This window comes from Rosa rugosa, chromosome 6 (genome assembly GCF_958449725.1).
Source record: "Rosa rugosa chromosome 6, drRosRugo1.1, whole genome shotgun sequence".
NCBI lineage: Eukaryota > Viridiplantae > Streptophyta > Magnoliopsida > Rosales > Rosaceae > Rosa > Rosa rugosa.
Genome location: NC_084825.1, coordinates 19,347,605 through 19,479,706, shown reverse-complemented (window position 1 = coordinate 19,479,706; position 132,102 = coordinate 19,347,605). Strand labels below are relative to the sequence as shown.

The following is a 132,102-nucleotide window of genomic DNA, read 5'->3' as shown; positions in this document are numbered from 1 at the left end:
AGGGAACTTCAAAATGATAGAATAAAAGCCACGAGTGTACAATTTAATAAAGATACAACGATTCAGGCCTCATAGATCAATGTCACAATGTGCATAAACAGGGTCCAGTGGCAGAGCTAGGGATATTTCATACCAAGGGGTGCGAAATCATAATTTTTTTTTTTCCATTAGTCATAATTAACTCGTGAAGTTCCCAAATTTTTGAGCTAAATAGCTCAAACCAAGTAAAATCCCAATGATACAATGCTGATAGGAAAATGAAAGCAGAAGCAGAAACAAAAGAAAATTAGCATTTTTGTAGAGAAATGTATTATGTTAATTAGAGCCCAGATGAAGCACCAATAGAGACCAAAGAAAGAAGGGAAAGGTGTCAAAATCAATTTGGTACCGAGAAATAAAACCAACAAGAAAGAAAACAGAGCAGTAGAGCTCCTTGTTGCAAAAGTAAAATCAAAGAAAAAACAAAACTGAAGCAATGAACTGTTAAAACATCATAGACATGTAAAGTAATGAAACAAACTAAAGAGTGAGGCTGTGCATCTGCACGTACTCTGCAGCCATACTAGCTCCACCCCTGACTGGGTCGATAACATGGTGGTGGTTAAAAGAATCACTCCATAACAGTTAACATAGAAGCTGCATGTCTAAAATTGGAGGTTGCTAAAAGCAAAGATATAGTTTATATTTGCACCTGCATAAGCTGTTTTAACATTGAACCCAATATAACGAAAGGTGAAAGGTGGACAGATGAAGCTCTCATCTTCCAGATCTCCATAGGACTACAAGGTTGGAAGAATATCCCAGTTGTTTGTTTCATTATCTATGATGTAACATTTTTTCCAGTACAATTTGGATCAATAAGTCAAGAAAAAGTGAAAAACGATTGTTTCCATTTTTTCCTGAAATACCTCAAACTTTATCAAGTTATTCAGGAGATACATACAACATAAATAATGAGCCTACACCTGTGGGTGGTCAAGCAATATGGATGTGGATGCTCTTTATGCAGATCACAACATCATCTATATACAAAGCACGAGAAGACCTATCACCTAAGCACATAATTAATGGTTGACAGTCTAAACCAAAGCCTCTGCTTACACAGAAAAGGAGCCTTGAGAGAAGAGACCAGATTACACAGAAAAGGAGCCTGGCACTGACCAAGTTTGGTTTTCTGCATTTCAGGTTGACCACATGTCAAATGCAATAATGCATTGCCCAAGGCATACTAGGGTGAGATTGGCATAAGTAGAATTTTCCAAACGAAGATGTAGCTTTGGTTTCCTTTTTAGTTTTGCTTCTACTTGTGTATGTATTGTGCAATGGATGTATAGGTTTCTAGCACCCTCTACAAAGGAAAGGAAATATTTCAAAATAGAACTCATCGTCTTGCATAGCAAAACATGATAGTCTTTCAATAGTAACATATTCCCTTTCAAAAGTTTCTCGAGCACAAGAAAATTGAGGACAAATGAACACAAAAATGGAAAACTAAAAATTCTTGTAGGTGAGTTTAATTTCAGAGCACGTTTTTCTTGATAGCGTGTAGATATGCAAAACTTGTCCATGTTCAGTCAAGACTTACCATCAGCAAGTGCTGCGGAAGATCCGGCATGAACAGCAACTAAACCACAGAAAGAACAGCTCTCAAATGTCTGTGAAGACCATTGCACTCCTCCATTGGTTCAGCCACAAGTGCTGACGCTAATACAACATTCCAGTACAAAAATCTTAATTGTATATGTCAAAATATGTAATTTTTCTTTACTGTCTGACTATGTATAAAGTGTCTCAAAAGGTAACAATCTGAATACAATATAAACCGGCTGTTTATATACAATAATATGGTTTTTATAGCATTGTATACATCTGCAGGAAGAAAATTTGAAGAATTGGTTGAAGAGAGAACAAAAGGGTTTGCTCCGATTTGGCGCCCAGAGCATTTTCTGGGTGGCCAAATCAATTTTTTTTTTTTTAGTAAACTATGGCCAGAATAGGCCTCATCAAAAAGCCCGCGGATCAAGTGGGCCGATGGAGGCCCGCCGGCCCTGAGGGCTAAAAGTCCGGCCCGGCCCGTTAAAAAGCCTGCCTCGGGTGGGTAGTGGGCCGGCCCGCAAAAAGCCCGCAAAAGCCCGCTAGGCCCGGCCTGTAAAAGCCCGTAAAATATTATATATATATATATATATATATATATATGTGTGTGTGTGTGTGTGTGTGTGTGTGTGTGTGTGTGTGTGTGTGTTATATATAGATATTGTTTGGACCCAAAATGAGCATTTTGGCCTGACAAGGCACGTCTTGGAGAAATTGAGCCAATGTCAGTGGCTCAAGCTATATATTGTCGACAAGTTCGAAATATATATTTAGAGGCTAAATAAAGCCTACTATGGAAGCATGGAAACATGAAAAGTCAACTTTAGGACATTTTCCTACTTCGGCTAGGAGAAACCGAGCTAAACAAGGAAGGAGGGGCGGCAGACTGACCATATGAACTTGAAATGGTCTGAAACTCTGCAGATCCATTCTAGACAGACCAAGGATAATTTGTTATGAAGAGTGCCAGAGATTGTTTTGAGTGGAAGGCCTTCAAACAATCAGTCCAATTTTCTACAGAAGCAAAACTGGAAAACTGGACCTGTAAGAGGTCCAGCAGCATTTCCAGCCCAACCGCATGGAATAAAGCTCTGAAAATTTGTCAGGATGATCTACACTCATAGTGGAACATTTTTTATGAAGAAGTCGAAGGCTCAATATGAAGTCTTGTTGGAGAAATAATTGAAGGAATAAAGGGGCAGAAACTGACCTAAAACCAGCTCAATATTCACATGTTCATGTTTCCTACCCACATGAAGAAAGCTAGATGCTTTTCTTTTTTTCCTTGGATATATTTTTCTACTACAATCTCTTTAATAGATCATCATCACTTCCATGTTTTTGCACCTTCATGCCTTGCTTTCATTTCATCATTTCTCTATCTTTTCCATATTTTACAAATCACTTTCATACTCCACTTTCATTATTTTTCTTCCACTCATCATTTCACTCTTCTTTTTCTTCCCTATATAAACACCTTCTCCTCTCATTCTAAAATACACATTCACATTCAACAACAACATCTCTAAGATGATCTAAGTTCTCTCTAGAGCAAACCTCTCTAAGAGCAACTTCTCTCCTTCTCTTTCTCTTACCGGTGATCACACTCCTAGTCCTAGTCTTCTCAGAAGCCGACTTTCAGTGCCACCAAACCCTCTGTCAACGTGCTTTGGTCCTAGTCTCCTCGGGAGCCGACGGTAGTGCCGCGACCACAACGGTTACAGAACCAGTCAAGCAAGGGTAACGCCCTAGCAACCCAGCCAAGCTAAAGTCACGCTTTAGCAAGATCTCAATACTTCCCGGTGATTTCGCTCTGCTCAATCTGCAATATTGAGTATCGACTTGTGAACAAGAAGAAACTTCAGCAAAGTCCTCACCACGAGGCACAAAGAATCCCACGACGAGGTTGGTGCTCTCCTCGTCTACAATCGCTTGATAGAAGTCAGGTCAAGGGACACCCCCGACGACTGCACCCGAACGGTGCTGGCATGCCCGCGCAAGAAAAGAGACTGTTGACCAGCTGCAGCAAAATTGGAGCCAAACATTTTGGCACGCCCAGTGGGACTACATCAGAAGTTTTTCTCTTGAAGCACGTTCAACCACCGGGCTTCAAAGCCAAACATTTTGGCACGTCCAGTGGGACAAGGTTAGAATTTTTTTTTTCTTGAAGACATTCAACCACCGGGCTTCAAAACAAACATTTTGGCACGCCCAGTGGGACAAGGTTAGAATTTTTTTTTCTCTTGAAGACATTCAACCACCGGGCTTCAAAACAAACATTTTGGCACGCCCAGTGGGACTACACCAGAGTCTTTTTGTGTTCACCATCATTGGGATGCCAGAGGAAAATCTTTACCAAAAGAAATTCCTAAAGTGAATAGATGGTCAATGTTGCCACCACTGGCGATACTGCCATTAATGATGAGTTTATGCCTATTCCCATCCCAGAGGGGGCAAGAATTGAGGAACAGCTGGCGATCATCATGGCCAACGTCGAGAGGCATAAAGAAAAGCGAGCCAGGGACATGGCCAGTTTGATCGCAAAAACAAAGCAGAGGTTTCGCGATTGGGACCAAGAAATTGAGCAGAACGCTCGAGAAGCTAGAGAACAATTCCATAAGCCTTTCTTGAGCAGCGACAAACAGACTACTCAACATGCCGCGAACATCACATCTGAGTTCACAACCTTACACGAGGAAGGTTCCAGCTTGGCTAATTCGCAGCAAGGCGAATTGGAAAGTCAAAAACCTGCTCGCGAAGAGGTCGTTTCTGAGACTAACTTGCCTATAGGTGGCAATCAACCTAAGGGTCTCACTGGTGAGTCACAGCCTTACACAGAGGTTGTGCATGGAAAATGTCATCAACAAGATTGTTCTTCTGACAATACAATTGTCTCTGAACAAATATCTGATTTCTCCACTGATCAAGCCAAATACGTGGCTACTGATCAGATGCATGGGGGGCAAGATATGACCCATGATCATCCCTTTGATCAAGAGAAGTTGGCGACAGTTGGCGACAAAGCCGATCTTGGGACACCGTCATCTCCCAAATTACAATTGAAGATCATGCCTCGTCAACCAACAAAGATACTTGGGGGGCAAGAATACCCCTCTCACGAGCCAAATTCCTCAAAATTCTTCAACGAGAAATATCTTTGTTCTTTTCCTACAAGCTCTCACAGGAGGGATTTTTACCCTACAAATTTTAATACATCGGAGCGTGGAATGAAGCATAGATGGCCTCCCCCATGGTCTTCTAGAGGTTAGCCAAACGTGTCATTGCTAGCTCCTTGCTTTTTTGTTAATTTCCTATCAGTTTTCAGTTGTTTTTTACCTTTATTTTCATAGAAAAAAAAAAAAAAAAAATTTGGTAAGGGTTTGTGAATCATAACGGGATAGGTGAAGTTTCTGTTAATATTGGTCTAAACTCCTTATTGGTGCCTAGTTCAGGTCCCTTAAGGTTAAGGGCGGCTTTTATTAACACTTGTTAAACTGTCTTCACACTTATGACCTTTCTCATCTTAGTAAGTATAGCCTATGTGAAATGGTGTCTAGAAAGGGGACAACGTTCATGACAGGTTCTTGAATCCAAAAGTGCATGCAAATGGGCCTAAACCACTATGTGGGAGTAGCTCATGCCAAAATGGATTCTGCCTCTCTTGTTCGCCCTCCCCCATCTGGCCATTTCAGTAAGGTTGCCCAAAGGATTTGAAATAAAATTTGTGTCTAGACGACTATACTTGGGCTGCATGTCTAAACCTTGATTCACAATGTCTTATTAAAATAAAAAATACAAAAATACAAAAATACAAAAAGAGTTTCAAATTTGTGCGTCGCGGAGGATGCAAAAAATTGTGTTCTTGCCTAATAGTGGCTGGAACTTGCTAATATACTTAAGAGGCCATTGGTATTGGTCTGGGCACATATACAAGAGGCATTTAATATGCCTAGTATGGTATTAGCAGTGGAGGAGGTCAAATCAATATTTTTGCCAATAATTGTGGCGAAAGCTGGGTTGCAAATTGTTGGCAGCGAAGTGGTTTTAATTACATGGCCTCGCAAAGGATGGTTCGCGAAGGAAGACTGGCGATTAATATATGTATGCTCACTATGTATAATTAAGAGGGAGAGAGGCCACTGTTCAAGTAATTTTAGTCAAGCCAAAACAAGTGGCTTTGGAGCAACGACATTATAAGAGCAGTGCTGATTCAAGACCTCTTCAGTCAAGACGAATACCTTTTGACTTCGAGGTCTGGGAGGCAATGTTTGGACCCAAAATGAACATTTTGGCCTGACAAGGCCTGTGTTGGAGAAATTGAGCTAATGTCAGTGGCTCAAGCTATATATTGTCGACAAGCTCGAAATATATATTTAGAGGCTAAATAAAGCCTACTATGGAAGCATGGAAGCATGAAAAGTCAACTTTAGCACATTTTCCTACTTCGGCTAGGAGAAACCGAGCTAAACAAGGAAGGAGGGGCGGCAGACTAACCAAATGAAATTTAAATGAGCTAAAACTTTCCAGATTAATACTAGATATTCCAAGGATAATTTCTTATGAAGAGTGACAGAGCTAGTTTTGAGTGGAAGGTCTTCAAACAATCAGTCCAATTTTCTACAGAAATAATTGATCTAAACTCTGGCCCAACCACATGGAATAAAGCTCTGAAACTTTGTCAGGATGATCTAAACTCATAGTGGAACATTTTTTATGAAGAAGTCGAAGGCTCATTCTGAAGTCTTGTTGGAGAAATAATTGAATGAATAAAGGGGCAGAAACTGACCTAAAACCAGCTTAATATTCACATGTTCATGTTTCCTACCCACATGAAGAAAGCTAGATGCTTTTCTTTTTTTCCTTGGATATATTTTTCTTCTACAATCTCTTTAATAGATCATCATCACTTCCATGTTTCTGCACCTTCATGCTTTGCTTTCATTTCATCATTTCTCTATCTTTTCCATATTTTACAAATCACTTCCATACTCCACTTTCATTATTTTTCTTCCACTCATCATTTCACTCTTCTTTTTCTTCCCTATATAAACACCTTCTCCTCTCATTCTCAAACACACATTCACAACATCAAAACATCTCTAAGATGATCTAAGTTCTCTCTAGAGCAACCTCTCTAAGAGAAACTCCTCTCCTTCTCTTTCTCTTACCGGTGATCACACTCCTAGTCCTAGTCTTCTCAGAAGCCGACTTTCAGTGCCACCAAACCCTCTGCCAACGTACTTCGGTCCTAGTCTCCTCGGGAGCCGACGGTAGTGCCGCAACCGCAACGGTTACAGAACCAGCCAAGCAAGGGTTACGCCCTAGCAACCCAGCCAAGCTAAGGTCACGCTTTAGCAAGTTCTCCTCATTTCCCAGTGGTTCTCGCTCTGCTCGATCTACAACATCGAGTATCGATTGTGATTTTCAAGAAGCTCAGCAAAAGTCCTCGCCACGAGGCACAAAGAATCCCGCGACGAGGTTGGTGCTCTCCTCGTCTACAATCGCTCAACAGAAGTCAGGTCAAGGGACACCCCCGACGACCGCACCCGACGGTGCTGGCACGCCCGCGCAAGAAAAGAGACTGTTGACCAGCTGCAACAAAATTGGATCCAAACAATCTCGATAATATATATATATATATATAAGATTTCAATACAGCGACGAGGAGTTCTTCGGTGGCTGATCTGCCTGATCATAATCTAGTTGTGTCTCACTGGTCGGATCTTCCACAAGATATAGTTGTGTCTATTGCAAGACGGATGGTTTCCATTGATGATCTTACTGCTATTAAAGGAGTTTGCAGATCATGGAGATCAACCATCAGCAAGGAAATGATAACTAGTGAATTAGCACATCATGCTCCACTTTTGCTTCTCAACCCTAGTGAATATTTGCCCTAAACCCTAGTACTATGGGTGCCGATACAACCCACATGCTTTACAACTTCCAGGAGGTAGTAATTTCAAAAGTTTTACTCTCCCTGAAGCATAAAAGAATCGTTACTTTTCCTTAGGATGGATGTTAATTCAGTCTGATGAAGATTATAAAGTTAGTCTGTTGCATCTCTTTGATATAGTAATCTGGGGTTCACTGACAGGAGCATAAAATGCGACAAATATAATGTGCAATAGTTTACACTTTTCTTAGCTATTTCCTTTAAAAAGTCAGTTTTAACTTTATTTTCTTTTTAGGTAGTTAGTAAAATAGTTCAAGAGAAATAGGAGCTGAAAGGGAGCAATGGAGCCATGGATCATCAGGTACTGATGCAGAGGACTAAGTTTGATCAACCTTTTGGCCGGAAATTACAAGGGAAGTCCACGGAAATCTTTGTGAAAAACAGTTGCTGCAAAGCAGAGAACTGCAGTTTCAGAATCAGCTTTCTGGGAACAGTTTTGAGGAGCAATTCTTGCATCATTCCAGCTGCACCTTTGAAGAAAGGGAAAGCGATCCTTAAAGAGATTATGTTTTACTTCAACAAGAGCCAAATAAATGGTCAGAAGCGTCAACGAGGCAGTAGGAAATCAAAGTCAAAGTAGGCTTCCCAATAAGGCAGAAACTGTCAGCTTTCACGAAGCTTTTTTAGAGATCTTTTCCGGCGACTTTCTTGGAGCTTTTCCAGAAGATTGTTGATCATTATAGAAGATATGATGTCATAGAGCACGTGGGAGTCAAGAACCATTCAGAATTGTGTCAAGACAAAGTCGTTCCTTGTCCAAGAAGGAAGCTTCAGAGTCAGAAATTGAATCCTAGTCAAAACAGGGCATGTTGGCCGAGACTCTTCTTTGGACGGATTTCTAGGGCATTTTTGGAAGGTTATTGATGCTGCAAATATCAAGGAGAGTCCTAGAATGATTTTTCAAGATTTTGGGAAGATGAGGCTTGAAAATCATTTAATTGTGCACCAATTAAAGGAATTGAATCCTCAAGCAACTAGGGGAGGCTTTCAAAGCATTGCTGAAGAAGGAAACTAGGGCTGCACTTCTAGCTCCTATATATATTGAGCTTCTGCACACGCTGCAGAGAAAGACCACGCCTTTCACCTTCTCTTCTATCTCTCTTTCTTATTCATCCGCCATCATCTTTTTCTTCTTTTTCTCTATTTGTTTTATTTTGGTTTTCAAAACAATGTGTAACTAACATTCTTGTTGTTAGGGGCGAGGTTTGAAGCCCCAATTATGTAGAACATATGTTTGTTTAAATCTAGTTTCTTGATCTTTGGTGTGAATTGGTTGTTTATTTTTGCTTGATTGAAAACTTTTATGTGTTTATGTTCTTTGGGTCGACACTTAGGATATATGCATGTAATTGGAGCTAGGTTTAGAAAATAATTCACCTAATCGTCTTGTTTTCTAATCCACAAGTATGCAAGGCTTTGGACAAAAGCTGATGTTTTAAACAACTAGAAGAGCATGCTAGGTAGGCGTTCCACACTAGACTGCAACTCTATAATCAATCGTTTCCATGAGATCCTAATGCTTCAAATATGTTGACACTATATGTGTTGTTGATAGGATAGCATTCTATACCTTGATTGCATGTTTGATAGGCTTAGCTATTGTGCGTTCACGTAGACTAAGTAGTTAGGGAAACATTAATAAGGGACATGATCTGCTCCGACTTGTTTCTTGGTTGGTTTCTGTTCACACATTAGTAATTGAAACTAGGTTAACTTAACATTGTTCGAAAGTAATTGGTGGTGGATTTCCAAGTCTCTAACATGTTCTCCATCTTATTTTCTCAAAACCTAAAATCAAAATCGTTTTCCTTTTGTATTCTCTTTTATTTTCGTTGAAAAACCAAAAACCCCAAAATATTGTTCTTGCTTAGGATTGCAGAGCCCCTTTCTATCCCCTTCTGTTTCCTGCCATATTTTTCTCTCTTTTCTAGTGTCTGACGTTTTTGTTTTGTTTAGTTTCAGATTTTGTTTGTTTGATTTGTGTTTTAGTTAGTTTAAATTAGTTTGTTTTTATTTTGTGTGATTAATTTGTTACCCTCAATCCCCGGCTTGAACGATCCTTGCTTACTCTGTATTGCTAACGACTACATTTTGCAGGGTTAAGTTGAGCGCCTATTTTGGGCATATCATTCACATCCAAAACCAATTGGCAATGGATGGAGTGACCCAAACCCTTATAAACCCATAAGCAAAGTTATATTTTTCCAATGTGGGAGTTATATTTATACACATTCTCAACACGTCCCCGCACGTGTGGCGATTTCTCAAGCCATACACGTGAACAAGTTATATTGGGTGACGGTGAGCACGTGTGGCCATCGCTGAAACCAAACACGTGGGTAACCCGTTCTGATACCATGATAAAGTAATCTGGGGTTCACATCCAAAACCAATTGGCAATGGATGGAGTGGCCCAAACTCTTACAAACCCATAAGCAAAGTTATATTTTTCCAATGTGGGTGTTCTAGAATCAAACACCTTGATAATGATTTCCATTTTGTGAGAGAGAGGGTTCAAAGGCATGATCTGCTTCTGCATTATGTTCCCACAACTCAACAGACTGCTGACATCTTCACCAAAGGGCTACATAGTCCAATATTCAAAGAACATTGCACCAATCTCAGTTTGCTCACCTCAACTGAGATTGAGGGGAGGTGTTAACATAGTGTTCGTGGCGCTGTGTTGTCTATATGACGTGGCCAAAGACTTCCAAATAGATCTAGTATTCTCTTGACATGTGTCACCTTATCTCCATTTGCTAGCACATTATCCTGGCTGTTTTAGAATTGAGTCGGTTATTACTGTAGTTTCTGAGTTTGCTAGTATAAATACTTGAAACTTTTGTGTAAGAATTAAGCTGAAGATTATTGGAAAAATCTAATATTACTCTGTCAAAATTTCTCTGGATTTTTCTTATCTTCTTCCTTAAGGCTTCACCTGCAAATCAGCAACTCACAGCACCATGTTATCACTCTTAACTCGTGTCGAAATTGAGCTGCCGAATGTTAATGGTTTAAAACACTATGGAAAATTTGGTCTGACGATAGTAATGTTTACCTTATCATCGAGCCCCCCTTCTTCCTCATCGGATTGCATAGTCATGGTTGGTTTCAGCGGGGGACAAGAATTGGCATTTTGCAGACCAAAAGACTGTGAATGGACCATGCATGTTAGACGCATGGCCGAAGAAAGAGATTCTTACGTAGGGCAAACGTACCACGTGGCCGTGGGACAGTCCAATCAAAATTCAGGACAGTTTAAGTGTGTTCTGAATTTATCCTTACTTATTAAAATGAAATACCCAAAACACTCCGTTGCATGTTCACTGATTGGGTAGCCCTACCCGCCACGTGGTACGTTTGCCCTACGTAAGAATCTCTCAGAAAATACAGATATATATGTCGATGCTACACGTGTATAGGGTTTATAATATGAAAGGTGGAAAGTTTGAACCTCAGCTTAGAAAATTCCCCAATTCTCCGATTCAACATCTATAGATTCACCCGAGTTTCTAGCTCAGTTTGAATGTATTTAAATTACCATATAACTTTTACTTTCAGATTTATCAGTTATGAATGTTTCGTGTTATTGATTCTGCTCACTATATCTCAAACGCAATATCAAATATAAATTCTAATTTGGTGTGCTCGATCAAGATCAAAGGAGAAGATTGGCTATCAAAGTTTTGCTTGTTCAAAGTTGGTACAGGTTGCATTAATTCATGTAGACGTTTAACATAATTGTAGATCACTTAATTAATAGTCTAGATCGATTGAGTATATCTGATAATTTAATTTTATGAGACGGAGAATTAAGTCGATTTGTGATGATGAAAACATTTTTTCTATCTATTTTTAATATAGAAGACCGAAAAATCAAGCCATACTTGCCCAAATCTCCTTGTTTCCCAACTCCAGAGAACTACTAGTTTCAGTTATTTGGTAAACTCCCTTATTACGAAGCTCAGCGTAAATTCATGGATTCCACCACCTCTAAATATTTGAACGTGAGATATATGACGACCTTTGCCTTTGTGCTACGGGCCTACGGCGTTTATGGCTTCGGGCTTCCACCACCTCTATCTTTGTCAAATTGTGTATCGAATTAATTACTTCATTAGAGAACATTACTGCTCAAGCTTGAGAGTATATGTTTGTTTGTTTTTTTATTATGGGAAATATTATGTGGTGTATGTATATATGATTATATGGTACAATTTTTTGCTTTTACCGTTAATGTCAGCCGTATTAATTAACTTAAGGAAAAAATTCTGTTTACTACCCTGTACTTTCAGGGGTTCGTCAGTTCAGTCCCTGCACTTCTAATTTAATCAGAAAAGTCCTCACACTCTCCAATTTCATAAATTCGATCCATTTCCTCACAATTCCGTCAATTTCCTCTGTTTAGGTGCTGACGTGTCCGGACGCCGTCTGATGTGTCAGATTTGTGGGACCTTCCCACATGCAAAATTCCCAAGCTATCCCTTCAATCTCCCTCCCCTTTCCCACCCGAGCAGCCTAATTCCCAACATCAGAATCAAAGTTTTTTTTCCTTCTATTTTGCAGTTTTGGGGTTTCTGTTCAGAGAGCACTCGAGGAGAGAGAAACTAGAACCGGGTTTTTCTCTCTCCTCCACCAGTGGGTATCCAGGCATAACCTCGCATCACCTCCACCACCATCGTGCTCAGCGGCCTCCGACGATCCACCGGCAGCTTCTCCGTCATTGGGGTATGCCTGATAGTAACCCACGCGCCACCGCCGTAAGCACCCAGAAATCTTCTCTGGGCACCCACGACCCCTGCTTTCTTCTCCGGTCGTCACTACATTAAAAGGGCAACTTCCTCTCATCCATGATGGAATCGATCTGTGCAGCTCCTAATTATTCTCTCTACACCCAGATTGGTCACCTGCGATGCTGGACCAGCTGGCGGACCAAATGTCCAAGGCGGCAGACGAGGTCAGCTCGTCGAAGCAATCCTCAAGTGACCAATCCTCAATCGCTTCGTTTTCTTTTTTAGTTCACAACCAAAAAATCCCAGTCCTCTCTTCAGCCTTTGAGCTCCTCCGAGCTCAGCGCTTCCCCCACTTTGCAACTATAAGCAGCGCCAAGGCCATCAGCCTCGAGGAGATCAAAAATGAGTCCGTCGATCTGGTATACAACACTCTCTCTTTCTTTCTCTTTCTCTCTGACTCTGCTGCATGCGTTTGGTTTGCTCAGAAGAAAACGAAACCAAACGCCGTGAGAATTTTGGAGTTGACGCGTGGGCGACACAGGAGCTCGATTCGGAGTCGAGGAGTTGGGGGAGAGATCGGAAATCTTCGACCGGAGCTTGGAGAATGCAATGGTCAGGTCGATGGAGATGATCTGGGTCTCGCCGCCGACGTAGCGGAGCTTCCCAGACGGTGGCCGGGGGTGGAATGCGATGTTGGAGCTGCAGACGAGCTTGAGCTTCTTAGGTTGGGTGTGGTCGGTAGTGGGCTGGGTGTGGTTGGTAATGAGCTTCCGATTTGGATTTGGGAAGAATGAAATTTTGTAGAAGAATGAAATTTTGATTTGGGAAGAGATCTATATATTTGGTTTTGATTTTCATGTTGGATTTATATGCATCTTGATTTGAATTTTGTTCAGATTTGGTTTTTCTGCATCTTACTTGAATCTAGAGGACTCATCTCAACCAAATTAGGTTAAATTTTCTGGGTTTGCTGTGAGCATGATCTTTGGCCGCGAGGGAGGACACTGATGAGAGGTTGAAGAATGAACCCATACCCAACACCCCTCTTGTTTATCAGTCTCTCTTCATCTTCTCCGGCCATGTTGATTGGTGGAGGAAGTGAGGAGCCATAACCAAGAGCTGAGAAGAAGAAGAAGAAGAAGAAGAGCTCTGAGAGGGGAGGGAGATTGAAGGGATAGCTTGGGAATTTTGCATGTGGGAAGGTCCCACAAATCTGACACATCAGACGGCGTCCGGACACGTCAGCACCTAAACAGAGGAAATTGACGGAATTGTGAGGAAATGGATCGAATTTATGAAATTGGAGAGTGTGAGGACTTTTCTGATTAAATTAGAAGTGCAGGGACTGAACTGACGAACCCTTGAAAGTACAGGGTAGTAAACAGAATTTTTTCCTTTTAATTTTAATTGTTTAATTGTTTGACAATGACAGGTGTACCCTCAATCCCCGGAATAGAACGATCCCTATTTGCTTATACTACTAACGATATTTCAGGGTTAAATTATGCGCTTGCTCAAAGCGTGTCAATTTTTGAATAGGGATCGTAATGTGGCCAAGGCTCAAGGTTTAAAGAAATGAAGGTAAGGATTTATCAAAGTGTCCTAAAAACCTAGCAGAGCTCATGTAAATGTAAAGACCTCAAGACATCCATCAAGGCATTGCAAAAACGTCACTTTCCCCTAGAGGTAACATAAAAGGGCCAAATGTCTTCATGTTGGGCCCAATCTTCATTGTAAATTTCCCTTGAACTCTAGTGAAATGGACAAAGGCCAAATTTTTCTGTAGTGGGCCTTCAATTCAAAGCAGACTCCAAAATCACTAAGTATGGGGGACTAAAATCCATAAATATATATTTTTCTTTTTCTTTTTAGCCGTACACATATTTTTTCTTTTCATTTTCATTTTATATATATTACACACAACTTTTCTCTGCTAAGGAGGTCATTAGATATTAATATCTAATGATTTCCGGTGGGGGGGGGGGGGGGGGGGGGTTTATGATAGACCCACTTTTAGATCGCATATTCACATCTCGACCGTTCAGTTTTTAAGTCCTAATATGTGTGTGCACGCGTGGCTATATATATATATATATGTGTGTGTGTGTGTGTGTGTGTGTGTGTGTGTGTGTGTGTGTGTGTGTGTGTGTGTGTGTATAGAGAGAGAGAGAGAGAAAGTACGTTGGTGATCATCTAGTCGATCACCTAGTAAAAAAGGAATTCCGAGCACGCAGTGTTAACTATTAAGGATTAAAATTAAACCTATCAAAAATATCTATTAAATCTCAACTCTTAATATTGACATCAAGGAAGAGTGACGATGAATCTATTGATCACCAAGTGATGACCATTTATTCATCTGTGAAATATGGATGTATCGTGCATCTAGTAGAATACACCGCCTTGTGCATACAACTGATGTATTATTTATATTGGATCTTATTGTACTATGTGGTGGTTTTAGGGATTTAGTATTGATTGCTCTTTCTCTTTATGACTGGTACAAATTTTTATTATTTGCAGAGCGAGGAGCTGAATAGATATGGTGGTTTATATGTCAGCAGGCATCCACAGCTGAAAATTAGGATGGTTGATGGCAGTAGCCTGGTTGTGGCTGTGATACTAAACAGTATTCCAAAAGAGACAACCCAAGTTCTTCTTAGAGGCAAACTCACAAAGGTTGCTGTTGCCATTGCCTTTGGTTTGATCCAGAGGGGTATAAAGGTGTGTGTGTGTGTGTATTTTATTTTTGAAAGGAGTATATGTGTGTGTGTCTCTATATCAATTATTGTCATATATAATCGACGTCACATGCATATGCCTGCAAATAAGAAGCATGCATCTTATTCCCATATATCAGGTTGCTACATTACACCAGGACGAGTACTGGGAGCTCACTAAATCATTAAGTGAATCTGAATGCCGGTTGGTCTTCGAAAAAACCTATGCTCACAAGGTAATAATGATATACAAGGTCTTGTTTATTTGGTTATTAATATTAAATCGAATGTTGATTGAACACACTAGTGGTACACAGATTCGAACTTAATTTAACAAATATAAACTAGTAATTAATATGTAGATTTGGTTAGTGGGAAACGGATTAAGGGAGCAAGAACAGTTGAGTGCACCGAAAGGAACAATATTTGTTCCCTTCTACCAATTCCCACCAAAAAAGTTGCGAAAAGACTGTTACTATCATTGTACTCCAGCCATGAAGATCCCCAAGTCTCTTGAGAATGTTTACTCTTGTGAGGTAATTAAGTAACTAATAACCTTTCGAATATAGTTCCACATCAAATTTCTGAGGTATATAAGTGATTGTTATTTGGTGAAATTCAGAACTGGTTGCTAAGGAGGGTGATGAGTGCGTGGCGTATAGCTGGGATAGTACATGCATTGGAAGGTTGGAATGACCATGAGTGTGGTTATACCATGTCCGATATTGACAAAGTTTGGCAAGCTACTCTTCGACATGGCTTTCAGGCTCTGATCCCCACCACTACTACTTAAACCATATATGGACTACTGTACTCTTCAGTCTGGATTGTATGTATGTTATATATGATGCAGTACCTCTTATAATTTTGTAATAATTTCTGCCTTCTAGTTGGGCTATGCTTGCTGGCAGTTAATCCTTCTATTTTATTTTATTTTATTTTTTTTGAGAAGATAAGAGAAGAGAAGAAATTTCATTGATCTAATATATTACAACAATGGAGATGACTATGTAAAATCTTAACTACTCCAACTAGAAAAGATGACCTACTCATATCCCTAATGTAGAACCGGTGGTTACAGATATCATGAGTCGATAGAGGCTCAACTCTAGCCACATGAATTACCCTCTCATCCGGGCTATAGACAATCAACTTATCTCAGGAGTCCCGATACATCCTTACAACCAACATCAAGAAGAGACTGACCACTTCCAACACAACATACTAAAATTGCCAGTATACATGTAGGGGGTCTCCCCATTACATTCGATAAGAACACACCGAAATGAGAACAAATAACCCAGTTTCAGATCTCGTACCCACAAGGCCTCCAACCATCGCCACCCGCCAACCCACCCTCTAGAGCCACCGCTGCAAAGCCTCCATAAGCCTGAGACCATCAACCACTGCCTACCTTGATGAATTACTCCATGTCCCTACTGATCCTGGAGGTTCCACCGCGCAATACTGCCACCTCGAATCAGGTCAAACAAAAAAAGCCCACACGACCTTTAGAGGATGAACTATGCCGAAAGAGAATAACCGTCCAAATTAAGCAACTCTGACTCAAATAACGCCACACAACAGATGATCCAGATGCCCATCCGGCTACACCCGCCACACGCTGACAAGGCATAATGCCAACTTGATGTGGGGAGGCCGCCATCAATTGATTATTCTATGCTTTATATGAACATCAATTAATGAATAAATTTAGTTGTCTATGTAAAATAATCTACATACATATTATGTAAAATAATTTAGTTGACTATAATTATCTACCATACTTCATGTGTTCGATCTCAAGATTGTATTTTTTTGTTTATTGAAGAAAATGAGGAATAAAATAAACAAAAGAGAAGAAGATATAAAACCATCGCCAAGGGAAAACCCCTTAATAAAAGAAAGGGTTCTTGGCCTATAAGGACAAAAGTCCTGCTCACTCTCTCGCAATTGATCAAGTCGCATCAAGAGCTTATCCGTAAAAACTGAGTCGAAGGTTATCATGTATTCATGTTAGTTCTAGCTTTTGATTGGTGCCTCTAAGCTCTAGCTATTAGGCTTTCCTAAAAAGCCAATTGAAATCTGAAAGTTGCGAACAGTTCAGAGAGAGGTAGAGCTGCAGAAAGGAGGAGAGCGAGTGAGAAAAATAAAATAAAAATCAACGTACTCAAGCTGATGAAGGCAAGCTTGTAACTAAAAGAAAAATGAGGACAACAATGTCTTTTCTAGCACCGGCTCAGCTCGATTACTAAGTCGATGAACAGTGATCACCAACTTTAGTATATAGTACAATATGTTTGTTCATATCATATGCATCTTGGGCACAGACACCATAACAACACGGGCAAATGGCCATCGGAAAAGGTTTGGGTCCTAACTCTACAAGGTAGGCCCAGGGCCCAACACATATGCTAGCTTCACATTCCTAATTTTGATAGGCCACACCTAGGCCCACATGAAAAAAGGAAGGGTGACAAGCCCAAAACTACACTTTGTATACATGTCTTTCCTCTCATTCAAGGTAAACAAACACTCTCTCCTTACTCCCACTTTGTCAACATTCTTACATGTATCTGACTTAGGCATCAGAGAGTTGTGGACTGACAAACCCGGTCTACCTTTGACATTTTTTCATGATCGAGAAGTGACGGAATCTGACGATGGTCTGCTCGCTTTGCATCTTCTACCTTCAGGACATCTCGGCGAGTCCCGGGTCAGGTCTGAAACCATCAACCTTTTCACCAGGTTGCTATAGGCACTAGGGAAACCTTTTCGGTTCTCGCGACAGACCATTGCTCCATCTGCTCGATGATAACTTGGAAACAGCTCAGCACATTTAGCAGAACCCGACACATCTTCCCGATCTCAGGCCAATCTAGCTTTCAGTGCCCTACAAAATTCATTGTACACAATGACAGCACCCCCTACCTCTCTCTCGGTGACCCTCACAGATGCCCCTGCCCACTAGCACCTCTCGGTGTCAACCTCCTCCCGATTCCCCTCCTATGTGCAAATTTCGCCTCCCGGCATCAATTTGATCTCCTGACAATAGGCACCCTGGCCATAGCTTTGCCTCGCTTCCCCAGTAGTTGCTGGGCGGACCCCCATTCAGACCAGCGCGGGTCTATTTTGCCGACCATCAGGAGCGACAATCAATCACAGTAGTAGCTGCTAGCACAAAAAAATAACATAGCTTTTCGGTACCGGCAGCCTTGATGGTATCGGCAGCTTGCATCAGTCTCAAGATAGTAGTCGAAGGCTTCTCGATGAAGTACTTCTAGGCCTGGGCATTTTAGCTTGAAAAACTAAAAACCCGATCCGTACAGTCTGGTTCTGGCCGGGCTTTTTGAAAAATTTATAGGTCGGACCGTTTAAGAATAATATGGGTAGTTCCCAGGCCCTGGATTCCACCAATGCAAAAACCTGAAAAGCCCGAATAAGTGTGTATATATTCCACTTGTCATTCTATGATTGGTTCCACATACAAGCTTATAGTTGTTATAATAGACTTGACCTCATATGATCAGCATTTTCCTTCTTACTCTAAACCTCGTTTAGAATTAGACACTACACCAAAAACTGCATCACACGACGGTGAAAAAACGTTGTGTGATTTGGAGACTCACCGTCGTCTATCTCGATGTTGTCTGATGAAAACTCAGACGACGGTGAATTCACCGTTGTGTGAGATGCAATCAGTCGACATATATTCATTTGCACCGTTGTCTCAGAACTCGGCAGATGCCAGTCGCAACCATGTGCAGCAGTCATGCGCAGCAGTTCACACAACAGAACTTGTTTTTATGCCGTTGTGGGTTAAGATTCTCATACAACGTTTTTTAAATTATTCTGTTGTGTGATTTAAACTAGGACAACTGAGTTCTAGCCTTTTCTGTTGTATGAGATTAAAACTAAATGATGTTAGTTATTAAAATCCATTGTGTGATATATATAATTGCGTTGTGTGAATGCCCAAATTTTGAATGGATATAAATTAATAGTGAACAATTGGAATACAAATTGAATGCAAACCATCAAATGATCAACATTTGTACCAAAGTCATTGGGATACATCAATTCATCAAATATTGAATTTAAGGAACATTGCTAAAGCATTCATACATTGGATAGACTAAAAAGCATTTAAATTTCCTGGTTAAGTTTTACATGATGAAACAAAATATAGCTTGTTGCATTAATGCTTGGTACTCCACGCTCGATCTCCCAAAGACTCTTTATGCAACATTCCACCATATAGTTCCTGACACAATTAACAAATGCATTAACTGCCAAGTACAAATGGGCGATGCTAGGGACAAGCGGATTATCTGCTCAAAGATGAATATCAGTACGAGCAACAGAGAAAACCATTAATCTTAGGCAAGGTGGTTTCTCTATAAACTCTATTGAAATGCTGCTATCAACATAGCAATGAATTAAGTTTGCTAAATAATTTAGAGAAGTGTTTAACACTACAGGAAAATAGGTCAGAATACATAGTTCAAATTGCTCATAGATTAGAACTGAAACAAATTGAGAGGAAAGCTCAATCTAAGAATGCTACTGTTTCCAGTAGCATTAATTGACCCAATTCATTTTAATGCTACAACTTTGTTCTTTTTGAAAGCTAAATGACAAAGAACAAGGCTATCTCTAGGTGCTTTGAAGAATCACAAAATATATGCAACAAAGCTTGTACTAACAAGTGAAAGCAAGAAAGATTGATTTGCTAAAGTGTGCTGCAAGTTCGTAAGGCCTTCAAGTCAAAGAACAAAAGGCCAAGATGCCTAGCTACATGGTCTTCTCTCAATCAAACAAAAACAAAATCAATACTCAACGCATAATGCAAGCACCGATATAAAACAAGGAGACCAAGCGGTGGTGTTGCAGGCAAACATAATGCAATTGAAGGAATGAAATTTATCAACAAAAATATGAACACCAGTCTAAAAGCAGACTTACAGTTTCAAATTGACCAAATTCTAATTACTCAATTCTTTCAAGCATAGGTAACATAACCCATAAACACAGATTTATTTTATTAGCAGAAAGAGAGATACCTTTGTGTTGTTGGTTGCAAGATGAGCTATGTCGATTAACAAGTGCATGTGCTTAGCAGATCCAGCTCCGCCACCTACATTGAAATTTCAAACGAAGTAGGCGTTACTATCAGAAAATTGAAAGAAAGGGATGCGCAATCAGATCTATGGGTATCGAACAATTGGTAGCAGTCAACAAAGATTCAGTGAATTGCAGAGTAATATTGTAACACACATCAGCATACACCTAGAGATTTTATAAGCATAGAAGGCATGTTATCATTATATAAGGATAGCTGCATAGGTGGAAAAAGAAAAAAAGAAAAAAAGATTGCAATTACATCGACAAAGCAGAATAATATTGTAACACACATCAGCATACAGGTAACGAAATCCTCCCAGCAACATGATGATATTGCCCAGTTGACACAATCATTAGCATACTACAGCTAAGGAATATATGATACCTGTGGTTCACACTTTACAGCATATACAGTAGCACCATCACGCGATCATCATACTCTTTGGTACTCGTGGGAGGAAACAAAAAGTACCTGCCACCATATAGCTCCATGAGAAATACTGAAAAGTGATAGCAAATCATGTAAGAAGGCTAAGGAGTTAGACTTAAAAACTGTAAAGAAGGGACCAACTGTTCCCATTTGAGCAAATTCACTTAAGCAACCAAGTATGATTCTTACTTTTGCATGTCTTGAACTTGCACCAGATGACTTTATGCTTCTCAATAATGATGACATATGTGAATAAATATGACATTTGACAAAGTCCTCTAACAAAACCTACAAATTGACAAAATCCTGTCAACAGAAATAACTCAATCATAGAAAAACTCAATTCCATTCTCCACATAATTCAAATGATGTTACTCTTGAGACAAATGAATTCCAATTTTGGTTAGAATGCTACAGAAATCGAGAGTTGAGGCATTGTAAAAGTCTAGAGTACTTTGATAGTTATTGTCCTACAAGATCCGAAATTGTACAGGCAATAGAATCACTTCTACCTCTAACATAGAACAAAAACCAAAGTCATGCTCCCTAACATAAAACCTAAACTTACATAGCACCTACAGAGTCAATATCATTCTTGTGTATTCCAACAGCAACCCTCATTAGCATGTGTTGAGGCCTTTCTACAACCTTCCCATGAACCTTCAAGAGGTAAGACCTCTCAAGAGTCTTGAAACCAAAGTAGTCGTAGTCAAAGTCGCGATCGTAAATGATCTCACTGTCCAAACACACTGCATTCTGAACATACACAAAAGCACTGATATAAGCTATTTCAGATCACAAGTCTATTTTGTTTCAACTCCAGTATCTATCATTGCACAGTTATAGCGCCAAGAAGATCATCTAAGCTATCAAAAACCAGAACACCAAGTCAAATGACCAAGAGTTGCTGAAAGATATTACCTTCATGATGATTTCATAAACATCATTAGCAATCAGAGGAGCTTCCAGCCCAGATCTATCATTGACATGGTTGTACATAATTTTGACCCTGCATCAACCACACACACTCTCATCAACACAAAGACCAAAAGACAAGAAATGATAAAAACTAGTAAAAAGTCTCGATAAAACTCACGTCTCCGATAAAAGTCATGCTCCCTAAGATAAAACCTAAACTTACAGCGTTCAATATTATCGAGAGGTCTTAGAACTTCCCTTATAATCTGACCGAGACTTTGAGGCGACTTCAAATCATCTCTAGTTTTCCCAAACTCCTTCTTCTCGCACTGCAAATCAGAAAATTTCTTGCAAAATTTAAACAAAAAAGCCACCAAGAACCAACAGAATCTACGATTTCTCAACATGGGTTATGCAATTACACAAACACAAAGTCTAAAGATTAAGCCTTTTCATCAAAATCACCCAATTATGAACATTTCGATTCACAAATAAGATGAACAATCATCAAGAACAACAAAACCCCCAATTAGAATTAGGCAATACCTCTGGCTTGTTGTTGATCAACGACTCTCAAAGCCATTCCTAAATCAATTTGATTCAAAATCAATCCTTTCAATATTTTTCTCTGTGAAGAACAAGAAGAAGAAGCAATTCAGAGAATGAATAAGAATTTGGTGCCGAATGGCCCCCTTTATAAAGCTAGGAAGAGAGAAAAGCACATACGAAAGAGAGAGAGGGAGGAGAGAGAAAATGGATCTGGAGGACTCACTCCTCCGTCACCGATCTCCGACCACCGGGATGGGCTCACCGTGTCCACCATATTCTTTGCCTTCCTCTGATGAGTCAACACCAGGTTGCACCTCGGAGATGAGCCACAAAGAGATCTCTGCGAATTTGTTTTCTGGGGCTTTGAGGTTTTGGTTCGATTAGGACGGGGGAGAGAGAGGGATAAGGTTTGGGGGAAGAGCCAGAGAAGGGTCGGGTTCTGGTCAGAGGCGGAGAAGGAAGAAGAGGACGATTCGGTTTGGAGATGGAGAAAAGCTCGAGGTTTCTCTCTCTGATAGGAAAAATGGCCAAGGCGTTAACTTTGTTTGAGTGTGCTCTCGAGTTGGCTAAGGCAATAGTCATTAACTTTTGTTTTTTTGTTTTTTTTTTTAACTCAGACAGACAACGTATAGATGCGTTTACGTTGTCTGATTTGTTACATAGCTGAGGGAATAAAAGATGAAAATTTCCCGCCTCTGCAATCAAAATGTTTGGTTTCGCGCTTAGGCGAGTCATTTCTCATTCACACAACAGAAATAATTCATTCTGTTGTTGGAACTTGCAAGCATAACAAACAATTGAAGCCAAATTTTCTCATTTTGGGGGGAATGAATGTCATTTTGGAGCCATCTCCAAATTTTGGTACTCACTTGCACAACAGGACATTAAAAACCATTGTATGATAATTTGTAGGTATACTCCTACAACGGAAGTAACTAAACTGTTGTCCAATTTAATAGCATCTAGGGTACAATTTGGAACCAAATTTGACTCAATGGTAGGAGGGAAATATGCCAGTCTTTTTTTTCATTCAGACAACGGATAATCTTTCTTTCCGTTGTGCCATCACCTCCTAACTAGAAGTTTTAGAATTTGACCATCTTTATACAACGAAGATTTATTAAATGTGTTGTATGATTCAATTGTCGTCATCAGACAACAGAGGATTTGTTCTTCGTTGTGTGATCACCGTTGTGTGATGCAGTTTTTGGTGTAGTGAGAATTCCAAAAAAAAAAAAAACAAAGCCCTACTCCTTCATAGTTCCTATGCTCCGCTCTTTGAACTAGGGTTGGGTTCGGTACTAAACCGATCTATTTTTCCCCAAACCGCTACTGAACCGACCTTCGTCGGTATCAGGATTTTCGAACCGCCACCGATCCGAATAATCGGTATACTGAAAAGTCAGTAACTGAAAATCTCAGTTTGGTATCGGTTAGTAACCGGTAATTGCAAGCAAACCCCATGAAAGTTGGCTTGCAGATCTGGTGGAGAAGAAGATGAAAAAACAGGGAAGAGAAAGAAGAAAGAGAAGAATTGAGAGGGCATGTTCTTCTTCCTCCATCCAATTATCAGAGGTTGTTGAGGCTCACGCTCCGAGCCTAGTGTCGAGACTTCGACGCTGATCCCTACCACTCGGCGCCCAGCTCCATCATCGAGGATAACGCCAGTGAAGGAACAAAAAAAATATACAGATCACAGAAGCAACAATCCATGGTGAAAATGGGATTTTGGTGATTTGAGTTTTTGAGGTTTTGATTTATTTGTAAGAGTTGAAATGGTTGCTTAATTGTGTGATTCTGGAATGGTTGCTGGTTTCCAGAAAGAAATTTTGGAATGAGAAAGAAGAGTGAAATTCTGGAACGATGGGTTTTGCTTTTGCTTTTGCTTTTTTACTTCTATTGCTTAAGAAGCTAATAAATATAAAATATGTAGACAATATGCTGAGAGCAACTTGTAGCGTAGTGGTTGGGTTCGAGGTGCGCCTTCAACCAATTTTCATTTTATATATATATATATATATATATTTATTTATTTTTGTAAGACACTATAAATATAAAATATGTACATAGTGTAATAAGAGCAACTCGTGGTCCAGTACCAGAATCTCTATATCAGAGGAGAGGGGTTCGAGTCGTGCCTTCGACAAATCATTTTGTATCCGGTATGGCGTATACTCAGTCGGTACGGTATACCGACGATATGCCATACACCATACTGTAGCCGAGCCGAAGGCAGCCAAATGGTACGGCTCGGCTTGCCGACCTAAATCGGTTCAGGCCAGTTTGAAATTCGGCCGATTCGGTTGCTTCGGCCCAAAATGCCTGCCCTACTTTGATCCCTAAAACCCCAGATTTCCAATCAAGCCCATATTCCAAAATCAAGCCTTCATCAGTGGTCTAAAGCCTTTGTCAGTCTATATTCCTATATGCCCAATCCAAAATCCAAACCGAAAACTCAAAAACAATCCTATCCTAAATTCTCAATTTAAAATCTTAATCACTTCGTCACTTTATCTAAATGGAAGCTTATGGGATTGAGATGGTATCGACGAGTTAGGCGACTGAAGGCGGTGCGGCGACTGAAGGCGGTGCGGCGACTGAGGGAGTCAGGTGACTTCAAGCAAGCAAAACCAAGTGAAGAGAAAGAGGGAGGTTTTCTGGAAATTTTTCAGATAACAGAATTGGGCTCGAAAAAGAGCGGAGCCTAATTGGGGCCCAACCCGAACATTTTGGGCTCGGTCCCAGTCCCAGTAAATTCACTAACGGGCTGGGCCCATGCCTAGGCCTAAACCTTTCCAAAAGAAAAAGAATTAAGGAAGAAATTACTCCGGACACTCGGCAACACCAAGCATCCCAATTCTTTCATAAACTCAACGGCAACTAATGGCATACATTACTCTGTTCTTTGCCTTTCTGGGTACCTGCAAACCTCTACGAATACGCACTCAGTATGTTTTGGACTCCCAACATACACACACTTAATTAAATTGCAAATTTAAGCATGCTCTATCATCTCACTGGCTCCTTTTTGTTATGACATGTATCCGATGCATATCCAAGTGCACGAAAAAAGGGGGGGGGGGGGGCAATTACAAAATATAATTCACATATAAGCATGTAAGACTTGGGGGTAAACAATGGTGATGGGTGGAGCTCAACATATTTCAAACAAGTCATGATTCAAACCTCACATGGATATAACACTCTTTCTTCTCTCAGATTTAAGGTTCATGCTTAAAAACTTATTCACTCAAGTATATGTGAAAGATAAACAAGTAGTTCACATATGTAACAAACCAAAGCACATATATATCATCATTTTTTTCAAAGATCTCATGAAGGATATCAATTACTCACACAAATGAACCCAAGCCACACTGCAACAAAAAGTCTCTTTAGCGACCAAGTTTTCGCGAGGAATTTATTTTCCTCACTAAATGTCACATTTCATGAGGAATAATTAAGTTCCTCGCTAAATGCCATTAGGTTTTTTACGAGAAACATATTTTCCTCCCTATATATCTCTTTCTACGACGAATATTTCAGTTCATCACTATAGGTGACCACAATTTGGTCTCTCAAATCCTCATGTTATTAGCGAGGAAATATGAGACTTCAGTGATAAATCTTTTCATCGCAAAAACAACATTTAACGAGGAAATAATGATTTCGTCATTATTTGTTTGGCGGCAAATTGTTTAGGACCAGCCAAATTTGATGGCGACAAAACTATGGTTTCCTCACTGAAAATCTATTTTCTCAGAGAAACCATTTCCTCGTTAAAAGAAACAATTAGCGAGGAAATAACACTTTCCTCGTTATTAGTTTGGCGGATAATTGAGTAAGGCTCGCCAAATTCATTGGCGACAAAACTATGGTTTTCTGGCTAAAAGTCTATGTTCTACGAGGAACCATTTCCTCGTTAAAAGAAACAATTAGCGAGGAAATAACACTTTCCTCGTTATTAGTTTGGCGGATAATTGAGTAAACCCGCCAAATTCATTAGTGACAAAACTATGGTTTCCTCTCTAAAAGTCTATGTTCTGCGAGGAATCATTTCCTCACCAAAAGAAGCAATTAATGAGGAAATAACGCTTTCCTCGTTATTAGTTTGGTAGAAAATTGTGTTAACTTAGCTTAAGGAACGGATTTTCATATTTTGACACTTTTCGATCGCATATTCACATCTTAACCGTTCAATTTTTAGATATATATGAGTAGATCACTTATGCAAAGTTTTAGCAAAATTGATGATCGTTAAGGAATCTAAAACTGCAATTTACACGAACGGTTCAGGTTGGACAGATTCGGTTCGTTCATGTAAAACAATTATATATATATAATTATTCTCACTCCTCAATTCCTTCCCTCTGATCTTCCGCTCACTATATATATGTGTATGTATGTATACCATATACACAGTCTTTTTTGGCTAAGGACATCCTTACCTAAGCTTAGGTACGGATTTCCAGTTTTTGGCCACTTTTCGATCATATATTCACATCTTAACTGTTCAGTTTTTAGGTCCTAATGTATAGATCATCTATGCAAAATTTCAACCAAATTGATGATCGTTAAGGCATTCAAAATTGCAAATTACAACAATATACATGAACGGTTCCGGTTAGACAGATTCGGTTCGTTCATGTAAATTGCAGTTTTGGATGCCTTAACGATCATCAATTTGGCTGAAATTTTGCAGAGATGATCTATACATTAGGAACTAAGAACTGAATGGTTAATATGTGAATTTGTGATCGAAAAGTGGGCAAAAACTGAAAATCCGTTCCTAAGGCTAAGGTAAGGACATCCTTAGCCAAAAAAAATTTGATCATATATATGTACAGCCATTCTTAGGTGCGGACATTCGTACATAAGCAAAAGGTACGGATTTCCATTTTTTCCCCAGTTTCCGATCACACATTTACATCTTAACCGTTCAGTTTTTAGGTCCTAATGTATAGATCATCTCTACACCTGAAAATCCGTACCTTTTGCTTAGGTACGGACGTCCGCACCTGAGAATGGTTGTGTATATATATATATTTAAATAACTTATTCTCACTCCTCAATTCCTTCCCCCTGATCTTCTGCTCACTTTGCATACTTGACGTTTCCACTAAGGGACTCTTCTTTATGCATATTACTATATTACATGTGACTTACTATGTAATTCCAATTGAAATGCTCTAGTTTTATAACACTCTTTTAAGATGTAGAACTTAGAAGAAAAGTAGACGATCACACTATGTTCAATATGATCATCATGATAATTCATGATAATTAATAACTAAATGGTACTCAATTTAGCTTAAAGTTTTACAAAAATGATCTAGGAGTGATGTCCTAAGGAACTATTTAGATCATTGAAATAAAATTCTATAGAAGATCTCGCACCAGACACTAGATTATTGATACTATGCAAAGTTGCAAATTAATTTATTTTGACATGTTCAAGATTTGGGTCTCTATTGTATAATACAAGACCTTTTTTTTTGTCAATTTGAAAAAGGTAATACAAGACCTTTTTCAAATTGAATATCATTTAGTTAGCCATTATCATGACTTAAGCCATGAACCCCAAAACCCTAAACCCTAAACCACAAACCCTGAAGTAAAGCGGACTTTCAAAACACAAACGAAATTAAAAGCAAAACATTTAAAAATTCTAAGCGGCAATAAAAACAGAAACGCGCCTGTTTGCCAAAATGAAAAATCAAATAAAAAGAGATACTACCCAAAAACCCCAATTCTCTCGGTTCAGCTGCTGAGCTTGTTGTCTTTGCTTTGATATGCTTGTTAAATTGTATGTGTAATTGTTGAAGTGATCAATCATCTTATGATGCCGGATATTACTTCAAAAGATAATGTGCTTGAAGAAGTGAGGCGAGCGTCTGATAACTTATCAACTGAATTGGCATCACTAAAGGAGAGAAACATGTCAATGGAAAGCGAACTAAAAGAGAAGCAGGAGAGATATTAAGAGATAAGTCTCAAGTTTGCAGAGGTAGAAGGTGAAAGACAACAGCTTGTAATGACGGCACGCAACCTAAAAAATTCCAAGAGGAGCGAGTATGTACTGTTTTCTGATATACTGGTACCTTATTACCTTGTAATCATAATGACCAAAAGGGTGAAAAAAGCTAGTACTTTTCATAATTAGGAGAGGAATCTTAGAACAAATCAAGCAAATAAGGCTGAGCTTGGTCTATGTACTGATGTTTTATTTATTTATTTATTATTTTTCCAAAAGCGCATGGTATAAATAATGAATTCAAGTATTTTACACTGAAATCTGTAATTACAAATCCAATATCTCCTGCATATGATACTGAGAAATAGTATACATCCTACCTAGTGGTATAAACTACAGGTAACATTCTGCATATATACCCAGAAGAAGCAATAGATTCTTCTATATATGTAGTAGATGATCCCAAGTACGTACACTGGCAATCTAGCATCATGGACATTGTGCATCAACCAACAATGCTTTGCTGTTTGTTGGACATGGAAAATCAAAATTTTGAGTTGATACAAAGATGAAGCATTTCCTCGCAGTAGAATTATACAAGGGCTAGACCGGAAGCTTCCAGGCAATTTGCCTTTCTCTTCAATAAAAATGTTATTTTTGAGAGAGAAATTGCTGTGCTTTCATTGAGAACAGGGGTCTCTTTATATAGAGGATTATATGTAGAGAAATAGAGTTATATATACAAGGAAACATAATCGTACATTGATTAGATATCTACGAATATCTCATCTCTAATGTTAACCCTATTACAACTAGAGCAAGTAACCTAGAGTTTGGGTCAGACACAAATTCTGAATTTACTTGAACACTTTTTCATTTTTATCATTAATTTGTAGCTCAATTGATTTACGTCTCAAATGATTTTTTTATTTTCCCATTTTCATCTATTTCAAGTCAAATTGCAATTTTGACTCCAAAAAGTTGTTTCTAAAGAGATCCCATTCACCCATATGATAACTGGTAGAATGTTTCTATTCATACCTCCATATTTGATATATAGACCTCCACAAATTTTTGTAACTTGTTTTATCCCATTTTGCCCCTCTTGTAAAAAAAGAGTAATAAAAAAAAAAAAACCACAACCATGATTGTTGTTTTCCATCTCTTCTTCTTTCCCGCTCTTACAGACTTTCTCACCACTCTTTCTCTCTTTGTTTCTCTCACTCTCTTTAGTTGAAGAGTTATTGTTCCAATTAATTTTAGTAGGAGTTGAGATTTGAGATATAAGAATGGGGTTTTGGTTTTAGATTTGGGAAATTCTCCCTTTCTTCCCGTATAGAAAGGGTAAAGTTTGTTGCAGGAGTCTATATTTCTATGTTGCCATTAGAAAGGTTAAAGCTTGATCCTTTTGTACTTTATCAAGTTTTATACCATATGTATTCTGCTATGTGGTTTTAGCAATTGCAAATTGCAATCCTGCAATTGTCATATAATTCGATCAAGTCTGCAATGAAGCATCCTCCAAACTTGGAAATATAATTGGCATAAACAATTAAATACTAGCTTCCCATAAATCACAACAAGACACAAACAGTGAGAGAAGAAACAAAGAGAGAGAGAGAGAAGGAGAAAAAGAGAGAGAAGGAGTAGGAGAATCAAAGAAGAAGATAAAGATGGAAGACAGCTCAATAGTTTTTATTTTTCTCTTTCAATGTTTTAGAGGGGCATAATGGGATATAAATGTTTATAAAAATTTGAGGAGGTCTAAATTCTAAATGTAGAGATATGAATAGAAGCACTCTAACTGGTATGCCAGATGACCGCAGCACACAACCAAACCCAAGGACCTGAATTATATACAAGCACCAAATATCAAGATATTGAAGCCATTCCCTGTGTAGATACGAGTCCTAAGGAAAGCACTTGTCCATTCCCTGTGTAATGGAAACCAATCAAACCATGTTTGACTAATTATTCTGTTACTATTGCTGGGAAAAGTACATATTTCATGTTCTAATATACGTTAAGGCCCACATATGATACAACTTTACATGAACAGAGACAAACAATCTATTGGATTAGGAGAATCGGCCCATCAAAGCCAACTGCAACTTTACTCATACCAACCCTTCTCTAATCGCGATTTCCAGTCTCAAGAACCTGCCAGTAGTCACTTTCTTCTCAGCAAAATCTACTAAAGCCGATGAGCTTATAGCTGTTACCGCTAACCTAACAGGTACACCTCTCAGCTTCTATGTCTCTCTATGTAAATATTCACTTGGATGTCGCTATTCCGCAAATTTTATTGACTGATTTGTTTCCCTTTTTCTCTTGTTATTGCATTTGTTCTAACTTCTAAGCAAGAAAATTTGATTGGCAATGCTTTAAATATCCAATTTGCATTATAAACTGATTAGATGTTATATATTTCTCATTGACCACTCTGTTTATCCTGTGAAACTTGGTATAAAATGATGACAAAAATTTTAGGATCTGCAAATGGAGAATGTTACCATTAGTTTTGCTTAAATATATACACTCTTAATTGCTTGAATATGATCAGAAATGATGTGAAAGCAAATGATATCCGATCCATAAAATATGATGAGTGACACCAAGTATACGGAATACATTAAGCACTGTGGGGTAATGGATGGAAACAGCTCTCTTCTATCTTCCACCTAATTATATTTTGAGAAATTGAAAATAACACAATTTGCACAGAAAGTCAGCAATGTTAGCCATTAGATTAGTGATAGTGGTTAGTTGAATTATTGAAATATATCGTAAAGAAAGTGCCTGGAACTTCACTCAATTTTTTTTAATATGTCTCTGCTGAAATCTATGTGCCAACAGTATTTGATTCATCGGATAAGAATGCTTAAGTTTGTGCAATTATACATCAGCCTACAAATTGACTTTTAGATCAGCTCAATCTCTATGGATTCCTTCTTCTCCAACAGCCTCATCTGTGTTGTTTCCACACGCAAGTTCTTATTATCATATAACGCTTTGAACAGCTTCATTTTATATGTTCCAGAAAGTCAATAGTTGCAGTCACAGACACCCTTTGTTTAGTTTAAGTTATTGAAAGAAATTTTAACGAAAGTGCATGCTTGGAACTTTTCTTCAGTTTCTACCTTGAATCTATGCTAGCTACCAAGAGTTTTGTCCCAAGAATTAAGAAGTTCCTAATTTTGGTGCAAATCAAACCAGAACTTGAAAACTGATCAGATCAGCATAATCTCTGTTTTCAATCTCTCTTCAGACAGACTGATCTGCTTTTTTCCCCTCGTTTCCGTTGTTTGTGAAGAACTTGTAAGTGTTTTTTTGTCATTTATCATATATGTTTCTAACTCCTTAGTTTTGATTTGAAATTTTGTTCTTTCTAATCACAGAGCTAAGTAACCATCTTTTATTTATTTTTGGCAGGTCACCAGTTTCAAATTATGTCGACTCTGGAGAGTTTTTGGTCCCAAGGAAGCATGTTTTGACTTTTCTGCGCATTGTGCAATATGGCTTCCTCTTCTGTTTCTTCTTCTCTCTTCCCCCAAAAAGAAAAGTATGATGTTTTTCTCAGTTTCAGAGGCGAGGATACTCGCCAGACTTTTACTAGCCATCTTCATGCTGCTTTGATAAGGAGGAAAGTGGAAACCTACATAGATTACAGACTTGAGAGAGGAGATGAAGTTGGACCCACCCTTCTAAAAGCAATCAAGGAATCAAAGATTTCCGTGATCATTTTCTCAAAAGACTATGCTTCTTCCACATGGTGCTTGGATGAACTTGCCTATATACTGGAATGCAAGGAAAAACATGGACACTATGTTATACCTGTTTTTTACGAGATAGATCCATCACATGTACGCTACCAGATGGGAACTTATGAGACTGCATTTGCTACACACGAACAAAGGTTGAAGAACAAGACGGACAAGGTGACCAAGTGGAAGGAAGCTTTAGTAAAAGCAGCTAACCTATCTGGGTTTGATTCAACTTCAAAAACTGTTGGGTAGCTCTCTAACTTGTACTAATTTCTGCTTTTGACTAATAGATTTAAGTTAGAAAAATTCATTGTATGAATAACTATTAATTACCTGTACTTGGTCATTTGTGGTAGGCATGATTACGATTTAGCTGAGCAAGTCGTCAGAGATGTGTTGGCTAAATTGAATCGTGAATCATCAAGTGATTTAGCTGGTTTGATTGGAGTTGAAAGCCGCATTAAGAAAATTTTATTGGAATTAGACATCATCCCAGAAGATGTTCGAGTTCGCTCTGTGGTTATTTGGGGTATGGGTGGTATTGGCAAGACCACGCTTGCTGATGCTGTATTTCAGGGACTCACTTCTCAATTCGAAGCTCACTGTTTTCTTGCAAATGTTAGGGAAAGATCAGGTACCAAAGGAGCTTTCTCTTCTGAACTGTATCATTTGCGAAATGAACTTCTTGGAGAATTACTAGGGGACAGGAGTTTAGCTATCCGTACTCGAACTATAGGTGCTGTTTACAAAGAAAGGCTCCGCCGTACAAAAGTCCTTGTTGTTCTTGACGACGTGAATGATTCAAGCCAGTTAATATTTTTAGCTGTAGAAGTCCCATTTGGCCCAGGAAGTAGAATAATTATAACAACTCGAGATATGCTACCAGTTAGGGAAACTCTAGTGATGAAGGAATTAGCTTACCATTATGTTAAGATCTACGCGGTGGAGGAATTAAATGGTGTTGAATCTCTTCAGCTCTTCCATTCAAATGCTCCCACACATTGTACAGGAAATTCAGAACTTTTAAAGAAGGTGGTAGATCATGCTGCAGGCATTCCATTAGCCCTTAAAATTTTGCATTCTTTATTTCTTCGATGCAAGAGGATAGAAGAAATGGAATTGTTGTGGGATAAATTTAAAAAGTTTCCCAACAAAAAACTTCAGAATGTGTACAGAGCAAGTTATGATGGATTAGAAAGAAATGAGAGGGAGATATTCCTTGATATTGCATGTTTTCACAGAAGGGAGAAACTTTGTGATGCAAAAAGAGTGTTAGCTGCCTGTGGTTTATATCCGGATGATGGAATCAAAATTCTCATTGATATGTCTCTCATATCAATTAAAGACAACCGCATATGGATGCATGATGTGATCCAAGAAATGGGTTGGGAGATTGTCCGCGAAGAAAGTATTGAAAAGCCGGGAAAGCGCAGTAGGTTGCACAATGGTGAGGATGTCTGTCATGTATTGCGAAGGAATATGGTAAGAGCTCAATGAATTAGCTTCTTTTTTTTTTTTTTGAAGAAGAAGAAGTTTATGACCTATAAGATACTAATTTCTGAAAAAACTAGTTAGATAAATTTCCACAAATTACTGTAGTTTTGAGGTTTATTTTTTCTCTTCAGGGAACTGCAAAAGTTCAAAGCATTTCCAGCACGAATTGTGTTAAGAGGCTAACGTTAGATCGTCAAGCTTTCACAGGAATGCATAACTTGAGACTCCTTATGCTTATATTTATACATCTTGACCACAAGACAAATCTTGAGTATCTTCCTGATGCCCTTCGATATATATTTTGGCATAGTTACCCTTTCGAATCTTTGCCATCAAAGTTTTCTCCAAAAAATCTTGTTGAGCTTCATATGCCCTGGAGCAAACTCAAGAGACTTTGGAAGAAAGGCCAGGTATGCATAAGCTAGTATTTGCATGCATTAATTTAGTCAATGGAAAAGTTTTATATATATTATATATATTCAAGTGTAGTTATTCTTGCCTCTTTAATTTGTTACAGAATCCTGAGAACCTGAAAAGGATCGATCTTAGTTACTCCATGGACCTGGTTGAAGTTGCAGATCTGTCAAATTGTGTAAACATTGAAAGTATAGATTTTCAATGCTGTAAAAGTTTGGCTAAAGTTTCAGATTTGTCAAAGAGTCGTTACATTGAGAGTATAAATCTTCAAGGCTGTATAAGTTTGGTTAAAGTTCCAGACCTGTCAAAGAGTATAAATATTCAGAGCATAAATCTTCAAGGCTGTGAAAGTTTAGTTCAAGTTCCTCCGTATTTTCAAAATTTTACCAAGCTTACTCATCTGAATTTGGGAGATTGCTCGAAAATTAGTATTCTACCAAAGATACCAAGCAAGATGGAATTTTTAGATTTAAGTAGAACTGCTATAGAAGAATTGCCTCCATCAATTTGGTCTCTTGAAAAACTTGTTAGATTGAATCTTCACTGCTGTAGGTTCATTAAGAATTTTTCGAGCAGTTCATGGAAGATGATGAAATCCCTCAACAGTCTTATTTTGAGCAACACAAAAATAGAAACAGTGCCCTCGTCATTACTCATGTGTATGACTCGGATCATTTCACTTGACTTGAGTTTTTGCGATTGCCTTGTCAGTCTCCCAACCAACATTTGTGAGTTGAAATCTCTTGAGAAACTTGATCTCTCTGGTTGCTATAGTTTCACAAACTTTCCGGAAATTGCGGAGCCTATGGAACATCTGCAGTATCTGAATTTGAGCGGGACAAAAATTAAGAAGCTACCCTCATCGGTTGGGAATCTTGTTGGGATTAAGACATTAGATTTATCTCACTGCACAAGCCTTGAATTACTCCCAAACAGCTTCTACAATTTAAACCTACTGGAGTGGTTTTCACTTGGTGACTGTGTCAAGCTAAAAAAATTGCCTCTCTCGTTCATTTTGTGCTCTTTGATAAATCTAAACCTCGGAGGCTGCAAATTGTTAGAAGAAATTCCCGATTGCTTCACCAGCTTTCCCACATTGCAAGTCTTAGATCTAAGTGGAACCATGATTGAGACCATACCTCCCACCATCAAACAAGTTTTTGGTCTCAAGTCTCTGAGACTTAAAAGGTGCAAGCGGCTTCAATCTTTGCCAGTGCTTCCATCTCTTCTAGAAAAGTTGGATGCAGCTAAGTGCATGAGACTTAAGACTGTGTCAGTTTCAGTGACTGCACAGACACAAGGTTTGGATCAAATACTTTGTGGGAAGAGGACAGAGATCCTTACATTTTCTGCTTGCGTTAATTTGGATAAAAATTCAAGGAGTAACATAATGGATGATGCACACTTCAGAATTATGCGAATGGCAACTGCTTGTAATCTTGTAAGCTCTCTCTCTCTCTCTCTCTCTCTCTCTCTCTCTCTCTCTCTCTCTCTCTCTCTCTCTCTCTCTCTCTCTCTCTCTCTCTCTCTCTCTCTCTCTCTCTCTCTCTCTCTCTCTGTGAATAACCATGACGTTTATATATGGGATGTACCTGCAGAAACGTTTACAATCTGGTAAAGTTGCATTAATGTGTCCGGGAAATGAAATTCCAAAATGGTTTAGCTGTCAAACGGAGGGATCTTCAATGAATATTAAGCTTCCCCTGCATTGGTCTTGTGATTCAAACTTCTTGGGTATTGCTCTCTGCTCTGTTTTTTCAATCCATAATCATTATCATTATCTTGATCATCAATGTGAAATGATTCTCAAAACCAGCAATGGTGAAACCCATAGTGTCAATTTGGGAAGTACAGAGTGCTTCGGGACTATGCGCCTGATGGGTGAAGCAGATCACGTGTTTGTGTGGTATAATAAAGTCCATGCAATTTCAGATGAAGGAAAATGGTCGATGGAAGCCTCTTTCGACTTCTATACAGAAGTCGATGGTAAACGGCGGAATAACGTGAAAAGGTGTGGGGTCTGCTTTCTGTATGGTCAAGGCCAAGATGATGATGCTCTGAAATTTGAAGTCATTCGTCCACAACGAGTTACTACAACTAGGAGAAGACATTTCAGAAGCGTCCCAAGTAACAGTCACCAGTCTCACTTAGTGGATGAGAATGTTTGGAAGACTATTTGGAGTTTGAAGGTCCTTCCAAAAATCAAGTCTTTCTTTTGGAGAGTACTTTGTAATGCATTGCCTACCTATCTCAACTTGTTCAGAAAAAATCTGGTAAGAAATCCCATGTGCCCCATCTGCCATGACTACGAAGAATCAATAGAACATGTGTTGTTATTATGCCCTTGGGTGGAGACAGTCTGGTTTGGCTCCCCTTTAGGTTATAAAATTAACAAATGCAGAATCACTACTATTCATAAGTGGATCTTGGATTTACATGGTACATCTACTACTGACGTTGAGAAAAATTTGGTTCTTACCATGGGGGGATTCCTTTGTTGGTCAATTTGGAAGAGTAGATGCAGCTTTGTGTATCAGGGTAAATCACTCTCTCCGGTTGATTCAATCACTAGGGCAGTCCGTTTGATGAATGAGTTTTTGGCAGCCCAATCTTTCGGTGCCAACCACTTACTTCTTCACCATCTTGACCTAATGTCTGGTCTCCTCCACTATAGCCACTAATCAAGGTGAATTGCGATGCGGCCTGGGAAAAGGAGACACGCAAATCGGGGCTTGGTGTTATTGCACGCAATCACAGTGGCTCTTGCGTTGGAGGATTGACTAAATCTGCAAGTTGTTGCTCTGCCTTGGTAGCTGAAGTGGAGGGAGTTTCTCTGGCTAGATCTTTTTTGAGTCTGACAAAAGTTGTGATAGAGACTGATTCAAAAGATGTGATTCATTGATTCAAGAACCGAATTACGATTATCATACTTACGGTGACTATGGTAGTGGAAGTGAACTTTCAACTTGTCACTTTTGCAATGAAGCTTCAAAAACCTGAATCAAGGTTTTCAGAACTGTCACCTGGCTTTCGTGACTACATTTTTCTACATTCTGTTTGTGTTGATTTCCACAACATAGAGAGCGAAACAAGTAGCTTTCTGTGTGTTTAAACATTTCTGTCAAGTAATCAAATTTTTGTAGATCTTTTGGTTTTTAAGTTTTGGTTTCTTAAAAAACCTGATATTTTGGCTAATACTTAATTCCTTTTACTGGTGTAATTTTCATGATATATTACTAAAGGCCAGGGTCGGCTAAGCATAATTCATAATTGGCTTCACTGAAACTTGACTGGGAAAGGGCAGAATATTTTGTCAGAGAATGTTGCACTTGGGTTAATGTGGCATCCGGTTGACTTGGGAACGTAATCATTACAGAAGCTCATCATCTCATGAGCAGTGTCATAGACTATGTTTGGTATGGCTGGGCTTTTCAGAAAAGCTGGCTTCTGCTTATTTCTAATAATAAGTGGCTGAAAAGCAAAGCTGCTGAGTGTTTGGTAAACTGGCTTTTTATAGGAGCTGTCAGTGGCAGAAGCAGTGGTAAAGTGTTTGGTAAATCAATCTAGCTTGTGCTTTTTGTTTGCGGAATGACTAAATTGGACATGAGAGATTATTTTTCCTTGATTATATACAAAACAATGTTGTTCAAATGCTCTTGTTATTATTTTTAATCTTTATTATGTCCTTATTAATTTTTGTTAACTTTCAATTTTTATAAATCATGGTGACTATATGATTAATATTGGACAATTTTAAAAATAACTTATACAAATATATTAGTAACATTAATAACAATTGGTTTCTGGTTCGTATCAAATGTTCACGTTATTACGCGCATTCATCAAACTTTGAGTAATGCTATTTCTTATTGTTTCCATTTCTTATGCACCGTGACCATGATATTCTTCTTCTACATCATCATCCATTTCTATCCCACCACTTGACCCATAACCTTCTCTTTCTTCACTGCGGACAAAATATCTATCACCATGTGCATGTCTCCGTATATAATTATGAAGTGTCATGGTGGCAATGACAATCTTCACTTGCTTATCAAATGAATAACCTTGCATGTCCCAAACTGTAGTTATCCACCTCCTTGATACATAAGTCACAATTCTGGAGCTTTTCATGTAAGTTTCGTTTAATTCTGTATCTAGTGTTGATCATCAGTTGCATTATAAGAGAAGTCTCCTAAAATGACATTCTAAAGTGAATTAACTTGTGAAGAAAGTAAAGTGAATAATGATAACCACATGGATTTTGTTATTTAACTAGATAAACTGCCCGCGTTTTCCTCAAAGTTTGAACGTAAAACAGTTACAATAATAAGTTGGGAAACGTCAATTGCAATGTTATAACTGTACATTTTACAGAGGTTGTGTTTTTACCAAAAACTATTGTAATTTTTCCTTCAAGTTCGCCCCTGCAATCCCAAAAGCAGGTCCCTGTTCGATTAAATGTTGCTTCATCTCTACTATTATGTGGATTGTTTCGATCAATGCGTTCCACCTGCACATCAATTTCATCATTTCAATAACCAAAACGCCTCCTACCAAAAATTGAGGTGCACCAATATTGGTCTTCAAAGATTTTAGGTAATTAGAAGAGTTTTCACTAAAAATCCAAATGTCAACTACAAAACCATATGGAAAAGACAAACAAAGCAACGTGCATAGGCTCACCTAAGTCACATTATCATAGGCCTTTTCACTCTCCATGTTCTGTGCAGTAGTTTGGTATTAAAACTTTTACGAATGAATGGAATGGAAACCAGTGCATAAACTCATCAAAAGTTGTTAGATCTCATTTGCAGCTGCTTACTTTCTGCCTCTAGGCCTTTTCACTCTCCATTTTCTGTGCAGTAGTTTGGTATTAAAACTGTCAAGAATGAATGGAATGGAAACCAGTACATAAACTTATCAAACGTTGTTAGATCTCATTTGCAGCTGCTTGCTTTATGCCTATCCACTCTTCTTTTCTTCCAGCCTATGAAAGAACAGGCATAGAAATTGACATTAACTAACCAAATCAAAAAACCCACAACTAAAGAAGACATAAGGAAAATGCATATGGAGGGACACGATGTAGTATGTTCTATGGTATATAATTTTATTATTCTTTATCTTCTTCTTTTTCTTTTTCTTTTGATACTTTTTTTTTTTTGATCAAATAAGAACTTCATTAATAATGAACTGCTTACAACGAGTTTTGGCGACATCTCATACTCAGAGATGGCCACTAGACTTCCCACTGGGAACTCTATATACTGACTCTAAACTTGCACTACAACTGTATGACAAAGACAATAAACGCAGGAGCAGTAAATCTTGACATCGCGCCTCTCGTCCAGCCAGTAAGAACTCTAAGACTAAACAACTCACTTGTGTCAACACGAACTCACCAACCAGAGTCCTCCTGACCAGCTTTTGATCGACCAAGCCAACACTCGTTGTGACCTAAACTCGACCAAAAGGATTGCCGGACATTCAAACCTGGGACTAAAGAAAACCCAACACCATCACCACCTAATTGTCGACACCATCCATCCACCACTGCTCCAAAACGCCATCGCCTCCAACCCGAGATCAAACAAGAACATTCCCACTAGAAGGCCAAGGATGGTTGTCTATGCCAGTATGCCACCGCCAGACAATTTCGTCACCGCTGCTGACCTAACTCCAGAACAGGAACGACCTCTAGACCGCCAAATAGAAGATTGTCTATGCCAAAAATTGCAGTGCACCCGACCCAACAGCTAATACTTTAAACAAAACAAAAGAAACCAAACCCTAAAAACTAGTGATAACTGCCCACCACCAAGGGCCCAACAAAATTAAACCCGGCCCAACTGTATAATCACTGCAGCCCATTAGCTAGGCCAACAAACCTTGCACTAGACCCACCACCGTGGCATCACCGGTTCTGTCGTACTGCCTCCAGACCACCACCGCCCTAGTCAGTCCACCGCCGGCGCTCCACCATCCAAACCACATCCAACCACCGCTTTGTAACAGCCAAGCCCAATCCAGTTTCTGTCGGGCCACTACCATTGTATCGCCGCCTCTGCCGGACCACCCCAGCGGTCTAACCACCTCCACCATTGTCCTGCAGCCACCCCCGTTCAAGCACGAGAAAAGCAAACAGAAAATTGATGACAACAGTAGACCGACGGATCCAAGACAGAAGGCACCACCACTCCAGAGGTCAACCGATCCCAATCTCGGCGATCCCATTCGCACTACAGCCAAACCACCGCCACAGATCGACCAGGAAGGGAAGGATCTGATTGTCCAACTCGAACCCGCCACCGGTACAATCTCCTCTAATCCCGACCCGGCAACAACCATCCAAATCGATCCCCGATCCGACGATCTTGACCCCTGCTCGCTCCCCAAACCCGACCCATACTCACTGAACCAAAGCTTGCCCGCCACCGCAAACTCCCTACACAACTTCCACAGCCCCCGGCGGTCCAGAAGAAAGCGCCGAGGATGATCACCCACCATGGAACAGAGCCCGTCCGGCGACAGCGTCAACAGAAGCGCCGCCGAACGGAATGAGGAAATTTTCTTGAAAACCCTAGCGGCTGTCGAGAGAGAAAACGCGGCTGTCGAGAGAAAGCAGCTTATGTGACTTGAAAAGAAAAAGAATTCTTTTGATACTTATGTGTTTGTAGTAATTTTTAATTTATTCATTACAGCAGCACTCCTACGTCTGCAGTCCTAGGAATATATCTACATCACAGGAACATATCAATATATAAGCATGCATGCCATACTTTTCTCTCTCTTTTTTTATTACTAAGATTTACTGCAGCTCCTCCTTTGATTGCATTACTAATTGTGTTCATATTTTTCCTTCAATTCATACATATCTTCATACAAAATCAGGGTCTCCCAAGCGCCGGTTCCTGTAGTGCTTTGTCAAATAAACCTGAAACAGAAAAGCAGCCTAGTGAGTGATGCAATTGCTAGAAAAGACACCCATTTACAAAGAAAGCAGAAAAATAAGAACACCAATCCACTTGGACACTCAAAATTATCAATCTTGAAAAAGACCAACTGTGTCTACTATACTTGGTGACGTTTTTAAGGTATGAGTGAACTGTGTGTGTTTGGTATTGTTTTGTACAGCTATCAATGGGAAGGATTGATGCAACTTCCACTACTACACAAAGTGAATCAGACAACAGTCAAAAGCCTATTGTCTGAACGAAAATGGAGATGTTGTAAACTGGCCTGCCGTCTGATCTCCCCCATCAGGCAACATTCTTTTTTAATTGTCTCTTTGGTCATTCACACAACATGTGTATCTAAATATGTGTTGTCTAAATTTACCAAATTTCGATTCATGACAGTAGTCTGTTGTCGGGTATGAACTCAGACAACAGCTTACTGCAGGGGTGTTGAGTGAAATTCACCAAGCACAACAATCTTTCCAAGTTGGTGTTGTCTCCTAAATATCTTCAACGACAATATTGTACGAGACTTGATGTGTGAAGTAAACATCAAACAAGCATTTTTGATTACCAGATGTTGTGTTAAATGCATTACAAATATCAATTTGCTCGAAATGGTGTTGTCTTGCATGAACCTCAGACTACACTTCCGATTACCTTATGTTGTTTGCATCTTATCTAAGATAACAATTATCTGGATTCCGGTGTTGTCTGAAATTCAATTCGTATGACAATCTCTTGGATGCATGTGTTGTACCAGATGAATTTCAGACCACACATTTTATTTTTCTTGTTGTCTGAATTAACGTTATATAACAAGTTTGAGGATGCTAATGTTGTCTGAATGTTATTTAAGATAACATTGACATTGATGAATTTGTTGTCTTGAATGAACCTCAGACCACACTTTGCTGGACGCCGATGTTGTCTGAATAGCTTTAAGATAACAAGTTGCTAGATAAAAATGTTGTCTAAAATTTCCTCAGACAATATGTGTTATGTCTTTTTGGACTTGTGTTGTGTGATATTTTGCATTACAACAGGAATCGAATTTGCCCAATTGATATGGAAATAGACTGATATGAAATTCGAAGTTCCAATTTCATTTACCACATTCTCATACATCACTCTCACAAATCTTACATTATTAATTCAAAGTACTAGCATCAACTCATGTCCAACCAAATCTAAAGAACAAAGTCTCAACTGAACTAAAAAAAGATATGGGTACCCAAGTACCAAGTACAATGCTTACATATATGTCTTGACCACAAACTTTGTCCACTCATTTCTAACCACATCCATATCTTCTTTGCCTCTTCTTTCCCACTGAAACAAAAGGGTTTGCACTTAGTAATGGACAAAATTGCATAAAAGAATCTATAATTGTCATTGAGCATTATGTATTCTGGCCAACCTTGAATTTTTTTTGTAATTTGAGCATTACATATATGCCACTTAGTAAATGACAACCAAAATTTCAGTAACCATAATCCAAGCAACAAACAGCAACCAAAATTAAATATATGACATTCACCAAAACACATGCAAAACAACAGCAACCAAATTTTTGAGCAACCAAAATTTCAAGCATTTTGGACTTTCCTGACATAATCCAAGCAACCAACATCAACCAAAATGATATATATACATATTCACCAAAAGACATGTAAAACAATAGCAACCAAAAGTTCAAGCATTCTGGACAACCTTGACATAATCCAAGCAACCAAAAGTCATTTTCACCAAAACATATGAAACACAACAGCAACCAAAATTTCAGTAACCATATTCCAAGCAAACTCCTATCATTTTTCGAATGTTTGCCATGCCAACAGAGTTTCGAGTAGAATTTCCATAGATCAAGGTTGATAACAAGGCATATTACTATTTTATCATTTCAATATTGACATCATTCCAGAAATTTCCAATTAAATTTCTTACCTTTTCTCTTTGTACCAGAGAACCTACTTGCATGCCTCCAAATATCCCCAACCACTGGTTAGCAGACCAAACTGTACTTTCTCACTTCATTTCAAAGTCACATAGATAATAATGGCCTTAATAAGTATGGTTCGGATACATCAACTATATCAGTTTAATAAAGGTAGAATAATTCTATGCATTGGTAGACTAACTTGACATAATCTCAAAGCAGCTAAGCTAGTCTAATAGAGTTGGTCTACTAGATTCTTTTCAATTGAGTAATATAAGCTTCATTTCAATCACTCCACCCTTTAAAGGTACCTACAATGTGATACTAGCTAACACTAGGAAAGTGATGTATATAGTTTTGACTATTACTCTGCAAAAGAAACTGATAAAGCGTAAAGTAGATGACAATCTGCATAATTGCTATCTTTGACTAATAACCGATATAATCGACTCAAAACTCACTCCCCTATTTCACATTTTTGGTACAAGATACTTTTCATTGCGAAAATATAACTCAAGGCCAGACCTTTCATTGCAGGGCAGTACTATTCCTTTTGAAAGAAAGAGAGAACAAGGTCCGTATGTACAGAAAAGAGTTGGGTGTCCATGAAAAGCTGCATAGCAATAAGGGAAAAAAATATATATATCAATAAGTCTTCAGCTTTATACCATTCAATTTAAAGAGCATCCAAAATAGCATTGAAGCAAGATTACAAGTCACTGTCAAAAGTAAAGAATACGGAGGTAAGTATCGGGCGTAATATCTACATGAATTAATTTAAAACTTATTTTATTCATTGTGACATCTTACTGGAGTCATTAAAAAAAAATACAGAAACCAATACCATCAATTCTTGACCAAGGCTGTGGCCCAATTTGAGAAAGATGAACTGGGTTGTGTCTCTTATTTATTTTCTTTTGGCAATATTAATTTTAGAAATCACGAAAAGCTATAGTTAAAAATAATATTGTTCATACATTCATGCACTTAAAACAATTATATATATATATATATATATATATATATATAGAGAGAGAGAGAGAGAGAGAGAGAGAGAGAGAGAGATAGAGAGAGTACAGAACAACTGGCAAATTCTCCAAGTTAAGACGATAAGCAGTTTAAGTTTGATCACAAAAAACAAGAGAAAATGTCAAGGAACACACCTTCATAAAGGGTCGATCACGACTAGGAAATGAGTCGATGAAACTCTCTCTCAGAAGTAGTGACACCTAATTAGAGAAAAGTGTATGTCAGATCTGCAGCACTTAATTTGATTATTTGGTAAATCAAGTACATGATCATAGTATGAATATACCTATACATAGTGCTCACTGCATCTACAAGTTGACAATTTTCACATTCAGTAAGCAAATATCTCTACTTTTGGTATATATATGTATTAATTTTCTGTCATGTCAGTAAGCAAATACCTCAAGTATTAAACATTTGTTTCTTTCTATTTTGTTGATAGAAGACCAAGTGTTCAATCCTTTGCCTGAGAACTAAATACAAGACACAACAAGAGAATTTCAGTCTAGAGTTGCATGAAATAGGACAACCATTTGTTGGTGTTTTTACCTATCTATATATATCGGGGATTGTGTTGCTCTTTCCAGCAGAGTTGGATTGTAGTTGGCCATTGTGTTTTGAGACTTGATCTTCATTGTTAGCATAGCTAATTAAAGATAGACTGCCCTATAACAACAATATAGAAGTTATTGCAAATATTGATGAAATGATATTGGGAACGAACATATTTCTGAATTTTATTACTACTCCTCTTTCTTATATCTGTATGTAATAGTATACAATTGTGGACTGTCGTCTAGCAAAACCATAATAATCAAAACAACAAAATGGGACAAGTAAAGTCATAACTCAAGAAACAAAACGTTGGACCAAGTAAGCAACCAATTAGAACTATAGAGCAATCAAAATTAAAGTAATGAGTAATAGGTACCCATAAATCAGAAGGTAAAGGCAAACATCAGTCTATCTCCACTATGAATTTTTTTCAATCAAATACACACATGCAAATACCTCAATTTAACTTTTCAGTTTCATGAATGCCAAACAGGAAACGGGAACAAAATAAATAAACAGATCATCTCATGAAAGACTATAGGACTAAAGTAACTGTGTAATATGAAAAGAGGGGTTTTTGTTGTTTCCTTGCAATCAAACAGAAAGTTGTTTTTTTCCACATTTTGATGCAATTATATATATATATATATATATATATATATATATATATATATAATATAAATACCAACCTGAGCACGTTTCTTTGCTTGAAGCTTTTTTTCCCGTTTCTTCTTGCGCTCCATAGTGTATGTAATCTCTTCCATTTCATTCAGTATTCTGTCATCATCATCCTCCTTATTCCCCTTTTCAACATCTGGGGCAGTAGTAACATCAGCTTTCTCGGAAAGAGATAAGGCCCTTCTTATCTGCACCAGCCACCCAAATGACAAAACAAGCATGACCAATTAATATGCATCACAAAACACGAAAGAAACACTGAAACATGTTGCATGTCCAGCATATGCATTACAATTCAAACTTTCTTTTTATTTTTTTTTCCAGTGCAATGTGGACTATCCATCACTACAATCACCTCTGAATCATTTTGCATTATTCTTTCTAATAACGATCTAATATCTAATATAAATAGCAGTTGGGATTCTCCCATATTCCTTCTGAAACAGTTAAACAACTCATCAACTGAATGCTAAAGTAAGCCGCCGTTTCAGTGACAGCAGGGAGTTAGTGGCTGATAGGGCTTAAATGACCCTAGTTGAATAAGATAGCTACTCTGGTTTGAAGATTAATCAACCATTTGCAGATGATATGAATCCCAGTATCAGGAAATGACATCTACCACAGCTGAACTAAAGGTATCTGTTTAAAATGCTTCACACAGTTTAGTCACCCTAATCTTGATCAGAATTCAAATCCTACTTCCTAAATGGTTGCAGTGGTCCAAACTCCAAACTGTTACAGATAGAGGTTGAAACTACCTAAAAAGAACAGGTTGCCTTCAGGAACTACAATATCAACAAGAGCAACAGCGATGCTACTGCAGCAAAGAGGTATGCACTATACAGATTTGAGAGGATGAAAAACAAAGTCCAAAATGCCTTGTGTGGAAATCTATACCAAGATCTAAGAGAGAAACAAGAAAAACAGCATTTCTTACTTCAAAAGATGCCTGAAATCTTGCTTCCCCAAAACACGCAGATCATCACATAGAATTATAACCTGTTGATCCATAAACATTAATGTAAATGGAAGACCTAAAAGTATTCAGATTAAAGGAAAATCTAAATAAAAAAATAACATACAAAGGAAAGAAAAAGAAATAATCCTTGATGAGCAAAGATGTCACATCATCAAATGTTATGGAAGTAACAGATCCAAGAATATTTAGAGGATCCTCAGAGCAAATGAAGTCAGCGGCTGAAGATACTTTTCTCAAAATTGTGTTTCCATCTTCATACCTGCATATAGAACACAATCAAGCATCAACAATGACAAAAATCCACTTCTTTCGATTTAGCGACACCCGCAAAGTTCAATTCTGCACATAAGAACAGCCCTGTAGGGGTAACACTCTTAGGAACTCAAAAACTGTTTCACACACAAGGTCAGGAGCAGAGCATATTGATTGACTGATCAATGTTATGCTGCATTTCAAAAGCCCTTCTTGAAATTTTGTAAGCACCAACAATAATAAAACAGGTCATTATATGATCGATATTATAAAAACACATATCCACAAAGATATTAACAAAATTAAAATCAGAAAGTAAGTTTACCCGTCAAAAGTAAATTAAACTAGAGGTTTTCTAACAAAAGCTCAGTTATTCTTCTTACTCATTTACTAGCAGGTTAATACCCAACACAGCCCAGATCCAATTTTAAGTTTCTAACCTCCCCTCCCTAAATCAATGCACATACACAATCTGAATAATGAAACATAACTAACTAGCTTCATCCTGAACTAAATGGAGCTGGCAATACATAATTACAAATATGAGTTGAAAAGAAGCAAAGCTGATGACAACTTAAGAGCAACAAGCAGAAGCTTTTGATCCTAGTTAAAACAACAGAAATTGAAATGGAATCGCATATTAGAAAACAAGGTAGCTGAACACAGTTTTAGTAAAATCAAGCTTGGTTCCACTTATATGAAGTCATGCAAAGATGGACTCTTGACTTAATTGCATCCCACTTGACCTTAGTTGACCTTTTCTTTTTTATGTTTACTGCTATCCCAAAGAAGAGACTAATTATACATAGCATAGTCTAAAATCGCATTCAATGACTCTTAAACATTTCTCTAAGTACACTCCTAAGTTTTCACAAGTCACCACCTAGTTGACAACACCAAAACGCTTAAAAGAACTGCTCACAAGCTGAAAGTGTAGCCAAGTGATAGAAATTCTCGATCTATTACGCACTACCAATCTTGACAAGACTTAACTATAAGCATTAACTACAATCTTGCAGCAGCCCCACTCATTCAATAGATGGCAAATAAATGTGCCAGACAAAACAAAACTTGCTCAAACAAATAAATGTGCCCACAACCATTTGGATCTTAGTAGATGGCATAACTCAATTGAAAGGTTTTGAGGAGATGGATTCCAAATGAGCCTTGGATCCATTGCAGATCTGTACTAAATGTGTTTAAAAATATAACTCTTTAAACAAATTCAAATGCAGGTTCTGAGTCCACAAGTTGCATACAAGTCTCATGATACTTATATTTCCACTAACATCGAATTTACAAGAAAATAAGCCAGACCACTCAGAAAGTTCTCTACTTTCACCTTCCTTAAATAAAAAACAAAACGTGAAGCAAGACATAGTTCCATTTTCTCTATAAAAGTCCAACCAAGTGCAAAACCAAAATCAGAAAAAGAAGATGAAGACAGACCAGAGGAGAAGAAGAGAGACAATTACCCTGAACAAGAAGTGGAGTCTTTACCCTTGGACCTCCCGAACACCACCCAATTCACGTTCTGCAGAAAAGCTAAACAAATCAATATCGTTCAAAGTTATAACTAGAACAAGCTGAAAATTTTCAAACCCTAATCAAACAAAGGCCCTATTAAAGAGGGATATAGTACTTGTAGACTAATCAATTCTCTAGCTCGACCGGAGCTGAGGCGGTCTTAAGCTTCGGCGACTTCGAGCTTAGGCGGCGGAGAGAGTAAACTACCGGACCAAGTAGCGACTTCGAGCTGGGCCGGCGGAGAGAGAGAGTGAGAGCGAAAGTGAGAGGTGAGAGCGAGAGTGAGAGAGATTGGGACTGAGAGTGAGAGTGAGAGCGAGAGTGTATCGATTTCACTCTCGATAGGCTGGTGAGATGGTGAGAGCGAAAGGAAGGGAGAATGACCTAATTTTTTTCAACTAAGGAGGGAAGTTTTTTGTTTTGATACGACTAAGGGAGGGAATTGAGCAAATAGAGATTTGTGTTTTGGCTAGAAAATAAATGTAAATTAATTTTTTTTGTTTTTTCTGATTTCTCAGACAACATATGTCCTAGTAAGTGTTGTCCTAAAGTTGTCAATTTCACCAAATTCCAATTGATTACAATGTGTTGGCTGAGTTTGAGAACAGACGACAAATATAACTAATATGTCGTCTGACTAACTCAGACGACACCAAAATGTCGTATGTCGTCTGTTACGTGTCGTGTGATACACTTTGTGTAGTAGTGTGCATTTTGATTCCGTGAGAATCATTCTGGATGTAGAATTAAAAGTCTATTAAGTATAGTAGACACAGTTGGTCTTTTTCAAGATTGATAATTTTGAGTGTCCAAGTGGATTGGTGTTCTTATTTTTCTGAATGGGCGGTTCCGTCACATTGTAGCAGCTAAATTCACTCTTATATTGCTATTACAATACTTAAAGGCCTCGGCAGATGCTAAATCTTAGCCAACTCTTCAATTAAGCATAAACAGAACAAACTCAGAATCATAACTCTGAAATTACAGAATCAAATTCAATCACCCAAAAAAAAACCCCAATTCAGTAACCATAACCGTAAAAGCTAATCAAACTCAACACAATAAAACTCAATTCCCAATTTCCGAAACCTAGAGTCAATAACATGAATCAAAAGAAAAAACCCACGCCTTTTCATACGACCCAGTTCACCAAACCCCAGCGTGGTTTTTTGATTTAGAAGAGGTTGCAAAAGTCACAATGCAAAAGCTTTAACAAGAACTACGAAAATCAAAACAAATATAACAACAATTAGATTAAAGATAAGAACGAAGCAGAGGGAGAGAGACTGACTTGCTTGATTGAGGCTTCAATTTCACTTCCGAAATCCTGATGAGATGCAAGTCAGGCCGAGATCGAAAGCAAGAGCGAGAGACTGGATGCGTTTGTGATTAGGGGGAGAGCGAGAGACTGATCGAGGGTTTGATGGCAGATGACTGTAATTTGTTCAGTTAACGGAGGGTAGAAACCGGGATTTTAAAAAATTCATTAATGAACAGTAACTAGCGCTACAGTTCTTGCCGAGCTTCTGGCTTCTAAAAGCTGGGGGGAGTCAGCTTCTGCTTTTAGACAGAAGCTGGGGCAGCTTTTTTCCATAGTTGAGAATAAGCTCACTCACCAAACACATATGGCTCTTGTGCTTATAAGCGGGGGAGCAAAAAAGCCCCCCCCCCCCCCCCCCCCCAAACATAGCCTATAGTACCTGTTGACAAATGCATTCTTAATTAAACTGAGATACACTATGCCAAAAAATGCTTTAGACCATACCCCTCAGACGACAGAAGAGGTTTTTTCTGTTGTCTGATTTTTTTGAGCGTCTTCAGACGACAGTTTTAACTATTTATGTTGTCTAAATAGTATCAAAATCAATACTAGATCAATTTTTTCAAGTTTGTTGTAATTTAGAAAACTCAGACAACAGAATTCTGTTGTCTGAGTAAATGAAGAAATTATTTCTTCTTGTGTGGACAAAAACCGTTTTTTGGCTGAACTAAAACTTATCTATCTTTTTAATAGACCTAGACCCGGCCCCGTGCTTTCCCACACTTGGTGAAAAAAAATCAGAAAACTCATTTTCCATCTCCCAAACCTAGCAGCACCTCTTCTTCGATGCTCTTCCACCCTCGTTGGTCTCTCATATCAGTCTACAAACCAACAACCAAAGCCGGGTCAAGTCAAGTTCTTCAAGGAAATAGAAATTGAAGCACCGAGATGAGAGAAGACAGTACGAAGAGAGAGAAAGTAGATCTGGTTTCTCAATTCTCCATCTTCTACCTCCGAGCATCATCCGGCGACATCGCCACTACTAATGGACTCTTCGGCCTCCAATTAGTTGACCCAGGCTGCGTCATCCAACGATATCGAAAGTCAGCACCACATGTTTCCGACTGCGAGTCCGGATCTACACCCAACAGAGATCACAGAATCGGGAGCGATTTGGGGATTTAGGGTTTCGAAATCGAAAGCTTCGTCGTTTTCGAAATGGCGTTGGGCAAGGTGAATGAGCTCATCTCGTCCAATCCGGTAGTCATCTTCAGGTTCTCTCTACCTCTTCATCTTCTTCTGTGTGTCTATATATATAGAATTGTCGATCGTTTTGAACCAATTTGGAAATTTGACAATGAGATTTTGTTTCGCAGCAACAAGCTTTGTCCTTACTGTGTTTGCGTGAAGTAGCTCTTCGTTCTAAAATTGGGAGTCCAGTACAAGGCCATTGAATTGGACCAAGAGAGTCAGTACCCACTCTTCTCCTTTCAAATTCGTATACTCATTATTCTTATATATTTGTATACCGTATATCTGTACATGTATCTACTTATATATGTATAGTTGGTGAAAATCTTGATTAATGTTTTTGAGTTTGTGATGCAGTGTCTGTCTATATATGCTTCAAACTAAGGTGATGTAACTAGACTTGGATTTTGGTTTCGGTCTCAGTTGGTTTACTTGGATTTTGGTTTCGGTCTCAATTGATAGAGTGTACCAATTGGTGGAATTCTTCCTGAAGCAGGGCAATAGAATGGTGTATTTCGGTGATATGAACTGGTTCCCACTCCTCAAGCGATCCAAGACTGTAAGCTCCTTTTTCCTTCATTTCATCTTTAGTGATTTTTACTATTCAATTTTGGCTTTTGATTCTCGCATATGTGGTTGTTGATTGTCATACACTGAGTTAGAGAGACAGACAGAGAGCTGGTCTCAGAGAGAGAAGACCACCGGTTTGATGGTAGAAACTTTAGTAATGGACAAAAACATAGTGTTGTAGTTTTGGGTAGTTCAGGAGAAATTAGAGTGGTTTGAAATAATAGGGAGGTGAAGAGAGCCTCTGGAAAGAGATCTCAAGGAACTACGACTTTTGGAAATGGTGAAATCTATTCGTCTTTTTAGGTCATGTCATTCAACCATAAAGTGAGTTGTTCACAAGATTTTCATAAAAGTTACAAGTAATAGCCTAGGTAAACTGTGGGATTGTCTTAGGTGCAGTAAGTAAAGAAGATAGCAAGGGGAATTCTCCCCTTAAAAGAGGTTTGTCAAGTTTAGTCAATGTGACTTCTTCATTCTTAGGGTGGGAGGATACCCTTCCCTTGATAAGCCTTAGAAGACACTAAGCTAATCATGGAGTGTTATCTCCAAGAGATTCAATTGGTTGTATGTACTGATATCTTTGCTTTACCTAGCGGCTTAAGAGAATATTAACTGGATTGTTATCTACAATTATCCATTGATGTTTATTTGGAAAAAGTATACTAGTGGAGACTGTATAGTGACAAATAGGACTGGGCTACAATATTATGATAAATTTGAGGCATTGTGCTATTATTTGTGTATGGACTTGAAATTGTTCTTCGATGTTGCACTTCTCTCTGCTTTGGGGGCACTATTTTCTTCTCTACATTCTCTTTTTAGACTTAATTTTAGCTGCTGGTTCTTTCTATGCTTTTTTTTTTCTGAAGTAGTTTTTGGCCATTGGGTGAGGGATCTTGGTATTATGTGTAAACTTCTTGTTTAGCGTACTCTTACTTGGGTTGACACTTCTGGTATCAAAGGGAAAAAAGTTTGGTTTTCATTTGCTTTTTCTGTTACTGCATATACTGGTTTTGAATATTTTCTGCTGATTTTAACAGGTTTTTGATCTTCACCGGCACAATATCGATCATATCACTATTCCATCTAGCCGTGGTCCTCAATTTGGTGTTCTTCAACGTATTGATGATGTAAGCCTATGGAATCAAGGCTAGCAGTAGACTAACCTTTTTCATACTGTTAAGTAAAAACCAATCTTGCATTAAAGATTCATAATTTTGTGACTCGTATGCATTTCTAGTGGATCATAAATTCATAATGTACAACTATGCATCCAATGTTCTTGTAGTACATTCAAATTACCATTTTTGTTGGGCAAGTATCTTTCACTTCATTCAATTACTACAGTATCCTAGTTATTATGTCAGTGTCCTATTTATTATGTCAATGTGTGGAATTATTATATCAATTATGTTCATGAGATCCAGTAAATCAATTGGACTATTTACTTAATACTTTATCACTCTCTCTCCAAAAAAAAAAAAAAAATTCTGGTATTTTTTGCTTTTTGATAACTCAAGTTTCATAACTCTCAAATATTACCTAAGCTAATCATGGAGTGTTATCTCCAGAAATCCCTTGTTTGTTTCTGGTAAGATCTTGTCCCTCGCCCTCCGCCGTTTCTCTTTCTAGGATTTCTGTTTTCTTTTTCTTCTTTTCTGGCAATCTTTCTAGGATTTTTCTTCAGTTTAGTATACTTTTTTCCCCTATGTGCAGGTCTGCTTAAAGAAGCTTTCTGGATAAAATGGTGAAGCTGTTTATCTTCGCAGATATCCGTAATTTCCTTAATGTAAGTCTTTTGGCCATAAGGGCCAAGCTCTTTATCTTTTCAATCTTCTCCATTTTTTTTTTCTAATTTTAGGTAGGAAAGCTTAGTTGTTTCTATTTTCCCACATGTTGAATACTTAATGAGCATATATTATTGGCCTTTGAATATTAGCTTGCATCTTTCATATAGACTTTGTTCTTTGATATGATGTATTTTAAATACTTAGCCTTCTGTCTTTTTCATCAGGTGGCTAGTGGATGATGATGTTGTACAAGATTATGATTACCAAGGTTGTTTGGTTCTTTTATACTGAAAAGTAATTCTCTCTCAACCCTGTCCTTTTGGTGTCAAGTTCAAGCTCTTTTCTAACTCTTGTTTTGGGTGATTAACTCTTGTTTTGTTTCCTTTTTCCTATAACTGAGTTGGCCTTTTTTGTTATATATTTCCTAAAACTCATTCGTTGTTTCTTTCCATTTGTGAATGTACAGATGGTTTCAACAATGAAGAAGTTGATCTTTGATGAACAAACTAACAAGGCCTTAAGGAAATTGCAAAAGAATGCTCAAAAGAAGAGAAGGCATCATGATGTGGTTCGAGCTGAATGAGCAAATCATGTTATACAGTTCTAACTTTGGTTCTGTTTAAGGTAGATGAGTAGCACTTAGAACTGCTTTTGTGCATTTATATACAACTGATGGAAAGTGTTGATGAACTTAAATTATGCATGCAGTTGCTCTGTCTAGCTACTCTTTCTTTACCTTATAGGTTTTTGACTTGATGCACTAGGTAAATGATCGAGATAAGATGGTTTTTTGGTTCTCTCGATCATAATGTAACTATTGGCTAGGTTTAGAGTTGGAACTATGGATTGTATTTTGGATGATGTTGATGCAATTAATGAAACGTAGCCATCATTTTCAATGCTGATTTTAGTCCAATTTTATGGTTTTGATGATTGTAAATGACTGAAGTTGAAATGGTTGAAAGGCAACAGATATATGAAGGTTTATGTTATATCAAGAAAATACAACACAATTTATGTTGTATCAAGAAAATAGAAACAACAGAAACAAATGATCATCTGTTGTATCTACCAAGTTCAAACAACAGAAAAGTAGAGTTCAAAGAGCTCTCAGACAACAGAAAAAGGTGGTTGATATGTTGTTTCTACCAAGTTCAAACAACAGAAAAGTAGAGTTCAAAGAGCTCTCAGACAACAGAAGAAGGTGATTGATATGTTGTTTCTACCACGTTCAAACAACAGAAAAGTAGAGTTCAAATAGCTCTTAGACAACAGAAGTAGGTGTTGATATGTTGTTTCTACCACGTTCAGACAACAGAAGTAGGTGGTTAATATGTTGTTTCTACCAACTTCAAACAACAGAATTATGTTGTTGCATACGAAATCAGTCAACATATAACTGTCGTTGTTCTTCAAATCAGACGACAGAAGCATCAACTAAGCTTAATATTAGTTCAATCAAACGACAGAAACAACAAAAACTCCGTCATCTTACATTAACTACATCGACAGTTATTTTTGAATCCGTTGATGAAGTGAATTTCCAACAACATTAATATGTAGTTGTATGGTGTTTCAGACGACAGAACTTAAACTGAATCTGTCGTCTGAGTAGCTTATAAACGACGGAGAATATCTGTCGTCTGAATGGCTTAGAGACGGCAGCCACTTAGACAACAGATTTTTACTTCATCAGACGACAGATATGGTCTGTCGTCTGAAGCATTTTTTGGCATAGTGATATGTCAGGCATATGCGGTGTTTGTACCGGATAGAACTTGTAAATCCTCATCAAATTTATCTGTTCCACTTCTCCCTCACTTGAAACAAGTCCAAGCTCATTGGAAGGCGGAGAAGCCGAAACAACGGCCACCACCACAGGGATCAAAGCTACCACTTCTCTTTTAACCATGGCTTCCTCCGTGGAGCCGAATAGATAGACTCTAGCTGCTGCTCTTCTTCTACAGCTTCCCCCCTTCTTCGAGTGCTTCTTCAAGATTTGAGAAATCCCACTTGAAAGAATGGTAGAGTGGTGAGTCCAAAACAGACCTCGGTGTCCCGACCGGAAATGCAGCCCTTCCATAGACCCTCCAAGCTCTGGGGCTCCTCCAAGTACTCGGCGGACCGGGGCTTGACCCGCTTTCGTAGTGGCTGAGCTGCAATTTCAACCTCTAGTTCCCTCAAAGCCTTTCTCTTCATCGCCCTCAGAAGTTAATTAAAACAATTGCTTGTGATAGTCAAAGTCGAGAAAGTGAAAGCGATCGCCATTGGGTTCGGCTCCCCTTAATAAAGAAATTGTTGTAATTCCATGTGTAGGTAGGAGTCCTAGAACAATAAGGAAAGCATAAGTAGGAAAGGCTCAAAATCCCAACACACTATTAATGGTGTAAGTCCAAGTTGTTCGAACTTCATCTCCATGCATTTTGATGCTTGATTAAATGCCTTTACCGGTAGGGATATTAGAGGATGAACCTATAAAATCCCAATTTTATAAATTGACCGATTAATGCTGCACTTAATTAGTATTTCTCGTTCTCAGCAGAAAGAGAAAGAAGTTATAAATTAAAATTAATTAAGTATTCAGGGTTTATCACTAAATTAATGAATTTAACGATGTACATTTGTCCTCCTATATATCTTTTTTTTTGTGAGATCAAGAGGTCAGCCCATTATATAGATTCAGCAAGCAGTACAAAAACGAAACACCCTTATGGGGTCGACAGAAAGAATCGTTCCTTAGGGAACCCTAAACACCTATTCTATGACAAGAACAAGCCCCAGGCCACCCCGAGTACACCCACCTTTTAAGAAAGATAAAACACCTTTATTTCAAACAAAGATCAACAATCTCCTAAGCAAAGTAAAATGAACCCTCAGAGAATGTGAACTTTGCGACCTATTAAAAAAACTAAATACTAGGAATGGAAGATGACAAGTCACCTTCCATCCCTTCCAAAATTAAACAATCCCAGCAGGCCCACCTAACTAAATAGACCCAAGCCCATAGAAGGAAGGCCCAATCTCCAGCCCGGCTCGGAAGAACCCTAGTAACCCTAGCAAGCCCGCTACTGCCAGAATAGCCGCCGCCGCCAGAGACTCTTCCGCCGCCGATCCCAAGGCCAGTCACCACTTCGCCACCCTCCATGACCAAGAGGACACCGCCATCACCACCCGGGTTCAACCCCCGTGCACCCCAGATCCGCCAAAACCTGTTCCAAATCCCCTGGAGCGATCGTCGGCGGTAGAGGTAGGGGAATACCCAACCCTGTCAGACCTGACCGGAGGATAAGCAAGTCCGCCCTCACCGACCACGAAACACCGTCGTCGCCACAAAGTGAAGACGACAACTTGGAACCACCATGGATGAGAGACAACATATCCGGCCGACCTGGATCCCACCCTTCCCAATAACTGTCATCACCAACTCTTTCCGTCCCATCGAAGCCCGAAATCATTGGCAACATCGAACTAACCACACTTGAGCGACCTCCGTCGCTTTCGAGCAGCAAACCATTGAAGAGCTTGGAAGCAACAAATGCAACCAAGAGAATGAGGAGGCCGAAGCCTAAGGAAATCCCCATGAAAGGAACAGGCTGAGGCCTGAAGAATTGTCGTCGACGGCCGTCCACGATAAACCCTAGCAGAGCGATTTTGCTAGGTCAGAGAAAACTTTTTCTTGTAGAACTTTGGGTAAGTACTATATATCTTGTTACTCACCGCCATATTGATTATATAAATAATGTATGAGACTAACTGTAAGAAACTAGTACCGGGTTTATGAACAAAGATTTGTACCCAAATATAATAGGAGATTATAGTGAAATCCTTAAAATAAAATTGTTAAAATCAGAAGAGTTACTCAATTTCAGAAAGGGTCTTTCTAAATGTACCCAGCAAATATCTAAGTATACCCAGTAGATTTTTCACACCCATCAAAATCATAGAATCTCTAACTACACCCGGCAAGTTTCCAATAATACCCTTATTTTTAATTAAACCCAGCAAATTTATTACACCCAACAAACCTAAATCATTTATGAAGATAAACTCCACAGCAAATCCTTTGTTCTTTTGAAATGGTTTGGTATTCTATATTGACCTTCTTAACGTTCATCTAGTAACACGGATGCATACCCACTCCCAAACTCAAAAATGCCACTAATCTTTGACTTGGTTTGATGATCATTATTCATTTTCTCATCGCGGCCAACTGCAAAGTCTTAATTAGTTAAACAAGATCATCTTAGCAAAAAATAGAAGGGTTAAAGTTCCAGTACACCTTGCTCTATTACTCTCTTTTAATATATGGGAAGAATTGATGTTTGAGTTTAAGAAGGGCCCCAATCACAAGCCTGCTTTCATGTTTAATTATTATATAGCAGCATTGCATCATTTGCATGTCTTGATTTAGAGTTTGTGGCTGAAATTTTTATGTCTGCATATGATGAAAACCCTCCAATGGAGTTCCAGCCATCATTAAGCCACAAAAAAGATTTTCTTGGCCAGTTTGCCCATCAGATGTTCCCTCACTAGCATGTTCATTCTTCTTCGGGTGGAGTATCTATGCAAGGCATGCCTTACTATTTGAAATTTCTAGGAATTAGCCCATTTTTCCAGCCACATACCTTATCTTTCGGGTGAAGAATGAAGGATTCGCTATGGAGTTTATCATCATGAATGATTTAGGTTTTGCTGGGTGTAATGGCTTTTGCTGGGTTTAATTGAAAATAAGGGTATTATTGGAAACTTGCTAGGTGTAGTTAGAGATTCTATGATTTAGTTTGGTGTAAAAAATTTGCTGGGTATACTTAGATATTTGCTTGGTACATTTAGAAAGAGCCTTTCGGAAATATAGATGTTCCGTCATACACTTTATTCAAGGGATGTAATTCTGCAAGATTTCTTGCAAGCTTATCGGTACTTACTAGTCTTTATCATCAAATGCACCAATCATGCATGTGTGCTAATCAAACTGGCCAACCACATATTAGCCAAAAAATAGAGAAACCTACTACATAAACTAGGAGTCTCGACCCTAATTTGTATAGAGTATAAAGAGCAGATACGATCAATCACTTGCTACGAGCTAGTGAGATTCAAACTTACGTACTGCATGTTTTTTTAGAGTAAAGATAATTTCATTACTTATCTATGGTCATAAGACATTTTACATCAATTGTTATCTCATACCAAAAGCCTAGATGGCACAAGTCACCAAATAATTGACCGGTAACCCTCATTGCAGACAAAATGAGCACAATTATTTGAGCCTAAAAACAACAGGACCCAAACCCTCACAACCTACTCCTTCATGGTAAATCTAGTCACCAAGAGACCTCAATTGGTGTACAACTAGAGAAACTAAGAATTACACCGGCAAACACTCAAATCCAATTGCAGGCAAAAAAAAAAAAACAAAACTAGGATGGGATAAAGCCCACTAGATCTACCAGAAAAGGCCTAGAGAAAAAGCTAGAAAAAAAAAAGATTTGCTGGACCAAACAACAACTCAATCATGGTCCAAAGGAGAATCTAGCCCAAGGTTGAAGCCCAACAAGGCCAACCCGACCCAAACCCATCTCCACCCAGTGTAGCATGTACGCCCGAGCAATGGCCACGACCCCCATCGCCGCCCTTCCAAGGAACTCCACCTCCATCCAAGCAAATGAGTCTGGATGCCCATTAGGCCCGAGCCAATCGGGTATGGGATACCCATCACGCCCCACCGTCTATCAAATGCCAACGACGCCTTAACAACCTCCAACCACCTTCCTCGGAGCTCTACCGCGACCATCTATGCCGCCAACGAGGATCGAAAAGGGACGAAATCGGCCAACCAATGTTAGTTTCTTCCCCGTCTAGAAATCCAAGAACCACCGCTGAGCTCTGTAGATCACCACCCTTCCGACAGTGCCGCAACGTCAGCGCGGCCAAAGGCCGGCAGTGATGTTGGGTCACCGCCGGACGAGCGCTCTTGAAACACTAGGGAAGACGACTATGATAGAAGCTGTTGCGGCTGGAGAGAAGTAGGGTTATTCAATATCTTTAATATTATTTTGATAATAGAAATTCAAATTCTCAAACCCACACTGCATGTTAATGCAAATTGAGGTAAAAATATCAAAATACTTGAGCAAATGACAATATTGAGGTGTACCATAAGTTATAAGCAAGAAGGCCGATGATCATAAACCTCCCAATTGCTAGAAGCTAACCCAAGCCCACCACGCAGAGACAGCCCAAGACCATTCTCCCATTTGTCTATGGCTTACACGGGTCCAAAACCCTCTCTCTTCTCTCCCATTCCCTTCCTACTAGCCAGTCTCAGTCCTCCTCTGATGAGCTTAGTGCCGTTTCTGCTGAGCCAATAATACCAATAGGTATGGTCTTTTCTGCTTATATTTCTATCAACTTTTCACTTGGGTTGTTTTTGTTTCTCAAACTTTCTTCACCGGTTTGTTTCTCTGTAACAATCTATGAAACGCAAAAATTTATAGAAAAGGCTTTATCTTTGTTCAAATGAATACTGGGTTTAGTGCTAAAGGTTGAGTCTTTATGTATTGTTCTTCGATTTTCTTGTTTCTCTGTGTAATTTGAAGTACAAATTGTAATTGTGGTTTTGTTTGTGTTAGATCTTTTATCAGAAAAAGGTTTAAGCTTACTGTTGTAGTTAAGTTTTTACCAGAATTATGGGTAATGCTGTGAGCATTGGAAAGAGTAAGATTGGGAAGTTTCTGGTTCAGCCTCACCTTATGTTTCCCTGATTGCTCAAATATGATTTAGTTAGCTGTATTTGGTTGTTGAAGTTTGAAACTTTGGATACGACATTGCTTTTGGAATCGGTGTAATGGGTTTCGTAAGACTATTGCTGGTTGTCTTGTAGATGCAAGTTTCTGAAATTGGATAATGTTATGGACACTTGATTTTGAAGCCAGTCTAAAGTTTTTCATATCTTGTGAATTATGGCAGTGTCGTATTTGAAGTTGTGGATGTAATAGTGGTTTTGCATTTGAGTGGTGGATGAAGGCAATAGTGATTTCTTACTTTGTTGTAATGCAGGCAGTGATTGAGAAATTAGGCATTGATATACTGTGCTGAAGAGCTTTAGTGGGTTTTCAGAAAATGATAGGAATCTTAAAGATTAAGCCCCTAATATCTACGCTTGAGTCTTCTTCAAGCCACCAGTTCCTTCAGAGGTGCTCTGTGAGTGGGACTGCAAAGGGTAAGTCAGAGACGAAAACTGCAGCGCCTCTGAAGCGCTCAAAGATAACTACGAAAAAAGGTTCTGGAGATGGTGCTCCTAAAGGTACAGAGGAAATTCATGTAGTGCTATGTACGCCTCAGAACTCTCCAGAAATAACCCAAGCACGCGATCCGTTTTCGTGACTTGACGACCCACAACGGGACCCGACCGGAACTCTTCCAGAGATGCCAAGCAAGATAAAATACTTGGGTTTAGATGAAACTGCAACTAAAGAGTTGCCTTCATCAATTTGGTCTCTTAAAAAACTTGCTAAACTGAATCTTTCTAGCCGTGCAGGCATTAAGAATCTTCTAAGAAGCCCTAGGAGGCTGAAATGCCTGGCATTTCGTGAGTGTGTATCTGCGGGATCATTTCAGTCGTACTGCAAGATAGCAAACAGCTTGTGAGGCTCCCAGCCAGTATCTATGAGTTAAAATCTCTGAAGAACTTGATCTCTCTGGTCGCTTTAGAATCAAAAAGTTCCCAGAAGTCTTGGAGGTAATGGAATGTCTCAAGTTTCTTCGTGTACATAATTAAGAAATTGTAGGGGTACCCTCATCAGTTGAAAATTTTGTTGGGCTTAAAACACTAGAGATATCTTCATGTGGAAGCCTTGAGTTTGTCCCCAACAGCATCTACAATTTAAATGTTCTTGAGCATTTCTCAGTGACTTACAGGCTGCGTGAAACTGAAAAGATTGCCTCCCATGTCAGTGATTTTGTGCCCTTGATATCTCTAGACCTCAGTGATTGCCAATTTTTAGAAGAAATATATCCGTGATGGCCTCATTGGCTCAACCTCATTGCAAAGACTAAATCTAAGTGGAACCATGATTCAGACCATCAATCCAACAATCAAACAAGCGTCTGGGCTCAAGTATCTGAACACAAGTAACTGCAAGTGCCTTCAATCTTTGCCAGAGCTCCCATGTCTTCCAACTCTGGTGGCAAATGGCTGCCCATCACTGAAGACGGTGTCATATCCAATGACTGCACCCAGACGAGATTTGAATCAGAGGCATTCATTTTGTGCTTGTATAAATTTGGATGAGAATACAAGAAGCAACATGATGCATGATGCATGGGCTGCATGGCTCAGAATTGTGCGAATGGCAACTGTATCTCTTTCTCTCTCACAGATACACACACAGAGAGTCTCACTAATATTAAATCGGAGTAGATTCCTCTGCTTTCTAATGAATGAAAAGCCTTGACGAGTTCAATAACCATGATGTCTATAACTCTATATATTGTACAGGATCATCCATTATATGGTACCGTTACTCTAATATGTCCGGGAACTGAGATCCCAAAGTGGTTCAGCTGTGAAAAAGAGGGATCTTCAATAAAAACCAAGCTTCCTCAGCAGTGGTCTGATGATAAAAACTTCTTGAGATTTGCTCTGTCAGCTGTTTTGCCATTCTATACAGCATATTCTGTCACACTTCAATGTGAATGCAATCTCACAACCAATAATGAGCGAAGCCATCAACTTACTTTATTTCATTCTCATTCCCATAAAGCCAGGATTGATGGCCTGGAGGATGAACATTCAGATCACCTGTTAATGGTGTACAGATCCCTTTCACTTCCAGATACAGTGAAATGGTCCACCGAAGTTTTTTTTGACTTCTCTGCTAAACTTGATGGTCAGTTCGTTGAGGTGAAAAGTTGTGGTGTGCTCTTTTTGTATGCCCAAGGTCAGGATCATGATTCTCTGAAATTTGAAGTCATTGACACAGAACAAGCTACGTGGAATTGGAACTTCCAGTGAGTCTGAATCTGGTGAAAGTGAAACTTCTAGTGAGTATGAATATAGTGAAAGTGAAAATTCTACTTGGAGAGCTTTCTTTCAATGATGCTCGGAAGTTTTATCATTAAATAAATTCCCAAAAGCAGGGTTTGGCAACTGCATAATGGAATATTTATTTGCTGTCTTTCACAACTACATTTCTACATTCTGTATTTCTTTGTTCTGTTTGGCACTTGTACAGATGTCCTAGAACTTGAATTTCATTATGAAGTAATCAGCTGTCTCTCAACCGTCAATCTATTTATTGACTCTTAATCAGTGTCTTATGATCTGAAATTTACATCTACCGAGGTATTTCCTTCATGAAGTAGCACTGATCGAAGATCAAATGTTCTTTTTTCATTTTTATAATTTGTAATTGCATTGATTTATGTCTCACAGGAATTTTTCTATTTTCCCATCTTCATCTATTTCAAGTGAAATTGCAATTTTGACTCCAAAAACTTGTTTCTAAAGAGATCCCATCAACTCAAATGATAACTGGTATGCCCAATCAGATGACCACAACACACAACCAAACCCAAGGACCTGAATTATATACAAGCACCAAATATCAAGATATTGAAGCTATTCCCTGTGTAGTTAGGAGTCCCAAGGAAAGCACTTGTCCATTCCATGTGTAACGGAAACCATGAAGTCTCAAGAACCAGTCAGCAGTCACTTTCTTCTCAGAAAAATCTACTAAAGCCGATGAGCTTATTGCTGTTACCACTGACCTAATAGGTACACTTCTCAGTTTCTATGTCTCTCTATGTAAATATTCACTTGGATGTCTCTATTCCGCAAATTTTATTTACTGATTTTTTTTTCTGTGTTTCTCTTATTATTGGCTTATTGCTTTTCCGAACATTGCATTTGTTCTAACTTATAAGCAAGACAATTTGATTGGCAATGCTTCAAATATCCAATTTGCATAATGAACTGATTAGATGCTATATATTTCTCATTCACCACTCTGTTTATCTTGTATTTTCCACATTTAATCTTGTGAAACTTTGTATAAATGTGAGAAAAATTTTAGATTTAGTAGTGGAGATTACTTTTGAGTTTATTGAAAGATATTTTAACCACTTAATTGTATGTTGAGAAATTATGCACTGTGGGTTAATGGATGGAGACAACTCTTTTCTCCCTACAATGTTTTCTACTTAATTTTATATTAATGACAGTCGCAGAAATTGAAATATAACGCAACGAAACTGCACAGAATGTCAGCAATGGCAGATATTAGATTATTGACAGTGATTAGTTTCAAAATAACACAATTTTGCACAGAAAGTCAGCAATGGCAGCTATTAGATTAATGACAGTGATTACTGGTTAGTATGAAGTATATGAATTATTGAAATAGAGCCTAACAAAAGTGCCTGGAACTTCACTCTGGTTTTTTTGACGTCTATGTGCCAACAGTTCTTGATCCAACGGATAAGAATGCTTAAATTTTTGCGCAATTACACATCAACCTGCAAACTGACTTTTAGATCAGCAAAATCTCTATGCCTCCTTTCTCCAACAGCCTCATCTGTGTTGTTTCCACATTCAAGTGTTTATTCTCATATATGCTTCGAACAACTCCATTTTATATGTTGCAGAAAGCCAATAGTTGCAAATCATAATCACATGTTGTTTAGTTTGAGTTATTGAATAATATGTTAAGAAAGTGCTTGGAGCTTTTCTGGAGTTTCTTCTTTTTTATCTTTGCATTGCCACCAAGAGTATTGTCCCGAGAGATGAGAAGTTCCTAATTTTTGTGGAAATCAAACCTGAACTTGAGCTCTGATCAGATCAGCATAATCTCTGTTTTTGATCTCTATTCTGACAGACTGATCTGCTTTCTTTCCCCTTACTTGTTTCAGTTGTTTGCTAAGAACTTGTAAGTCTTTTTTTATTGTTTTATCATCTATGTAGTACTTAGTTTTGTTTTGAATTTTGTTCTTAATTTCTAATCACAGAACCCAGTAACCATCTTTTATTTATTTTTGGCAGGTCTCCATTTTCAAATTAATTTGAATCTGGAGAATTTTTTGGTCCCAAGGAAGCGTGCTTTTACCTGTAGATCTGAGCAGTTATGGCTACCTCTTCCTTTTCTTCTTCTGTCATCCGTCCAAAAGAAAAGTATGATGTCTTTCTCAGTTTCAGAGGCCAGGATACTTGCAGGACCTTTACCAGCCATCTTCATGCTGCTCTGATAAAGAGGAAAGTGGAAACCTACATTGATTACAGACTTGAGAGAGGAGATGAAGTTGGACCCGCCCTATTAAAAGCAATCAAGGAATCAAAGATTTCTGTGATCATTTTCTCGAAAGACTATGCTTCTTCCACATGGTGCTTGGATGAACTTGCTTATATACTGGAATGCAAGGAAACACATGGACAACATGTTATACGTATTTTTTATGAAATAGAACCATCACAAGTGCGCTACCAGACTGGATGTTATGAGACTGCATTTGCTACACATGAACAAAGGTTGAAGAACAAGACGGACAAGGTGCCCAAGTGGAAGGAAGCTTTAGTAAAAGCAGCCAACCTATCTGGGTTTGATTTAACTTCAAAAACTGTTGGGTAGCTCTCTAACTTGTACTAATTTCTGCTTTTGACTAATGGATTAAAGTTAGAAAAAGACATTTATGATTAACTATAAATTACCTGTACCTGGTCATTTGTGGTAGGCATGATTCCGATTTAGTTGAGCAAGTCGTCAAAGATGTGTTGGCTAAATTGAATCGTGAATCATCAAGCGATTTAACTGGTTTGGTTGGAGCTGAAGACCGCATTAAGAAAATTTTATTGGAATTAGACATTATCCCAGATGATGTTCGTGTTCGCTCTGTTGTTATCTGGGGTATGGGTGGTATTGGCAAGACCACGCTTGCTGATGCTGTATTTCACGGACTCTCTTCTCAATTCGAAGCTCACTGTTTTCTTGAAAATGTTAGGGAACGATCAGGTGCCAAAGGAGCTTCCTCTCCTGAACTGTATCTTTTGAGAAATGAACTTCTTGGAGAATTACTAGGGGTCAGGAATTTAGCTATCCATACTCCAACTATAGGTGCTTTTTACAAAGAGAGGCTCCGCAATACAAAAGTCCTTGTTGTTCTTGATGACGTGAACCATTCAAGCCAATTAACATTTTTACTTGGAGAAGTTTCATTTGGTCCAGGAAGTAGAACAATTATAACAACTCGAGATATGCAACCAGTTAGGAAGACTCTACTAGTGAAGGAAGTAGCTGGCCATGATGTTAAGATGTACGAGGCGGAGGAAGTAAATGGTGTTGAGTCTCTTCAGCTCTTCCATTCAAATGCTCGCACACATTGTACAGCAAATCCAGAACTTTTAGAGCAGGTGGCAGATCATGCTGCAGGAGTTCCATTAGCCCTTAAAATTTTGAGTTCATTATTCCTTCAATGCCAGAGCAAAGAAGAACAGGAACTTTTGTGGGAGAAATTGAAAAAGTTTCCTGATGATGACCTTCAAAATGTGTACAGAGTAAGTTTTGATGGATTAAAAGGAAGCATGTTTTCACAAAAAGGAGAAACTCCGTGATGCAAAAAGAATGTTAGCTGCCTGTGGTTTATTTCCGGATGTTGGAATTAAAATTCTCACTGATATGTCTCTCATATCAATTAAAGACAACTGCATATGGATGCACGATGTGATCCAAGAAATTTGGGAGATAGTCCGGGAAGAATGTACTGAAGAGCCAGGAAAACGCAGTAGGTTTCACAATGGTGAGGACGTCTGTCATGTATTGAAAAGGAATATGGTAAGAGCTCAATGCATTGACTTTTCTTTTGATAAATCATATGAATTTTCAGTGGATACAGTATATTAATGTATCGATACATCAAGTAGACTATGTTCAATACAGATGTAGACTAGCTCAGTACATGGGTAGACATGCATGGAGTTAGTCTACCCTTATACTGAGCTAGTCTACATCTGTATTGAATTTAGTCTACTTGATGTATCGATACATTAATGTACTGAAGTATTTTCCAAATAACTAGCTAAAAGATACTATTTTCTAAAAAACTAGTTAGATGGATTTTCACAAAATACTGTAGCTTTGAGGTTTTTCTTTTCTTTTCTTTTTTTCTTCAGGGAACTGCCAAAGTACAAAGCATTTCCAGCAGGAATTGTGTTAACACAGTAATGTTGGATCCTCAAGCTTTCACAGGGATGCATAACTTAAGATTCCTTATGCTTAGATTTATACATCTTGATGACAAGGCAAATCTAGAGTATCTGCCTGATGCCCTTCAATATCTTTTTTGGCATAGTTACCCTTTGAAATCTTTTCCATCAAAGTTTTCTCCAAACAATCTTGTTGAGCTTCATATGCCCTGGAGCAAACTCAAGAGACTTTGGAATAAAGGCCAGGTATATATGCTTAAGTTAGTATTTAAATGCATTAAATATAGTGTATGGATAAGTTATATTATTCGGGTTTTAGTTATTCTTGATTTCCTTTTCTCTTTAATTTGCTACAGAATCCTGATAAGTTGAAAAGGATCGATCTTAGTTTCTCCATTTTCCTTGCCAATGTTGGAGAGCTGTCAAATAGTGAAACGTTGAGAGTATAAATCTTCAAGGCTGTAGTAGTTTGGTTCAAGTTCCGGATTTGTCAAAGTGTGTGTACATTAAGAGTATAAATCTCCTAGGCTGTGCAAGTTTGGTTCAAGTTCCAGACCTGTCAAAGAGTGTAAACATTGAGAGTATAAATCTTCAAAGCTGCGCACATTTGGTTCAAGTTCCTTCATACTTTCAAAAGTTTACCAAGCTTACTTATCTGAATTTGGGATGTTGCTCGAAGATTAGTGTTCTACCAAAGTTACCAAGCAAGATGGAGTTCTTAGATTTAAGTGAAACTGCAGTAGAAGAATTGCCTCCATCAATTTTTTCTCTTGAAAAACTTCTTAAATTGAATCTTCATGGATGCAGCTCCATTAAATATCTTTCGAGCAGTCCATGGAAGATGAAATCCCTGAATTATCTTTCTTTGAGCGAGACATATAGAAACGGTGCCCTTGTCATCGTTCAAGTGTATGACTGGGGTCATTTCAGTTGACCTGAGTGATTGTCATTGCCTTGTCAGTCTCCCAACCGACATTTGTGAGTTGAAATCTCTTCAGAGACTTGATCTCTCTCGTTGCCGTCGTTTCACAAAATTTCCGGAAATTGCAGAGCCTATGGAACATCTGCAGTATCTTAATTTAAGAGAGACGAAAATTGAAGAGCTGCCGTCATCGGTTGGGAATCTTGTTGGGCTTAAGACATTAGATTTATCTCACTGCACAAGCCTTGAATTACTCCCAAACAGCTTCTACAATTTAAACCTTCTGGAGTGGTTCTCACTTGAACGCTGTTACAAGCTAAACAAATTGCCTCTCTCGTTCATTTTGTGCTCTTTGGTAAATCTAAACCTCGGAAGCTGCAAATTGTTAGAAGAAATTCCCGATTGCTTTACTAGCTTTCCCGCACTGCAAGTGTTAGATCTAAGTCATACCATGATTGAGACCATACCTCCCAGCATCAAACAAGTTTCAAGGCTCAAGCATCTGTTCCAAGATGGTTGCGAGTGGCTTCAATCTTTGCCAGTGCTCCCATGTCTTCTGAAAAAGTTGGGTGCAAGTAAGTGTACGAGACTTAAGACTGTGTCGGTTTCAGTGACTGCACAGACAGAAGGTTTGGATCAAATAGTTTCTGAGAAAAAGAGGACCGAGAGACATACATATTATGGTTGCGATAGTTTGTATAAAAATGCAAGGAGCAACATAATGGATGATGCACACTTCAGAATTATGCAAATGGCAACTGCTTGTAATCTTGTAAGTCTCTCTCTCTCTCTCTTTCTCTCTCTCTCAAATGTTGAATAACCAATTAACCATGATGTTTATATATGGTATGTACCTGCAGAAACGTTTATCATCTGGTAAAGTAGAGTTAATGTGTCCGGGACTAAATGAAATTCCGAAATGGTTTAGCTGTCAAATGGAGGGATATTCAATGAATATTAAGCTTCCTCTGCATTGGTCTGATGATTCAAACTTCTTGGGTATTGCTCTCTGCTCTGTTTCTGCAATCCATGAAGATCTCCATCATCCTGAGTATCAATGTGAGATGATTCTCAAAACCAACAATGGTGAAACCCATAGTGTCAATTTGGGAAGTAGCGAGCGCTTCGGGACTATGGACCTTAAGGGTGAAACAGATCACGTGTTTGTGTGGTATAATAAAGTCCATGAAATTTCAGATGAAGCAAAATGGTCTTTGGAAGCCTCTTTTGACTTCTATATAGAACAGAATCGTGAACGGTCAAATAACGTGAAAAGGTGTGGGGTCTGCTTTCTGTATGCCCAAGGCCAAGATGATGATGCTCCGAAATTTGAAGTCATTCGTCCACAACAACTTACTACAACTAGGAGACGCCGCGGCCGCTTTGAGGATGATGCTAGTGGAAGTCAACTGTTTTGTCACTGCTTTGAGGATGATGCTGGAAGTGAAACTTATGGTGAGTATGATAGTGTCAATATTCAAACAGTTCCCTCATCATCATTCATGTGTATGACTAGGATCATTTCACTTGACCTGAGTAATTGTGATCGCCTTCTCAGTCTCCCAACCGACATTTGTAAGTTGAAATCTCTCGAGAGACTTAATCTCTCTAGTTGCTGTAGATTCACAAAATTTCCGGAAATTGTGGAGCGTACAGAACATCTGCAGTATCTTAATTTAAGTCAGATGAACATTAAAAAGCTACCCTCATCGATTGGGAATCTTGTTGGGCTTAAGATATTAATTTTAACTTCCTGCAAAAGCCTTGAATTACTCCCAGATAGCTTCTACAATTTAAATCTTCTCAAGTGGTTCTCACTTGAGGGCTGTGTCAAGCTAGAAAAATTGCCCGTCTCCTTCATTTTGTGCTGTTTGATAAATCTGAGCCTCAGAGGCTGCATATTGTTAGAAGAAATTCCCGATTGCTTCAATAGCTTTCCCACATTGCAAGTCTTGGATCTCAGTGAAACCATGATTGAGACCATACCTCCCAGCATCAAACAAGTTTTTGGGCTCAAGTCTCTGCTACTAGATCAGTGCAAGCGGCTTCAATCTTTGCCAGTGCTCCCATGTCTTCTAGAAGAGTTTGATGCAAGAGAGTGCTGGAGACTTAAGACAGTGCCAGTTTCAGTGACTGCACAGACACAAGGTCTAGATCAAGTACTGTCTGGGAAGAGGTACGAGATCCATTCATTTGTTGGTTGCGTTAATTTGGATAACAATTCAAGGAGTAACATAATGGATGATGCACACATCAGAATTATGTGAATAGCAACTGCTTGTAATCTTGTAAGTCTCATTTTTTTGTAATCAGAGCAGTAGATCTCTGCTCTTCGGTAGTCATGCTTTCACGAGTTTACTAACCATGATGTTTATATATGGTATGTACCTGCAGAAACGTTTATCATTTGGTAAAGTAGAGGTAATGTGTCCGGGAAATGAAATTCCAAAATGGTTTAGCTGTCAAACGGAGGGACCTTCAATGAATATTAAGCTTCCTATGCATTGGTCTGAATGTCTGATGATTCAAACTTCTTGGGTATTGCTCTCTGCATGCTCTGTTGCTGCAATCCATGAAGATCTCCATCATCCCAAGTATCAATGTGAGATGATTCTCAAAACCAACAATGGTGAAACCCATAGTGTCAATTTGGGAAGTAAAGCGCGCTTCAGAACTATGGAGTCATTTGAGCATGTATCAAATAAACATAGATTTTTTTTTTTTTGTTAAGGGTAAATGGAAAATCTCTCCACAGTATAAGATAAAGAATTAAACTCAAAAAAAAATAAAAAATAGATGAAAATAGCACCCAAAATCTATGAAAGACCATTTCAGCTCAAAACTCCCTAAATAAGCTAAACAAACCTCTATTCATTTCATGGACTATTGCTCCTGTACCTAGGAATCTGTTCAAGGATTGCAAGGGGGTTCTTTATTTTTGGACGATACAGCCTTTAAGCATTTGATCTTGACCATATCCTCTATCATTTGATTTATAACTTCCCTCGAAGAAATTTAAAATAGTTTCAGTTTTAAAGTTGCATGTCTTGTGCAGTCGCATGCATAAGATGTCTCAACCAGATAATTAGATGTATTAACTAGACAGTTCTGTTAACTCCTTGAGCTCAGTGCAACTTAAAACTCCACGCGACTTCTCAAATACTCTCTTTGATACCATTCTCTAGTAATTTGAATGCTGATTTTTTCAGTGAATGAGGATTATCTGCTCTGGAAACAAATACTAAGAATTTACTTGAAGAACAAATATCAACCAAAAGCGAGACAATAAACATTAAGAGACGTCTAATGGCTTGATGCAGTATGAATTTCATTCTTAAATTTCCCTTCTATGACATGTCAGGCCTTTTGAATCCACACAAGGGGAACAATATTTGATTAGTATGTTTCTCTGACCGAAGGGCAAACCACACATGATCTTTTAGTCAAAAAAAAAAATGAAGATTTCATTTTCTTGATGTAGCTAGTCAAAAAGTGGAGGAAAATGACAAACGACAGAAGGTTGGAATAGAGAAAATTATGGTCAGCAAGATGAATACTGTGTTAGTAATTTGACTGACGAACCTGCTCCAAAAAGGCCGGTCGGCAAGTTTGATGCCATTCATTGAGAATAGAACAGCTTGGAGATGCATCTAATCAACTAGAATGAAACGCTCTAGTATTCTATAATCAAGGTTTCTGCTTTGATTTGTCTTTCTTTTTTTGTTTTTGATTTTTTTTTAATTTCCTTTTTTAAGAAAAATTTATACACTTGATTTGGATGAATTTCCAGTTCTCAATGTCCTTATTCAAGTCTCTTGCTACTTTTGTCATTTTTTTTTTGTACTATATTTGTTAATTGTTTCTAGATTTTAGGGCCATTCCATTGAAGGCTATTCATTCATTCCTTCAGTCCAGACAAGCTAAGAATGCCTGTATTTCAGAACTCGAAAAATGACAGTCATCATCATCATCGTATATATCATCAGTAGTCAAACCAAAGAATGCCTCAACTTCAGGATCAAAATACGCATATGAAGTATCATTAGGAGAATTAGTAATGGAATTATTAGTCTCGTCGACCTGAACAGTTTGAATCTGATCATCACTAGCAGATAACGGTTGACCAGCTGAGGCCATGAGATCATCATTACTGCCCTCCTTCTCAACCTCAACAACCTCAAGCTGATCATCAGTAACAAATGAGGGAGCAAATGAAGTCATGAGATCATCATTGCTCTCCTGCTGATCATCAATATAACAGAGCTCATCGATATCAAATAATATTTTAGATTGATCAAACTGCTGCTCAAACAAGTAAGAGGTAGAGGGCAACATTAGTTGTTGTTTTTGTTTAGGAGGTTCCATTTTTTTTCTTTTGAAAGTCTTTGTCTTTGTGTTTATATCCTCCTCATCCTCACTGAATTTCATCTTCCTTTTGTTGCTAATAATATTGTGGCTCTGATTCAGAGGAGCAGGAGAAGTTGGGGGTGGAAGTTTTCTGGGATTTTTTCTGAGGGTGCAGAGTACGAGATCATTACTGTGAGATGTGATCTGGTACTCCTGCATCAACCAAGCCCCATTTTGATGTGGATCAGATCCACCCTCATACCAAAATTCTCTCTTAATTCCAACAACACTATCATCAGCAGCAACAACATTTTTTGAATACTGGGCACTCCATGTTCCCAATCCCACTTTTCTATCAATTTTTTTCGCTTTGGGATTCAATTTCTTGCGGTGAGTGAAGAAATATAGAGGTTCTTCCTCCTCCTCCTTCATAGGACTGTTGGATTGGGCACGGAACATGTCCCAAATGAGGCAGGGCTCATTTTTGCCATAGAAATAGGGAAAATCAAAGATTGGACTCGAGCGAAACTGATCAACCATGGCAACCCAGTTGTGGAGGTAGTAAGCCACCAATTCCAGGTCTGTAGGATGAAATCTGTAACCAACTGGGTAAGCACCCGATTCCATGGTGAATTTGAGAATCAATCAAAGTTTCTTTCTTTGGCGAATTGGGGGAACTTGAAAGAGAATTAGGGTTTCGAAAATTTGGGATTGAAACAGAAAGAGAGACTTTTTTTTTTTTTTTTGAGAATGAAGAAAGAGAGAGACTTTGTGAATCGGAGAAACCAGGAATTACGAGTTAAGTGAGCAATGATACTGAGAGAGAGAGAGAGAGAGAGAGAGAGAGAGAGAAAATATTACCGTTGGTGTTGCCAGTTGATTGCCATGGAGATCGCGTAAATTGCACGCGGCTGATGGTTTATTATTTTTGACCGTTGGGGAATGAGTGGTGCTGTCTTGTATTTTAATTTTTGTTCAAGTAAAACCCTAATTTGTGTTTGGCCCAAACTCTAGGTTATTTGACCTAGTGGTAATATGGTTTAATTAGAAGACTCTAGAGATTATCTTTCCTTGTATGATTCAGACTCTATGCATTGTAATCCTCTATATAAAGAGGCCCCTATTATCAATGAGAATACACAGCAAATTCGTCTCAATTTTAGTTTCTCTACAACACGTTATCAGCACGAAGCCCTAACCCTGAAACCTTAAATTCGTAGTCTCCAAATCCCAGAAACCTCCGCAGCCCACCTTGAAGCTCTCAACTCCAGGAGTCCAGAACCGGCGGCCCCACCCCCAGAACCGGCAGGAAAATCACCAAATCGGGCACCGGAAGTGACGCAACTCTCTCTGCCCGGTTCAAAGGTTTCCTCAACGCCTCCTGCAGCCATCTTCCACCAGTAGCAGCGCCTTGTCCCCAGATTCCGGGAACCGGAAAATTCATCATCGGAACAGGCTTAGAAACATCCGAACCGCCCTCCTGAAGTCCCTGTGTCCTGAACCGCCGCTTGCTCCTCCACCAGAAGCCTCTGCCTCTGTCCCTATCAGCCCAGCCCAAGACGCTCAGTCTTCAGCCCAGAACGATCAACTCGGCCCAGAAGGACCAGTCAAGCCCTCGGCCCAAAGTCAATGACAAGTTCGGCCCAGAAGACCAAGGAGCCCAGAGGCTTGATCCGCGTCAGCACCCAATCAGCGTCCACATCAGCAGCCTACTGCCACGTCAGCAGCTCGATCAACATCGCCGGTCAACCGTCGGTCAACCACCGCCGGCAACTTTTCCTGTGAACTTCTTGCGACTTTCCGGCCAGCTACAGTAACTTTTCGGGTCAAAAATTTCCGACCACTTTTCAAGGTAAATTTTTCTAAAAGTTTCCGTTTTTGAAGTTTTTCATTCTTTTCTTCTTTTCTCGGGGACTTCCAACATCCTTTCTTCTGCCCCCCTTTCTTCTTCATAGAGGAGACCAAATAGCCGAACTGTGGAGGTTCGTGCTCACTCCAAGCTTGGAGCTTGTTGAGATCTCCAAACTTAGAGTTTGTAGAGAATTTACGATCGACCATAAACATCATTGTTTCGATCTAATCCAACCCCTCTTGGAATCGAATTTCTTGGAAGCGACTACGCTCAAGAATTTTATATGTTTTCGTGGTAGCTTTTACGCTCCTAAACTAACCCTAATTTCTTGTTCTCTTTCAGGAAGAGTAACCTGAACAAATTGGACTTTGCTCCATTGGGGACAACTGGCTCTGGATATCACAAGTGGGTTCATGATGTCCGCCAGTATCTCAAGGCCAATGGAATTCTGGATACGATTCTCGAGCCAAGTCAGGACGTGCTAACTGTTGAGCAAGCTCAAGCTTTGGAAGCAAATAGAGCAGCCTTAGAGGCAAATAAGGCGAAAGCCATCATCCTAATGACTCGTCATATGGATGATTCGCTCCAGTACGAGTGTATGAATGAAGAAGACCCCAGAAGGTTGTGGGTCTCACTCGAAGAAAGATTTGGCAACGTCCGTGACTCCCTGCTTCCTGACCTAGAAGTGAGATGGCATAGCCTACGCTTCTGTGATTTCAAGTCAGTTCTTGACTACAACTCGGAAGCACTTCGCATTAAATCCTTAATGGAATTCTGTGGTAAAGAGATCACAAATGCGATGTTGATTGAGAAGACTCTCTCTACCTTCCCCGTCTCTACATTGATGGTTGCTAAGAACTATCGAATCGATGTTGCTGCAGGACGAATCACAAGGTTTCATGAGCTCATTGGAGCTATGAATGTCGTTGAAAAGCATGACAACATCCTTGTGAAGAACTATAATTCGAGATCCGTGGGAACAGAGCATATTCCGGAATCCAATTATAGTCGCGCCCCAAAGAAAGGGCACCAAGAGCTAAACCCTAATCTTAGGGATACATTTGGACGTTCTGGTCCATATAATCGCTCTACTTGGGAAGGTAACCGCCAAAATAAGCGAACACGGAACCGAATAGGTCAACATGGAAAGAGAGAGGGAGGCAACGCCTCTGGCCATGTTGGTGGCGCCACCAACACTAAGAGCCATCTAAATGATGCTTTCAAAGCGCCTCAATCAATGGAGTTCGAGTAAAGAGATGTATGTTCTCGATGTGGAGTGTCTGATCATTGGGCACACATTTGTAGAGCTCGTGAAGAACTGGTCATCGCCTACAAAGCATATTGTGAAGCAAGAGAAGCTCACTATGTGGAACAAGAAGATCAAGAAGATGATCTAGAGTGAAGGGTTGAAGACTACAAATCTGGCTGGGATCAATAGATCGCCAATTCTGTTTAAGTCTTTATTTTTCCAAGAGATGTAATAGGCAATTGCCATATACTTTGTAGTAAATGCCAATGGTTTAGTCTTTCTTCAAAGTAGGCTCACCCCAAAGTAAGTGTGATGTCTAGGAAAGTTTTGAGATTAGTGGTACTTAAGCGAACCTTGCTCCACCGACATCTCTTTACTCACCTGGTCACATTCATTTTGGAATTACCGAAAGAAGTTAGACTACTGCCATTGTTTTGCATTAGCTAGCATTTTGGATTAGATTTTCTTTGGTCAAAGAGACAATGATGTGACTCCGTTGGCTTATGAATAAAATTTTGAGTTCTTTTCATTATGACTCTATTTTAATTTTGAGCATATTACTTTGTGACTACGATGGCTGGGCCATCAGAGTTAATTCAAGGACATGGAATAGCCCAAGTTCCCCTTGCCAAATGACACCTTGATTAATGTCACAGAAACTCTCTACGCTCCTAGGGCAAATCGCACCTATGGATAGCCGACGGATTCCATGCGAAAATGCATGTAGAGAACGGTAATGAGTTCCTTTACAATACCTCTAATGATTGCGAACAAAGGCGCATTTTAGAGAAGTTTATGTGTCTCTCTAGTGGACTCTATGTCACTATTCGAGCTATTAAATCCAATGAAGTTATGAGAGAAGATCTCTTGGATTTAGACACATATTGGCTTTGTCACGACAAGATAGTTCATCCTGGTCGTGATATGATGCTCCGTATACTAAAGACTTCACACGGACATCCATTCTTCAGAGTGAGAAGAAGCAAGAATCGAAAATTGATTCCTGGACTTAGCAAGACCGCAACAATTGCAACATCTGGCGCTGCAGCCGTCTTGGGGCGCCATAGGGCCGCCCAAGTCCCATGTGATGACGTCATCAATGCCGCCAACCATGAGCATGACGCCATGGTTGTTCCTCCCAATGGCCATGACGCCATACATACTAATTCCCATGGCTCCAACGCCATGTTGGGAGATGTAGTCACACACTTTGCTTCAAATAGCGTTTCAGACGCTCAGGCCCAACCAAAATCTTCGTTGGTTACTTCTAAAGCCTCTCGCTCATTTTACAAAGCCCATTCCTTAGGGAAACTAGGACTGAGACCGTCCTATGCAAAGGATATGAAAATACTCATTATGTTCTTACATAGAATCCGTAGGGATTCTCTGGACTGATTCAACCAACTTGCGGATGTTTAAAATATCTCATGATGTTGGTTGACACCCAAACACGCTGGTCACGTGTTGTGCCATTGTCCACTTGTAATGCTGCTTATGAAACACTCCTAGCACACATCATATGACAACGGGCTCACTCCCCGGATCATCCTATTCCGTCAATTGGACTTGACGATGCTAGAGAGTTTGCATCGAAGACTTTCGATGGTTGTTGCATTTGGGACTGATGTTGGACATCATATTCCCATGAGCACACCCAAATGGTCTCGCGGAAATAACTACGATGGTAGTCCGGACATTGGTAATGCGCACCAACCTCCTTATATCCGCTTGGGGTGATGCAATATCGCATGCAGCTATGCTAATTCGTCTACGACCCACTGCCACTCAATCTACCTCTGCGTTACAGCTAGTGACTGGGTACAAATATAGTACTTACGCATATTTGAGTGTGCCATTTATGTGCCAATTGCGCCGCCACAACGCTCTATAATGGGTCCTTACAGACGAATGAGCAACTCAATTGGATTTGAGACTCCAACAATCGTCCGCCACTTAATGCCCTTGCATGGTGATCTCCTTACCGCTAGATTTGCGGACGTCACTTTGATGAGACAGTCTTCCCGTCGTTAGGGGGAGATAAGAACACAGATGTTCAGCAGGAACGACAGGAATTGTCGTGGCCTGTCCCCACTATGTCTCATCTCGATCCCTACTAAAGTGACAAGATCACACAAATATGCTGCAAACATGCCTGCAAGGATGGACGTCCCTACGAGAGGACGTAGCGCCACCCTACACAGAGGTAGGCATGGCGCCAACGCCATAGATGGTGGCACTTTGGCGTTACAGGTCATGGCCCCAGCTAGGATGAGTGGGAGGCCCGTGGGTTCGAATGATACTTTGGCACACTCCAATCCTTTGATCATCGACACTCAAAATCCGTCTCATGAGTATCTTCCGGGTTATGGTTATCGTTGGGGGACGCCTCAACGTCAGAACCTATTCCTGAGAATATAGAGCTTTATAAAACTTACACTAGTGCACATGAGATGTGGGATAGAAAATCCATCATAATTGATGATGTAGTTGCACATTTCGTTGCGCATGAGTTTGTTGAGTTTGATGATATCGAACCACGCTCCGTTGATGAATGAATGCCAACGTAGAGAAATTTGGCCTAAATGGAAAGATGTGATCCAGGTTAAGTTGGATTCTCTAAACAAAGAGGAAGGTTTTTGAGCCAGTAATGCCAACACCTCCTGACATAAAACCTATTGACTAATGGGTCTTCGTTAGAAAGCGTGATGAGAAAAAGATATGGCAATCTCTCCTTATGGCGCAAGGCTTCTCACAAAACGCCTTGGAACCGACTACGATGAGACATATTCTCTCGTAATGGATGTCATTGCACTCTACTACCTTGTCAGTTTGGTAGTTTCCAAATAACTGAACATGCAGCTTACAAATGTGGTCACTACGTATCTCAATGGGGATCTAGATACGAAATACATGAAGGTTCATGGTGAACTTCATTTACCCAAGTCAAGTGGCTCTAGACCACGGAGCGCGTTTATAATAAGATTGAAACGCTCACTAAAGTGACTACTTGATTGGGAAGGGATATGCCCACGCTTTTCTATAACAAGTTTCGGATTCTGTTGCGGTTCATGTTGGACATGATCTTCATTGGAAGCCCTTAAAGACTTAAGGGAAACCGCTGAACACTTGAAATCCGATTTTGAGATGAAGGATTTTGGGAGAACACGATTATGTCTCGGTTTGGAACTTGAGCATCGTGCTGATAGATGCTTAGTCATTTTGACAAGGTCAAGCCTTCAAGCACCCCCATGATCGTCCGTAGTCTTGATCCTGAAAAAGGATCCTCTTCGTCCAAAGGATGATGACGAAGATGTGTTAGAGGCGGGAGTGCCTTACTTGAGTACAATAGGCGCATTATTGTACTTAACTCAATGCACAAGACCAGACATCTCATTTGAAGTGAACTTGTTAGCTAAGGTATAGATTTGCGCCAACGCGACGCCATTAAATTGGTATAAAAGATATCTTTCGATACTAGAGATGTACGACTGATATGGGCATGCTCTATCCCTACAGAAAGATGATGGATTCAGACCCATCACACACCAGGAACGCCGCCAACATTGGCCTGCGTCCATTATCCCCATCCCAAAACGACATGTGTTTTGGAAGGTCTTGCTGACATTGGGTATCTCTCTAACCCACACAAAATGTCATTCCCAAACTGGTTAAGTGTTCACCATGGGTAAAGACCGTGATATCTTGGAGGTCTATAGAATAGACCTTAGTCGCTATATCTTCGAACAATGCATAGATCATTGCTCTTCACGAAGTGATTCGTGAATATATATGGATTGGATCCATAGTTACGCAGGTTCGAACAATTGTGGTTTGAAGTCTACCACAGATGAGCCTACGAGCATATAGGATAATGCTGCTTGTTTTGAAGCAAGGCTGCATCAAAAGCGACAACACCAAGGATAATCAGCAATAACAGACTCTCCTCAAGATCAAAGTGAACTAGGTTCAATCTGAGGACAGTGTGACAGACTTGCTCACTAAGTCATTGCCTAAATTCCACTTTCGAGAAACATGTTGGTAGCATCGTTTGCGGAAGTTATCCGAACTCCCATGATCGTTGTCATCAGGGGGAGATGCAGACATCATGGGGAGATGTTTACATGTATGGTATCGAAACGTGAAGGGTGTGTTGTGCTCTTTTTTCCCTTCGACCGAGGTTATTTTTGTCCCACTGGGTTTTTGTTACTCGGCAAAGTTTTTAATGAGACAACGAGAGAAGCACCGCGTTTGGGCAACACAAAGGGGAGTGTTCAAGTAAAACCCTAATTTGTGTTTGACCCAAACTCTAGGTTACTTGACCTAGTGGTAATAGGGTTTAATTAGAAGAATCTAAAGATTATCTTTCCTTATATGATTCAGACTCTATGCATTGTAATCCTCCATATAAAAGAGGCCCCTATTATCAATGAGAATACACAGCAAATTCCTCTCAATTTCAGTTTCTCTACAACAATTTTTTCTTTTTTCTTTTATTATTTTTGTTTAAAAAGGACCCGAGAGTAATTGTAAGAATTTTTTGGGACCAAAAAAGAAGAAAGCTTTTGAGAGGTTTGGATTCTGGGGGTTGAAAATTAAAGTGGGATCTCTAAGTGGTTCCGGCTCAATTTTGTTTCTGGTGCGACCCAGCGAGATACAAGAATTTGGGAATACAATGGTTCAAGTCTATTCATAAGTCTGGGCAGACATTAAGGTAATTACAAGACACCCAATTTCACCTGATCCCCAATTTAAAACTCGTGTTCATTTTCCATTCCATAGTCCATTTGTGTTCATATGTGTATTATTACTGTTCTCAACCCATCGTCACTTGATACCCATTTTGAGTTACGAAGATAATGCGAATTCTAGTGTGGTTTTGGAGAAATGTGTTGGCTCTTTGGTTGGTGGTCAGGTTTCAAAGGGGGGTTCAGAAGGCGTTTCAGATTTAAAAGCTAGAATACCCAATTTTGTTGAGGACAGAGGTGCGTATGTTCCCAAAACGGGTTTTGGTTTGGATTGTGTGGGAATTGGACAAGTTGAGTTCAGGCTTGATGATTGTGTTTTATTGCACTCTTACTTGGTTCCAGTGGTGTCATTTGTTAGGATGGATGCTCCTTTACATTGAGGGACGCAGCCGAAGTGGGGTAAGCCAAAAGCTTTTCACGAGTTGAGGGTGGAGCTTTGCTTGGTTTCTTGAAATCCCAATTAAGTTTTCAGCTTGTGGGTGTGGAATCCGATGAGGAGGTGCTAAGGGTTTGTAGGCAGTATTTTGGACTGGAAGATGGTGAGCACATCGAAGTTTGTGTTGGAAATGCATTAAAAGTTATTGATAAACTTGCTGGTGCTTGTGAGGTAGAAAATGGTAGGGATGGTCTAATTGCTCCGCCATTGGAGTTTGTTTGGAAGCATTTTCTTTTGTCCATTAGATCAGTTCTTTGTGATAATGGAATCCTTTCTGTAAGTGTCGTTCCTCCAAATACCTCATTTTGCAAGACATTGATTCATGAGTTTCAAGAAGTTTTTAATGAGTTGTTTGAAATAGATGTGGGAAATGGGGAAAATTTTATTCTTATTGCTGTGGCATCGCCTCTCATGCCTTCTTGTGATTGTGAGAACTGTTTCCTCAACAAACCAGGAATGGCTATATCAGGGGCATACTTGAATTCCATAAAGAACATCTAATGTGGAGTGAGCCAAGTACTGGACTGTTTTTTCATTGTCTACAGGTCAAAGGTAACTAAACTAAACTTAACGCTTTATCTTTTTCATCTTTGATTGTATCCCTAGGTTAGATTATCATATAGTGGACGGTTTTACTAAGATTCTATGAATATGTGAGGGACCAAGAAAAATGAAAGACAGGCCTTGCTGGGGGTGGGGGAATAGAGAGTTAACGAAGGTACATTAAAAGTTCTAGCTACTTTCAGTATAAACATTTTCATGAATCAGACCTTGTGTATATGACTTATCAAAACCAGCAAAGTTTTGGTTTGTGTGTGTATATCACTTGTTTCCTATGTCAATTCAAATAAAAAGAAAAAAGGACATGATTTGGTTTTGCTGTCCATAATCATTTGAGGTCCTCTGGTTTTTGAAGGCCATCAACTCCTCTTGGATGGTGCTCCTTTATTCTTTAATTGGGTTTTCAGGTTGTGGGTGTGGAAGCTGATGAGGAAGTGCTAAGGGTTTCTAGGCGGTATTTTGGGCTAGAAGATGGAGAGCATATCAAAATTTGTGTTGGAGATGTATTAAAAGTTTTTGATAGACTTGCTGGTGCCTGCGAGGTAGAGGTTGGTCGTGACATGGGCAGTGCCAATGATGTTGATACTAAATTTGATGTGATTATGGTTGATTTGGATTCAACTGATGCTAGGGATGGTCTAATTGCTCCGCCATTGGAGTTTGCTAGGAAGCATGTCCTTTTGTCAGCCAGATCAATTCTCTCTGATAATGGAATCCTAGCTATAAATGTGATTCCTCCAAATACATCAATTTACAAGACATTGATCCATGAGTTTCGAGATGTTTTTTATGAGTTATACGAAATAGATGTGGGAAATGGGGAATATTTTATTCTTGTTGCTGTGGCATCTCCTCTCATGCCTTCTAGTGATTGTGACAACTGTTTCCTCAACAAACTTGGAAAAGCTATATCTGGGGTATACTTGAATTCCATAAAGAATATCTAAGCTTTAATCCTATCTTTGTTAAAGGGAATAGCTATCGGTAGGGGGAAGACATAGAAGGAACCATTCTTTCTTATGTTGGGATCTGATCTTTCAAATCTGTTTTCGGGTAACTGATTGACTGGAATAGGATGCTGGACAGGTCATTTGGGGAAATTGATAAATAAGTGAGTAGTGAACTAGTGATGAGCCAGGAAGATTTGGACAGTAGCATTAATGGCTATATCGAATGTGGAGCTGACCAAGTAAATGGACTATTTTTGCATTGTCAAGTGGCCAGAAGGTAGCTAAACATAACTCTTTATCTTTTTTTTTTAAAAATTTTTTTTTTTTTGATCTTTTATCATCAGCAAGGGTTGATTATCAAATAGGCAGTTGCAGTGTTTAGTGTGTGCCTAGCCTTTTTTTTTTTTTTTGTGTGTTTTGTTTAATCAACACCTGATGAAACTGGAAAAACAGAGACAGGCTCGGCCAGGAGAGAGGGGAAAGTAGAGAACTTACAACGTGATATTGAAGTTCCAGCTACTTCTAGTATACACATTTTTATGATTTACCTTATATATTCATTAATACAAGCTAAGTTTTGTTTTCTGTCCGTGTACCATGTGTCTGCTGGTCAATTTCAGATAATGAAAAATAAAATAATACAATGAAGGACATAATCTTGGTTTTTCTGTCCATCATCATTTTAGGTCTTCTGCTTTTCGAAGGCCATCAACCCCTCTTTGGTTGTGCTCCTTTATTCCTTAACGAGGGAGTGGTTTTCTGGGAATAGTTATGGTGGTTGTATCACTTTACAAAAACAACCTTTTCTCAAGCCATGAGTCATGATTCAAGTTTTCCATGATTGTGGACCTCTGAAACACCATTCAAATTGCAACTCTTTCTTGATTGTGGCTTTATTAGAATCTTTCTGTGGTTTGCAATATATCTAGGATCTGAACCCAAAGATAAAAAGGACCTATGCTGGATACTAGTTTTGTGTCCTTATGTTCAGATTGAGAAGAAAATCCAGGCATTAAGTAAACTTTGAAGGGTAATTAGGAGGGATCTAATTTATGAAATCCTTTTCAGATAAGAGGCTGATGGAAAATTGGATGAAGAATTCAGTGGTTATGAGGCTGGAACAATGATTTGGGCCGCAGCAGAGTTACTGACATTGAATGTGGAGGCAGTCACAGATTGATAGCAGATGGGGGAATTAGGGAGTAAGGACAATTGTCAAGGACTGGACTCATTTTCTTCTTCTGTAAAGGTCACAAGGTAACAAATTAACTTTGTTTCTCTTTTGTGTTTGCTCTATTTAATTGGTAATTTATCAAATAGATAGTATATAATAGTGGGTCTCAAATTTATAGAAGACCTGAAACTGATCTTGTTCTTGAAAAGAACACAAAGAATACCAGAAGGGAAAAGGGCGAGGGGTGGCGACAGAGAGAGATAGAGTAAAGAACTAAAGGAGAAATATTAAAGCTCCAGCAACACATCTGGTATATCACAATTTCATGAATCATGGGTTCTTGTGAGTGCTTCTTACATTAAGAAAAAGAAAAAAGATTAATTGTTTCTGCATGTATGATACTCATTACCTAAGCACCATTTAGTAAGATTTGTAATGTCGTTGATAAGTTCTATGGTCAAGTCCCACAAACTCTTTGTTGTGCTCGTTATTGATGCACTTTTTTTTTTCTTAATAAATATGGCTGTTGTGTTTGATCGTTATTTATAGGAATACTAATTGAACCATGACTTAGAAGTTATAATAATTTTGAATCTCTGAACTACCATTTGTTTAGCTAGTCTTTATTGAGTCTGTCTTTATTCCAATCTTTCTGCATTTTGGAATAGTAGAAGTACTAGTCTAAGTCTAAGTCTATTACAAGGCATGAACGAATGATAATGCACATGCTTCTTTAAAATTAGAAAGATATGGTAATGCATATGCTTCTTTTGTTTGAATAATTGTTGAAGAACAAGTTTATAATAATTTTGGATATCTGAACTACCATTCAATTGGCAAAAATTTATTGTCTGTGACACATTTTACAATTTTTCTAGGTTTTGGAATAGTAATAGTACAAGTCTTGCTCTAACTCTATACTGGGCATGAAGGATGATAATGCATATGCTTCTCTAGAATTAGAAACATATATTGAAGTTTTGGAGTCCTGGTTGCTGTTGTATCTGATATTTTGCTGGTTTGTTAATTATAGCTTGTGGATATCTTGTGCACCGTTCTGTGCATTCTCTTTTTCAATGACTTGTTTGTTATAACAAAAATTAGAAACATAAATGAGAGAAAAATATTAAAGGAAATGTGTGGGGAAAATCAGCTTTCTTGCATCTAGTTCTCGGCCTGTTTACTTTTCTCATCATCATCATCAGAAGCATCAAGAGCATTGCCTAAGGACCGCTTGGAACAGATGCTTCCCAAGAAGCTACCTACTCCTTATTCAGCTCCCTCCGAAGGCACAAATTCTGCAACAAAGTCTTCTTCCAAAGCCTTCGAAGCTCGTAGGAACCTCCCTTCATTAGATGGAAAGGTCTAGAAACAGTTTTATATATGAAGAGTTTAGTTTCAATTCTATCTCTAACTGCAAAAAAAAATGCAATCCGCGGCACTGTGCTGATCAAACGGAAGCATGCAGAGATTTTAAATCAGCTTATGCACCGAACCATACCCTTGTAGATTTCTTTTGACTTTAGTCTGCTGGTACAGCCTCTTGTAAAGATAGGAAAGTAGATTCATTATTGGACAGGCTGAATTAGCAATCATATTTTGGGACAGTTGCGAGATATGGAGCTTCTTTTATTTTGAAATAGGCATTGCTCATGGCCATATAATCATATATCACTTAAATTATTTTCTTTTTACTTCTTCCATATAGCAACATCTTTGTGTAATCTGTATTTAGTTTCCTACAAATTAAGTCTGGTGATGCCTTGATCAAGACAGATCTATTTTTGAACTACAACTTAATGTGTTTAAGGTCTGTGTGGGATTTCACTTCTGTTTCTTCACAGGAGGGTCTATATGGATTTTTCTGCCGAGGAAAGCTAAAGTTTCTGACTAAATACATTTTTTTTGTTCCTGTCTCAAGCCAGTTTTGAATAACAAACATGTCCTGGTGTTATGAGCTTGTGTACAAGATAAAAAATAGATATCACAAATACCCACGCACTTCTTTTTGGCCTAAATACACCAGAAGAGTTTGTTTTTTTTTTTTTTTTTTTTTTGTATCCATACAAATACTTGCTTACAGTTTCAACTTGAATGAATCTAGTGCTGCATATTGACTCCAGTAATGCTTTTTCCTCAACAAAAGGGATACCATTTGCCTGCCAATACATAAGACTCCAATGTAGGCTGATCTATATCTGTCAGACTCTGAACTGAACTAACAAAACCAACACAGAACACAGTACCTTTTTCTAGCTTACACTCAAAAGAAGTCAAGTGAATCTAGTGCATGTCTGCATGACAATGAGAACTGCCCTGCATGGCTGCATTGGATTCAACTATTACCACAGACGGGCCATTGTCCTTATTGAGCTTAAGCCCCATTCCAAAGTCAAAAATAATGCACCACCATATACGCATTAAAAGTGAGAAAAAAGAAAAACAAATGAATTAGATTTTATGGGTATGTAGGGGCGCTTAACTGAAAAAATTCTCTAGTTGGCAAACCAATTTTGTTGTCCAAGTCTAGAGACTTGCGATTAATGCAAGTACTCGATATTACACGGTAAGATTGGAAATTCTACAGAATTTCCTGTAATTAAACGTGCAGATAATTAGTCAATGGCCAGCTAATAATTCAATTAGAGCATTACATAACTATTTGTAAACGGGAACAGAACTCACTTGAATGGCTACCAGAAAATAACTTGGAGCAGTTATGGAAAACAATAAGATGCATAGCTTGTTTAAAAAAGCTTGTAATGTGGACAATATACAAACATAAAAGAATCCATAGTCCAAATCTCCACACAAGAAAAGAAATGAAAACACTTTGGTCTTTCCAGCTTTACACTTGCTCTTTCCATGAGCTGGACACAATCTTGGAATGTCAAACTTTCTGCAAAGCAAATAAAAAAGACAAACAAAACATGTTATCGAAAGAAAATGATGATGTATTTACTATGGCTGGTGAAACTAACTTAAAGGAATTTAGTGTGCGGTCACAGCAGGCAAAATATAAGCTTTCAGCACTTTCTAGTTTCTACTTTCCTAAAAGGAAAAATAAAATAAAAATTGAGTACCTTCTACTAGAATAGCTTATATGATGAAAGCTTAGTAAAGTCATGCAAAAATAAGACAAAGTTATGTACCTTTGGCGATCCACGCCTCCATCTCGTTTGGACTCTATAAGTTTCACAGGAACAGAGTTCAATCTCAGTGTGTTTCTAGTTGAGTATGGTATACAAGACCATGTGGCAATGTCTTTAATTCCTTGCAGCTATCCAAGGATAAGAACTGAAGATTCGGCACCACCCCACTGCAATTGTTGAAGCTAGCATTGTAAAGCCTCTGTCGCCGAAGTCCAGTCACCGGTCGCCGGAGTCCGCCACCGAAGTCAAGCAAGGTCTCCAATGACTTATTTCTCTAAGTGACAAAAAAGGAGAGGGCAAAATTGTCTCAAAAATAAATAAAAATGAATTAAAAAATAAGCGGAATCTCTTAGAGTGTTTGGGTAAGTGGACAATTTTTAAGCTAAAATTGGGTAAATGATCATTTCCCCAAATAGATATTTTATACCAAAATCATTCCGCTTATCCCCAATTATACCATGGTTATGAAATAACACCTAGGAAAAGGCACCTTTCTCTCTAACAATACTATTGTAAATGTTTCAATTTTATGGCTCTCCGTCTCCTAACTAACCCTAGCCGCCATGGCTGGGGAATCCATCTCCGGTGTCCGTCACCATCGCCAAGCAGTCCCATCTCTGCCTCTCGTTGTCTTGCGGCAATTCAGCGTCAACTTGTTTTGACATTTCTTCAACCCCAATTCCATCTAAAGAAAGGGATCGCCTTGAGTTTCAATTTGTCTCACCGAAAGAGATTCGGACCTGATGACAATCCGGGTCGGATTCAACCTCCTAGAGGGCGACTAAAGGACTACGGCGTGTGGTGTATGACTGCACGGGCGGCTGAGGTCTGGTGCACATGTGCAGCGGCGATCCGAGCTACAAGGGTGGTGAACGGTCTTGTGGCGTTGCAGTTTCGATATGGTCCTAGTGGCTCTGTCCTAGAGGCGCTGATGGCTCAATCACGGCGGAGGAAGATCGAGATCCGACCTGAGGGCGGTGCAACGAGCGTAGCGGTGGTTTTAAGGCAGATTACCGGCAACGTGGAAGCTGCACATGCTCTCAAGCTGGAGGTCTCGACGGCAAGAGCGGCTGGGGGCCGGCGGAGAGCAGCGACGGCAGTTCGGGCAGGCAGAGGGCTGTCCAGATCAATCTGGAGGCCAAACGCAAGGGGGAGGCCCAAAACAGCCTGGGTGCCCAACTTAGTTTGGTGCCCTAGCTGGTTTTGGACAATTCTGGACCTGGGCCCTAGTGGGCTGTCTACGACAGCAAAAAGTGAACTTTCTGGGTTGGTCTCCGCTACTGCTATGTGGGCTACTATAAGGCATGCACATTTCGGGTTTCGCATTTGGGATCCAGGCGATTTTAGTCTTTTGTATTTGGCCTATTTACTATGTCTTAGGGTTATCATGGTTTATAGGCTTATATGTTCCTTATGGCGCACTGAATGTCTAATGAGTGGTCTATCCCTATGTACCACCGTGGTACCACCACAACTTCTTGTCTGCCCATTGTTTGGCTCCAATTTTGCTGCAGCTGGTCAACAGTCTCTTTTCTGCGCGGGCGTGCCAGCACCGTTTGGGTGCGGTCGTCGGGGATGTCCCTTGACCTGACTTCTTTCAAGCAATTGTGGACGAGGAGAGCACCAACCTCGTCGTGGGATTCTTTGTGCCTCGTGGTGAGGACTTTTGCTGAGCTTCTTGAAAATCACCAAATCGATACTCGATGTTGTAGATCGAGCAGAGCGAGAACCACCGGGAAGTGAGGAGAACTTGCTAAAGCGTGACTTTAGCTTGGCTGGGTTGCTAGGGCGTTACCCTTGCTTGGCTGGTTCTGTAACCGTTGTGGTCGCGGCACTACCGTCGGCTCCCGAGGAGACTAGGACCGAAGCACGTTGACAGAGGGTTTGGTGGCACTGAAAGTCGGCTTCTGAGAAGACTAGGACTAGGAGTGAGATCACCGCTAAGAGAAAGAGAAGGAGAGGGAGAGGAGTTGCTCTTAGAGAGGTTTGCTCTAGAGAGAACTTAGATCATCTTAGAGATGTTGTTGTTGAATGTGAATGTGTCTACCGTCGGCTCCCGAGGAGACTAGGACCGAAGCACGTTGACAGAGGGTTTGGTGGCACTGAAAGTCGGCTTCTGAGAAGACTAGGACTAGGAGTGAGATCACCGCTAAGAGAAAGAGAAGGAGAGGGAGAGGAGTTGCTCTTAGAGAGGTTTGCTGCTAAACCTCTCTAAGAGCAACTCCTCTCCCTCTCCTTCTCTTTCTCTTAGCGGTGATCTCACTCCTAGTCCTAGTCTTCTCAGAAGCCGACTTTCAGTGCCACCAAACCCTCTGTCAACGTGCTTCGGTCCTAGTCTCCTCGGGAGCCGACGGTAGTGCCGCGACCACAACGGTTACAGAACCAGCCAAGCAAGGGTAACGCCCTAGCAACCCAGCCAAGCTAAAGTCACGCTTTAGCAAGTTCTCCTCACTTCCCGGTGGTTCTCGCTCTGCTAGATCTACAACATCGAGTATCGATTGTGATTTTCAAGAAGCTCAGCAAAAGTCCTCACCACGAGGCAGAAAGAATCCCCACGACGAGGTTGTTGCTCTCCTCGTCCACAATTGCTTGAAAGAAGTCAGGTCAAGGGACACCCCCGACGACCGCACCCGAACGGTGCTGGCACGCCCGCGCAGAAAAGAGATTGTTGACCAGCTGCAGCAAAATTGGAGCCAAACATTTTGGCACGCCCAGTGGGACAAGGTTAGAATTTCTTTTTCTTGAAGCACATTCAACCACCGGGCTTCAAGCCAAACATTTTGGCACGCCCAGTGGGACAACATCAGAGTCTTTTCTCTTGATGCACATTCAACCACCGGGCTTCAAAACAAACATTTTGGCACGCCCAGTGGGACAAGGTTAGAATTTTTTTTTTTTCACCATCATTGGGATGCCAAAGGAAAATCTTTACCAAAAGAAATTCCTGAAGTCATGGCGACGATAGAAGGCTATGTGCCCATTCCCATTCCGGAGAATGCGAGCATAGAGGAGCGACTTGCTATCTTTCAACAGAACACTGCTTCGTATTATGCAAATTTGAAAAAGGTCCTGGCGGCGCAGCAGAAGAGGAGGGATGATGATCTATTAAAGAGATTGTCTTGAAAAATATATCCAAGGAAAAGAAGAAAAGCATCTAGCTTTCTTCATGTGGGTAGGAAACATGAACATGTGAATATTGAGCTGGTTTTAGGTCAGTTTCTGCCCCTTTATTCCTTCAATTATTTCTCCAACAAGCATTCCTAATTTCACTATGACCTCTTCATAAGAAATGTTCCATTATGAGTGTAGATCACCCTGGTAAAATTTCAGATTTTTATTCCATGTGGTTGGGCCGAAAATGCTGCTGGACCTCTTACAGGTCCAGTTTTCCAGTTTTGCTTCTGTAGAAAATTGGGCTGATTGTTTGAAGGCCTTCCACTCAAAAAAAACTCTTGCACTCTTCATATGAAATGATCCTTGGGCTGTCTAGAATGGATCTGGAAAGTTTCAGCACATTTCGATTTCATTTGGTAAGTCTGCCACCCCTCCTTCCTTGTCTAGCTCGGTTTTTTCTAGCCGAAGTAGGAAAATATGCTAAAGTTGACTTGTCATACTTCCATAGTAGGCTTTATTTAGCCACTAAATATATATTTCGAGCTTGTCGACAATATATAGCTTGAGCCACTGACATTGGCTCAATCTCTCCAAGACACGCCTTGTCAGGCCAAAATGTTCATTTTGGGTCCAAACACCCATAGATGACAGCGGAAGGGTATGTAATGGTCATTCTGGCTTGAGTATTAATGGCAATCATTTATAGATTGATTCAAAAAAAATACTATTGTAAATGTTTCAATCTTGACAACAGTCGCACGCCTTCCGAATTTTATGGTATACACATGTATTAATGTATGTCCTATTATTGGTTTACGCTTTTCCTTTTGTTGCAAATAGTGTGTGAATGCAATTCTTCATCTTTTGGTTCTTTTATGTCTGCCATATTCTTCTATACTTGGTATTATCCTATACCTACTTTTCCTTTTGTTTCCAGGAAGCAATCAGGCAACCGATGACCGGAATCCCGCGACCGGTCACCGGAATCCGGTTACCGGAATGGTGACCGGATTCCGGCGTCTGAATTTATTGCCCCCTAATAATACCCAGTAATCATATTATTGCCCCCAGTAATCATATTATTGCCCCCCAATACGCATATTATTGCATCCCAATAATCATATTATTGTCTCCAATAATCATATTATTGCCCTCTAGTGAATTGCATAAACTCCCAAAACCAAAATGAATACACTACAGGCACAATTGATCAATTTATACTCATATTATTGCCCTCCCATACTCATATTATTGCCTCCCAATAATCATATTATTACCCTCCAATAATCATATTATTGCCCTCAATAATCATATCATTGCCCCCCAATAGACCCCAATAAAAGTTTACACTATCTTCATTAGTAAATTGGTTTCCATTTCAAGCATTAGAAGTTTAGAACAATGACTTTGCAAACTCGAATTGGGCATGAAAAACATGGAGCCCGATATTCATACTTGGCCCAAGAAGCCCATTTAACATAACTATTATCCGCATTCGTCTTCAACCCTTAAACCTCAACCAGCTCGCAGCTCTCAACTGAATCACAACCAATTCCAGAGACCTGATTAAGCAATTCAATCCAATATTGAAAAACCCAAATCCCAATTCCCCCAATTTTACCTTAAACCCTTTCAAAATGGCAACCCCGGAACCCAGCAACATCGACGAGGAGCTCTCCGCCGCTTCCACGACCATCTTATTAGACCGGCTCGCCCAACGACTCGTCGTCCGGCTCATACGTGCTGGCATTCCGCGACCCAAAAATTTGGGCCAACGCCTACAGAGCGTGCGAGTCAAAGATCCTACACCAGTGCGAGACCGGGTCGAGAATCGGGTGCACCCTCAGCGCATCGAGCAAGTGTAAGTCGCCGTGGTGGCGGTTTCTGATTGGGCAGAAAGCGCCGGAGTTGAAGTAGAGGGCGGAGTGCGAGGAGAGAGAGACGGAGGGGTGTTTGGCTACGGCAAAGGAGAAGTGCGTTGGGTTTGCGAGAGACAAGTGCTTGCAGCCGTTTAAGGAGAGTAATACTGTCAATAGATGTTAGATTGGGTAAATGAGAGTAAAAAACTCTTAGTGGAATAAGTGGGCAATTTTTAAGCTCAAATTGAGTAAGTGGTCACGGCCCCTGTTTATATGCCACAAAACCCAACTAAATGTGGGTTTCGGGTCAGATATCCTCCCAATAAAACCCGACCCGACCCAATTTGCATCATAACCTAAATTTACAACTTGATTGGGGCTTCTTTGATTTCTGAGCTGAATTTACAAAGACTGGGGGTTGATTGGTTTGATTAGGTTTTAGGTGTCCACTATTTGATTTGAAAGTTTGGTTCTTCTGAGGAATTTGTATTTGATTGATTGCAGATAGAGGTTCTTTTCTTCTTCTTCTTTTCTGTGTTGCAAGTGTAGTAGCTACTTCTATCTTTCTCCGCCTCCAAGGTAAGTTGTTTATTTGAGAGGTTTGGATGATACCTGCATTGCCTTGCGTTTCTTTTTGGGTTTGGAGCTTATTGTGAAATTGTCTGATTGATAATCTAGCACACCCATTTCGATTAGCTTCTCGCTTCTCAATTTGAGGGAGCAAAACTGTGGGGGTGGAGAGAGAGAGAGAGCAAAGATATACAGATGTCTTGTGTGTGACTTTGGTCCAGCTCCATGCTTATTCTCTCATTAATATTCTAATAACATTCGATGGTCAAGAGCTAGGCTATGAGAAGGCTACTGTTTTTCAAACCATTCAAATATTTGACGGACTTGAGAGATTTCTACTATACTTCTGATCCCATCCATGAATAAGGGCATTATTCGTATACAAATTAATCAAGAAGATTAGTGTTAAGAAGTATTTGGTTGTATATCACCATCAACATATGTCGCCTAATGAGAGATAGATACAGAGGACCCTCTTTGATTGTTGGTCTATAGGCAATTTTAGGTGACACCGATTGACAATTTAAACAAGTATTTCTCATTTGCAGAGGAATAGGAAAAATGAAATCTTGATTATGGGTTTTGATTTAATTCCAATAATATGTAGTTGAGGAATGGAAAAGAAATTTATTTGATCTTTTTGTGTTTGGGTTTGTAAATTCCATGGTCTCCCAATTTTGTGCAGCCAATTCGGATTTGAGTTTCGAATCTCAAAACTCTTGCTTGCTTCTCAGACCATCATCGCCATTGTTGAAGATCCACCTCCCAGGTCCACTTCCCTTCCCTCTAACTCATGTGTGTGTGTGTGTGTAAATATAGCTTCAGTTTTGTTTATTTGAATCGTTCTTCGTCAATGGTGTGTTTGATTTGTTTAGAAAAGCTAAGAAGCTATACGAAATTCGTTCGAGTCTTTTGAGTTTTGGGTTCTACAGAGAAAACCCAAAATGGGTTCTGCATGGTTAGTCAATCAAGTTGAATTTTTTGATCCTCTGAGAAGAATTAGTAATAAAAGAACGGACCCTTTTTTTTGTCTTTGGTTTAATTTTGAACGTGGTGTATATTACGGTTTCAGTTCTGTGCAGGAGTGTGATATTTCTGATGTTGAGATTAAGTGTCGACTAGGGTTAAGTAGAAAATTAGAGGCAGGAAACAGTAGAAAAGAAGCGGGCTGAGTCTAATTAAGCTTTAGGGTTTAAGTATGGATAGTGAGATTAAGGTTGTTTACTTTCATTGCTGTTTTGTTTGGCCCCTTCAATTCTCGCCCAAAAAACAAAAAAGCTTCTTTTTTCAGAAACTATTCCTATGGTTTTCTTGCTTTGATTTTCAGAAACTATAGAATCTGTCCATTTTTTTTCTTTTCTGTTTTTCATTATGACTCTATGGACCATTTTGCATAGATTGTTTTACATCTATCACAAATCAGTTAATTATCATGGTCTAACAAGTCTAAATGGTTTTTTAAATGCAGAGTGCACTTCAAAATTTCCAATCTCGGGGTATATTTTTAAACTTGATTTTTATTTATTCACTCTTTCTCATTCATAGTAGATCAATGTTTGATTCATGTCAAAAATCCTAGAGCTTTATATAAAATGGTAGAGAATCTTTTTCTGCAAATATGTTTGGTTAAACATTCTGAGCATTTCTAAAACGTTGCAAATGCATGATTCCAACTCCTCTTAAGTTGAACATTGAAACATTGGAATTTATTTGTCTTAATTGATCAAGGAACTTGGTTCTTAATCTGTGAATATTCATTTGAAGGCATTTGGAGATGGAAAAAAAAAAAAAAAACTGTATTGTATCTTTGCCGTGTTAGTTTATCAAGTGAATGGTTTGTTTGATGATCCGCTATTAAGAAATTATGCTTTTGGTGGTTTTTGCTAGCTCATACTTTTCCAGCTTTGAATTTGTGTTCAGTTTGGAATTCTTTCGCATCACAGCATATGAATTGGAATTCCTCGGTCTCTGTCTGCCAAATGGGACTTGGTCTCTGTTTTGTCTTTGTTTCTTCTAATCCAGTAAACATGATTGAATTTTCTACCAAGAAGTTGGGTTTTTATAAGAGATTTGAGTTTGAAAATTGAGGTCCAATTTTTCTTTATGAATTTGGGTGTTGTGCGGCTACTAGAGCATGTGTAATTGGATGAAGGGACGCTCGAATTGACAGTTATCTTCTATGAACCGTGCTAATGCTTTTGGCTGGGCTTATGTTAATAACTGGCACAATACTTGGGAGCTCCTCTTTGTTTATTAGATTGGTCCTTTAATTGGAGTAGTTTTGGCTGCTAGAGTCTTCAATATTTTGTTACCTCCACCAGAAACAAAGGAGAAGAAAGTCTGAAAGGAGTTTGAATATGTAATTCAATAACAGATATATGAATCTTTAATTTCTGTATATGAATGCTATCTTCTATCAAATCTGCAGTTTTGATCTTTATTAATTGTGATTAAATGAATGCTATGTCAATTTGTTTTGAAATTATATGTTAAAGTGTTAGCTGTTTGACAATTTTGTCAAAAATACTATTCCAATTAATGTAATATATGATATTTTATCAGTTTGATTAATAATAAAGTCATTTTCAATTATATCTTTAATTATTGCAAAGCGCGGGTACCATTGCTAGTAGTAAATACTTCTCAAGATCAAACCTTTCCTCATCAGACCACTGAGAGTTAGGGTTTTACAGAGCCTTGAAAATGGAGCCCGAGAGAAAGCTAACGGCGGCGGCTGTGGCAGCATTCCAAGAAGGGGTCGGGTTGGTTCTGTCGCGGTGGTCGGCGCTTCAATTGGCCGTCGAGAACGAGTGGGGTGGCCGTGAATCACGCCTCAAGGCCGAGCAACTGGTCTCTGATATCGTCTCCTGGGTCAATTTCTCCACCGGTAAGTTCAACTCATCAAGCTTTCTCCTTTTTCTGCGAATTGATCTGTGATTTTGATTTTTTGTGCTGAAATTATTAGAGCATTGTTTGTGCGTGGATGTGTTGAGAGTTTAATCTAGTTTTTTTGGCATAAAGTTCACTTCTTTTGTTCAGAAATTGTGCTTCTGAGAATCGATACTCAGGTTTTTTTTTTTTTTTTTTTGGCCTTTTCTGCAAAATGAGTTTGTACTTTTTTGCATAAAGAAGAATTATTAATGTTACTTGTTAGTTCTGGCATCTCCTCATGTATATAAATTCAAAATGTTAAAGTTACGTCGCTTGAATCAGTACTAGCTGAATTTGCTGGCCATGAATTTGTATGAAATGAATTGTGTAAACTGTTAGCTATATGGTGTGCTATACTTGATATGAACTAGCAGATAGGGCTATGAGATTTGAAGATCCGTATCTGTTTTATTTGTCTTTTTATGGATGTGTCTTGTGTGTCTGTGCTTCCCCAGTATGGCTTAAATACTTTGTAAACTCGTGCTATTTTTCTCTTAGAATGTGTCACTCCTGCTCTGTTATATACTATTTCTTCATATCATCTGTCTCACCTGATTTGATTAATTTATAGGCACGATGAGTTTTATGTCCATTATATTGGAGATGTGACGAAGAGTGAATATTTAACTATAGGAAATTAGTATATCTGAAGAATCTGTTATTCAATTCGCAACTGACAGTGTAATTATTCCCGTTTTCTTGTAAATTGGTCTCTAATTTTGTATCCCTTGAAGGCAGTAGTTTCTTCACACTAGTGTAATTCCTGTTTGATTGTAGTTTTGTGTCAGCAAATATGATTTTTAACATCAGTTTGTGAAACAAACACCCACAAAGTTCTTTATTCAATAAAGACCTGTATACGAACTTGGGCATTTCTGGTAACCCCAGATATATTGCTAATCTTCGTGAGGAAAGATATTGTAACTCTTACCTTTTGCATAGGTCAGGTGTCCTGATGAGTGCTTAATCTGAAGGATGATTAAGACAATTACATTCAAGTTTCTATGTTTCAAGAGACCAAGAAAGTGCTTTTTCAGTTTTTGTTGTATGAAGCTGTGGAGAGCTGTGTAGTGGTTTTGTTTGGTTATAGTGTAGCTTTTGACCCCCTTCTCCTTTCTAATTCTTTGACCCGTTGAATTTAATTGCAGCTGGTTTTAGTTTGCCATATTTTTGCTCATTAATGTTAAAAAGTGATCTTTCCTCTAGTTTTTTTTTTCTTTTTATTGGATCTTTACCACAGGATTTGTCAATTTTGTGCTAGAATATGCTTCTGCAATACAAGTTCCGATGTGTGTGGTTCTTTTTGAGAGCATTATTATGCCAATGCTGTGTTTAGATTTGCTAAGAGTTCAATCCAGGTCTTATGGCACAAAGTTATTTTTTTAATTAGTTTATTTTATTTTTGTGTACAAAGTTATCTGCAAAAGTAAGGACCTTTGCCTCATGAGCTGTCAATTTTGTAGAAAAAGATGGTATGTAATCTGTGGAGAGATGTGCTTGTGTAGCAGTAGGAATATGATACAGTGATATAGTACACATTATGTAGGAATATGATACACTGATATAGTATGCATTATGTGGATTTTCTTACAATGATTAGTGTTATAGTTCTGACAGCCATCTGTTCATTCTTTTTCAGAACCTCTTTATATAGATGATTTAGAAGAAATGCTCATTGAAGCTATGAGTTTTCTCAATACTGTGATAGAGGATGGTAGCATTGAGGAGGTATGTTACATTACGCCATTTTCTTAGGTGACATGTTGCAACATCTGATAGTATCTTGATGGATTGTATTACAAATAAATTTTGTTATGCTATGCCTGTGGTGGGAAATAGACAAATATCTGCTTGCCCTGTAGATAGTGTACTTGACTTAAAAAAAATGAGGAGCCATTAAGGATTTGTGAGATCTCCGTGTTCTGTATGTCTGACCTTCAGTATTTGGTTAATTAATCGTCTTTAGTAACTCAAACTCTTTTATTGTTAACTATGGCTGGCATTAACCCAACATATCTACAGCTGTAGTCAGCTGATTCTCTGCACAAGTAGCTGAAAAGCTAATGATTATGACTAGTGGGTATAAGGGATGCAATTTTGTGCTTCTGTGTTATGGTTTTTCTTTTCTTCCTTTCTTTTGCGGGTTGAAGTTAGCTGTAAAGTTAACGATTATGCATAAAGAATGCTCGGAGAATGTGTAGATTGTATTTCAAGTCTATTGAAAGCTTAACGCTGGTTGACATCGGGGATGCAATTTTGTATCAGCAGTTTGTCCTTTTATGGTTTATTTTTCCTTTAGAGCACAAGTAGTTGGAAAGTTCATAAATTATGCATGCAGAATGTTCATCTTGTAAATTCTATTGAGAGCCCAAGGGAATCTGTAACTGTGGATATGAGGGATGAAATTTTAGACTAGCTGTTTTATTTTGTTGTGTTTTTAACTTTTAATTGGCTTCGGATTTTGCACAGGTAGCTGAAAAAATAATGATTATGCATGAAGAATGTTTGGATTGCAATTTCAAGTCTATTGAAAGCCTAAGGGAAGCCAATAGTCGAAGAGTTCCTACTCCTCATGTTAAACAGGTAAGTTCTATTTAAAACCCTGTGCATTAAGAGTTTTGACAGTTCTATGAGTTTGCCAAAGTTTTGTGTTGAGGACATTGGTTTTTGGGTTTATCTTGTTCAGCAGAGTGCTCAAAATTGAGTAATGATCGAGTATATGATAAATTTTTGCATTACAATAAACTCTTCATTCTGTTCCTTACTCATGCCAGGTTGTCAATGATGAAGAAGACAGTGACGAGGATGATGATGATACTGATCCTGGCATGAATAAAGATGATTCATCAAACATGATTGTGGACAAACCAGAGTCTCATGCAGTAGAGCCAAAGACCAAGCAGGCAGTTGAAGCAGAAGATGGTTGGGAGGTAGTTGGACTAAGAAGAAGTAGGGGTAAAAGGAATTAGGTTAAACCCCTTATATTCAATATTATATGCAGACCCAGTTGTTTTCATACCATGTAAAAGACGTTAATCAGCTTTATATATGATTTTGTGATTGTTCTTGAAGCATTTGGCTAAAATGCAAGTTTAATTTACGAACCAGAATCTCAACCTCATACAACATCTCTTTCAAACTTTTATCAAAATCTTTGCTCCCGCTTCCATCTCTTACACATGAATATTTAAATATTTAACGGTTGATTTGCGCAAATGTAATTGAAAAGTAAATCTTTTAAAAAATTTCTGAACTAATCTTCATTTTAGTGATTCTTATTAAAAAAGACTTCCATATATATGTTGATCTAAGAAGAAATTAACTAAACAACATTAATGTAGTCCTTATTAATTTATTTATTGAGGTAATACCCTCATGATTTTATTAATATTTTACAATACAAACCCAGCACCAGCAGTGACTAAAACAAACACAGGCCAATTAACACACACAGGCCCTTTATTATTCCGACTAATAGAAACCGATGAGTCGAACTCTTATTCGAAGCATGCATGCCATGCATCACTTTGGACTGAATTTTTAGAGTTCATCCTGGTCACTGTCATCATCATTAGGGCCAGGGCTAGTATGATTATGAACGTCAAGCAGACACGGAACCAGAAATTAAATTTGAGGTGGGCTAAATTTTTAGGGATCAATAAATTTAATTACTTACATTAAGAAATCGATAAATTCTCAAATTCTAACATAAATTACATTCTAATTTCGTCAAAAATTTCATTATAGAAGAGAAGTTAAAGTGTAATATCTTCGCAAGGTTGAGAGAATGAGAATGAGTGCAGGAAAGAAGAGAGACCGACCCCTATAATAATGATGTGCAAAGAGAATTAGAGAAGTGAGAGTTGAGTATGAGAAATGCAAAACCGGGTAGAGAGAGGAGGAGACAAAAAAATGAAAGAGAGGAGAAAAGTTTTCTTTGTCTAGTTGTCTACTTGTTATTTGCAGACTACAACATATCTTAATCATACATATATATAATAATTTTTTTCCCCCCAAAATGTTGGGGTGTGCTGCAGCACACCTCAGCCCACCCCTACATCCGTGCCTGACGTCAAGTCCACGGTTTTTGCGAGGCAAGATGCTTTGGAGGGAAGGCCAATTGGGACGGATTTGCTTCGCGCCACCGATGAAGTCATTTGTGGTGCCAGGAGCAAAGTTGATCCACCAGTAGGAATCTCCTTTGAAAAGGTATGCCTCAGTATGGCGGAGCTAGGATTTTAAAATGGGGTGGGTTAAAAAAAAAATTAATAAAAGTTTACTAATGCTTTAAATCTTCAGCTTCTTTGTTGGTGCGTCCAGTATCTCAACTTTCTTGAACAGTTCAGGCAGCAAATCTTTCAATTTTTTTGGAGAAGCCTTAAAGGTTGGAGGGTGGCATCTTTTCTCCATCTTCGGCTCAACCTTTGTAGGGGTTGCGCTATTCTCTTGCTGCACAAGCGTTGCAGTTTCAGTAGTCTCTTGCAGCAACATTGCTTCCTCACTATCAGTTGAGAGAGGTTGTGCGGGTTCAGGAACGATTACCAACACCTTTGACGGTGAAGCCACTACAAGTTTGTCTTTTGAAGGAGACTTGATGTTCTTATGAAGGTTGTGACTAGAACTAACGCCAAGGAATTATCAAGTTCTTTGGGAAGCAACTTGTCACGCAGAATGCAGTTGTGCCATTTTAGAATAGAGCTCGGTTTACGAGCGGTAACATCGGCATTTGCACTCCTAGAAGCGAAAGGTACTTGTAGTAAAACTTAAATAAGGAGTTCCAATATCAAGCCTTTCAGCAAGAGCCCGATCCTGCTTTGCAGCTCCCATGCTAACTGGGCATCAATCCCCTTCATGCATTAGAAAATGGCAAGAGTTGCACATGCCAACCAAATTCTCAAAGAAGGATATTTCAGCTTCTACACCAGAGCGAGTCGGAGCGTTTTTTGGAGAAAGAAGGGCTTGGATAGGTCATGAGAAACCCTTAACCCTAACCTTCCCCATGTTTTCAAATAGTTTGTCATCCAACTCCAAAAACTTACCCGTCACAGAAGCAATATCTTTGATGGTATCTGAATCCTCAAAAGATGGTGGAAAGTTAGAGATTTTCACCCAGAAGAAAAGGGAGTTCATCTCTACAGATTGAATCGGTGCCATACCATCATATTCTTGCATCACAATTGGAGCATGGTTGAACCTCCAGGGTCCACCCCAAAGGACTTTGTTACGATCTTGCAGTACTTCAAAAGCCAACACAAATTTGTTGTGCTCAAGCTCTTGGATCTTGAAGCCTTTGTCAAGAATCCACACCCTTCAAAAAAATCGTCTAAAGTCATTCAGCTAAGCCGGTTGTTTTGCCAAAGGCTTGTACAGAAGGAACAATTGTTTTGGGTGGCGTTGTGCAACCCCCGCCCCCCCATGTCGAGACAAATCAATGGTCTCGTTGCCGGCTAAAGCAAGAGATGCAGCGAAGGATTCCGTGACATCTTCAATGGAAGCTATGATGGTTTGACATTTCCGCAGGAAGAAGAGCAGCCTGTGCCGCCATCAAGGGTATTAGGGTCTGGGTGCGTGCACAGAACACGCTTAGGGTTTTCATAAAATTAATAGAATTCTTACGGTTTAATTGTTTCATAGAATTAGAAACGATTAAAAAAAAAAAAAAAAACACCACCCCCACCTTAGAGGAGTTCCAACAAGTTACCAGCGAATCCATCGAACTCAACCCATTGTAACCCATCTTAACTGGTTATAACGGGTTGAGCCCGTTAAGACCGCACTGTTGCCAGGCTACTGGCAGCCCTTATTGGCCCCTACTTCGTAGTTAAAACTTAAAAAGCTTAAAGCCGTTTGAAACTTTGAAAGAGACCCTTGCCGGCGCGCGACTCTTCAATCTTCATTTTCTCATCGGACGACGTCGTTTTGAAGTCTCGGAATGACAGACGCCTGTTCCGATTAGTCAAGCTCGAGAATGGCCTCACTGCATTGCTAGTTCACGATCCTGAGATTGGAGAATCCCAACTCTCCGAGGGCTCTGAGGAAGACGACGATAGTGAAGGAGAGGATGAAGATGAACTGAATAAGAAAAAGGGAGGGGATTCTCGGACTAACAAGGTGGGTATTGTGATTTGTGTTCAAAATATGCAATGCCCAATTTGTATTGGAGTTTATTATAGAAAACAACCCAGTTGTTGGAATTTGATAAAATCAGTGTTAGGTTGATGAAAATGCATATAGGTTGGAAAAGATTGGAATTTTATGGCTGTGGGATCGAAACCCAATTACACAAACTTAAATATCAATGCTTGGTTAGTACTTAGTGGTACTTTCCACCCAAATGTTAAGTTTCTTGAGCTAATTTGGATGGAGCTTTTGCTTTAGTGTTTGGTTCTCTTATGTCCAAGTATAATTACTAAGAATGATAAGTTGGAATGGTGAATATTAAGTCTAGGTACTAGCATTTTGTTTGATTGGATAAGTGAACTTGATTGCTCCTTTTTGCAGGCAGCAGCAGCAACGTGTGTAGGAATAGGCAGCTTCTCTGACCCTCCTGAGGCACAGGGGCTTGCACACTTTCTAGGTCCGTGTTATAAGTGTGCATATGCTCAACCAAAGCGTGGTTAAATTTTTGCTGTGCGGACTTAACTTATACATTCCATGTTGTGCGTGCAGAACACATGCTTTTCATGGGGAGTACAGAATTTCCAGATGAAAATGAGGTATGTTTGGCAATTGAGTATTTTCTTCTTGCTAGTTAACTTGGCAAAAGTGTCTCATAGATGGTCTTTTCGTGTTATCCTTGTAATTTTATTATTTGTGACTCAGAGTGGACCATGATTTCTCTGTCTATTTATATGTTAAATCATGCCATAAGCATTTGTTTTCTGGGTTATACTAAGTGAAACAAATTTTAAGCATTGACATTTCCATGTATTTGTTTTAACTGTTTCAGATTTCCAGTGCGAACCTTGGTTTGGGTCACATTATACTGAGGAAGATGTATCTCCATCTTTGATAGATTTGTGGAAGGACCCTCCAGAAATTGATGTTTCATTGCATCTCCCAGAAAATAATGAGTTCATTCCTACTGATTTTTCCATTTGTTCTGATGGTCTTGATACTACAGATACAGCTTCTCCGAGATGTATATTGGATGAGCCATTGGTGAAGTTCTGGTACAAACTTGATAGTACTTGAAAACTTCCACGGGCAAAATACTTCCCAAGGGTGGATATGATAATGTGAAGAGTTGTGTCTTGACTGTATCCCTCCTCAAAGATGAGCTGAATGAGATTGCGTATCAGGTTATTGCCTCATCTCATATTGACTAGTGGATTTTGTGGTTTAGTTTTAATGGCTGGTGCTTAATGCTTTTTTGCATCCAAGTTTGTGCACTAGAGGAAGTTGAATTCTATAGTAACTTATAGTACAGACGTAAAAATTAGAAAATCGGTTTAGGTAACTTCTAAATAAAGTACCTGCTGTTACCTTTTATCATACAAGTTATAAATTACAAATGTGTTCTCTCTCCATTCTTGACAACTCACTTATATTGATCTTGAATTTAATTTATAATGGTAGTCTTCCCCAGCCTTGCGTAGCTAATTTTGAGAACTAAAGAAACGTTTACTGATGTCTATGAAGGGTATACTCAATTTTGTAGAAAAATATTGGTCAGGTTGTCCTCATTGACTTATCTCTGCATGTAGGCTAGTGTTGCCAAGCTGGAAACTTTGGTATGTGTATCGACTGACAAGCTGGAGCTAAAGGTCTACGGTTTCAATGACAAGCTTCCAGCTCTGTTGTCAAAGATTCTGAAAACAACCAAAAGTTTCTTGCCAATTTCTGATCGTTTTATGGTATGCTTAGTCATTCATCCCTGCTATCCACTCTATGTCTGGTTTAAGTCCCATATAGATAAGAATACCTTGCCGGTTTCGGGCTTGTTTATGACAGTTACACTTAACAGGTTATTAAAGAAGATATGGAGTGAAAGTTAAAGAACACCAATGTGAAGCCTCTGAGTCACTCTACATACTTGAGAGTGCAAGTTTTGTTCCAGAGATTCTATGATGTTGCTGAGAAGTTGCACATTTTAAGTGGACTTTCTATTTCTGATGTGAAGTCATTTATTCCTCAGCTTTGGTCCAAGGTACAGTACACACAAACAGTCCAGGATTGTTGATTTCCTTTTTTTCCAGTTTCATGTGTAACCATCAAGTAGAGAGTGGTAAGAAATACTGGAGGAATTGGAGATTGGCTGTCAGATGTGATGTCTAGTGATTATATATTGTAGTTTCCATTAAAAAGGATAGAATTATTTCAACTTACTGTCTCCTCAATATGCACAGGTGTACATTGAAGGCCTCTGTCATGGAAATTTGTCAGAAAAAGAAGCAATCAGGCTTTCAGATATATTTAAAACAAATTTTGGTGTACAACCACTTCCAAGTGAACTGATGCGTAGTGAACAGTGATTTGTCTTCCTCCTTCTGCTAACCTCATTAGAGATGTCAGTGTGAAGAATAAGTCTGAAACAAATTCGGTGATTTAGGTTTTCTATACAATTTCGGTGAATAAGTGTATTAATTATTTATTTTTTTTGGTTTTCTATATAAATGTGCCTTTGGCTTACGTGCGGCCCTTGGTTTTGATTTCACATTGCAGCTTTAAATTGAGCGGGAATTGAGGATCGAGTCCCTCAGATTGAGAGCCCTGATAGATCTTTTCAATGAAATTGTGGAGAACCACTTTTCAATCAGCTAAGGTAATTTATGGAGTCTGAGAGTATTACATTTACTCTTATTAGCTAAAGAATTTGTATGTGATATTGTAGTTGGATGAATTTATAATTTGATGTACAGTCTTACGATTGCGCTTGTACATCTGGAAATAGGACGAAGGAGCAGCTTGGTTATACTTTTCATTGTGGCCCGTGGGTTACTTGCAATATATGTGGATTTTATTTTTGCGTTCAGTCAACTGAGTACAACCCAATCTACTTGCAATAGACTGGAGGAGTTGTTGGTAAGCATTCAAGGTTCCTTTGAAACTGCTAGTTTAAGGGGCTTTTTCCCCCCTTAATAGCAAAAGGATAATAATAAATTAATAATAATATGAGTTTAAGGTTTTACCCAATCTTCAGAAGTATGAACTGTTAACTGTAGTATACTATGTATACACTTTTTAAAACCAAGATTATAGGATCTTGCAACTTGAGGTGCCATAATGAAATGTACAAGGCATTTCTTGATCATGGGAATCTGATTTTATTCTGTTATGCTCACGTACTTGGTTTAACTCGTGTGGTTTTCTTATTGAGCATCTGCAAAATGATATATCATATATGATTGTTGGACACGGAATTTCTTATAACTAAAATGTGGTCGCATTTGCAGCAATGACTGGATGATGTCTCTTTTGAGAATTACAGAGCTAGGCCAATTGCAAAGCTATTGGAGAAAGATCCATCCTTCCATTATGAAACCAATTGATATTGGTTACAGATTACCGATAAAATGTAGTGTATACATCCTCTCTGCCTGCTGGAATGCTTTGCCTAGACCTTTCTAATACTCGTGCTCTGAACTATTCAAATAAATGTTGATCTGCAAGTATATGTTTGACTATACAAAACAGGAAGCAGAACGACTCAGAAGCATTCAGAAGGACGATGTCATGAACTGGTACAAAAACAAATTTGCAACAGTCATCTCCCAAGTGTCGGAGACTGACTTGCAATTCGTGTTTGGGGATGCGAAACAGACTTGAAATATGCTGAAGCACGGCCGGAGTCTGTACAAGTCATTGAAGACCTTGCAGCCTTTAAGATGCCTTTAAAATGCTCATTTGTTGAAAATTTATAGATGGTTTCTGAATTTTTGATGGAAACTGAGCATTTTGAGGTCTTATTGTTTGCCAGGTATTATTTGCGTTGATTACAACCCACCTGGCCGATGAAAGTGAAAATCAAAACCATTGTAGATACATTGATATAAAAAATTATATTGATTCACTCAATTTTTTTAGTGAAAATATATTGCTGGTTTTTTTTTGTTTCATTTTTTTTCTTTTTCTTTTGGTCTTAGTACTGCAGGTTAATCTCCTTGATGTGATATGGTTGGGTTTGGATTTGGTGATTCACATCATACTAATGGCCAGCCAGTGGCGGAGCCACTTTATAGCATGCAACGCCAGTGGCCTTTGCTTGTTTCTACGTACTAACGTACATCTTGATGTCGAGTTATCTCTACCTTGTCTTTTGAACCACTATAGCTGTTTAACTAGAATGCACAATTTCTTCAACTTTCAACTATCAACCACAATCACAAATATAAATTCATATGATGAAGCAAGCAAAACATAAGAATTTTGCTCTCAGACTCTCAATTGAACTCAATAAAGCCAGAGGCAATGAATTTCCTGTTGACGTGAGTAGTGCATGTAGGGTAGGTACCACCTTTGTATCATTTCTCACTACTACATGTCCCTTAGAACATGGAGGAATTTATGGAGGGAATCACGGCTTTAAGGCCTTAGATGTAGGAGTGTTGTTTTATCAGACTTGTATATATATGCTGTATAAGATTGACATCAAAATATATCAGAAAATTCCCAACCTTCTTCTTCTTTCTGACTTGGTATCAGAGCAGAGATCCAATTTGGACTCTGTCTGTTCCGCCGTGTTTTTTTGTCTTTCGGGTTCTTTTTGTTAATTCAGTCACTGTTCTTTTCGGGTTCTTTGTTTTCCGGTTCTTTGGGTTCCTTTGGTTACCTTCACTCAAGCACACTACCATCACCACGCCGTTCCGGCAGCAGCAGCTTCGTCCAAAATCTGCAACAGTTCAGCCCAGTCCAAACCATCACCGCGCTCATAACTTTGGTTACCTTCACTCAAGCATCCGCTTCGTCCAAAACCTGCAGCAGTTCAGCCCGATCAAAACCCGCAGCAGCAGCTCCGCATCTTTCCCGCAACAGCTCCGCGCCGTTCCAACAGCGGCTACTCCGTGCAAAACCTACAGCAGCAGCAACCTCACGATCCGACATCCAGCAGCAGCAGCTCCAATTTTGATTAATCAACACCTTTTCTCCGTTCCTTTGCTCCATTCCATTTAATTAAGTAATTCCGGTTGGAGAGGAGGGAACAATACTGGAAGGAGTAGAAGTCAGAAAGGCCAAACAGCAGTCCACCAGATGACAGAACCTGCTTTCTACTGTGTTGGAGGACAAGATCTCTCTGAGGGTAATGTTTCCTTGACTAAGGAAACTCGAGGTAAAATTGGTTTTGCTTTACATGTTTCTGACTTTACTGGTAGTGATACATGGATAATTGATTCTGGTGCGTCTGATCATATGACCTACGACAAATCTTTCTTTGTGTCTATGTCATCTCCTTCTATATCTCATGTCTCTAATGCAAATGGTGTGTCTTTTCCGGTCTTAGGTATTGGGTCTATTCAGGTTACACCATCCATTGTTTTACATGATGTCCTTTATGTGCCCTCGTTGTCTCATCATCTTTTATCTGTATCTCAACTAAACTCGCAGAATAAGTGCTCAGTAACTTTTTATCCAATGTATGTTGTTTTTCAAAATTTGTGCAATCGGATGATCATTGGTAAGGGAGACCTGAGAGGGAGACTGTTTCACCTGGATTGCATGTACGCAGGACAAATACAAGCACCGGAACAGCCTTTGGCATTGACATTGAGTTCTGATCGGCTGAGTGAGGTATGGTTGTGGCACAGACGTTTGGGTCATCCATCCTTTAGAGTTATGAAGAAGTCCATGCCTTCGTTATTTTTGGGAATAAGTGATTCTAGTTTGCATTGTGAAACTTGTGCTTTGGCTAAAAGTCATAGATCTAGCTATCCTTCGAGCTTTCATTCTAGTACTATGCCTTTTGAGTTAATTCATTCAGACGTGTGGGGTCCTTCTAAACATTCTACCCTTTCTGGAATGCGATATTTTGTGTTATTCATCGATGACTTTACCCGATTATCCTGGGTTGTTTTACTTAAATCCAAAGATTCTGTTTTCTCTGCCTTTAGAGCATTTCATAGTCTTGTTCGTACTCAATATGATGCTCATGTTAAGGTTTTTCGTTCCGATAATGGGGGTGAGTTTGTTAATCATTCTTTTCATGAATATTTCCAACACCACGGCATAATCCATCAAACTTCCTGTCCACAGACACCTGAGCAAAATGGGGTGTCTGAACGGAAAAATCGTCACCTTCTGGATATGGCTCGGTCTCTTTTACTTAGTGCTAACATGCCTAAATACCTTTGGGGAGAGGCCGTTTTGTGTGCTTCTCATCTTATCAATCGCCTTCCCTCTGCCCCTCTTCAAGGTCGTGTCCCACTTGAGGTCTTGTCTAACTACGTTTCTATCCCATCATCTAATACCCTTCCTGCTCGTGTCTTTGGTTGTGTTGCCTATGTTCACCTGTATAAGAATCAAAGGTCAAAATTAGATGCTAGAGCCCTTAAGTGTGTGTTTGTTGGGTATGGCTCTCATCAGAAAGGTTACAAATGTTATCATCCACAATCCCAAAAGTTTTATGTCACCATGGATGTTTCTTTCAGTGAAGATGCATGTTATTTCTTGCCTCCTGTGACTCCTCGCCAGGGGGAGAGGTCTTATTATTATGAAGATTTGTTTAATGGGCAAGATGAGAGTCTGGAATCTGAGTTCTCAAGGTTAGAGTGTTTAGGAACGGAGCTGGAAAATGAGGGTAGAAACTCTACCGACCTATCATCCGAGTTAGAAACGGAAAATAGGGAAAATATGGATCTGGTTGGAGAAGAAGCTTTGGGCAATGTGTTACCGACTGGTCAACCGGATCAGTCTGACCAGTCGGCCGGAGAGATCGTTTCAGACCCTGTTTCCGATAATGTTCTGCAGTCTTCTGATGGTGTTTTAAACAATTCTTTCGTCTCTCCCTCTCATTCAGCGGTCTCACCTGCTCAATCATCACCCGAGGTATGTCCTAATCTTTCCTTGTCTAATAGTTCTTCTGTGTCAGGTAGTGTTCCTACCAAAATCTTGCCCAGTCGTTCAACCCGTGGTCAGCCTCCGAAACACTATGAACCTACTCTAAGTGCTAAGGCTAAATACCCTGTTGCTAAATATGTGTCGACCCATAGGTTATCTAAACCGTATGCAGCATTTGTGAATCAATTATCTTCTGTGTCTCTTCCTAGTAAAGTGCAGGATGCCATGAAGGATGAGAAGTGGATGAAAGCAATGACAGTCGAGATGGATGCTCTTGAGAAGAATTGTACGTGGGAGTTGGTGTCATTACCACAAGGGAAGAAGACAGTTGGTTGTCGGTGGGTGTATACAGTGAAACATAATTCGGATGGTTCAGTGGATCGGTACAAGGCAAGATTAGTGGCTAAAGGTTATACTCAGAAGTATGGAGTGGATTATGATGAGACATTTGCACCAGTGGCCAAAATTAACACAATTCGGGTACTTCTCTCGTTAGCTGCTAATCTTGATTGGCCTTTGCAACAGTTTGATGTTAAGAATGCATTCTTGCATGGTGATCTGCATGAAGAGGTTTATATGGATTTGCCTCCTGGATATGGTACTTCCACTGGAGAGCAGGTGGTGTGCAAATTGAAGAAGTCGCTTTATGGCTTGAAGCAGTCTCCCAGAGCTTGGTTTGGCCGGTTCACCAAGTTCATGAAGAAAATTGGGTACCGACAGAGCAATTCAGATCATACCTTGTTTCTTAAACATCGGTGTGGTAAAGTGACTGCCTTAATTATTTATGTTGATGACATGGTTGTGACAGGTGATGTCATTGAAGAAATTCAGAGGTTACAAGGTCAGTTGTCCTCTGAATTTGAGATGAAAGATTTGGGTAATTTGAAATATTTCTTGGGAATTGAAGTTGCTCGTGGCAAAGATTGTATTGTGTTGAGTCAGAGAAAGTATGTCCTAGACTTGCTGGCAGAAACAGGTATGCTTGATTGTAAACCAGTTGCTACTCCTATCGAGCAGAACCATCAGTTAGCAGAGTATTTAGATCAAGTACCCACAAATAAAGGGAGATACCAGAGGTTAGTTGGACGGTTGATTTATTTATCCCACACGAGACCAGATTTAGCTTATGCAGTTAGTGTGGTGAGTCAGTTTATGCATAATCCTAGTGAAGCCCATATGGATGCTGTATTTCGTATCTTGCAGTATTTAAAGTCTGCTCCAGGGAAGGGATTAATCTTTTCAAAATACAGTCACTTGGATGTTTCCGGATACACAGATGCAGATTGGGCAGGTAGTATTACAGATCGCAGGTCTACTTCGGGCTACTTCACATTTGTGGGTGGTAACTTGGTTACTTGGAAGAGCAAGAAACAAAAGGTGGTGGCTCGCTCTAGTGCTGAAGCAGAGTATAGAGGAATGGCCCGAGGACTTTGTGAGATGTTGTGGTTGAGAAATTTATTGAATGATTTGGGGTTCAGACAGAAAAAGGCTATGCCACTTTATTGTGATAACAAAGCTGCAATTGAAATTGCTCACAATCCTGTTCAGCACGATCGCACGAAACATGTGGAGGTAGATAGACACTTCATTAAAGAGAAGCTGGATGGACAGATCATTTTGTTTCCCTTTGTTCCTACTGAAGAACAGTTGGCAGATATTCTTACAAAGGCTCTCTCGACTAAAGCTTTTTATGACTCACTTGACAAGTTGGGCATCTGTGATCTGTATGCACCAACTTGAGGGGGAGTGTTGACGTGAGTAGTGCATGTAGGGTAGGTACCACCTTTGTATCATTTCTCACTACTACATGTCCCTTAGAACATGGAGGAATTTATGGAGGGAATCACGGCTTTAAGGCCTTAGATGTAGGAGTGTTGTTTTATCAGACTTGTATATATATGCTGTATAAGATTGACATCAAAATATATCAGAAAATTCCCAACCTTCTTCTTCTTTCTGACTTTTCCAATCCTCAAAATTCAAAAAAGTAGTTAGTCTTATATGCTAAATAGCCTAAATATCAAGTTACTGATATCATTTTCAATTATATATGTTCTGTATTCAGATAATCTCACGCCACAATTGTGCACTATTTCAACACAATGACCTGCATTCTTGGCCTCTTCACTTTCTAAGTCTTCATGTCCAGGTAAGTCACTCAATGAATTGCGTCATTATTTGAAAATGGTTTTCAATGCACATAATCAGAATGTCTTGATTAATGGTGAAACATCAAAATTTGAGCATTGGACTAGTTAATCCTTTTGATCTTAATCTCACGCCACAATTGTGCACTATTTCAACACAATGACCTGCATTCTTGGCCTCTTCACTTTCTAAGTCTTCATGTCCAGGTAAGTCACTCAATGAATTGCGTCATTATTTGAAAATGGTTTTGAATGCACATAATCAGAATGTCTTGATTAATGGTGAAACATCAAAATTTGAGCATTGGACTAGTTAATCCTTTTGATCTTAATCCTTTTGATTACAACCCACCTGGAGGATGAAAGTGAAAATCAAAACCATTGTAGATACATTGATATAAAAAATTATATTGATTCACTCAATTTTTTTAGTGAAAATATATTGCTGGTTTTTTTTTTCTTTCTTTTTCTTTTGGTCTTAGTACTGCAGGTTAATCTCCTTGATGTGATATGGTTGGGTTTGGATTTGGTGATTCACATCATACTAATGGCCAGCCAGTGGCGGAGCCACTTTATAGCATGCAACGCCAGTGGCCTTTGCTTGTTTCTACGTACATCTTGATGTCGAGTTATCTCTACTTTGTCTTTTGAACCACTATAGCTGTTTAACTAGAATGCACAGTTTCTCAACTTTCAACCATCAACCACAATCACAAATATAAATTCATATGATGAAGCAAGCAAAACATTAGAATTCTGCTCCCAGACTCTCAATTGAACTCAATAATACAAGAGGCAATGAATTTCCAATCCTCAAAATTCAAAAAAGTAGTTAGTCTTATATGCTAAATAGCCTAAATATCAAGTTACTGATATCATTTTCAATTATATGATTTCTGTATTCAGATAATCTCAAGCCACAATTGTGCACCATTTCAGCACAATGACCTGCATTCTTGGCCTCTTCACTTTCTAAGTCCTCATGTCCAGGTAAGTCACTCGATGAATTGCGTCATTATTTGAAAACTGTTTTCAATGCACATAATTAGACTGTTTCGATTAATGGTGAAACATCAAAATTTGAGCATTAGACTAGTTAAAAGCATCCGACTTTGGCACTACATTTCCACATTAAAATAGTAACAATGCAATATGTCCGAAGAACAATAGAAAAAGTGTGACCCAGAAATTCAGATGTATATATCATGTTCTCAAATTTTATAACTATTTTTTTGGATCCCTTGTGCAAATGCCACATGTATCTGCAAAACGGACACTTACAAGCAACTCTTCACTTATGTTATGCAGGTTTAGTACATTGCTTGTTCAATATAATCATGTCCTTTTTTCTGCTAATACTATCATGTGATTAATGTTTATCAGGCGCTTAGGCTTCTGTCCAGTATTGTTAACTCGCTCTATTCATTCTATTGGGACTTGAGGTATGATTTTTGGACTTTCTTTTACATTGATTTCAAATCATGTCAAGCCTGATGATAGAGTTATCTTTTCATATTAATATTGTCAACATTTTTCAGATTTTTTTGGTTTTTTTTTTTATATATATATATATTTTTTTTATTTTTTTTATGTTCTGATTTTTAGTACTGGTTTCCAATGGTTTCCAAGTTTGGGTTTAGCAGGGCATCGAATCTTGAAGTCTTGGTTGGGAAGATGGTTTAAGACTTGTATGCTCCTCTGCCTCTTATTGTTCTCAATTTCTTGATATCGATCATGAAGCTTTCTCTTTGTGGCCTGAAGCTTTGCCTCAATTGCCGCTTCATCCAAACACGGCTTTGGCTTGATCGATTTAGCTTGATCACCAACACAGGGTGGGGGCTTGATCAGATGAGAACAGGGATTGATCGATTTAGCTTGATCACCAACACAGGGTGGGGGCTTGATCAGATGAGAACAGGGATTGATCGATTTTGCTTGATCACCAACACAGGGTGGGGGCTTGATCAGATGAGAACAGGGCTTGATCAATTTCGCTTCATCTGAATTGGGTTCGATCAAGGTACCATCAGCATTTCGCTTCACGATCTTTATGCGTATTTTGAGGGATGGCTTTGAAGGCTGCTCAGCCTTTTGATTTTGATCGGACCCAGTACTTTCAGATGCAGCACCCGCACAAAACCCTAGATCAGAACCGCCGCCCAAACCCAAACGTTGAATCGAATCCAGAATTCGAGTCCTCTGGCGAGTGAACTCCTCCGGGAAATCAGAGGCGGCGACGGTGATGGCGTGGTCGAGAATATCGAAAATGGTGGAGTTGTTTGCAGTGGCAAAGAAATCCCTCCAGTACTGGAGCGACTCTGTTTTCTTCTGGATCGCCGCCGCCATGGAAGAAAACAAGAAGAGCTAAGACAAGAAGAGCAGAGCAGAGAATCGAGAATTGGGAAATTTTCCTTTAGACAAGAAGAGCAGAGCAGAGAATCAGAGATTGATAACAAAGAATGGAAAGTGGAGATAAGGATTAGGAAATATATAGAAGCTAGGGGATTATTTCCGAGATCCTTCTCTTGATTGGGCCTGCCAACGGTAATATTACTTGGGCACCGACTCATTAAAAAAACACTAAAATTCAAATTTAAATTATAACTTAGATATTTAATTTTAATTTGAATTTATTTACACAACAAACCTTTTTTTTTTTTTTTTTTTCATTCACAAAATACTGAATTATTTTTTTAATTCAAAACAAAATACTTAGATTGAATTTTTTTAATGTCTCATGGGACCTTCACCGTTTAGGGTACCTTCTCCACTGAATGAGAAAATTCTACCCAAACAAAAAGAAATTAATTCAAGCACTGAATTTATTTTTGGGGAAATGATAAGAAAAAAAAAAATTCATTTACTTGTGTAAAAATTCTAGCTAGTTAACGAAAACAAAATTGAGGAAGACCCCGACGATCATTCTCGTAGTTCAAAAGGATAAATGAAGGAGGTGAATCCCACCACACCATTTCAAAAGAAGATGAACCATACTTTGCTAAAGCATCTAGAACTTTATTCCCTTCACGGAAGATGCATGTGAGAAGACCGAAATGTCATCATAGAGGTTTTGAACAAACAATTATTCCACCGAACTCGAAGATTCCAAGGCACAAGAGAAGGATTTCTTTTTCGAATAAGTGAGCTTTGCTCACCTGTTTCCTTGCAGTTCCTTTAGGTTTTGTAGTTTTTTGGTTAGGAGTTCTTTGGCTGCTTTGACAGTCTGTATTATGCTTGAACTTGTAATATGAGTGGTTTCTTAAAACCCTCAAGCTTGACGCAGTGACGTCGTTATTTAATAGAACCTGATTCCGTTCCCTTAAAAAAAAAAAAAAAAACTCCTTCAAATAAAAAAAATGTAACAAAAAGATGGATAAAGTGTGAAACTGTGAATGAAAGAGAAATGGAGCTCTCTTCCCTTGGCATGGAGTGATGGGAGAGTGATGCAGAGCATATGGGCAACATTAAATGCATTATTTTATTATTTTATTATAGATTAGTAATCTTTGATATTTCATTATTTAGATATTTTTAGTGTATCGTTTTACACTTAATTTAGGATTTACATTTAATTAGCTTACCATTTTAGCTCAAGTCTACTTATTCTCCAAGTATTGTTAACCCTATAAATATGGGTATTGTAATTGTTGTTAAGGAGCTTATGGTTTATGAATAATATCAATTTATTTGGGGAAGTGGGTGGACAAGTCGTCTATGCAGCTGCTGTTTCGCAGATATTTGGGCTACTGTTTCGCCTGTGCCAACTTAGGACAGAATGGTTTGGGTGTTACCAGTACATGCACCTTTAATATTTGAAAAATATCATTTTGGTCAGAATCTCATTATATGACCTTTCAATGTTCTTAATTTGAAACTGATTGTAAATGAAGTTTGATGAAATAAATTTTTTGTTCCTTCTAGAAGAAAAAGTACAAAAAAAAAGTTGCAATCATGCTTGTCAATTTTTCTTTATTGTCAAACTAGGAGAATTTTTTATAATGCTCTGAATTTTTCAAATTTGAGTTTGAGAAATAAGTGATTTGGGGATATTATTCATATAGTGGGATGATCATAAGGATTAGGATTGTTGAGCATGCATACAATTCCTCAAATTATACAAAGGGGATCTTGTTCGTGAATCAATATGCGAGTTTCAGAGAGGGAAATACGATGCATTAACTTCGATATATGACTTGGCAATCAGTTTTATTAGAGAAACATAAAAGTAATCAAGTCCATGTTTGATGTTGTTCAATATTCCAGAACAAGATATATCCTTTCAAGTAAAATTCACATAAACAAAAGTCTTCTTTATTAACATGCTATAATGTACATATCATATATAAATCCCACATACAACAAAAATAAGCAAAATCAAACCCCAAATAAGAAACAAAATAAGCACTTGAAGAAACTCTAATGTAACTAAGCATCGGACCAGGCCATGTGATATCCAAGCCACCCCAGTTGTCCTCAGATACACCTAAGGCTTTCCAGACGGCCTTGGAGGCATCAACAATGTTGTTGGGACAAGGAGGCTGATAATCATGGTCTGCATCACATCCCTCAGTAGAGTCGCACTCATCCACCACCATGGCCACCACGCTACGCCCATTACCACTAATGCTGATGTTGTTAAGGCACCTTGATCCACCGTTGTACCATCCTGTGGATAATGCAACAACTGGAGTGTTGTCATTGTGATACTTGCCGTCACATTCGGATGGGCCTCCTCCGTCACCACCTGCCTCAAAGCTATTGAGAGTGAGGTATGCCTTGGTGTTACCGGACATTGGTGGTGAGCAAGTGTAGGTTGGGTACATTTTTCCAGCTTTACAGCAGTCAGAGTCATCCTGCTGGTTACATTGTCCAGGAGGGGGCTTCCTTCCTCTGATTCTTCCACTTGGACGACATTGGTGAGCTTCACTAACCAAGAAAATTGCTAAAAGGAGAATGACTAGAATAGACCCTTTTGAGAAGAAGCAAGTCATTTTCTCTCTGTTTGCCTTTGCCTCTATATCTCTTTGCTTGCAGATTGATGCATGAAAGCAATTGAGGACAGGTATTTATAGCTATCAGAATACCATGCCAGAAAGTACCAATCAAAAGCTCAGCATATCTTTTGCTACGCAGTTGGATATTACACTCCATCACGTAATGGAGACCCCAATTGTAATTATGCTGTAAACCAATGTGTCAAATCCTACTTAAGACTACAATGGCGTCCTCACCTTTTGTTTACTAAGAATTTGTATAGATAGTAAGGCTTAGCATAAGGAGGTAACATCTTTTGAATATTTTTATTGAAGCATCGTTTTTTCGAAACACCATTTTCTCCAATTAAGGGAGCACTGTTGTGAAAATCTGTACTTGACAAAGCATTTGTCTTGTTTTGTTTTCATCTATATGTGACATCTGCCTTGTTGTCCTTCCTGGGAAAATAATTTTGTCTAATTGCACTTTGTTTTATCTAAACACAATTACAACAAATGCCTTGTTCCTTTTTTTAAATTTTTTTTTTTTAACTTAATCCTTGTCCTTCTGCCCTTCAAGTCATTCTTCACGTACCCACAAGGGAGATATGGTATTCATGAGGATCCTATTCACAAAAGTTTCCGACCAACTATGGCTTGGGGTTTAGCTGGTTTAGCAGTATTTTACGTAACAAAACTGATTTTGATCACTTGAATCTATGTCGGCGATATTCAATTTTCGGAAATTTACTTCTAATTTTTCATTCAAAACAGATCATCTGAATTGTCTAGGTATGCAGATGTGCTCAGCTCCAATTCTCATAATGACCAAAAGGGTGGAAAAAGCTTGTACTTTTCGTAATTAGGAGAGGAATCTTAGAACAAATCAAGCAAATAAGGCTGAGCTTGGTCTATGTATTGATCTTTTATTTATTAGTTTTTCAAAAGCGCATGGAATAAATACTGAATTCAAATATTTTACACTGAAATCTGTAATTACAAATCCAATACCTCCTGCATATGATACCAAGAAATAGTATATGCCCTGCCTAGTGCCCTAGTGGTATAGACTAGACTACAGGTAACATTCTGCATATATCCACAGAAGAAGCAATAGATTCTTCTATATATGTAGTAGATGATCCCATGTACGTACACTGGCAGTCTAGCATCATGGACATTGTGCATCAACCAACAATTCTTTGCTGTTTCTTGGACATGGAAAACCAAAATTCTGAGTTGCTTCATTTCCTCGCACTAGAATTATCTGAGTGCTAGACTGGCAGCTTCCAATGGCCTAATTTTTACAAACACCAGAAGAGTTGCCAAACCTTGCATATAAAATTCTGGAGATGTAGCTGTTTGGAGGTTCACGGTTGGCTCTTGGTCACTAGACCAAAAGAGGTTGAGACAATGGCAGGGAAAAGAAACCCATCTTTGAACAATCTATCAGTGAATTTGCATCAAAGAAATAGATTACTTGATCCAATATATGTAGAAAATACATAGCTGAGACCCAATACAATCCCATTGTGACAACATCTCTTTAATTATTGGAAACCCTTGGTGATAAAGATTTGAGCATGTATCAAATAAACACAGACTTTTTTTTTTTTAATGGTAAATGTTAAAATATCTCCACAGTATAAGATAAAAAATTAAACTCAAGAAAAAAGAAGAAGATAAAAATAGCACTCAAAATCTATGAAAGACCATTTCAGCTTAAAACTCCCTAAATAAGCTAGTATTCATTTCATGGATATTGCTCCTATACCTTGGAATCTGTTTGAGGATTGCAAGGGGTTTCTTTATTTTGGGAGGATAAAACCTTTAAGCATCTGATCTTGAGCAGATCCTCTATCATTTGAGTATTATTCCCTCAAAGATATTTAAAATAGTTTCAACTTTTGAATTAGTTTTAACAGTCAAGTTACATGTCTTGTGCAGTCGCCTGCATAAGATGTCTCAACCAGATACTTAGATGTATTAACTAGACAGTTCCATTAACTCTTTGAGCTCAGTGCAACTTGAAACTACGCGTGACTTCTCAAATACTCTTTGAAACCATTCTCTAGTAATTTGAATGCTGATTTTTTCAGTGAATGAGGATTAACTGCTCCGGAAACAAATACTAAGAATTTACTTGAAGAACAAATATCAACCAAAAGTGAGACAATCAACATCAAGAAACTTCTAATGGCTTGATACAGTATGAATTTCATTCTTAAATTTCCCTTCTATGACATGCATGTCAGGTCTTTTGAATCCACACATGGGGAACAATATCTGAATTAGTATGTTTCTCTGACCGAAGGGAAAACCACACATGATTTTTTTTGTAAAAGGAAACCAAGATTTCATTTTCTTGATGTAGCTAGTCAAAAAGTAGAGAAAAATGACAGAAGGTTGGAATAGAGAAAATTATGGTAAGCAAGATGAATACTTTGTTAGTAATTTGACTGATGAATCTGCTCCAAAAAGGCCGGTCAGCAAGTTTGATGCCATTCATTGAGAAATAGAACAGCTTGGAGGTGCATCTAATCAACTAGAATGAAACGCTCTAGTATTCTATAATGAAGATTTCTGCTTTGATATGTTTTTCTTTTTTTGTTTTTGTATTTTTTTTTTAATTTTCTTTTTTAAGAAAAATTTGTTGAGACTAACTTCTACTACATTTTAGTACATTTCTCTCTACATTTTGCTTAGTTATTTCTTTAACAATATCATTTCTGACTTGTTTTATGTTTTTAGGTAGTTTTGAGTCTGGAAATGGAAGGCAAGGAGTTATTTGCGCAGAAATGAAAAGAAATGGAGAAATGAAGTTTTCCCAGTTCTACCAGGAAAAGGAATCCCAGTTGAAGTAGGAATCCTAATGCAACTAGGAGTGAGCTCGGAAAAATGATGTTCGGAAATGAAGAAATGACAGAGTCCCAGTTGGACTAGGAAACCTGATGCTGCTAGGAGACCTGGTGAGACTAGGAGTGACTTGAAGATGACTCAAGATAGTTCAAGATTGTTCTAGATTATTGAAGGAATTTCGGCAATGTTAAAGAATAATTTCGAATTGGCCCATTTTGGGAGAGTTTGGCCCGAAGTTTGAAGCATGTGACTCTAGATCCTTCTTGACGTCTTGGAGGAGTCATAGGCCCATTCTAATTGCTTTTTGCCGTGAGAAATACAAGGAGAATATCAATGATTTCGGCAATTTCTTTTTGGGATTATTCTTGGATTTTCTTTGGAATTTTTGGAGAGAAAATAGAGGAATATGTATTGATTTATGACTCTACATATAAGGAGGCCGAAATTAGGTCTACATACATGGTGAATTCGGCAAAGCAAGGAGGTGACTTGTTCTCTACTTCTCAAGGAATATTTTCATTGGTTGAATGATGTCACAAGTAGATTTTGACCTAGATTCTCAAGCCCTTGCCGTTCACTATATAAAGGAGGTTTGTGAAGCTCTTCTACACACCATAAAATTCAGAATCAAAAGCCACAAACACTCCCCTGGCCTTTCTCTTCCAAAATTTCGGCAACTTCAAGAAATTCCAGGTTCAAGGCCGCTGTAATAACCGGATTTTTTATAATTAATCAAAAGCAAGGAACATGATCATTTCATTCTTTACCTTTCATGATGATTGTCGATTAGAGCACTATGAATTGTTGCCGACACTCGATCGACCGACAGCAGAAACTTAATTCCTTTCCTCTCTATTTCTCTCTCGTTCTCTCTCTCGTTTCCTCTCGTCACAGTCGAAGAAACAAAACAGAGCTTTGTTCATCGTGCTGCACCGTCCACTACAGACCACCAAACAACCTCAGACCACCTTCCACGGCTTCGCCTCGACCTTGCGCAGCTACCGGAGGTAACCTTGCGCGGCGGCACGGCCGGCAGCGACGGCGGCGACCCCGAGTCCGGTTTAGCTCGTTTTCGTTCCAAACTCGATATCTCGAGCTACAGAGCACCATTTCACTTGATTCTTGGCTCATTGAGCTCGCCTCATCTTCCTATACAAGCACCAAGAAGGATCGGAACTGGATCGAACGTTTTCACGTTCGTCGGAGCTCGACCCGTGCGGATCGAACAACCAACCTTCGGATCAAGATATCTCGAGCTATACACGATCGTTTCTTGTGATTCTTGGCTTGTTGAGTTCATAAGGAAGTTCTGAACAATTCTCCAGAAGGGATCGAGGCGTGAGGTTGTAGTTTTCACGTCGATTTTGGAGCTCGCCGGTTTCTGGAAAAATTCCGGCCACCGACTGGTTTTTGGTACATTTCGATCCCTTCCTGTCATTTTTGGTCTTGTGCTAGTTATGAAAAGTGTCCAGAATGAGAAAACGAAGGGGACAAGCACAGCCCCGATACCAATTGTGGTGGTCGGCGGTGGCTCTGTCCCTAACTCCGGCGGCCCTTTCCGGCCACCTCCGGAGGTCAAAAATTTAGTTTCTGTCCATTTTATGATTCTATGTTTCGATACGATCATTTCGGCGTATTATACGCATTTTTCGGTTATCGTATGAATTAGTTATGAATTTTGAGATTTCGATCGATTTCGATCGTTAGATTTATGATCTGTGGAATTAGGACCGTCAGATGAACCTATAATTTTGATATGATGATCGTATGACTGCCCCAGAGGCTTTGTGTGGTCATGGGCGAAGATCCGACCGTTGGATCTTCGTATAATTGCTAAACAGTGATTAGGGAGGCGATTCGTGAGAATCCGTCCGTTGGATTTTCGTATAAATTAGCGGAGATGTTAGTAAGGACGATTCAGGAAGATCCGACCGTTGGATCTTCGTAATGATTTTTGGAGGATGATCCTAAAGGCGATCTGTGAGGATCCGACCGTTGGATCATCATTTGATTTCGATCCGACCGTTGGATCATCATTTAATTTCGATCCGACCGTTGGATTGTCGTTTGATTTTGTCTTTGAGTTATTGGCTAAGTTAAGGTCATGTTTGATTAGGTGATCGACGGTTGGATTTGGCGGACGATTCGTGAAATTGTATTTTGAGCTGTTAAGAAGACACAGCGGGAATTTAGAGGTGAGTAAACCTCACGTGGTTCATATTACGAACCGAATAAATTTAATTATCTTATTTTGTCGTAATTGAGTGAAAATATTTATGGAATAAATATTTGTTTTAAAATCATATGGACTTGATCAACTACGGTCCATGGGTAAGTAAAATGATTTTTACTATACAAATGAATTTCTCGGTTTTATTGCATGTGAACTATAGTTGGTATTAGTGATTATCCCTGAGCGGATAATTACGTATATATATACTTACGTGATTATATGTGAATGGTGTGACATTGAAGAGTGTGGAATTGGGATGATTAAATTATTATGAATTGACATGTGACTTACCATATTTATATGTGATGAACATGATTGATGAGTTCTTGTTAATATTCATGATTTACATTGGAGGATGTATAGAGTTAGAGAATGTAGGGTTCTGAGGATGAGGTGTCCGAAGTTCGACGGTTAAGGATAACCGGAGTGTTTGTGTGCTGAGGACGGGGATGTCCAAGGTGCGACGGTTTATTATTAACCGAAGTTGTGTGCTGAGGACGGGGATGTCCAAAGCGCGACGGTTTATTATTAACCGAAGTATATGGTGCTGAGGACGGGGATGTCCAAAGCGCGACGGTTTATTATTAACCGAAGTATGTCGCATTACTTGCACCTAGGCCAAGGTGACTGGTAGCGATGTGGTTAGAGCTCTAACGTGTTATTGGGATGGACCAGAGTGGTGTTATGTGGGTTGGGTGTTTGCAGGACCAGTGTGGTGTATTGTGATTTGAGGATTGTGAAAATGTATTCCTTGTGGTTTTCCAGGAGTGGTTTGATGTCTCTTTGCAGACGTAATACTGTTGAATTTTACTTGAATTGTAATTTAATAAATCAACAGTTCTTTCTTGTTTACTCATACTGGCTGTAAAAAGCTTACCGGGTTTTGTGTTGTTGCAACTCCCGGTACACTATTCAAATTGTGTAGCGGGTAATCCTACAGGACAGGAGAACCAGGACGGTGATCGTGCGGTTAGAGCTATGGTTATAGTTTTACAGCAATTGTAATAGTGAGGCGAGTTAAGCTCATTTGAACATTACAATTTGATTTGGTGGGAGTGTGCTGTAATAAATAACTTGAGGATTTAGGTTATTGTAAATTTGAGAGTTGTGAAGTGTGGTTGTTTGTGAGAAAAAAATTCAGGATGTTAGTTGTAATTTGTTATTATTCATGTTTCGGATTTGAATTGATTATTCAAAATTCGGGGCGTGACAGTTTGGTATCAGAGCGTAAGGTACATATTTAGTGATAATCAGTACTCCCCGAGTGATGGCCCGTCTGCAGCGGATCCCCATCATATACTCTTCGGTACTGGTATAATCATTGGGTATGTCTTAGTATGGGGTCTAGACAGTGTGTAAGTCCGTAGGACGGTAGAATTGCCTGGTAGGTTCGTTTTAGAATAAGTTTTGCTTCCGTGAGTTGCAATCTTCGAGGAATGGAAACCTCCGGATTTAACTCTGATGAGTCGGTGAGGATTGTTTATGGAAATGAGTTTCTTTTGGATGTTGAAGTGTTTGGTTGAAGGCATGATGTGGATCTATGCACGTACCTAGTGTGGATACGAGTATTGATTGATAGAAGTTTACCTTCTTAAGTTAGACGTACATATGTTTTTGGATGAGATGTACTTGTCAAATAATAGATATCTTGTTTTGTAATGAGATGTCCTTGTGGAGTTTGTTAGTAGGGTTGAGGTTAGGGAAGAAATTATTGTGGTTACTTCTTCCTTGTGCTTGTAAGTTGTTAAGCAGGGTTTAAGGTGCAAGACAAGAATTTTATTTTGTACTCGATGGTTAGAGATGAGAGACCATTGTTTTGGGTTGTCGTTGAGTACTATAATTCCTTCAGAATCAGGATTGTTGGTAGAATTGGAATTAGTAGTAGTTTTGGTGATTCGGAATTTGAATTGAGTTCGCGAGATGTGTCTTATATACGTGGTTGATGTTGCTTGCATCATTTTGGAACAATACGTTACGATTCACAAGGAAAACTGGATTTGAAATTTATTCATTTGAACACCATGGGTTGATGACCTGACCGTGACTTGTGAATATAGTTTTGTTCAAGTGAATGAAATTGAATTTTGAGGCATATGTATGGTGCTAGAAGAAGCATGGAGGACATGTTAGAGTCAGGCAAGGGTTTGCCTTTGGTGATTGATTTTAGGTGATATAGTTAAACGCAATTTCGGATATTGATTTTAGTGACTTTGTTAGGTATCCATAGTGGTTCAAGTGAATTACTATGTGATATGGAGATTGATTCGATTTCTGAATCGCTAAATGTTAGGGATTGAAATGTGGTGAGTTTTTGTTGAAGCAATTGATAGATGGAATTATCGAGATTCTATAAGAGTTGTAAGAGTAACTCTAAAAACGTGGGTTTTTCCTAGCTAACTCAGGATGTGTTTAGCTTTATAAATCCCTAATCCTATCGATGAAATTGTTGTGTTTGGTTTGACTCAGAGGATACTAGTTAGACCTCGATGCGACTTAATTGATTGTTGGTTTCTTTTTGAGTGATTGTTTTTATTGCATCATTATGAATGATGTGTGCAGTAGAGTTGTTTATGGTTTTGAAAATAGTATTGGGTGACCAAGGTTCGATCCTTGGTGTTGTTGTTGGTTAAACAAAAAGAAAAGAAAACATGCACACCATCTTATTGATTTTACATTACAAAAAAAAAAAAAGAAAAAAAAAAAAACGAGGACTATGCTATACTAAGCCTAGTCAGCAGCTCCGGAAGGATTGAGGCTGAGCTCAAGAGAAACGTTTGAGCCACTGTGGTAACCGCCTGAGCCACCAGAATAGTAACCAAAAGCGCTACCTTCCTCGGAAGTAGCCTTCAGGTTACCAAAGACGTCCTCGCCGTGCACGGGGAACAGAGGAAGAGTTTGAACCTCCTGGTGATCTCCTCCTCGTTGTTGCAGGGATGTTTGTCCTCCTGTTGTGCCAAAAGAGTTGTACTGGTATTAGTGTTGAAGTGTGAGGAAGAATATGAAACAAAATTTAAATCAAGAAATCCTTCATTACCAGTAGAATAGGTGGAACCAAAGTTGAGATCAATGGATCTACCATCATCAGTAGAACTAGTGGACCCAAAATTGATGTCAATGGATCCACCAGCCGGCCCAAAATTGATGTCGATGGATCCACCAGCACCAGTAGAACCAGTGGACCCAAAATTGAGATCGATGGATCCACCAGTACCAAGAGAACTAGTTCCCATGGGCACTGGAGCAGCCTGATTACACCTATTCATCTGCTTCTCTCGAGCCCTGACGTTCTGGAACCAAAAGTAAATGTTCTTACCCTCAACATGTCCATACTGGTTCAGCTGGAGGCAGATCTCGTGAATGTTGTAGATGGGCACTTAAATCCCTTGACGTAGTAAAGATCCTTGAGGATTCTTATTTGTTCTGGAGTAGGAATCCATCTGGTACGGCTTCGCCAGAAATCCATGTTGGCACTACTTCCAGCTGCTTGGGTGTTTCCTCCCTCCTCTGTTGGTTGCTGTTGTTGTGGTTCCATTTGTTGCGGGGTTTGGAGCTCCATTAGTTGCAGAGTTCGTGGCTCTTGGGTCATGAGGTGAGAGGATGTGAATATCGAGGAATACATGGTTTAGTGTTTGAGGGAGATTTTGTTAGAAGGATTGGAGTTGTTGAACTGGTGATTGGAGATCTGAGATTCTCAGAGGAAAGATGAAATCGAATCTTCAAATGGGAGAGAAGATCAGAAGAGAAGGATTGAAATTGATGAAGAAAGGATTTGAGTTTCGAGAGGAAGGCTGCAGAGTTTGAGAGAGAATGGCTGGGGAAAATTTCTTTTCTTTGGTGTGAACAGTTTTTCTCCAGGATGCACCTATTTATAGAACGAGGTGAGCAGATCTCCACCGTTGGATGGACGATCTCTGAGATTCAATCTACGCGTTGGATTAAAGTCATCCGAAAACCCGGAAAAGTTGTTGGCGCATGGAGAGCGTGTAAGGGGACAGGCCGAACCTCGAGACGCTGTGGCAGACAGCTTTAGCCGAAAGTGATTTGCTTTCCGTAAATCACGGAAGAGACGTGTCGTGGCATGTGGAGTGTACCGACAGTTTGTTGTTATTCTATCGCTTATGATAGAATAAATAAAAGAAGTTGCATGGATAGTAACGAGAGCAGCTGGTGCTCTAGTGGTTGAAGAGCAAGGCTCTTGTACAAGAGGTCAGAGGTTCGAACCTTGCCTCTCGTTTATTTTTATTATGTTCGCTTATGACATAATAAGTATAACATTTGTACACATTATATTAAGCACAGCTTGTGCTCCAGTGGTTGGGGGAAAAAGGTTTCGTGCGGCAGGTTGAGGTTTCGAACCTTGCCTTCCCCGTTATTTTATTTATGTCGCTTATGACATAATAAATATAACACGTGAGCATATATTAATGAAGGCAGCTCTTGCTTCAGTGGTTGGGAGCAAAACCTTCGTGTTCGAGGTCGGGAGTTCGAACCTTACCTCTTACAAATATTTTTGGATCTCGTATATGCTTGATATACGGACGTATATACGGTATGTACGGTATACATACGTATATACGGTCTGTACGGTATGCATACGTATATACAGTTGTACAGTATGCATACGTATATACAGTCTGTATGGTATGCATACGTATATACGGTATACCTACGGTATGTACAATTTCATACCGTAGCCGAGCTAAAAAGTTGTGGGCCAAATAGTAAGCCCAAATGTTAGGCCCGATTTGTAGGCCTAAATAGTGAGCCCAATTGTTCGGCCCGAATAGTAGGCCCAAATGTTAAACCCAAATTGGTTTGGGCCGGTTCGAAATGTAGATGGTTCGGTTCTTCGGCCCAATTGGTCAGCCCTAATGCTTAGCCAAGGATTGAGCAAGCCCAAGTCATCGTCACTGGGTGACATATTTTATTGGCGTGCTTTTGGGGATGATTTGTTTTGAGTGATGCTAATTGAGTAGCGAAACGCTTTGTGGGAGTGTTTACTGTGCTTGTATGCCAGTACAGGGTGAAGATCTATGTGAGGATCTATGAGATAATCTCTGTGAAGATCTAAGTGATGATCTATGTGATGATCCATGTGATGATTTTGTGTAATTGATGTGGAGTGATGTTGAGCAGTTGTGTTGTGAGTTTACGTTTGTGATGAAAGGATTTAGTGGCCATAGGAATGTATTTTTATACAAAGGGCTGAGGCTTTGTAGATTACTACAGATTTGGAAAAGATGGAGATTCTATAGTTAGGTCAACCTTAATCGAGAGGAACTGATTTATGCTTGAATTTCGGGACGAAATTCCTTTAAGGGGGGTAGATTGTAATAACCGGATTTTTTATAATTAATCAAAAGCAAGGAACATGATCATTTCATTCTTTACCTTTCATGATGATTGTCGATTAGAGCACTATGAATTGTTGCCGACACTCGATCGACCGACAGCAGAAACTTAATTCCTTTCCTCTCTATTTCTCTCTCGTTCTCTCTCTCGTTTCCTCTCGTCACAGTCGAAGAAACAAAACAGAGCTTTGTTCATCGTGCTGCACCGTCCACCACAGACCACCAAACAACCTCAGACCACCTTCCACGGCTTCGCCTCGACCTTGCGCAGCTACCGGAGGTAACCTTGCGCGGCGGCACGGCCGGCAGCGACGGCGGCGACCCCGAGTCCGGTTTAGCTCGTTTTCGTTCCAAACTCGATATCTCGAGCTACAGAGCACCATTTCACTTGATTCTTGGCTCATTGAGCTCGCCTCATCTTCCTATACAAGCACCAAGAAGGATCGGAACTGGATCGAACGTTTTCACGTTCGTCGGAGCTCGACCCGTGCGGATCGAACAACCAACCTTCGGATCAAGATATCTCGAGCTATACACGATCGTTTCTTGTGATTCTTGGCTTGTTGAGTTCATAAGGAAGTTCTGAACAATTCTCCAGAAGGGATCGAGGCGTGAGGTTGTAGTTTTCACGTCGATTTTGGAGCTCGCCGGTTTCTGGAAAAATTCCGGCCACCGACTGGTTTTTGGTACATTTCGATCCCTTCCTGTCATTTTTGGTCTTGTGCTAGTTATGAAAAGTGTCCAGAATGAGAAAACGAAGGGGACAAGCACAGCCCCGATACCAATTGTGGTGGTCGGCGGTGGCTCTGTCCCTAACTCCGGCGGCCCTTTCCGGCCACCTCCGGAGGTCAAAAATTTAGTTTCTGTCCATTTTATGATTCTATGTTTCGATACGATCATTTCGGCGTATTATACGCATTTTTCGGTTATCGTATGAATTAGTTATGAATTTTGAGATTTCGATCGATTTCGATCGTTAGATTTATGATCTGTGGAATTAGGACCGTCAGATGAACCTATAATTTTGATATGATGATCGTATGACTGCCCCAGAGGCTTTGTGTGGTCATGGGCGAAGATCCGACCGTTGGATCTTCGTATAATTGCTAAACAGTGATTAGGGAGGCGATTCGTGAGAATCCGTCCGTTGGATTTTCGTATAAATTAGCGGAGATGTTAGTAAGGACGATTCAGGAAGATCCGACCGTTGGATCTTCGTAATGATTTTTGGAGGATGATCCTAAAGGCGATCTGTGAGGATCCGACCGTTGGATCATCATTTGATTTCGATCCGACCGTTGGATCATCATTTAATTTCGATCCGACCGTTGGATTGTCGTTTGATTTTGTCTTTGAGTTATTGGCTAAGTTAAGGTCATGTTTGATTAGGTGATCGACGGTTGGATTTGGCGGACGATTCGTGAAATTGTATTTTGAGCTGTTAAGAAGACACAGCGGGAATTTAGAGGTGAGTAAACCTCACGTGGTTCATATTACGAACCGAATAAATTTAATTATCTTATTTTGTCGTAATTGAGTGAAAATATTTATGGAATAAATATTTGTTTTAAAATCATATGGACTTGATCAACTACGGTCCATGGGTAAGTAAAATGATTTTTACTATACAAATGAATTTCTCGGTTTTATTGCATGTGAACTATAGTTGGTATTAGTGATTATCCCTGAGCGGATAATTACGTATATATATACTTACGTGATTATATGTGAATGGTGTGACATTGAAGAGTGTGGAATTGGGATGATTAAATTATTATGAATTGACATGTGACTTACCATATTTATATGTGATGAACATGATTGATGAGTTCTTGTTAATATTCATGATTTACATTGGAGGATGTATAGAGTTAGAGAATGTAGGGTTCTGAGGATGAGGTGTCCGAAGTTCGACGGTTAAGGATAACCGGAGTGTTTGTGTGCTGAGGACGGGGATGTCCAAGGTGCGACGGTTTATTATTAACCGAAGTTGTGTGCTGAGGACGGGGATGTCCAAAGCGCGACGGTTTATTATTAACCGAAGTATATGGTGCTGAGGACGGGGATGTCCAAAGCGCGACGGTTTATTATTAACCGAAGTATGTCGCATTACTTGCACCTAGGCCAAGGTGACTGGTAGCGATGTGGTTAGAGCTCTAACGTGTTATTGGGATGGACCAGAGTGGTGTTATGTGGGTTGGGTGTTTGCAGGACCAGTGTGGTGTATTGTGATTTGAGGATTGTGAAAATGTATTCCTTGTGGTTTTCCAGGAGTGGTTTGATGTCTCTTTGCAGACGTAATACTGTTGAATTTTACTTGAATTGTAATTTAATAAATCAACAGTTCTTTCTTGTTTACTCATACTGGCTGTAAAAAGCTTACCGGGTTTTGTGTTGTTGCAACTCCCGGTACACTATTCAAATTGTGTAGCGGGTAATCCTACAGGACAGGAGAACCAGGACGGTGATCGTGCGGTTAGAGCTATGGTTATAGTTTTACAGCAATTGTAATAGTGAGGCGAGTTAAGCTCATTTGAACATTACAATTTGATTTGGTGGGAGTGTGCTGTAATAAATAACTTGAGGATTTAGGTTATTGTAAATTTGAGAGTTGTGAAGTGTGGTTGTTTGTGAGAAAAAAATTCAGGATGTTAGTTGTAATTTGTTATTATTCATGTTTCGGATTTGAATTGATTATTCAAAATTCGGGGCGTGACAGTTTGGTATCAGAGCGTAAGGTACATATTTAGTGATAATCAGTACTCCCCGAGTGATGGCCCGTCTGCAGCGGATCCCCATCATATACTCTTCGGTACTGGTATAATCATTGGGTATGTCTTAGTATGGGGTCTAGACAGTGTGTAAGTCCGTAGGACGGTAGAATTGCCTGGTAGGTTCGTTTTAGAATAAGTTTTGCTTCCGTGAGTTGCAATCTTCGAGGAATGGAAACCTCCGGATTTAACTCTGATGAGTCGGTGAGGATTGTTTATGGAAATGAGTTTCTTTTGGATGTTGAAGTGTTTGGTTGAAGGCATGATGTGGATCTATGCACGTACCTAGTGTGGATACGAGTATTGATTGATAGAAGTTTACCTTCTTAAGTTAGACGTACATATGTTTTTGGATGAGATGTACTTGTCAAATAATAGATATCTTGTTTTGTAATGAGATGTCCTTGTGGAGTTTGTTAGTAGGGTTGAGGTTAGGGAAGAAATTATTGTGGTTACTTCTTCCTTGTGCTTGTAAGTTGTTAAGCAGGGTTTAAGGTGCAAGACAAGAATTTTATTTTGTACTCGATGGTTAGAGATGAGAGACCATTGTTTTGGGTTGTCGTTGAGTACTATAATTCCTTCAGAATCAGGATTGTTGGTAGAATTGGAATTAGTAGTAGTTTTGGTGATTCGGAATTTGAATTGAGTTCGCGAGATGTGTCTTATATACGTGGTTGATGTTGCTTGCATCATTTTGGAACAATACGTTACGATTCACAAGGAAAACTGGATTTGAAATTTATTCATTTGAACACCATGGGTTGATGACCTGACCGTGACTTGTGAATATAGTTTTGTTCAAGTGAATGAAATTGAATTTTGAGGCATATGTATGGTGCTAGAAGAAGCATGGAGGACATGTTAGAGTCAGGCAAGGGTTTGCCTTTGGTGATTGATTTTAGGTGATATAGTTAAACGCAATTTCGGATATTGATTTTAGTGACTTTGTTAGGTATCCATAGTGGTTCAAGTGAATTACTATGTGATATGGAGATTGATTCGATTTCTGAATCGCTAAATGTTAGGGATTGAAATGTGGTGAGTTTTTGTTGAAGCAATTGATAGATGGAATTATCGAGATTCTATAAGAGTTGTAAGAGTAACTCTAAAAACGTGGGTTTTTCCTAGCTAACTCAGGATGTGTTTAGCTTTATAAATCCCTAATCCTATCGATGAAATTGTTGTGTTTGGTTTGACTCAGAGGATACTAGCTAGACCTCGATGCGACTTAATTGATTGTTGGTTTCTTTTTGAGTGATTGTTTTTATTGCATCATTATGAATGATGTGTGCAGTAGAGTTGTTTATGGTTTTGAAAATAGTATTGGGTGACCAAGGTTCGATCCTTGGTGTTGTTGTTGGTTAAACAAAAAGAAAAGAAAACATGCACACCATCTTATTGATTTTACATTACAAAAAAAAAAAAAGAAAAAAAAAAAAACGAGGACTATGCTATACTAAGCCTAGTCAGCAGCTCCGGAAGGATTGAGGCTGAGCTCAAGAGAAACGTTTGAGCCACTGTGGTAACCGCCTGAGCCACCAGAATAGTAACCAAAAGCGCTACCTTCCTCGGAAGTAGCCTTCAGGTTACCAAAGACGTCCTCGCCGTGCACGGGGAACAGAGGAAGAGTTTGAACCTCCTGGTGATCTCCTCCTCGTTGTTGCAGGGATGTTTGTCCTCCTGTTGTGCCAAAAGAGTTGTACTGGTATTAGTGTTGAAGTGTGAGGAAGAATATGAAACAAAATTTAAATCAAGAAATCCTTCATTACCAGTAGAATAGGTGGAACCAAAGTTGAGATCAATGGATCTACCATCATCAGTAGAACTAGTGGACCCAAAATTGATGTCAATGGATCCACCAGCCGGCCCAAAATTGATGTCGATGGATCCACCAGCACCAGTAGAACCAGTGGACCCAAAATTGAGATCGATGGATCCACCAGTACCAAGAGAACTAGTTCCCATGGGCACTGGAGCAGCCTGATTACACCTATTCATCTGCTTCTCTCGAGCCCTGACGTTCTGGAACCAAAAGTAAATGTTCTTACCCTCAACATGTCCATACTGGTTCAGCTGGAGGCAGATCTCGTGAATGTTGTAGATGGGCACTTAAATCCCTTGACGTAGTAAAGATCCTTGAGGATTCTTATTTGTTCTGGAGTAGGAATCCATCTGGTACGGCTTCGCCAGAAATCCATGTTGGCACTACTTCCAGCTGCTTGGGTGTTTCCTCCCTCCTCTGTTGGTTGCTGTTGTTGTGGTTCCATTTGTTGCGGGGTTTGGAGCTCCATTAGTTGCAGAGTTCGTGGCTCTTGGGTCATGAGGTGAGAGGATGTGAATATCGAGGAATACATGGTTTAGTGTTTGAGGGAGATTTTGTTAGAAGGATTGGAGTTGTTGAACTGGTGATTGGAGATCTGAGATTCTCAGAGGAAAGATGAAATCGAATCTTCAAATGGGAGAGAAGATCAGAAGAGAAGGATTGAAATTGATGAAGAAAGGATTTGAGTTTCGAGAGGAAGGCTGCAGAGTTTGAGAGAGAATGGCTGGGGAAAATTTCTTTTCTTTGGTGTGAACAGTTTTTCTCCAGGATGCACCTATTTATAGAACGAGGTGAGCAGATCTCCACCGTTGGATGGACGATCTCTGAGATTCAATCTACGCGTTGGATTAAAGTCATCCGAAAACCCGGAAAAGTTGTTGGCGCATGGAGAGCGTGTAAGGGGACAGGCCGAACCTCGAGACGCTGTGGCAGACAGCTTTAGCCGAAAGTGATTTGCTTTCCGTAAATCACGGAAGAGACGTGTCGTGGCATGTGGAGTGTACCGACAGTTTGTTGTTATTCTATCGCTTATGATAGAATAAATAAAAGAAGTTGCATGGATAGTAACGAGAGCAGCTGGTGCTCTAGTGGTTGAAGAGCAAGGCTCTTGTACAAGAGGTCAGAGGTTCGAACCTTGCCTCTCGTTTATTTTTATTATGTTCGCTTATGACATAATAAGTATAACATTTGTACACATTATATTAAGCACAGCTTGTGCTCCAGTGGTTGGGGGAAAAAGGTTTCGTGCGGCAGGTTGAGGTTTCGAACCTTGCCTTCCCCGTTATTTTATTTATGTCGCTTATGACATAATAAATATAACACGTGAGCATATATTAATGAAGGCAGCTCTTGCTTCAGTGGTTGGGAGCAAAACCTTCGTGTTCGAGGTCGGGAGTTCGAACCTTACCTCTTACAAATATTTTTGGATCTCGTATATGCTTGATATACGGACGTATATACGGTATGTACGGTATACATACGTATATACGGTCTGTACGGTATGCATACGTATATACAGTTGTACAGTATGCATACGTATATACAGTCTGTATGGTATGCATACGTATATACGGTATACCTACGGTATGTACAATTTCATACCGTAGCCGAGCTAAAAAGTTGTGGGCCAAATAGTAAGCCCAAATGTTAGGCCCGATTTGTAGGCCTAAATAGTGAGCCCAATTGTTCGGCCCGAATAGTAGGCCCAAATGTTAAACCCAAATTGGTTTGGGCCGGTTCGAAATGTAGATGGTTCGGTTCTTCGGCCCAATTGGTCAGCCCTAATGCTTAGCCAAGGATTGAGCAAGCCCAAGTCATCGTCACTGGGTGACATATTTTATTGGCGTGCTTTTGGGGATGATTTGTTTTGAGTGATGCTAATTGAGTAGCGAAACGCTTTGTGGGAGTGTTTACTGTGCTTGTATGCCAGTACAGGGTGAAGATCTATGTGAGGATCTATGAGATAATCTCTGTGAAGATCTAAGTGATGATCTATGTGATGATCCATGTGATGATTTTGTGTAATTGATGTGGAGTGATGTTGAGCAGTTGTGTTGTGAGTTTACGTTTGTGATGAAAGGATTTAGTGGCCATAGGAATGTATTTTTATACAAAGGGCTGAGGCTTTGTAGATTACTACAGATTTGGAAAAGATGGAGATTCTATAGTTAGGTCAACCTTAATCGAGAGGAACTGATTTATGCTTGAATTTCGGGACGAAATTCCTTTAAGGGGGGTAGATTGTAATAACCGGATTTTTTATAATTAATCAAAAGCAAGGAACATGATCATTTCATTCTTTACCTTTCATGATGATTGTCGATTAGAGCACTATGAATTGTTGCCGACACTCGATCGACCGACAGCAGAAACTTAATTCCTTTCCTCTCTATTTCTCTCTCGTTCTCTCTCTCGTTTCCTCTCGTCACAGTCGAAGAAACAAAACAGAGCTTTGTTCATCGTGCTGCACCGTCCACCACAGACCACCAAACAACCTCAGACCACCTTCCACGGCTTCGCCTCGACCTTGCGCAGCTACCGGAGGTAACCTTGCGCGGCGGCACGGCCGGCAGCGACGGCGGCGACCCCGAGTCCGGTTTAGCTCGTTTTCGTTCCAAACTCGATATCTCGAGCTACAGAGCACCATTTCACTTGATTCTTGGCTCATTGAGCTCGCCTCATCTTCCTATACAAGCACCAAGAAGGATCGGAACTGGATCGAACGTTTTCACGTTCGTCGGAGCTCGACCCGTGCGGATCGAACAACCAACCTTCGGATCAAGATATCTCGAGCTATACACGATCGTTTCTTGTGATTCTTGGCTTGTTGAGTTCATAAGGAAGTTCTGAACAATTCTCCAGAAGGGATCGAGGCGTGAGGTTGTAGTTTTCACGTCGATTTTGGAGCTCGCCGGTTTCTGGAAAAATTCCGGCCACCGACTGGTTTTTGGTACATTTCGATCCCTTCCTGTCATTTTTGGTCTTGTGCTAGTTATGAAAAGTGTCCAGAATGAGAAAACGAAGGGGACAAGCACAGCCCCGATACCAATTGTGGTGGTCGGCGGTGGCTCTGTCCCTAACTCCGGCGGCCCTTTCCGGCCACCTCCGGAGGTCAAAAATTTAGTTTCTGTCCATTTTATGATTCTATGTTTCGATACGATCATTTCGGCGTATTATACGCATTTTTCGGTTATCGTATGAATTAGTTATGAATTTTGAGATTTCGATCGATTTCGATCGTTAGATTTATGATCTGTGGAATTAGGACCGTCAGATGAACCTATAATTTTGATATGATGATCGTATGACTGCCCCAGAGGCTTTGTGTGGTCATGGGCGAAGATCCGACCGTTGGATCTTCGTATAATTGCTAAACAGTGATTAGGGAGGCGATTCGTGAGAATCCGTCCGTTGGATTTTCGTATAAATTAGCG

The 132,102-nt window shown here is 39.2% G+C and overlaps 10 protein-coding genes, 2 long non-coding RNA genes and 1 pseudogene across 31 annotated transcripts; 9 read left to right on the top strand and 4 right to left on the bottom strand.

Annotated features, from left to right (window-relative positions):
- The first annotated feature begins 14,806 nt into the window (after nucleotides 1-14,806).
- On the top strand, nucleotides 14,807-16,851 carry LOC133713596 (protein CER1-like 1). The gene is made up of 4 exons (XM_062139628.1): nucleotides 14,807-15,006; nucleotides 15,143-15,238; nucleotides 15,365-15,538; nucleotides 15,625-16,851. Exons 1-4 carry the CDS (start codon nucleotides 14,869-14,871, stop codon nucleotides 15,793-15,795), a joined length of 579 nt encoding a protein of 192 aa, XP_061995612.1. The 5' UTR covers nucleotides 14,807-14,868; the 3' UTR covers nucleotides 15,796-16,851.
- A 2,174-nt stretch (nucleotides 16,852-19,025) lies between these two features.
- Nucleotides 19,026-22,266, bottom strand: LOC133717604 (ribonucleoside-diphosphate reductase large subunit-like). 10 transcript variants are annotated; one of them, XR_009849790.1, is made up of 8 exons: nucleotides 22,247-22,266; nucleotides 22,021-22,102; nucleotides 21,478-21,803; nucleotides 21,125-21,312; nucleotides 20,746-20,844; nucleotides 20,512-20,598; nucleotides 20,066-20,139; nucleotides 19,026-19,266 (listed from the first exon to the last, which is right to left on the bottom strand). XR_009849790.1 is itself a non-coding variant. In XM_062144319.1 (6 exons), the coding sequence occupies exons 1-4, from the start codon at nucleotides 21,553-21,555 to the stop codon at nucleotides 20,549-20,551; spliced, it is 432 nt and encodes a 143-aa protein (XP_062000303.1). In that variant the 5' UTR covers nucleotides 21,556-22,008; the 3' UTR covers nucleotides 19,026-19,266; nucleotides 20,066-20,139; nucleotides 20,512-20,548. The 10 variants fall into 10 exon arrangements, 1 of the variants encoding a protein (XP_062000303.1); XR_009849792.1 differs by having other exon boundaries at nucleotides 21,136-21,312; XR_009849793.1 differs by lacking the exon at nucleotides 22,247-22,266 and adding an exon at nucleotides 22,201-22,219.
- A 7,842-nt stretch (nucleotides 22,267-30,108) lies between these two features.
- LOC133713632 (disease resistance protein RPV1-like) lies at nucleotides 30,109-36,991 on the top strand. 4 transcript variants are annotated; one of them, XM_062139666.1, is made up of 7 exons: nucleotides 30,136-30,233; nucleotides 31,131-31,315; nucleotides 31,430-32,009; nucleotides 32,118-33,243; nucleotides 33,387-33,665; nucleotides 33,773-35,113; nucleotides 35,271-36,991. In XM_062139666.1, exons 3-7 carry the CDS (start codon nucleotides 31,513-31,515, stop codon nucleotides 36,351-36,353), a joined length of 4,326 nt encoding a protein of 1,441 aa, XP_061995650.1. In that variant the 5' UTR covers nucleotides 30,136-30,233; nucleotides 31,131-31,315; nucleotides 31,430-31,512; the 3' UTR covers nucleotides 36,354-36,991. The 4 variants fall into 4 exon arrangements, with proteins under 4 accessions (XP_061995651.1, XP_061995650.1, XP_061995649.1 ...); XM_062139668.1 differs by lacking the exon at nucleotides 30,136-30,233 and having other exon boundaries at nucleotides 30,737-31,315; nucleotides 35,271-35,406; nucleotides 35,489-35,680; XM_062139667.1 differs by lacking the exon at nucleotides 31,131-31,315 and having other exon boundaries at nucleotides 30,109-30,233.
- A 4,702-nt stretch (nucleotides 36,992-41,693) lies between these two features.
- On the bottom strand, nucleotides 41,694-48,303 carry LOC133714417 (adoMet-dependent rRNA methyltransferase spb1-like). Its single transcript, XM_062140532.1, has 9 exons — nucleotides 48,283-48,303; nucleotides 47,539-47,597; nucleotides 45,959-46,070; nucleotides 45,770-45,831; nucleotides 44,844-45,033; nucleotides 43,734-43,799; nucleotides 43,096-43,183; nucleotides 42,579-42,662; nucleotides 41,694-41,963 (listed from the first exon to the last, which is right to left on the bottom strand). The coding sequence occupies exons 1-7, from the start codon at nucleotides 48,301-48,303 to the stop codon at nucleotides 43,115-43,117; spliced, it is 579 nt and encodes a 192-aa protein (XP_061996516.1). The 3' UTR covers nucleotides 41,694-41,963; nucleotides 42,579-42,662; nucleotides 43,096-43,114.
- A 1,921-nt stretch (nucleotides 48,304-50,224) lies between these two features.
- On the top strand, nucleotides 50,225-50,664 carry LOC133714825 (uncharacterized). Its single transcript, XR_009848825.1, has 3 exons — nucleotides 50,225-50,319; nucleotides 50,460-50,487; nucleotides 50,599-50,664. It is a non-coding gene; the product is annotated as an uncharacterized LOC133714825 (long non-coding RNA).
- A 7,411-nt stretch (nucleotides 50,665-58,075) lies between these two features.
- Nucleotides 58,076-61,753, top strand: LOC133717756 (disease resistance protein RPP2B-like). Of its 2 annotated transcripts, XM_062144479.1 has the most exons (3): nucleotides 58,076-58,842; nucleotides 59,522-60,822; nucleotides 60,963-61,753. In XM_062144479.1, the coding sequence occupies exons 2-3, from the start codon at nucleotides 60,535-60,537 to the stop codon at nucleotides 61,476-61,478; spliced, it is 804 nt and encodes a 267-aa protein (XP_062000463.1). In that variant the 5' UTR covers nucleotides 58,076-58,842; nucleotides 59,522-60,534; the 3' UTR covers nucleotides 61,479-61,753. The 2 variants fall into 2 exon arrangements, with proteins under 2 accessions (XP_062000463.1, XP_062000464.1); XM_062144480.1 differs by lacking the exon at nucleotides 58,076-58,842 and having other exon boundaries at nucleotides 58,901-60,822.
- Nucleotides 61,754-61,889: 136 nt separating this feature from the next.
- Nucleotides 61,890-69,382, top strand: LOC133717755 (disease resistance-like protein DSC1). Of its 3 annotated transcripts, none has more exons than XR_009849919.1 (5): nucleotides 61,890-62,240; nucleotides 63,504-64,082; nucleotides 64,190-65,286; nucleotides 65,625-65,903; nucleotides 66,014-66,552. XR_009849919.1 is itself a non-coding variant. In XM_062144477.1 (5 exons), the coding sequence occupies exons 3-4, from the start codon at nucleotides 66,569-66,571 to the stop codon at nucleotides 68,844-68,846; spliced, it is 2,190 nt and encodes a 729-aa protein (XP_062000461.1). In that variant the 5' UTR covers nucleotides 65,076-65,286; nucleotides 65,625-65,903; nucleotides 66,014-66,568; the 3' UTR covers nucleotides 68,847-68,867; nucleotides 68,974-69,382. The 3 variants fall into 3 exon arrangements, 1 of the variants encoding a protein (XP_062000461.1); XR_009849918.1 differs by lacking the exon at nucleotides 61,890-62,240 and adding an exon at nucleotides 62,578-63,390; XM_062144477.1 differs by lacking the exons at nucleotides 61,890-62,240; nucleotides 63,504-64,082 and adding exons at nucleotides 67,440-68,867; nucleotides 68,974-69,382 and having other exon boundaries at nucleotides 65,076-65,286; nucleotides 66,014-67,351.
- A 1,103-nt stretch (nucleotides 69,383-70,485) lies between these two features.
- Nucleotides 70,486-71,553, bottom strand: LOC133716344 (NAC domain-containing protein 2-like). The gene has a single exon (XM_062143053.1). The coding sequence runs from the start codon at nucleotides 71,551-71,553 to the stop codon at nucleotides 70,486-70,488; it is 1,068 nt and encodes a 355-aa protein (XP_061999037.1).
- Nucleotides 71,554-74,744: 3,191 nt separating this feature from the next.
- Nucleotides 74,745-83,587, top strand: LOC133716343 (uncharacterized). Its single transcript, XM_062143052.1, has 5 exons — nucleotides 74,745-74,760; nucleotides 78,722-79,151; nucleotides 79,184-79,706; nucleotides 80,171-80,996; nucleotides 81,788-83,587. The coding sequence occupies exons 1-4, from the start codon at nucleotides 74,745-74,747 to the stop codon at nucleotides 80,714-80,716; spliced, it is 1,515 nt and encodes a 504-aa protein (XP_061999036.1). The 3' UTR covers nucleotides 80,717-80,996; nucleotides 81,788-83,587.
- Nucleotides 83,588-90,386: 6,799 nt separating this feature from the next.
- LOC133714061 (pre-rRNA-processing protein TSR2-like) lies at nucleotides 90,387-96,590 on the top strand. 5 transcript variants are annotated; one of them, XM_062140072.1, is made up of 7 exons: nucleotides 90,387-90,597; nucleotides 91,274-91,357; nucleotides 92,057-92,084; nucleotides 93,282-93,475; nucleotides 95,159-95,247; nucleotides 95,989-96,102; nucleotides 96,294-96,590. In XM_062140072.1, the coding sequence occupies exons 4-7, from the start codon at nucleotides 93,292-93,294 to the stop codon at nucleotides 96,486-96,488; spliced, it is 582 nt and encodes a 193-aa protein (XP_061996056.1). In that variant the 5' UTR covers nucleotides 90,387-90,597; nucleotides 91,274-91,357; nucleotides 92,057-92,084; nucleotides 93,282-93,291; the 3' UTR covers nucleotides 96,489-96,590. The 5 variants fall into 5 exon arrangements, with proteins under 5 accessions (XP_061996056.1, XP_061996057.1, XP_061996055.1 ...); XM_062140076.1 differs by having other exon boundaries at nucleotides 90,394-90,528; XM_062140073.1 differs by lacking the exon at nucleotides 92,057-92,084 and having other exon boundaries at nucleotides 93,196-93,475.
- Nucleotides 96,591-99,378: 2,788 nt separating this feature from the next.
- On the top strand, nucleotides 99,379-102,070 carry LOC133716342 (nardilysin-like; annotated as a pseudogene).
- A 608-nt stretch (nucleotides 102,071-102,678) lies between these two features.
- Nucleotides 102,679-103,433, top strand: LOC133717305 (uncharacterized). The gene is made up of 2 exons (XR_009849523.1): nucleotides 102,679-103,036; nucleotides 103,156-103,433. It is a non-coding gene; the product is annotated as an uncharacterized LOC133717305 (long non-coding RNA).
- Nucleotides 103,434-112,981: 9,548 nt separating this feature from the next.
- On the bottom strand, nucleotides 112,982-113,682 carry LOC133716341 (putative ripening-related protein 1). Its single transcript, XM_062143051.1, has one exon. The coding sequence runs from the start codon at nucleotides 113,648-113,650 to the stop codon at nucleotides 112,982-112,984; it is 669 nt and encodes a 222-aa protein (XP_061999035.1). The 5' UTR covers nucleotides 113,651-113,682.
- Nucleotides 113,683-132,102: the final 18,420 nt, after the last annotated feature.

What these genes read in the sequence shown, in the direction of transcription:
- LOC133713596 (XM_062139628.1), top strand. Translation starts at nt 14,869, where the DNA reads ATGGTTGATGGCAGTAGCCTGGTTGTGGCTGTGATACTAAACAGTATT. An exon ending in AAAAAACCTATGCTCACAAG is followed by an intron (nt 15,239 to 15,364) that starts GTAATAATGATA and finishes ATTAATATGTAG; the next exon opens with ATTTGGTTAGTGGGAAACGG. An exon ending in AGAATGTTTACTCTTGTGAG is followed by an intron (nt 15,539 to 15,624) that starts GTAATTAAGTAA and finishes GGTGAAATTCAG; the next exon opens with AACTGGTTGCTAAGGAGGGT.
- LOC133716341 (XM_062143051.1), bottom strand. Translation starts at nt 113,650, where the DNA reads ATGACTTGCTTCTTCTCAAAAGGGTCTATTCTAGTCATTCTCCTTTTA.
- LOC133717604 (XM_062144319.1), bottom strand. Translation starts at nt 21,555, where the DNA reads ATGTACAACCATGTCAATGATAGATCTGGGCTGGAAGCTCCTCTGATT. An exon ending in TTTATGAAATCATCATGAAG is followed by an intron (nt 21,313 to 21,477) that starts GTAATATCTTTC and finishes GTGTATGTTCAG; the next exon opens with AATGCAGTGTGTTTGGACAG. An exon ending in ACAAGAATGATATTGACTCT is followed by an intron (nt 20,845 to 21,135) that starts GTAGGTGCTATG and finishes GTCAATTTGTAG; the next exon opens with GTTTTGTTAGAGGACTTTGT.
- LOC133714061 (XM_062140073.1), top strand. Translation starts at nt 93,292, where the DNA reads ATGGAGCCCGAGAGAAAGCTAACGGCGGCGGCTGTGGCAGCATTCCAA. An exon ending in AGGATGGTAGCATTGAGGAG is followed by an intron (nt 95,248 to 95,988) that starts GTATGTTACATT and finishes GATTTTGCACAG; the next exon opens with GTAGCTGAAAAAATAATGAT. An exon ending in CTACTCCTCATGTTAAACAG is followed by an intron (nt 96,103 to 96,293) that starts GTAAGTTCTATT and finishes TACTCATGCCAG; the next exon opens with GTTGTCAATGATGAAGAAGA.
- LOC133717755 (XM_062144477.1), top strand. Translation starts at nt 66,569, where the DNA reads ATGACTGGGGTCATTTCAGTTGACCTGAGTGATTGTCATTGCCTTGTC. An exon ending in TGGCAACTGCTTGTAATCTT is followed by an intron (nt 67,352 to 67,439) that starts GTAAGTCTCTCT and finishes ATGTACCTGCAG; the next exon opens with AAACGTTTATCATCTGGTAA.
- LOC133713632 (XM_062139667.1), top strand. Translation starts at nt 31,513, where the DNA reads ATGGCTTCCTCTTCTGTTTCTTCTTCTCTCTTCCCCCAAAAAGAAAAG. An exon ending in TCAACTTCAAAAACTGTTGG is followed by an intron (nt 32,010 to 32,117) that starts GTAGCTCTCTAA and finishes CATTTGTGGTAG; the next exon opens with GCATGATTACGATTTAGCTG. An exon ending in GACTTTGGAAGAAAGGCCAG is followed by an intron (nt 33,666 to 33,772) that starts GTATGCATAAGC and finishes AATTTGTTACAG; the next exon opens with AATCCTGAGAACCTGAAAAG.
- LOC133717756 (XM_062144479.1), top strand. Translation starts at nt 60,535, where the DNA reads ATGATTCAGACCATCAATCCAACAATCAAACAAGCGTCTGGGCTCAAG. An exon ending in GAATTGTGCGAATGGCAACT is followed by an intron (nt 60,823 to 60,962) that starts GTATCTCTTTCT and finishes TATATTGTACAG; the next exon opens with GATCATCCATTATATGGTAC.
- LOC133714417 (XM_062140532.1), bottom strand. Translation starts at nt 48,303, where the DNA reads ATGCACACTACTACACAAAGT. An exon ending in TGCACACTACTACACAAAGT is followed by an intron (nt 47,598 to 48,282) that starts GTATCACACGAC and finishes GCTTTTCTGCAG; the next exon opens with AACGTGAATTGGGTGGTGTT. An exon ending in GTGATCGACCCTTTATGAAG is followed by an intron (nt 43,184 to 43,733) that starts GTGTGTTCCTTG and finishes ATTGCTATGCAG; the next exon opens with CTTTTCATGGACACCCAACT.
- LOC133716344 (XM_062143053.1), bottom strand. Translation starts at nt 71,553, where the DNA reads ATGGAATCGGGTGCTTACCCAGTTGGTTACAGATTTCATCCTACAGAC.
- LOC133716343 (XM_062143052.1), top strand. An exon ending in ATGGATGCTCCTTTACATTG is followed by an intron (nt 79,152 to 79,183) that starts AGGGACGCAGCC and finishes GTAAGCCAAAAG; the next exon opens with CTTTTCACGAGTTGAGGGTG. An exon ending in TGAATTCCATAAAGAACATC is followed by an intron (nt 79,707 to 80,170) that starts TAATGTGGAGTG and finishes CTTTAATTGGGT; the next exon opens with TTTCAGGTTGTGGGTGTGGA.